The 124235-nt window shown below is 51.0% G+C and overlaps 4 protein-coding genes and 1 long non-coding RNA gene across 13 annotated transcripts; 4 read left to right on the top strand and 1 right to left on the bottom strand.

The window, feature by feature from the left end:
- Nucleotides 1-11570: 11570 nt before the first annotated feature.
- On the top strand, nt 11571-35628 carry RUFY3 (RUN and FYVE domain containing 3; the record flags this gene model as incomplete). Of its 2 annotated transcripts, XM_080344151.1 has the most annotated exons (14): nt 11571-11748; nt 21588-21641; nt 24956-25129; nt 26001-26118; nt 27848-27949; nt 28896-29019; nt 29722-29783; nt 30397-30462; nt 30573-30642; nt 32619-32717; nt 33174-33254; nt 33567-33734; nt 34490-34587; nt 35556-35628. In XM_080344151.1, the coding sequence occupies 14 exons, from the start codon at nt 11571-11573 to the stop codon at nt 35626-35628; spliced, it is 1467 nt and encodes a 488-aa protein (XP_080200277.1). The 2 variants fall into 2 exon arrangements, with proteins under 2 accessions (XP_080200277.1, XP_080200278.1); XM_080344152.1 differs by lacking the exon at nt 21588-21641.
- An 11563-nt stretch (nt 35629-47191) lies between these two features.
- Nucleotides 47192-55647, bottom strand: GRSF1 (G-rich RNA sequence binding factor 1). 4 transcript variants are annotated; one of them, XM_080343720.1, is made up of 10 exons: nt 55305-55647; nt 54803-54944; nt 53785-53940; nt 53295-53435; nt 51787-51916; nt 49398-49558; nt 49126-49250; nt 48309-48444; nt 48021-48200; nt 47192-47321 (listed from the first exon to the last, which is right to left on the bottom strand). In XM_080343720.1, the coding sequence occupies exons 1-9, from the start codon at nt 55488-55490 to the stop codon at nt 48046-48048; spliced, it is 1332 nt and encodes a 443-aa protein (XP_080199846.1). In that variant the 5' UTR covers nt 55491-55647; the 3' UTR covers nt 47192-47321; nt 48021-48045. The 4 variants fall into 4 exon arrangements, with proteins under 4 accessions (XP_080199846.1, XP_080199848.1, XP_080199845.1 ...); XM_080343722.1 differs by having other exon boundaries at nt 48021-48104; XM_080343719.1 differs by lacking the exon at nt 55305-55647 and having other exon boundaries at nt 54803-55269.
- A 132-nt stretch (nt 55648-55779) lies between these two features.
- Nucleotides 55780-59985, top strand: LOC308040202. 3 transcript variants are annotated; one of them, XR_013922104.1, is made up of 3 exons: nt 55780-58197; nt 58295-58455; nt 59526-59985. It is a non-coding gene; the product is annotated as an uncharacterized lncRNA (long non-coding RNA). The 3 variants fall into 3 exon arrangements; XR_013922105.1 differs by having other exon boundaries at nt 58292-58455; XR_013922106.1 differs by lacking the exon at nt 59526-59985 and adding an exon at nt 58913-59495 and having other exon boundaries at nt 58292-58455.
- Nucleotides 59986-61645: 1660 nt separating this feature from the next.
- MOB1B (MOB kinase activator 1B) lies at nt 61646-92545 on the top strand. Its single transcript, XM_080344073.1, has 6 exons — nt 61646-61781; nt 81065-81231; nt 84313-84406; nt 87964-88097; nt 90166-90329; nt 90901-92545. Exons 1-6 carry the CDS (start codon nt 61768-61770, stop codon nt 90976-90978), a joined length of 651 nt encoding a protein of 216 aa, XP_080200199.1. The 5' UTR covers nt 61646-61767; the 3' UTR covers nt 90979-92545.
- Nucleotides 92546-97500: 4955 nt separating this feature from the next.
- DCK (deoxycytidine kinase) lies at nt 97501-121026 on the top strand (the record flags this gene model as incomplete). 3 transcript variants are annotated; one of them, XR_013922102.1, is made up of 8 exons in its annotated part: nt 97501-97570; nt 98632-98750; nt 100344-100537; nt 101250-101397; nt 102824-102939; nt 103368-103467; nt 119695-119822; nt 120942-121026. XR_013922102.1 is itself a non-coding variant. In XM_080344072.1 (7 exons), the coding sequence occupies 7 exons, from the start codon at nt 97501-97503 to the stop codon at nt 106198-106200; spliced, it is 774 nt and encodes a 257-aa protein (XP_080200198.1). In that variant the 3' UTR covers nt 106201-107463. The 3 variants fall into 3 exon arrangements, 1 of the variants encoding a protein (XP_080200198.1); XR_013922103.1 differs by lacking the exons at nt 119695-119822; nt 120942-121026 and adding exons at nt 106174-106300; nt 106995-107463; XM_080344072.1 differs by lacking the exons at nt 119695-119822; nt 120942-121026 and adding an exon at nt 106174-107463.
- Nucleotides 121027-124235: the final 3209 nt, after the last annotated feature.

Here is a 124235-nt window from a genome sequence, read left to right as displayed (position 1 = left end):
GCACGTAACGAAATGGAGGTCGGGCTCTTGTGCGAGGGCAAAAGCCAGAGAGCATTTGAAACATCACGTTCTCTGGCAGCAACTGTTTTAAGATGAAAATCGCTGCCTAGAGCTGGGCTTTTCCAGGGAAGCTGGGCCTAGCTCAGCTTCTCTTGCCGAGGAGCATGCCGAACCCTGCGTCTCTTGTTCTGCCAGAGCTGGGCTTTGCCAGGGCCCAGGAGCATGCCGAACCCTGCGTCTCTTGTTCTGCCAGAGCTGGGCTTTGCCAGGGCCGAGGAGCATGCCGAACCCTGCGTCTCTTGTTCTACCAGAGCTGGGCTTTGCCAGGGCCCAGGAGCATGCCGAACCCTGCATCTCTTGCTCTGCCAGAGCTGGGCTTTGCCAGGGCCCAGGAGCATGCCGAACCCTGCATCTCTTGCTCTGCCAGAGCTGGGCTTTGCCAGGGCCCAGGAGCATGCCGAACCCTGCATCTCTTGCTCTGCCAGAGCTGGGCTTTGCCAGGGCCCAGGAGCATGCTGAACCCTGCGTCTCTTGCTCTGCCAGAGCTGGGCTTTGCCAGGGCCCAGGAGCATGCTGAACCCTGCATCTCTTGCTCTGCCAGAGCTGGGCTTTGCCAGGGCCCAGGAGCATGCCGAACCCTGCATCTCTTGCTCTGCAAGAGTTGTAGAGGCAAACGTGAGGCTTGCTTGAGTTGCTCACTGCAAGCGTTGTCTCGTTTGAGCTGTGCTCGCCATCGCCGCCGGTGAGCTGTGCAGCCCGTTAGCTGTGCGGATCACGCTGTGCTTCACCTCTGCCCGCTCTCCCTTACTGTGAGCAGCAGCCAACACTGTTGTCTGCTTGCTTTCCCCAGGGAAAAATGCGTGGCTTTGAGTGAGTTGCAGCCTTACCAAGGAGGGAACTAGAGCTTTTCCCAAAACCACGTCTCCTATTAGCGCTGTGCTGGTACCATGATGGAGGTGCCGCTGAGAACGCTGAGCCGCGCTCCTGGGGCTCTGCAAAGAGGCCACCAAAGGTAACACGCCAGGAAATTCCTCCTGGGGGTGAATAGTGTTTCATAACAGCTATCGCGTTGGATGTGGGAAATATCCAGCAGAGACGCTAACTGATCTCATTACTACAGCACCTGCTCATGTATGGTTTGCACTTTGTGCAAACATGAAGGGCTGATGATATTTTGTAGATCTGCAGGCAAGCTGTAAGTACCCAAGACAGCTTTGCGTCCCCTCAGAAAGCTTTAGGCAGCTGGCAATCACAATTCTGTCAACTTCCATCTGAGCAATAAATAAGAGAAATCATAAATTAGCGTGCTGTTAGTGACTCGCTCCCAGAAATGCTGGATTAAGGCTCAAGGCAACAGCAAACGCAGCGTATCAGCACGTCTAGTGCGGAGAGCCAGCAGATGGCACAGCACGTCTCCCCGGACCCGCCGGTTAATGAAAATTAAACACAACATTATCTGCAGTTGGTTAGTTCAGAGATTGGACAAAGCCATAAATAGTTCTTTCAATATGGTTTTATGTGTGAGTGGTCACGGGAAGACTGTGTATTAGTGCCATGGGAGAGAGGACACTGTTATGTTGCTCTAAGAAATACTTCTTAGCAGGGTGTTTCGTGCTGGAGGGAAACCCCTCATGGTAAATAGATTTTGAAGATGCCCTTGAAAATGGAGGGAGGGGTGTGAAATGGGAAGGACCGCAGATGGTCATGAAAATATGGAGAAGTGAAGAAGGTCGTGGCTAGTGCTGGTTTTTGTTTCTCCCGCAGTGTTTCTGGAGGAGGCGCGGACACGGCCCAGGATGCGCTTCGGCCATGGGATGGCACTCGTCGCCCTGGGCTCCTGCTTAGCAAGTCTGGCTGCCCCCGCGGCCCCTGCTGCAGGTCAGGATTTAGGTATGTGGGCAGCAGCTTTGCTTCCCGGCATGGTCCCGCACTGCCGGGGTCACCCGCCCAGCGCCCCTTCCATCCGCTGGCCCAGGGTGCGGCGGTTCGAGACTCCGCCAGTCCCACTTGCACGTAAACGACGTGCATTTGAAAAGCACGCAGGCAGTAGAACCCTCGAAGGAGAGGTGTGAGGTACCCTGCTGTTCTAGAGCTGGAAAAACTGCATATACAGAGCAAACCTGTCCGAAGGACAATCTAGTCAGCAGTGTGGATCTCCTTATTGGCAGGACGATGGTACTGAAAATTATCGGTAGGTAACGTTGCTGTCTTTCTGCACCTGGAAAACATAACCCTTGGTGGGTGACAGGCGTGCGGGGTGAGCCTGGCTCACCTGGGGAAGCCTGGACAGAGGAGCTGGCGTGGCAGAGATGGACAGTGCTTTCTGCACCAGCACCTGAAACGCTGCTTGTACAGGGCAAGCAAAGTATATCCAACTCACATGGAAATAGATCTGCTGCTGCCTTAAAGTGTGTCAAGGCTTTCATAGTTGTCTTCTATGATATTCCATCAGCCACAGCCTGGGTGTTGTTTTATTGTCACTAGTGCTGGCAAATACAAATCTCAAACCCAAACATTTGGGTTTTTAAGATGGGTTAAAGCATCTGTTAGGTAAGTTGCAACATGTTGCATGACTTGGGGCACCCCCAGAAAAAGCTGTCTCTGGAAATTGGTTGCCTTTAGAGCTTTGTTTTTGCAATTGTTAATGTGAGATTTAAAAAGAAAAAGCAACGTGTTTCAGCCTGACCATAGTGCACCGAGTGCAGGATGTTCTTTATAAACCGTCAGGTTGCTGTTCTCCCTGTTGTCAACACTGTGGTCCGTGTTTATTGCCTTGCCTTAACGAAAAGGGTTTGTTACTCTCTTCAGAAAGACAACCCTCCTGAGAGAAATTCCCATCAGCATTGTCTTAATAGGAAGGAGTATATTTGGACATTGTATTGTCACTTCTAGCCAAAGGGTCTGCAAATGCTTTCGTCCATCAGGTCTCACCCTTGGGGAGGCAGGAGATGTGGCTTTGCTTCGTGGGTAAGGTAAAGCACGTTGGAGTCCGACTTCCTTGTTCCTGCACGAAGGTGGATTTTTAAGATTAAAGCCTGTGCTTTCCCGTGCGGACTCTGATCCAGCGGAGTGCCGCAGCGGTGGTGACTGAGAGCACGGGGCTGCTGCCGGCTGTGGACATGGATGTGGAAACACACACCGAGGGCGGGTGTCTTTGTTAGGAGACCAGGTGAGCTTGTCTTTTGTTCTTTAAGGTGTGAGAAATGTATCAGCCGGGAGGAACGAAGTGTGGAGTACATGAGGCTGGGGACAAGCCCCAAGCCGCCAGCAGAGGGGTGCCCTGCCGCCAGCAGAGGGGTGCCCTGCCCCCAGACGGGTTTGGTTAGTGCTGGTTTTGTCCGGCTCCCGCGGTCCATCCTTCAGGCCGCGCTGGCGGGCCCGGGCGGCCGGGAGCCGGGTCACGGCCAGGGGGGCCCCGGGAGCCAGGCCATGGCCAGGGGGGCCGGTGGGGTGCCACCGTTGGGGCCCCGCGGCCCCGGCCCCTCCCCGCGCAGCCGCGGCCGTAGCGGTTGAGCGGCCCGGCCCCGAGCGCCCCTCCCGCAGCGGGGCGGCCCCGGCGCTGCTGCCCGGGCGGGCGGGGCCGCGCGGCGATGGCGGAGGCGGAGCGGGAGCCGCTTGTGCCGCCGCTGGCGGGAAGTTGCCGGGACGGGCCCGGCGGGGAGGCGCCCCCCGGCATGGAGCGGCGCGCCGAGCCCGGGGAGCCGGCGGCGGCCGAGGAGGAGGACGAGGCGCGCCCGGACTCGCCGCCGTTCTTCCTGCTCTACCCCGGCCATGGAGCCACCGCCCCGCCCGGCGTGTGGAGACCCCCGGCCCCCCGCGGCGGGGCCGCGCTGCCCGTGCTGCTGCTGAGCTACACGGGGCCCGACGGAGCCGCCGGCGACGGCCCCCGTGAGTAGCGGCGCCCTGGGGCGGGGCGGCGGGCGCTGCCTCCCGTGCTGCCCGGGCCGGGCGGGCCGGAGCTGCCGTGGCCGGGCGGGGGTCTGTGCGGGGCCGGCGCGCAGCGGGCGGTGCCCTGCAGGCTGCGGGCAGCCCCGGGGGAGCTGGCGGCGCCCGCACGGGGCGGCCGGGCGCAGGGACGGGGCGTCCGCCGGCTCCGCGCCGCGGCGGTGCCGCCCTGGCCTGGCCGCTCCCCGGGCGGCGGGGGGTGCCCGCGGGGGGTGCCCGCGGGGGGCGCCGGCAGAGCGGACCCGCGGGGCTCCGGAGGGAGGCGGTTTGTGCTGGCGGTTGAGAGCCACGCTCGGACACGGGCTCCGCTAAATCGGCACCGCGCAGAGTCCCTTCTGGACTCTTTCTTCTGGCAACGGTTCGTGCCGCCCTGAGAAGTCAAACATCAGCCCTTGGCTTGGGGTGCAGTCGTGGGCTGGCAAACGCTTGCTCCGAGTGCTCTTGTAGGGAACAAACCCCAGTCAAGGGCATTGCGCGCTGGGTGCCCGACCAGGTTCAAGTGCGTTGCCGCTGTGCCCTCTCACGTGGGGCGTCTGGGTACCAAACAGTTTCTGCTTCCTAAGCTTCCGTGTCGCGTTCTTGTGGTGTATCGGGTGAGCTCCAGTACTCTGAAGTAGCTGTTGTGTGTGCTTTAAAAACACACGAAAACTGTATGGGATCTGCACGTACCTATCCATCTTAAAATAGACATCAGCTTTATCTTCTGGGCTTGGGCCATGGTGTGGGTGACCAAGGGTTTTGCTTTTGCTTTGTCCCCTTCTGTCTACATCCTGGGTGAATAGTCACATCTTAGCTGATTATTTTCGGGTGTGTATCTTTCTTTTTTCTTCTCCTTTTGGAGCTAATGTACTTCATTTAAACCGTTACTCAGCAAAGCTGTCACCAGTGAGGTGAGGACATAATTTCTGTAATGCTAAACGCGGGTGGAATGACCTGACTTGGCTTTGAGCTGTATGAAGGGCTTCTCTGACTGTGAGCTTCTGTGCACAGACCAGAACTCCCTCCCTGATGAGCTGTTTAAACAGACAGCATCCTGTAAAACCCTTCATTTTTAGATTTATTTTTTTCCTAATCACAAGATCTTTATGCACTGTAGTGCTGCGACGTGTGTGCAAGGTACTGAGCCATTTAGGACAGAAAATGAGCTTTTGAGAAAAAGATTTAATCTTAGGCATCATGCTTTTACTGTTCCAAGCTCTTTTTCCTGTTCCAAGCTCTTTCTAAGGAGGGCTCTGTGTAGCTGCGGTGGAAGCGGCGCTGAGGCGAGCGTGGCAGTTCAGGGGGTCAGCGTAGGGGCTGCCCGGCTGGGCGATGGTCTGTCCCTCGCGTACCCGTCCTCTGCAGCGGCTGTTCAGCTAAGCTTGGAGGAACAGCTTTCCAAAGGGTGTAGGGAAGTTCCCAGAGGTGCAGCTGCCCATGCAGCAGTGTGTGCCAGAGCCCGCTCGTTGCCGACTGGCTGACGCAGCGCGAGCAGTGTCTGCAGGAACGGCAGTTACCGGAATCGCCGTCGGTTTGCGTGGTGTCTTGGGCTGTTTCTCTTGAGGCAAACTCTGTAAATCAGTTTGTTCAGCATCCTGTCTTTGGTTCTGTGTTTGTGTGGTGGTTTTATTTCTGAAAAACCAGCTGTCATTTGTTGGTGGAGCAGCAAGAGCAGTGGATTCTGCTGCTAATGAGGTGTGCTTGTCCACCGGATGCTTTGGGAGTGTCACCAGAGCAGGGGGTAGAACTTCACTCTGCCACAGAAGCGCCGTTTTGTGTTTAAGTTCAGTAAGTTAAGCAAGTTAACTGCTGGCTACCTGCAGAGCGCATGGCCTTGCAGGTGTAGTCGTTCTTGCACCTGCTCTGAGCAGCAGTTACTCTGTGCGGCACTGGCTGCGCCGCTGTCAGCCGTGGTCCCGGGCACAAAGGCTTCAGGTCTGTGCTGGTGTTGGCTTAGCGGGAGGCCCCTCGGTGGCCTGTGGAGCCCTGTTCCCCAGGCTCTGCTCCGGTACCGCCAGACCAGGTTTCATAGCGTGTGACAGCTCAGCATCGTCTGTTCCTCATCTGCAAGAGCACCCAAAGTGACTGTTCCTGCCTGCTTCCCCTGGTTCTTCAGTGCTGCGGTTATTTTTAGTCGAGATAAGCTGGGGCGTGTGGAGAAGGCTATTTTTGCATCTTGTGTGTGTATTAAAAAAATGTGACATCCTCTGTGATATCTTAATCCTTTTCCACACAGCTGTAAACTGAGAGAAGCTGCCTCGCTGAGGAGCGTTTCCTGCTGGCGCAGGAGCTCTCCCTGCGGTGCCGGGGGTTGTCATTTCCATGAGAAGCCATGAAAACCAGTGCTCGGTGTTGACATCTCCGTGTTTCCGTGGAGGCAGTGACCCGTACACTGACAAGACAGTGTTTCAGAATATTTTGGAGGTTTATTTGAAGGTTGGCATGGGGTTTTTTTTTGTTTCGTTATGATGCAGTTGTTAAACTGTTCTCTCTCTCTCGAGGTCTTGCCACAGGATTGAATGGTACCGTACAGCTGCTTTACACTTAAAAATCTGGACAGGTGTGTTTGGTGTCTGTGAGCTAATGAAAGCCCTTGCAGGTCGGTGGTACCTCGGGAGAACACGTGCTGACAGAGCAGAACGTCGTAAGAGGATGTCTCCTGTTACAGCTCCATTTGCTCTGTGGGTTTTGTCTTGGATGTATTTTTTTTTCCTCCAACTAATCTTTCTCCCTCTTGCCTAAGTTGTTTTATTTGAGGTAAGAGAGATGAGGTGATTCCATGAGTCAGATAAGGCCACGAGTGCAAGGGAAGGAGGTTGTGAGAGTCGTTTATGCCAGTGACACCTGCTTTTTAGATCCAGATGATTCCAGACACACAAAAGGAGCAAGAAGATTTACTTGAACATGCTGAGCTGCAGTAAATCTTTAGAATACTTCTAAAATACAATAAAACCAACTCGATGTTGAACCCTGTGTGCAGGGTTCACAGGTCACTGTTGTTTGAGGTAATGTGTGTATCCGTGTCGGCACAGCAGTCAAACGCTTTGCAACACAGATGTTTTGTCACTACCATTATCTTTTGGGATTACACTCCAGGTGGGAGTCCAGCCGTGTGCTTTGTGGAGTAGCAGCTTTGTCGGCTCTCCAACCCGCCTGGTCCTGACGCTGGTTTTTCTGGTCGTCACAAGTGGTGCAGCTGCAGCGCAGGGAGGTGGGTGCTTGGACGGTATATTGATGCGGCGTTGAAGCCCAAGTGAAAGAAAGAGAGAGGATGAGAGCAAAAGACGTGACATGTTCATAGGTTTGCTAGTAAGAGATTGTCACATGTCGGGCAAGAACTTGGGCAGAACATGGGCAGATCAGAGCTGTTGCCCTTGGAAACCAGGGAGCTGCCCTACGGGACCAGCCTGTCGGGCTGCTTAACCCGATACAGCACCCACAGACAGGTTACAGGATTTAGGAAAACTTGCAAGGGCTTGCTCGTGGTTCGTGTGTGTGTGATATAGAGGCTGGTGTTTCTTCATGACTTCTGTCCTGCTTGCATGGGGTTGCCTCTGGCGTTTTAGTCTCAGCCGCTCGGAGCAGCTGTTTCAGAGCTCGGTGGTGTGTCTGAGTTACCATCGGGCCGTTCCCTTCAGCAGCGGCTCCCGTTTGTATGGCATCCGTGGCTTTTCTGCGATTTCTGTGGCCTGCTGGGATTTTAACTGACCAGAAGCAGTGTAGTCGTGTGAAGCAATAGTCTCATCTGCCAGCCTTGCCGTCCTGCTGTACGGCTGATTTGCAGCCTCTACACAGTGACTGGGTAAAGTCTTGTAATCATTGAAACCTGGTTTGGTTGCAGGCTGGACTGGTGGAAGTAAAACCGCACCCAAAGGTGCCCCCGGGGTCCAAAAGGTTGTTTGGGAATTTGTTTGTGTTTTATTGCTTAGATTGTTGCAGTTTATTCAGATGTTGAAAGTAAACCCACTTTCCAGCACGGCTGGTACCAGTGGCTGCTGGAGCGCTTTGCTTTGCTTTGCTTTGCAGATGGTGAGTCTTAAAATCCCAACGCAGCCAATTTCAATTCTTTTGCGTTGAAAACACTGGAGCCAAACCCTGCCCTGTGTTGTGGTGCCGCCAGGGCCCGTCCAGCCCAGCCAGAGGGGCTGAGGCCAGCCGAGGCTGCCCGGCTTGCCTGAGACTGACAGAAGGACTCGGCTTTAACGGCGTTCTCTGGTTAGTACCTGCACTAGGGTCGCTTTTGCCCTTTGGCCGCTCACAGAAGCGGGATGGAGCGTTGTCACTCGGCCTTGAGCTGCCGGGCAGTTTTATCAAAGGCTTTATGAAAATGCAAATATTTGATACCTTCTTCTGTTTCTTTGTAATGCTTTGTTGCTTTAGAGCTTTGAGGCACTGGCTGAGGGCAGGGAGGCTTGGCTTGTGTTTTCCAGGTGACGATAAAAAGCTCCCAGAGCAGTAACTCACAGGATAGTTCCTTTTTTTGATCTTTTTAAAAAAATTTTCCCGTAGCACTGTAGCTGATACACGGACACTACCTGCCTTTGTTACGGTGTTGCTGCTTGATTTGGTGTTTCCTGAAAGCTGTACTGTAAGGACGACCTGTCTGTTTCTGCAGTGCGGGTGTGAATTGGGGCGTCTGCTGGGACCTGCCGGTGAGTCTGCTCCGGACAGCTGCAGACTCCGAGGTCTTCACACACCCTCAGCAAAATTGGCAAGGAACAACAAAACAGCTTGAAAAACGAGTTCTGAACCTTGTCATTGTTGTTTCCAGAAAAAAAACTGTACTGCTTCTCAGAGTTTCTGAGCATCCGCACACATTATATCGTATTTGTTTCTTAGAGCAGCGAAGGTGCAGTTTGGCAGAGATGAAGTATCTCCGTTTCTGTTAAGGTGGCTATTTAGAAACTCTGTCAGGTGGTGTATGGTGCCCAAAGCTTTGTTTGGGGTGAAACATACTAATCAACTGAAACTGATCAACGCTGAAAAGTACTCTTCAAGACATTTAAATATCTCTGTGGAATATTTGCAGCCATAAAGGAGCCTGAAAGCACAACTGAGCTGGAAGAGGTGGACGGGCTTTTTATTCCTTCATGCAGCGAACAGCAGAAAAGGAAACCAAAGTAAGCGGAGCGGTTCCGTAACGCGTGTGACAGACGGCGCGGCCACCCCGGCGCGTGGGTCCCGCAGGCTGCGTTCGGCCCCGGCCCCGCGCTGTGCGACACCTGACGCTCTTTGTATTGCAATGGCTTCAAAACGAAAAACTCACCTGGCTCATAGTCAGATATGTTTCATAATAGCTTGCACAATAGCTGATGGTGCTTTGGTGACTCTAAAGGGTTTATTTTGATGATTTGCTGTCTGTTTAGACCCTTTCCCAAGGTTGTTAAGGGGAGGCGAACATCTCTTCTCCTGTAGCTGTTTGGATATGGCAGCTTTCCCTGGTTTTAAGAGTGTGTTGCAATGTGAACGCCGAAACTAGAGATAGTGATCAGTGAGAGGACGCCTCAGCATCCCCGGAGTTCCCAGGCTGCCACTGTGGTTTATAAACGCCCTTATCTCAGGGAGAAGGAACAATAGTAACTGCTGTCATTTGTGAAATAACTCTCCTTTGCATCACTGTAATAATGCGCTGCGTGGCTCTTTGTTTGCTTAGTGTGCTGGCGAGAAAGACCTGCTGAGTCAAAATTTTAAGCACCGAGCAGGAAGTTTTCACTGAGAGCAGCTGCTTTCTCTTGCCTGTTAGAATAACAGCTATTAACCTTGTTTTCCTTTATGAGGCTTTTGACATAGTGGGTGCTTTTTTTCCGAAAGCTGTGTGCATTGGGATGCTGAATTCTGTATTGACTAATCAATTTTTGTATTTCACACCCCTAAGAAATAGATGAGCATCCTTTTGAGTATTTTTTTTAGGAGGGAAAGTGTAAGGAGAATGGTTAAGGTCTCATGCAATAATAATTGATCTGTTGCTGTCAATACAGTGTTTTGGTGAACAGTCAGCCTTTTCCGATGGGTGCTGCACATTGCTCTCCACAAATACACTGGAGCCACAGGGGACTAGCAGATGAGCTAATGCGCTGCCGCTGGTGTTGCGGCTGAAGCGACGGTGCCGGGGTGTCCCGGCGCTGTCCCCAGCAGGCGGGGCTGGCTGGGCCGGGACACGCGCGGTTTGGGCAGCTGGGGCGGGACGGGTGCCGCGCTGCCGGTGGGTTCTGGGGTGACTGGGCACTCGTGTCTGTGCTTGCTGAGAGCCGGGACTGCCAACCGAGCCAAGCCTGAGCGGAGCCCGTTTGCACACGAGGTTCTCAGAGTGTAAGACAGAGTCCAGTAGCTGTGTATCTTTGTGGTGCTCTCCATCATTGTTCTTCCATGTGTGCCTGCCCTCCTAAAGAGCTTAATCCTCGATTGCTGAGGTGCTTGCAGCCAGATCAGTTTTTCCTCGCTGTTCCCCAGGAGGATAAACCCATCCTCACGTTTTTGTCTATGTGGGAGGTGTTAGCTCAGAGGTGCCCCTTGAGAAGGGTGCACAGCAAATGAAATGCACACTGCAACTTGCGCATCTACTGTGAAAACAAAGGTACTGGTTTAATTCCTGTGGCGACATCCAGACGTGTGAAAGGAATACAAATCCGTCTTTGTATTCTGGGCGCTGCTCGTCTGGGCTCCTTTGTAGTGCGGGGCGAGCGATGAGCAAGGCGCGGTGTGTCCTGCTTGTGGCCGATGGCCCGGCCAGCCCGGTGACAGGGGCTGAGCCAAGCCCGGTGACAGGGGCTGAGCCAAGCCCGGTGACAGGGGCTGAGCCAAGCCTGGTGGCGGGAGCTGAGCCCAGTGGCGGGGGCCGAGCCGAGCCCGGTGACAGGGGCTGAGCCCAGTGGTGGGGGCTGAGCTGAGCGCGGTGACAGGGGCTGAGCCGAGCCCGGTGACAGGGGCTGAGCCCAGTGGCGGGGGCTGAGCTGAGCGCGGTGACAGGGACTGAGCCAAGCCTGGTGACAGGGGTTGAGCCCAGTGGCGGGGGCTGAGCCGAGCCCAGTGACAGGGGCTGAGCCGAGCCCGGTGACAGGGGCTGAGCCCAGTGGCGGGGGCTGAGCTGAGCGCGGTGACAGGGGCTGAGCCGAGCGCGGCCCCGCACCCCGGCGCCCGTCACATGAGCGGGATGCTGAGCCGCTCATTAGTCAGCCATTTTGGTCGCCACCCTGCTCACTGCGCACAGCCAATCCTGCCCGCACCGCGCACGGACCGGCGCTGGATCGCAGACCCGCACAGCTGCCTCTACCTGCTGCCTTTGTTTTGGCTCGGATAATCAGCAGAGGAATCCATTCTTTTTTCTCCGCTGCCCTTTTTGTTTTCCTTTGTATTCTTGCATTTTTTCCTCCCGTATTTGATGCAGAAGGCGGGTTTTCTGTGGTCGCTTGGGATCAATAGCCTTCTAGCATAGCTGGAGACGGCGGCTGTCGGTGCAGAGGAGGGAGGAACAGACGAGCATCAAGGAGCAGCGTTTTTACCTTGCTTTATATATGAAAAGGCCAGAGCGGTCTGCGATCCTGAGCATATCTGTCCTTTAATAGCAAGGTATTTCTTATTTTATTCTTCAGAAAGCTTTTCTTGTTAGTTCTTTCCCCCCGCGTTGTTGTTGTACCAGCTGAGTCATCATGTCTGCTCTGACGCCTCAAAGCGACATGCCAACCCCCACCACAGACAAGATCACTCAGGCTGCCATGGAGACCATCTATCTTTGCAAATTCCGGGTGTCGATGGATGGAGAATGGCTCTGCCTGCGCGAGCTGGACGACATCTCGCTGACCCCCGACCCAGAGCCCACCCACGAAGGTACGGCCGCCGCGCCGCGCGGGAGCGCTGTCCGCGGGGACGCCGCGTCCTGCCCGCACAGCCAGGAGGCCGCCCTGCCGCTTCGCGTTGCCCCGGGGCTGTGCTGCGGCTGCTGTGATCCACCTTTGAGAAGGGCACGTTGGTGCTTCGTTGCCTTTCGTTTTGTTTGGTTTTAAGATGTATCTGTAAAGACGAGGTGTGTGTGTCAGGGAGGAGCGTGCCGCACCGTGCGTTCAGTGATACCTGTGATAATGATTTTACTCTTAAAACAGGGCTTATAGCTCTATTTATCAGCTGTCAGCTTTTACTAACGGGGCATACTGGCAAAATACTGACTGGCCTGCATGCAGTTGGTGGGTAGTCTTTGGAAAGCCCCAAGTCCCCAAGTGATTACGCAGTTAGGCGTTTGTCAGGTGATAAACCATCACACGTCTTGCAGCTCGCTGCTCTTGAGTGTGCTTGTTTATCATGGCTTGGGAGCCTGAAATGGGGAAGTGCAGCGCATCTTGCTCTCTCCTGGAAAAGGATTTGTGATCTGCGTTGATGATGAAAACAGTGTAATACCAGGTCACATAATATGAGAACTGAAAGCTCTGTGAGCACATAAAAAACAAGAGGACGTCCAGTCATTCTCTACCAATAAAAATGTGGGGAAGGAGGAGACAGGACGAATTTTTGCAGGGATTTGCACAGTGGCTACTGCTCCTGTGGTTACTTGGCCCCAACAGGCGAGGTTCGGAGTGTCCCTTGCAGGGTGCCGCGCACCCTCAGCCCCTCAGCCAAGGGCTCCAGCTCATGTCCAGTAACCGCCGAGCTGCGGCTCCACCACGTTGTCCTGCTTGACCCGTTTGCTGGCCTGTGAAGCCAGTAATATCTTCCTGTATTGCTGCCTTGCTGGATGAGGCCACTTAAATTGCGGTGAGGATTAGCGCTTTAAAATGAATTCCCAGGTGCTAAGTGAGTTTCCCTGTGACAGCTGGGTTCAGCGGTGGCAGCCTCGCGTTCGGGTTTGGTTGCCAAGCACGGAGTCAGTCAGAGGTCCCAGCAGAGCCCGGGCGGCAGGAGCTGTTCCCGGGTTCAGCGCCCTGCAGCGCCGGAGCAGCGCGGGCAGGCCCAGCCTAGGCTGCCTGGCCCAGCTCAGCTCCAGCTTCTCGCAGTGCCACGGCCTTACACCTCGCTCAGCTCGCTGGTATGGTTTGGGGCTTCAGGGTTTTTGAACAATACATTCTAATGCAGATGGATTATTTTTATGTCTTATCTCTCATAAACGGTGACTACCCCTTGGCTGGTCATGCTGTAGTTAGTAAGTGACCCCTAAGCAATCCAGGGCTGTTCCCAGCACAGCCTGGAAAACCTTTCCGTCAAGCAGTGAGTCGGTTCTTCAGCTCCTGGTCTTGATGTGTGTCCTCCCTGTCCCACTCTGGCTGTGACCCGGCTCCCGAGGAGGACGTGCTGGGACGGTTGGGGTCTGGAGCAGAGCTTTTCTGGGCTGCCCTTCCCCAAACACGCCGGACACGCGTCCCTGCGGTGTACAGATGGCACTCCTGCCTGCCTGCCTGGGTAAGCGATTCAAACGCTGGCACTGCAGTAACGCTTCTCCAAAACTAAAAAAAGAACTGTTTCGAAAGCTGTCCTTCCAGAAGAGGTTGGAAAATAGTATTTGCTTATTTCCTTCACATATTATTTAGTTCACATATCAGAAATCAATAAAGCAAAAAGCTCTGTCATAATGACCTTCTGGAGGTTGCTTGTTGGGAGGCAGAAAGTCTGGTTGGGGTTTCGGTTCTTTTGTTTTGTTTTTCACCCAAGTCATATTTTTAATGGAGATACGAGGTCAGGAAAAAGTGTTCGTAATAGAAAAGCTGACACAGCATTATCCCCGGTGTTAGAGCCGGTGCCACTGCATCGGCGCGGCCGCGGTGTCCTCGGCGGGGGCGGAGGGACAGGGTGGCGGCGCTTGCGGGCACCGAGCGCTTATCCCAGAGGAAAAACACGGCATCGGGGAGCTGAGGCTGCCGTGTCCCCTGGTATCTCCAGAAAACTGAGGGACAAAGGCAGGGATTATGAGGAAAGAGAAAAACAATGCCGGAGGCGTAACAAAAGGTTGCATTTTTTCCTTAGAAATCAAGATGTACAAATTAATATATTGCTGTAGCTTGTTGAAATAGGGTTTGAAGCGTCTGGTTGCTGTTCCTCAGCTCTTGCTGCTTCCCAGGAGTTTCCTGGCTCTGATCTGCTGTGCCCCTTTCCCAGCCATCCTGCCTTCCTCCTCCTCACCCGCAGCAAACTGCTCCAGCCCCATCTGCACCGGCACTGCCCACCGCGCCATGGCCACCAGCACTGCCCACCGCGCCACGGCCACCAGCACTGCCCACCGCGCCACGGCCACCGGAGGAGGAGAGCTGTTCTGGGCACTGAGGAAGAGCGACAAGACAAAGGGTCAGGACCAGAACAGCAGGCAGGATGAGGAAGGTTTTAGAGTGATGAAATGTGACTCTAATGGCTGTTATGCTCTTCTTTGTTTGCGATATATATATATAATGATCACTGAGGCCTCCTTAGGGACTTAGGTGTAAAAAACCATAATGGTTGTAGTTCTTGTTGCCCATTGGAGAGTGGGTGCATGTGTGGGATTGAACACTGATCTGAACTTTGGGGGAGGTGTTAAAATCTGGCACGGTGTTCCTGGATGGTGAATTTCCACTTGGAGTAGTCAGTCTTTCTGAGGAGCTTCACTTGGAGCACTGGGAATTCAAATCCTCATGGGCTCGGCTTGTAATGGAGAGCGGGAGGATACACGTGGTAACTGCGATAACCGTGTGGTCTCAGTTTACTTGTGACTCTGAACAGTGTAGTGTCGTCTTTTTTCAAATCTTGTTGTAGTTGCACTAAACTGGGGAATTAAAGTGGTATATTTACAACATGCGAAGATGAAGTCGTCTTTTCCATAGTATAATTTTTAGTAGCTAAGGTCAGATTTTTTTTCCCCTTTTTTTAACGATGAATTTAAAGTTTATTTCAGGTGCCTGCTTGTGTAAAATGCCACGAGTACAAGTTGTGCACCTCTTTAGAACAGCAGATGCTCTTCTCTGTGCTCCAGTTCCTCTTGCCTGTTAGTCTCCTGCACCGTTTATTGAATCATCCTTCAGATTCTACCTTTTCTCTCCATTTTCTTTTCAGGTTTTTTTCCATCTGTCTTGAACGCTTCTAGGTGGTTCATGGAGGCAGCGTGACCTGATTAGCTGTGTTTTTGTTGAGCGGATCAGCAGCCTGCACATCTGTGACTTTGCTGTTTGCTTTAGCGCAGTTCAAGAGTTTAGTGTCAGAACGTCTGTGGCGCAGGAAAAATGGTGCTTTTGTTAGGAAAAAACAAACAAAACAAACCCTCTCTTAAAGTGTATATGGTGGTGGGAGCCCCCAAACGGGTCCGAAGTGTGAAGGAGCTGGAGAGCAGACTTAATAGAACAGATGTGAAGTTCATAGTAGGCAAGATAAATGAATTACAGTGTGTTAATGGCCATAAGTCTTTTGAATAACAGGTCATGTAATCCAGGCAGCACGGACTGAAAATTACCATGGTCAGGATGGTCCCTCCCCAGGGACGGGGGAGACGTCCCGATGAGTGTGTTTGCACCGAGTGCCTTCACGAGCCCTGAGGAGAGGGAATGACCTAGAGCGAGAGGAGCCGGACCTGGGCCCGGCACCACAGCGGGGGGAGGATGGAGCTTGAACAGCTCCTCGGGTGATCGGTGCCGTGTGCCGGATCAGCGCCGTGTGCCGGGTCAGCCTGTGCCGAGGGAACTTGGACAGGGCCCGAAAGGCCAGGCTGAGACCCACAGCAGGCCTGCACTAAGTTAGTTCTATGTTTCAAATTGTAAACTTGTGTAGATAGTTCCTATCTTGTAATTAAGAAATTACAGTGGAGAGATGTTTTCTTTGCTCTTTTAAGCTTGTTCAGACCAAATCAAGTCAGGTCTGGGAAATGTGTGGCAGGGTTATTTCCCTCAGAGATAATGAACTGAAAGTGTTGCAGAGAAAACTCTTTGGTGTCAGCCAAGATGGGAAGTGAAAGATGGGGAAAAAAAGTACTTGCCTGTGATGTACGTTTGCTGTTTACTTGTTCCATACGTGCAGTGGAGAGTGGACTTGGAATTCCCGACTCCTCTGTACTTGTTTTTCCTTCCTCGTAACCTCTTCCCAGTTCGTTGCACATCTGTGACTTTGCTGTTTGCTTTAGCGCAATTCAAGAGTTCTGTGTCAGAAGGTCTGTGATGCAGGAAGAATGGCGCTGCCGGTGTGTGCCGGTGCCGAGGAGCGGCGCTGCCGGTGTGTGCCGGTGCCGAGGAGCGGCGCTGCCGGTGTGTGCCCGTGCCGAGGAGCGGCGCTGCCGGTGTGTGCCGGTGCCGAGGAGCGGCGCTGCCGGTGTGTGCCGGTGCCGAGGAGCGGCGCTGCCGGTGTGTGCCGGTGCCGAGGAGCAGCGCGTGCGGACGGGGCGCAGCAGGGCAGGGCGCGTGGGGAGGGTCTGCAGTGTCCGTGCTCCAGCCGCCCGTGTGTGAAGCAGCTTTCCCAGACTGAGGTTGCAAGGTGGAATGAACGGGCTTGATTTCTGTTTCACTGCAGGCCTTTCTCTGTTTACATGTGCATTTAGAGATGGGTTTTTGTGCACTTGGTTATAAGAAATGTTTGTCTGGAGCTGCTTTCCAGGCTGTGAAGAGATGCTTCTGGGCTGCAGGCTGCCTGGTTGCTTCCTCGAGTTTTGCGTTGCGAGGTGTTGGAACATGGTGCCGAAACTCTTTGCTGGCCTGTTTTCTTTGTCAGTGCTGCGTGATCCACCTGCTTTGCAAATCTAATCTGAAAGAAGTATTAATTACACACCCATGGGTGAGGTTCTCAGGGACGTGGTTTAGAGGTGGACTTGACAGTGCTGCGCTAACGGTTGGACTCCGTGATCTTAAAGGTCTTTTCCAACCAAAACAATTCTATGATACTAACCGCAGCTACTTAATTTTCTTTCTTGACCAGTGTAATCCTGATGAAATGTATGATTTGTCATTCTTAAGGCAAAAAATATGAGCTAATGCAATTTAAATAAATATAATATTGTGACGATAGGTTTTCATTTAGTGACCTAAGCATTATTTGTCCATACAATGCAGGAGAACACGTTAGTGTTAAATGTGACGTTAGTACAATTTGTCATGCATTTGCAGTATTTCGCAGTGAACTCTTCCAGCTTTCCCTTGCGTGTGGGATGAGATGGTCCAGAAAAGAGCAGCAAGTGCTTAGAGCAGCAGACTGAAGGGTAAAATCAGACTAATAACCCTGCAAATAACCTTCTAAAGAGCACATGCGTCAGAGTTTCATTTGCTGAACATTAGAGTGTGGATAGTGCTTATTCTCTTTGGGGCGTAATGAGGCGTGACGGGCCGGGAACCCGTCAGCGGTGGTGCTGGGCGCCGCAGAGCCCCCGCTGCGCCGTCGGTGCCTGGGGTGGAGGGAGCGCTGCGGCCGCCGAGCTCTGGCGGTCTGTCCCGGTGCCGAGGGCTGGTGCGGCTGCTGCGGCGTTACGGAGCATCCCCACTGCTGTCGTGGGCAAGCCTACAAAATAAGCCCTTTGTGTACGGGTAGACAGAGCATGGGGACCCTGGTATCGCTGCGTTTTTGGTGTTTGGAACTCTTCAATAATTTCTGCAAGCCTCCGCACAAAACCCCAGATCTGGGTCAAGCCCTTCCTAGTGGCCAAGGCAGCACAACTGACCGTTCTTTGTTACTGAGTGCTTTCAGACTCAGTTTTCACTTCCCAAAGTTGATGCTGGGGTTTTTTTCAGTTATTTCGCTGACTTCTCAGTTTCTCCTTATGCATTTGTTAACAACTTCTGTACCTAAAAGAAACACAGATCCTGACCTATTTAGTCCGCCTTTGGAGGAACTTGGTTGCCATATGAGGCTTGGAAACTATAAAAAGGATGTGTAAATTCATTGCTTTGCGCATCTTCCTTTACCCATGAAAAGTGCCATAGCTGCGTCAGACGCGCTGCGAGTCGGGGACACTGATGGAGCTTCCTACTCACACCTTGCTTTGGGCCAGTCGCTTCTGTCTTAGATAAACTAATGCAAAAACCAAAAAACTCGCAGCACTCTCTGTTCAAGAGCAGCGTGAAATAATGTTACTGCTGGTACATTCTCTTCGGGCTTATTTTTCAAGGCTTTCATTTGCACGGGGTGGTATTTCTGCTGGCGACGTCCCTTACTCCTGCAGGAGCCGCTCCTGGTTCCAGTGGGTCTGTTTGGTGTCGCCCGTGGCTGTGAGAAATACTGAACCAAAAAGTGAGATCTGAGCAGGTTCAGGAAGATAAAGTTAGGAGCAAGAGTCTGTGTTTGTTTTCTTACTGTATGTAATAATTCACTTTTAATCAATCACCACTTTGTAAGCATTCTAATTAGCGGGAACAAAATGGTGGCACAGAGGAGCTGCTGCTTCATATACGTTAGGATCGTGGCTCAGTAAGATGTTTTTATATACATTTTTAAGTTGTTAGCAAAGGGTGAAATGTCTTGATCAACCTCATTTGGCGCTTGCACGGTTCCACCGCAGCTGGAGCCTCGGGGCTGGAAAACAGGGTGCATCCGCTCCGACTGAACCCGCAGCTGCTGCTGGACCGCGGCTGTTCAAACCGGCCGAGACAGCTGCTGCTGGGTCGCAAAGCACAGGACAAGGAGCTTGGGAAACGCGATTGGAATAGAGGTTGGGATGTGCATGGGCAGTACATGAACCGCAGAAGTACTCTGTTCCTTTGTCAAGGACTCGCGTGTATTTCTTGCAGTGGGATATTCAGTTCTATAATGCTAATCCTCCTGGGAATCCAGTTGGAATGAGGTGATCGGTTTATAAGGACTTACAAGTCTCGGTCATCCTGTTTTCCAAACTTAGTACACATCGCTTCCTGGCTTTCCTGGTCAAAAGTATTGAGTTTGTCTTAGATGTACCGTGAGAAGGGACTTGGAAACGAGCAAGTTGCAGGGGTTCATGGTTATTTTTTGTGCACATGTGTTTCTGAAGGTTTTTTCCCCGCTGTTGTTCAGTGGAAATTCCAGACAAGCGGGAAACTGTACCATGTAAAAGAGAAAAGGAAATGTGTGCGAGCTGCATGAAGAAATGCACGGAAATGTGAAGGAGAAGGTGCTAATTCAAGGTGTGCTTTTACCTCTAATCTGTACAGATCCCGTAGTGCCTTAGTGCCGAGCTCCTGTCATTCTTGCAGGCATTGCTCTCTAGACAGAGGGTCAGAGTATTGCCTGTAGGGGTGTAACAGAAGAAAATACTCGTGGCTCCACTGGCTGTGTGTCTGTAAGCTGTACGTGAATCACCTGCCGAGGGCTAAGAAAAGAAACCCGTAATTCTTCCATGCGATTTGGGTGGCGATGCCCGGGGCAGCCAGGACAGCCGTGTCAGGGGTCTTGCTCTCTGTGCAGCACCCAGCCGGGCTCTGACCTGATTCAGGTGATTCCTGTGATAGCTTAAAAACAAACCAACCAAGCAGAACCCACCAAAAAACCCAACCAAACGTGGGTCACGAGAAAGCAAAACCTTGTTGTGTGTGTACGCCTCCCTACCTGTTGCCGGCAGCTGTCACAGCAGCGCGGAGGGGCTGGCTGGTTTTTGGCTATGGAGCTGAGCAAAGCAAGAGGCTTATAACAGTAGGTTAAATAACCAGAGACTTGTATGTAGGCTAAATAGGGTATGTAGGCTAAATAGGGTATGTAGGGAAGAGTCTGAAGTGAGAAAGATCACATGGAAGATGAAATGAAGCCTGGCAATATTCTCATTCCCCATTCCCAAGCTGACTGTTGACAGTTCGTTTGCTTTTGTTATGAGATGTTCTTCACTTTTTACACTTCAGATTAAGGAAAAAACAACATTCGTGAATATGAGATACAAGAGCATTCAGTGATGAGGTTTGGCCTTGGTATGCAGGTAGGGATTCTGGGCTGATCAGAACCTGGTTCCGATCTTTGTGTGTGATGGAAAGCGCTGTTAAGGAAATAACTGCACGTGCAGCTGAATTCTTGGCTGATTAATTTTCAGAAATGCTAGCAATACAGTGAGCAAATACTCGCTCTCTTAGCTTGTTTATGTAGTTCTAGTGTGCAAAGCGTTCTCTCAAACTGCTCTATTTCTGACTTGCGCTCGCATCTGCTTTTTAATTCTAAAATAAAACAAAGGTGGAGGGAAGGACTGGAAGGCCCTGGAGTCACAGAGTCCAGCTCTGCACTGCTGCACCGCCAGCTGCCGTCCGGTGAGCCTGCGGGCAGCTCGGCCCCCAGCTGTCACTGCAGCCTGCGGGGCACCGGGGGCGCTGCGAGTGCCGCCCGCAGTCCCGGCCGAGCGCCGCCCGCGATCCCGGCCGAGCGTCTCCCGCGGTCCGGCCGAGCGTCTCCCGCGGTCCGGCCGAGCGTCTCCCGCGGTCCCGGCCGAGCGTCTCCCGCGGTCCGGCCGAGCGTCTCCCGCGGTCCTGGCCGAGCAGGGGTTCGGCACCGAGATCCCCGCGGCTCCGGGGAAGCAGAGGCAGGTAAACCCGGGTGTGCTCACGGTCCCTCCACAGCCCTGGGCAGAGGAGAAGTCCTGCTGGATGGAACGCTGTTCACCAGGTCATCCTGGGGACACGGGCAGGACACGGAGCGCTGCTGTTCTGGTCTCAGTGTTGCACTAACACCTATGGGGAAGAACTGAACAGGTGCATGAGGAAAACTGATCTCTAGAAGGCAGCTACTCAAATAAAACATGTTCAGAAGAGCGAGCGGCCTGCTGGTCAGTGGTACTGCAGCATGGGAAGCTGTTGGGGCTCAGTTCAACTACTAGTTTTAGGGGTATGTAGATTTTTTCCTGTGAAGGCAGTGATTGCAGACATGCAGTTTGTGGCCGGCGCGGCAGGAGCAGGCTGGTGGTGCCTTGTCCGTGGGCGGGGGGAGGTCCAGCAGTCCCTGTACTTTGCTCGGGACTTTGGCACTGCTGGCCGTAAGGGGAATAGAGCCTTTGTGCGCTTCGGACGCTCAACGCCCTGCAAGGGAGCGCTGGGAGAGCAGGCACGTAAGTAGGGGCTGAAAACCCCGCAGGGTTCAGGCTCTTGGGGCCATCAGCCCTGGCTCGCTGGGTTTGGACCCGCAGCCCTCCCAGCACACCCGCCTGGCCGCGCCGGCTCCCGGGGGCCGGAGGCGCTGTCCAGAGCCAGCCCGCCGGGAACTGCGCCGGAGCGACCTGTAAACCCGTGCCCAGGCCCAGCTGCGTCACCTCTGAGCGGGCTTACATGTGGAACGGCGCCTGTCACGGAGCTGACGCTGTCTAACCTTACGCAGCCTGTCCTCAGTGCCGTTTTCCCGAAACACGCAGTGCTTGTCGTGCTTGCTTTTCATGTCTGGCTGTATTTCCTTGTGACCTGGGGGGATCTTTTTGGGCAGGGGTAGGAGGAAACCGAAGGAATGCTGACGTTGCGTCAATATGAAAATTGAGTACTGCGAACTTACAAGCAAAATTATGTATTTCTTTTCTTTTTAGGATGTGCTTTGCAAAACTGTTGCTGGCCTTAAAGAAAGCAAGCTCGCAGAGCTTTACTGCGGCCTGCCTTTGACTCTCCAGGAAAAAGTGTTTGCTGAGTTGCTTTGTGCAGACTAATAAACCCTTTTGACTTGCAAATCTCTCAGCGCTGTGAATTAAGTCTTGTATTTTGCAAATCTCCCTTTCAGTTATCCTTTCCTTTTACCTTGATTTTGAATCTTTCCTTTAGTTCATGGCTTGCATGATGAATTTTCTTTCTTTTCCTTTCTTTTTGCTGTTTGCAAAGACTCTTGGGAGGATTTGACAGATGAGGTGGAGCGATTGCGTGATGATGCCGAAGGTGCGTGCCACTCCGTCGTCCTTCCGCTGTGATTTCCACTAACGATTTTGGGTTGTTGTGAGCCCTGGTGCAGAGCCCGCTGTCCCGCCGGGCCGGTCCCCGCTGCCCCACGCCGCTCTGCGCGCTCCGTGCGCCCGTGTGTGCTGCTCCGCCATCGTCTGACTGCGCCCGTGCGTGCTGCTCCGCCATCGTCTGACTTCTCCTGTAAAGCAGATATTGCATGAGGGCTTTTCCTGTAAATCTTACCAACCCCTTCTTGGGTTCCCTGTGATCCCTTTTGGTTTCTAAATTCCTACTGATGTTGAAAACAAGCGCATGCAGTGTTGCTTAAAAAAATTGGGGCATGTTGACTTCAAGTGGAGGTAGAAAAAGTGAATAAACAAGTGACTACTTTACTTGTGTTAAATGCATTCTGAGACAGTTTTTTCCCGAGCCCGATGTAAACAGAACGTAGAAGGAGCAGTGATATGTGGAAGCTAACGGCAAAATATTTCAGAAATCACCCCAGAGCTTCAGATTTTCTCAAGTATTTCCATTTATCAACTTGAAACTTTGCAAAAGCGAGTCTAAAATCTTCTACTGCAAATTTGGATTTAAACTTGTGAAGTACTAATATTTATATATATATATGTATATTTGTTTGTTTATTTATCTTTATTTATCAATATATGTTGATTCTTACAAACGGTGGAAGTGTGAAATAGATGAGTCCCCAGCTCAGCGTGTGCTCAAGTAAGTTTGTAGTTTGATGACTACAACTTTAGTCCAAAGTCTTCAGTCCGAATGCCTACAGATTTAGTGCGAGTCTTTCCCCTGGCGGCCCGGGGAGGAGCTGAAGCTCGTGGTGTCTCAGAGGGAGCCTGAGAGCACAGCTCCCATTGTCCCCACCCCATCATCCCGGAGCAGCGCATTTCAGCTCTTTCTGTCCATTTCTGAATTACATGTTTCGGAAGGTGGTGTAACTGCACAGCCCATGGTGACTGTTTTCTTACCAGCATTTTATTCAGTTTTGGTCGAATCTTACTATTGGGATATTAAGAAAAAGCTGCATTTGTTTCTTTGTAGTACAGCTGAGCAATTGAAATATAAAACTATATATAAATCAAAAGGAAAATGGTGAAGTGAAGCGAAGGACATTTATTGTCCGGGCTCAGGGTTATAAACAGAAGGTGAGGTGTGAGCAGCAGTGTGAAGGATGCGTCTGCCTTACGCTGGGCAGTTGCGGTTGTTGCCAGCAGAGTAACTGGTGGTCGGGGCGGCCGAGGCGAGCGGCGGGCGTGGAGAGCGCTGCTGCCGCGAGGAGGAGCAGCGCCCGCCGTGGTGCTGCAGTGGCCTTTATTGAGGTTTGACAACTCCCGTGGCATAAATAGTTTTCAAGTGGGTGTGTTGAGCACAAAAATGAGGTTTGATGCATTAGCTACACCCGTCCCTTGCTTGTTCACCTTGGGATAGCCACGGTGGTCTTGAAGGAAAACAGGCTTTGGAGACTGTTTTCCCATAAAACATTGTGCGGGTTTTTTGCCTGTGTTTGGTCTTGGGGCGGGAGGGAATACGTTTGAGAGGTGTGTCTTGTCTGCCTTCACGTGAGGAGCGTATTCGCAGGAACAGATGGAGCAACCTTTGAGGTTCTCTGGGGCCGTGTTTCCTCTCTTAGGAAATCATGGTTTATTTTTGCAAGATGGTGCTAGTCCAGCGGCATTCCGGTGTATCCAGAGCCAGAGCAGACAGGTTCAACTGCGAATATGGAAGCAAAAATCCAGCAGCATACAACCCCTTTCTGTACCACCAGACGTGCCTTGGCTGCTCACAGGGGAGTAATCGTGTCACTTCTGCCTTCATCACTGCTGGCCTTTAAGAGAGTGTTTGTGTGATACGTAAAACAAGTAGCACCTTCCAGGGGAGAACCATATGAATTATTCTGAGGAAAATGCAGATTGTGCTGCTGCTCTTTGCCTCTCCTCGGATGGTTTGTGGAGAGAGAGCTGCAGCTCGGAGGGGTTTCTCATCTTCTGCCTTGTGCACTGTGCAGAACACAGAGATGATTCAAATGAATGAAGTCCTTAATTTATCTAGAGATTTGCTTTTCACATTTATTTGAAGTTATACACGTGTTCATGATTTCGTAGCCTGAGCAGCTGGAACTAATGTCGTTCCTCATGTCCATTTGCTCAGCTGAAACTTGGTGCACTGTAGATAGCCGGCTGGTTTGCTTTGAGAAAGTGCGTTTCGCCAGAGTGTGTCTCAGTTCATCTGAATACAATCCAGGTCCTTTTCAGGACGGTGTTTGAGCAGGTTTGGTCACATCTGCAGTGTTTCGTGACTCGTGCACTTGCGGTAATCGGGGTGGGGAGGAGGGGTGCAATTCACGTTCACCAGGTGAGAAGCACCCAGACCAGGTGCGGACAGAAAACTTGCCTCTGGTGCAACATCATTTCAGTAGCGAGATTTTTCCCTCTTCCTGTGTTATTTCATGGCCTGAAGCTCATGCACGCTTTATTTGTGGATGTAGGACAATTTTAGTCTAGTTATGGGACAGCACTGCTGTACATGAGGGGTTTTGCACACTACGCAGGTCAGGGAGGCCCGCAGGCGGGGTGTAGTTTGGAACACGGGTGTCTGTATTTGTTTCTTGCAACAAGAAGATGCCAGCAAGTATCTGAATACCTATGGTAGAGGAAGAATGTAGTCTTGGAAAAGTTGTGTGAGCGTTGGAAATGTGAGTGAGCTGTCAGGAGCTCTGAAGGTCAGCTCCTTATTGTCAGTGGGGAAAGAAACATCAGTAGTGTTGATAAAATGGGGAGAGAGAGGGTGGGAATTGGCTCCATGTTATATCAAAGTGTAAAGAAAAAAGGTCATGAGAGGTAAAGACAGAGAGACACGTGGGCGGCTGAAGTGTGGGAGGATTCATGGTTATCTTTAGATTGAAGAACAACCCGTAAATGGAGAATTCTCACCGGTTTGTGGTGACTGGACGTAACTGGGGATTTGCCATGACGTTCAGTGACGAGTTGTCAAGATGTAAAGCGCAATGTCAACAGCTGTCTTCAAACTTTTCTTTCTTGAAAGTGTAAAGCTTGTGTAGTTATTTGAAGTGTGATACACGGCCTGTTCCCATGTCATTGTGCCTTTGGCCATAAAACGCTAGTTAGCTTTGATTTCTCTCACCAAAAGACCTGAAGAGAGCACCTCGGGTCAAACTGTTGCTGCCTCCAAAAAGGTCTTCAAAGCTGAGGGACAAAAAGAGAGGGAGGTGGGATATCTTATTCTTTTAAAAATAGCTCTGTCACTCAACAGTTTTTTTCTTTTTTTGATAGATCCTAATTATCTCATGGCTAATGAACGCATGAACCTGATGAACATGGCGAAGCTGAGCATCAAGGGGTTGATTGAGTCGGCGCTTAACCTGGGCAGGACGCTGGACTCGGACTATGCCCCTCTGCAGCAGTTCTTCGTGGTGATGGAGCACTGCCTCAAGCACGGCCTGAAAGGTAACGCGGCTCGAGGGGCCTCCTCCCGCCTGCTGCTCTGAGCGTAGGAGCTGGGAAGAGCGCCTGGGTTTTGAAGTCTGGTTTCGTAAGCTACTGTAGATGGAGGAGAGGCGGAGCAGGGTCGCTGCTGTGGCCACGGTTGGCTTGAGGCCGCGGGAACACCAGTAAACGTGCCGACGGTGCGACACCGCGGGTGAGGCGCTCCTGGCTACTGCAGCGTCCTGCTGCGTTTCACACGGCTCTGCAGACGTGGGTCGAGCATAACTAAGTGACCGGGGATAAAATCAGCTGCTCAGCAAGCTCATGACCCCCTCTTGTCTGCAGTTCCTCCTGCTCCAGGGACACAGCGGTCCTCTGGCAGGAAGAGGAACTGTAACACAGAGATCCTTTCTCAATATTTTGCCAAAGCTGAAGATTTTGGCTTTGCGCGGCTAAATGTCTTCTAAGCTGCTTCTAAAATGGCAAACAGAGCATATATTGAACTATGTCATATGGAGTCACAACTCAGATTGCCAAGTGGTGGACTGCTTTTCTTAATATGCTGCCCTTGTGTGATAGTAGCTTGAGATGAAAAGCAGCATTTACAGTTCCCTGTGAGCACCCATGTGTACATCCCGTGGTGCTTCTTCAGCAGCTGTGCTCAGTGTTACACACCAAGGAGCGGCTCCTGTTCTGGTTAAGGTGACGTTTGCAAGGGGAAGGTGCTCACGTTCTTCAGGTGGTTCATCCGTGCACCAGTGTACTTGCCCAGTTGCAGTCCTAGAAGAATCTTTCTGGGGGTTTTTGTTTGCTGCTCATTTACTTCCGACCATGTTTGAGAATGTATTTAGTAAGCACAGACCTAATAGGCTCATTTTCTGTCTTTTTCTAGCCAAAAAGACTTTTCTTGGGCAAAATAAGTCGTTTTGGGGACCACTAGAACTAGTAGAGAAACTCGTTCCTGAAGCTGCAGAGATTACAGCGAGTGTTAAAGATCTCCCGGGGCTGAAGTAAGTACAGTCTCTTACCACACAACTACATAACATGGTTTTTATTGTAAGAAGGGTCCCGAAGGAGAGCAGAAAGGGCAAACATAACCCTCAGAAATCCATCTGCCACCTTCTGCTGATAGAAATGGATCACTGCTCTTTTTCGTAGTTGTCTGTGGAAGGAGAGGGTAGGATCTGTTATTTCTGTGTTAGGCACATGGGGTTTTATGGACAACAGAGCAGTTATTGTTTGCACTAAATCAGTGGCGATGTGCTTTAGGTACAGGAATAGCCTTTTACTGACTCTTTCTGAAGTCGGACTGAAGAAGGGACTTGGAAGGAGGGTGATTACAGGTTAAATAATAATTTTCAGGCTGATAGAGGTATATTTTCTTCTAAAGAAATGCTGTTAAACTTGTCAAGTTTGTGTAAAAGGGAGGCAGGGTCACAAACTGGAGAAGATGCTAGCTAATGTTAATAGAGGAGGAAAAGCAACCAAAACCCAGCAACAACAAAACACAGAACCAAACCCACAGCAATTTAAGCATGTATTGCTTTTAAAAATGTCATAGTCATTTCAGACATGGCATGTTCTAGTCCATGCTAAAAGGAAACAGTTAAGGTTTCAACATGGAGAATGGAAAAGAGGCATAGAGAAGCTTTTGTATGATGAACAAGACTAAGGATGGGATGTTCTTTGCTGGAAGAAGAGGTGAATGAGTTGGGAGCAGTCTCTCTTCGGTCAGTGTCGATGTACATGCTGACGGGTGCTTTTCCTGCAGAGCTGTGCAGGACTCCAGCGTGCAGGCAGCACGGAGTGTCAGCGCGTTGGGCCAGCGCTCCTGCGCCTTCCCCTGTTGTGAAACAACGTCAAAACACAAAATACATTGAAATCAAGAGCGCTTTTAGAATGAATTTCTAAACCATAGGCTTGCGTTCATGCTAACCCCTGGGAAGTGTTATGTCGTGTTGCTGAGGTCAAGGTGGAGAGCAGTGAAGGTGACTTCCATGGGCGGTGGCTGCTCATACTGGTTCAGGTCAGAAAGTGGAGCGCCCCACGTGCTGTTTGGTGTGGGACAGCTGGCGACTGCTGGAGGTGGAGAAGAGATCCCCCCATCAGAACGCTGCTCAGCGCGGGGCATTGGCACCTTCCCTTGGAGCCTCCGCTCTGGGCAGCGCGCCGGGGTCGGGCAGCCAGGGCTGCCATGCCACCTATCACTTGCTGCGTTCCTAAAGCTTCACTTCGCCAGGAGAAACGGGGAAGGACTGGGGCTGTAACCAACTGCATCCTGTGAGTGTGTTAATGAGCAAAATACTTACAGAGAGCAGTACGGATTTTGTGTTTTCAGTGGCTTAGTGGATTTTCACCTGACTCAGCACCTACCTGAGGGGTGGTGCTCGGGCGTCCGTGCTGGACTGAAGCGTGCACGTGTTCTTCCTGCTTGCCTTATGCCAAGCTGATTCTGAATCAGAAGGTGGTTTGAGGAAGCAGCTGATCTCTACCAATGGTTGTAGCGTCCAGCAGGGATGAAGTCAGGAAAATGTTTTTAGTATAACAACAAATACATGATTTGTTATGAAAGAAGCAGTGGCTGCTGAGAAAAGCTTGTGTGTAACTGTTGGCACGTACCTGTTTTCATCAGTATCAGCTCTGTCTTTGAGATGCAGAAGCGTTGGGAAGAGATCGCTGAAGCTGTTTGTGAGGGTGCATTGCGGTGCGCCTGCAGCTGTTTTGTTGTGGCCCTGGCAGGACTCCCGTGGGCAGAGGGAGAGCGTGGCTGCGCCTGGCGCTGATGCAGAAGAAGCTCTCGGAGTACATGAAAGCCTTGATTAACAGAAAGGACCTTCTCAGGTGAGCACCGTGCTCTCTTGGATTAGCTCAGGGTCACTCCTGCCCTCTGGTAAGATTTCTATGCTCATTTACACGCGAATGATAAAGTCTGTGTGTACTTTTCTTGAGGAATGGTAACAGTCATGAAATGCAGAGCTTCCTCTGAGGGATTCAAAGGTCTTAGTGTTCTTTCTTGATTCAGAAGTTATTTCTCCACTTTCATTGTCTCAAGTAGCCATTAGAATAACGCAGATTTGGTTCCCCAGAGGTGACTTGGTGAAGTGTTTGTACAGAAGCGTTACAACATTCTCTGTCTGCAAGATCTTGGCCCTGGATTTATCTCTGACCTTGTCACTTCGTTACTGCCTGACCTGGAACAAGTCATTTCACATCTCTGTATCTGTGCCCACGCATAAAATAGCAATTGTTTTGTCATTTAATTGAAAGTCCCTATGTCTGTGTAAAGCAGTTTAATAACTGTGTTGGTTTTTGTTGGCTGTCCATGCAAATACACAGCTGACAGGGGTTAGAAAGGAGAGCCTGGTGTTGTCCACTGGTAGCTTGTGTTTGGAGGACGATGTAATATGGTATATGTATAGTATATGTACAAGTATACTACTTATGAAACTCTGATATTAAGTCCTCTGTGCTGTTGCATTACTAGAAAATCGTGCTCGTTTTCTGTCACCTTTCCCCAGCTGAGGGATCCGGTCTCCTGTTGATCGGGTCCGTGCCTCCCTGAAGTCCCAGTGCGCTGAGAGGGGTGTGTTCAGGCAGAGCAGGAGGACACATGTAGTACATAGGGGTACATTTCTGGGTGGACTCTGTGCCACTGCCTGGGGTTTTGTTAAGGCTGAGCGTACACTATATTGTCGTATGAAATAGCAGGGGTCTCGTGCTAGTTGGCATCATTTCAGCTGACGTGTAACGATGCAACACTTGTCTTCTCTTGCCACGTGTCCTGCAGTGAATTTTATGAGCCTAATGCCCTGATGATGGAAGAAGAAGGTGCCATCATTGCTGGGCTCCTGGTGGGTCTGAACGTCATTGACGCAAACTTCTGCATGAAAGGAGAAGACCTGGACTCGCAGGTACTGGGTGTTCAGTTCATGGTTTTTTGGCTTGTTTAAATTTGCACAATTTTCCATTGTAGAGGACTTGGACCAACTGAGATTGAAGCTTGTTACTATGTGTAACGGAAGACTAACACAAGCTTCTTACTGTGATTGTGTTCTTTGGTTAGAGTCATAGGCTCATTTAGGTTGGAAAAGACCCTTAAGATCGTCAAGTCCAACCATCAGCTGGCGGGGCTGAGCTCAGAGACTGGGGATCTTGGTTTTCTCTTGGCCGTGCTCTGCATGCAGGTCACTGGGGAGCGAAGTGTCACAGATGAAAAGGGAGGTGACAGTGGGGAAGATCTGAGCCAAAATGGCAGAACTGAGAATTCACTCGTGCTGTGTGATGAGATCATTGTAGCTGTTTAACAGGAGAAAGCAAAGCTGCATGCACTTGAATTCCAGCTTGCAGGAGTGTGTGTGCAGTCATGATGACGGGAGTGTTTTGTCCTTGTGTCCCAGGACCTGCATGCCAACTTGCTCCTTATCCTAGTATATATTTGCTTGAAATAAGCCGAGGTTTCATTAACTTTGGATAGATTGCTGGTATAATGAATCCTTGCTATAATACAACGTGTACTGATGTTTTAACTGAGTTACTCTAAATTTTGACGGCTAAGGGCAGTGTTTAGTCTCAGGAAAAGTGTTCAATGTAAAATGAAAGTTTTTCTTTTCTAGGTTGGAGTTATTGATTTCTCAATGTATTTGAAAGATGGGAACAGCACGAAAGGCAGTGAAGGGTAAGCACAGGCACAGCTGGCCTGCTTCTCATCTGTCACTTGTATTCGAGTATTTCAAGTTACAGTTTGCATTGAAAAGCTATTTAGAGTGAAATTCAGTGAGGTGACTCTTCTTGACTATAAATGTAGTGCAAAACCAAATACCATTGTGCTCATAGAACTGTTGTTTGCCTGAACCGTCCTGTCCCGTGTGTTACAAAACGCTGGACGGTCACGTGGCGAATGCAGTGGCTGCACGTTCCGCGCGGTCGTCGGCAGCAGCTCCGTGGAGCGCAGGCTGCGCTCGGCTCCGCGCTCGGCTGCGCGCTTGGCTGCGTGCTGGGCTCTGCGCTGGGCTCCGCGCTTCTCGGCTCCACGCTGGGCTCCGCGCTCGGCTGCGCGCTCAGCTCCGCACTCGGCTCCGTGCTCGGCTGCGCGCTCAGCTCCGCGCTCGGCTCCGCGCTCGGCTCCGTGCTCGGCTGCGCGCTCGGCTCCTTGCTCGGCTCCGTGCTCGGCTCGGCGCTCGGCGTTGCACTCGGCTCCGCGCTCGGCTCCGCGCTCGGCTCCATGCTCCGTGTGCGGCACCGGGCCCTTGGGCCCCGGCGCCGGGCTGAACCGCGCGTCTCTTCCGCAGCGACGGCCAGATCACTGCTATCTTGGACCAGAAGAACTACGTAGAAGAACTGAATAGACACTTAAGGTAAGACGTGATGTATTTTTTCTCTATTGTATAGTATAGCAAAATAGAAAACAGGCTTTCAAAAGAGACGGAATTACTGGTTGGTTGGTATGTTTGTTTTTCTTGAACAGTGCTACAGTGAACAACCTGCAGGCCAAGGTGGATGCCCTGGAGAAATCCAACACCAAACTGACCGAGGAGGTGAGTGTGGTAGAAACCATCTCATGTTTTGGCCTTTTGGAAATGGGGGATTAAAAAGGTAAGGGAGGAGGTAATCTCAGAGTTCTGGTGTACATAACGACTGATTAATGAAGGAACTGGAATAGCTGAACTGCCATGGAATTACACTGAGTGTTGCTACTAAGCACAAGGTGGAAAAACAACTACATGTTTTTGTTAAAAACCAAAAGCAGATGAACACGCTCAATCCTGTTGGAACCTTCACATGCTTTCCCATTTTTTGGAAAATGTTGAAGAATAAACTGAATGGTGGATGTGGTTTTGAATGCAGTACAGCTGGTGCAGGTTATGAGACATCCAGACATGACAAAGAAATTTGTATGTGTCTGTTTATTAAGACAGGTGCAGAAGTTTACAGTATAAAGATAATAACTGAGGTGTTTCAGTAACTTTTTCTCTAGCCTGTCACAATTTGCAAGAAAGAAAGAAAAAAACTATCCTTATAGATAAAACTTCATTGCATCGGAGTGTGAGAAATGGTTGGTACGTGAGCCACAGGTGTGACTGGTGTGGTAAAGCTGGTCTCACAGTTCATCAGGAATGGTGTCAATGCAATAAATCTTTCCCGTCAGCAGCCTGACAAATGGGCTGACAGGAGGTCTCATCCTGACGGCTTTACACGATCGCTGTCCCCGTGTCACTCAGCAGAATGGCTTTGGCTGGGATGTCTGTGTGGAATACAAACTCTGTTTTCCTTGTTGACCCTCGTTAAAGGAGGTCTGTGTGTGTGCTTACTGGACATCGCACCAGTGTTCCAAACGATGAGAAGCTGTGGCGGTGAAATGAGTGTATCCGCTCTGGCAGTTAAGGATTGAGACATGGTTTTTGGATTTTAGGTATTTATTAGTTTTTAAAGGGTGCTCTGCAGTAGAGGCTCCTTTGCCGGTGCTGCGATATGTGGCTTTTGCTGTGTTACCTGCAGAGTGTGTGCTGTGTCCATTAGGTGTGGTACGCCCGAGATTAATGGCAAATGTGGGCTGAAGTGGTTTTTGATATTTTTAATAACTTCCTTGCTGGTGTGTTAGTGCCGTCCGCAGGCTGTGCAGAGTAGGAATGTGAGCGACGCTGGCACACACTGTGCCGAGCAGCGCTACTCACGGGGTGTAGTTAACAAACTGCGTCACTTGTCACATCAGTTTATGCATTTGACTTGAGCCGTACCAAAGACTTGCACTTTTATCGGATAATTTCTGCTTGGGTTTGTCACTCAATGACACTGATCTGTTGGAATGTCACGGGGCTTTCCCTGCTGCAGGGCCTGGGTGAGCTGTGGCTGGCGAGGCCGGGCGGCGCTGTGTGAGGGTGCTCGGGCCGGGTGCTCTCGGCAGTCCCGAGGCCCTGTCTGGTGCGGAGTCCCGTGGGGCAGTGTCCTGCCTCGCAGGGTGGTGTGCTGCCCTTCTGCCTTTTCCAGCCCCATCCTCCTGCTGCTGCTCGGCTGTCGGGACGCTTCTGCGGCCCAGGTGCTGGAGCATCCTGCGGCCCAGGGGCTCTGCCTAGCGCTGCACCCAAACTGCCGCAGGTTTAGAGACCCATACAAGTATTTATTCCCTGGTAATTTAATTCCATTGCTAGAAGTCAGCGTAGCTGTTGGGTTCTCCTGGGCTTTTCCTTTTTGTCATCTCTGGCGAGGGAGGGGGAATGGAGAGAGGATTCCTGTTGTTGGCCCAAAGCAGTCAATAACTTTGCTGAAAGGCAGGACCTGGACTAGGTTGGGGAGGCTCTTATTTAGCCAGTACTGGAACTCCATTGCGCTGGCACTAACCGATGTGTTCTCAGATGGGCTCTCTGTGGTGGAGACTCAATTGTCTTCTGTCAGGCCAAATATTTTTTTCTCCCTTGGAAGGTAAAAAAACTGAGTCCAGAAAATGTGTCTAGAGAGGAAAAAAAGAGGTCAAGTATGTGTTTGATGTGTTCGTGTTGTTCTGTTCTGTTCACAGCTTGCTGTTGCAAACAACAGGATTATTACACTGCAGGAAGAGATGGAACGGGTTAAAGAAGAGAGTTCTTACATCTTGGAGTCCAATCGTAAGGTTGGTGTGTGAGAACAATGACGGTTGCAGCCCAAAGCTGGCTGGGAAGCAGCTGTTTCAAAGAGCCTTGATTTCCGTACGTGTCTAAGACAAAACCCGCGACAGCTGAGCGGCTCCCGGCGCGGCCTCGGCAGCGCTGGCACACGGGCCTGGCCGTGCTGGCTGAGCATGGGCTGCGGGGTCCCGCGCCGTGTCCACGGCGTGATGAGCTATCCTGACGGGCGGCAGGAAGAACTGCGAGCACCAGTTGTGCTTTTTTGGCCTGAAACAGTTGCCTTCTCTGGAAATCAAGGGGCAACATCTACCATTTTTTTTACTGATTTAACGGAAGTGCTAAGAACCGACAGACAATCTGTTTTTAGTCTGAGCTTGTTTTCAAGGTGGTGGGAAAAGCAGTTAATCAGCAAATGCGAGGGTTAATTGTATATGTGACAAGTTAATTGGATGTCTTCATTAACTTAGGTCACTAAAGACAGAACTGCTGATGGACAAGCCCTGACCGAGGCACGAAAACAGTTGAAGGAGGAGACTCAGCTGCGACTGGTGAGCGCAGTGTGGGCTTGGGCTCCCTACAAACGGCTTCTTCATGCAGGGACTCCCTGTCAGAGGTTTGGCGGGGATTGTTGCCATTCCTGCCCGCTCCAGCCGCATCCCAGGCCACCCCGGCAGCAGCCATGTGGCTTCTGTGGCCCCACTGATCAGCCCGGGGCCGTTTCTCACATGGGCAGCGCTGTGGCGCGAGCGGGTGTGACGAACCCCCGTGGCGTGAGGATGTCGGCACCGAGCTGCAGTTCGGTGTCGTCTCCCCGGGGTGAGGAGAGCTGCCCCGTCACGCCGCCTGGCTCTGTGTTCCAGGACGTGGAGAAGGAGCTGGAGGTGCAGATCGGGATGCGGCAGGAGATGGAGCTGGCCATGAAGATGCTGGAGAAGGACGTCTGCGAGAAGCAGGATGCGCTGGTGGCGCTCAGGCAGCAGCTGGATGATCTCAGGGCCCTAAAGCATGAACTGTCCTTTAAGCTGCAGGTAGGGAAATAATTACATCAACTGCACTGAATTCCATGTAAAAATGGTAGATCTTGTTCTTTTTTTTCCCATATCTATTTCAAAGGCGCTAGGTCTGGAAGGCACACAGGTTATATACCACACTTCTGTCTTTCTGCAAGAAATCTGGTACTTGAACAATTGGAACTTGTTGGGGATTAAAGGAAAATGTAGCTGATTCCGACTCTTGATGACCCAAAAATGTGTATGTGTGACCGGGGAAAGCATCGTCTGTTTGGTGCTGTGGGTGGGTGTTTTGTGCTATAAAAACAGCCGTGGCAGGTTCTGTTCCAGTGCGATCCAGTGTTGACGGATACAGTGTAATGACTTACTCTGTGACTGACAAAAGCAGACTGTAACGGCAACAACACGACAACAGCAACACAGAATTCTCAGAAATAAATACTAAAATAAATTCTATAGCAGGAAGAAGTTCTCCTGCTCTCTCTGAGCCAGTCGTTCTGTGCAAAACAGTTGAGTGACATTAGCAGGTACTGCATTAGTGTGTATTACACGGGAGCTTCATTGATTATGGAATTGCCCTTCTGTGGGTTATATATGTAGCCTACACCCACAGGGCAAGATGCTTGTCCTTGCAATATCAACCCAGCCTTTGCTTTTTGAGCTCCTCTTGTTTCTTTGGCTTCTGCCCCTTTCATTTCACGTGCCACATGATTTACCGCGGCTTATTTTGGTTTTCCTGCTACTTAAAAACCCCACAATGCTCCTTTTTCCAGAGTTCAGACATGGGAGTGAAACAGAAGAGCGAGTTAAACAGCCGTTTGGAAGAAAAAACAAATCAGATGGCTGCCACCATCAAACAGCTCGAACAAAGGTAAGGAAAGAACCTTTTACAATGACCTTGTCGTGTGCTTTGTGGCGATACTGTTGGCTGACCCGAATGGAGCAGGGCTGGGGAGGACGGCAGTCGTGGTGTGAGGTGCTGGCAGGAGAAGGGCTCGTGTGCGCAGGAGGGCGTCCGTCGGAGGAGGAGCAGGAGCAGTAAGGGACAGGGCGGCTGTGTCTGTCAGTTACTGTCTGCGGTGGCACTGATCCAAACGTGAACTTGGGGAAGTGCTTGCCTGTCAGCGACAGCGTTCCAGAGGGAGCTGGGGGTGTCCAGAGCTCCTGGCACTGTTTGGAAAAATGCCCCACAGCCAGCCATTCTCCTCATGGATGGCCAGATGGTCTGAGCCTTGTGCTTCCTGAGGAAGGCGAGCTTGGGCAGGAAAGAACACGAGTTCCCCCTGTGAGAGCAGAGAGGAAAGTGAGAGGGCAGCCTGGCTGCCGTGGGGAGCTCACAGGGACAGCCCAGAGGTTTGGTGTCCATTCGGACGGGGACAAGCTCCATGCGATGTTGCTCCTGTGCTGCTGACCCCGTGAAGCTGGGAGGGCTCCCGGCAGCCGGGTCAGAGGGACTCGAGGAGCAGCGCGTTGCCTTCTCCCCTCGCTCTGCTCTGGGAACCGGCCTTGCAGGGGCTTGGCCAGAGGGTCAGAGCTTCAGGCCCTTTGGGTCACCTTGGCTGTGGTGCCAGCTCTGAGCAAGACCAAGGCAGAGCGCACAGGTCTTGGCAACGTCTGTTGTCTGTAACCTGTTGAAAGGAAATGGCAATGCACTGAGCTAACACCATTTTAGGGTTTATATTGTGAGTGATTCTTTGTAAAATGGGTCATTCTGTGTGTCAAAAATGTGTATTTGGAAATGTTCTATGATATCTATTCAGCTAATTGATTTGCTCTTTTTCTCTTGCTGTTCTTATTTTTCCGTTTCCTCCTCATCCTCATTCTGACTTACTTATACAGTGAAAAGGATTTGGTGAAACAGGCAAAAACCTTAAACAGTGCAGCAAACAAACTGATCCAGAAGCATCATTAGACATTTTTATGTCGGGTCGCCTCACAGCTCTGACATCAGAACTCATTTATGAGGGGAGAACTTGAGAATTGCTAAAAGCAACCATTAAAATGTTAATTGTCACCTAAAGTTGATTTGGAATTTGCTGAATTTTTAAAATCAGTGAGTTTTTCTTCAGAGATTTAGAGTCGGGTATAGAAGTCCCTAACTTTGCCATTTAAACTGTGTTGAGGTACCGGTGAGTTGGCCATAAACACTCCAGGAAGGCGCGAGGAGCGGAGCCGGTGGCTCTTCCCGCGGGCGCTGGAGCCGCCCCGGCGCGGGTCTCGGCGCTGGGGGCGCCGGCTGCGGCGGTCGAGCCAGTCGCGTCGCGTTGGCCCAGCTCTGAGAGTCAGCTCGTTTTCTGTGTTTACCCTTTTTGTGAAGTAGATGAAAAACATACGTCCCAGAGGTTGTTGAAGTAGTTGTGTTGTGCCCCGAGCCGTTCCCGCCGAGGTCTGTGCCGCGGTCAGGCCCAGCCCTCTGTGGCCAGACTGCTCGCTACGGTTTGCCTTAGTGACGGGCGCTGGGACTTGCCCTGTTCCTTGAGCCCCGTGTGTCCAGAGTTAGTAGCTAGGTGTCGTAGATAGCGTGGTGCGTGCCGTGGAGACCTCCTGCTCCTTGCATTGCCTTCTACCTCTGCCCTGAGCCCTCGGGGCGCGGCGCGGTGCTCGAGCCCCGCAGGAGGCTGCGGAGGCCGCTCCGGAGGTCTCTGCTCTTCCTGGACAGGCAAGTGAAACAGGTCACAAACACCAATCCCATCTTTATCCTCCAGTGCTTAGAAGAAAGAAAAGAAATAACAGAAGAAAGGAACAAAACGCGCAGCGGTGGGGAGTGGAAATGGTCATTTGGTACTCGACCATTTCTTGTCTCAGTAGTTAGTGGTTTAAAAGGAAGACTTGCCTTTTACTATAAGTTTTTTAATTCGCTTGTTTCTGTTGCGCAATGCAAATGGAATTTGCTAATGAAAGAACAGACAGAGCTTGGAAACAGCTCTGCATAGGAAAAATCGTCATCGGTTTAACACCCCAGTGCAAACTCTGTGTGACTGTAGCTTGGACTGCTGTAAACTAACGTGCTCTTCCCCGTGGCCGCAGAGTTCACCGCGCTGGCCGGTTACAGGCTTCAGGTTGGAAGGCATCCTAGAGGTGATTTTTATCCTTTTGAGAAAACTGGGTTTTGGGGATTTTCTGTGTTGATGAAGGGACTTTCTGCTCTGGTGAGATGCTTGTAAAAGTTCTTCAGTGCCAGTTCCCCCTTGGTCCTGTGGGGCAGTGTTCTGTGGGGCAGTGTTCTGTGGGGCAGTGTTCTGTGGGGCAGTGTTCCGTGGGGCAGTGCTGCATGGGGCAGTGTTCCGTGGGGCAGTGCTTGTGGGGCAGTGTTCCGTGGGGCAGTGTTCCGTGGGGCAGTGTTCCGTGGGGCAGTGCTCGTGGGACAATGTTCGGTGGGCAGTGTTCCGTGGGGCAGTGCTTGTGGGACAATGTTCCGTGGGCAGTGTTCCGTGGGGCAGTGCTCGTGGGACAATGTTCCGTGGGCAGTGTTCCGTGGGGCAGTGCTCGTGGGACAATGTTCCGTGGGCAGTGTTCCGTGGGGCAGTGCTCATGGGACAATGTTCCGTGGGCAGTGTTCCGTGGGCAGTGCTCCGTGGGGCAGTGCTCCGTGGGGCAGTGCTCTGTGGGGCAGTGTTCCGTGGGCAGTGCTCGTGGGCAGTGCTCATGGGGCAGTGTTCTGTGGGCAGTGTTCTTGGGGCAGTGCTCCGTGGGGCAGTGCTCCGTGGGGCAGTGTTCCGTGGGCAGTGCTCCATGGGACAGTGCTCGTGGGGCAGTGCTCCGTGGGGCAGTGCTCGTGGGGCAGTGTTCCGTGGGCAGTGCTCCGTGAGCAGTGCTCCGTGGGCAGTGCTCGTGGGGCAGTGCTCCGTGGGCAGTGCTCGTGGGGCAGTGTTCCGTGGGGCAGTGTTCCGTGGGGCAGTGTTCCGTGGGCAGTGCTCCGTGGGGCAGTGTTCCGTGGGGCAGCGCGGCACAGCCGGGGAACAAGCTGTTGCTGAGCAGGTGGGTGCAGGCACCGCAGCGCAGCCCCGTCCTCCCACCCGCAGCGCGGCCATCGCTTGGCCTGTTCCCCGCGCTGCGCACGCGAGCAGACCTGCAGACCCTGTTCCACCTCCACAGCGTGCCCAGCTTGAGCCTGGAAATTAACCTGCAGTAACCTTGAACTAGACATGCGTTTGAACTGCAGTAACCTTGAACTAGATATGCGTTTGAACTGCAGTAACCTTGAACTAGACATGCGTTTGAACTGCCTGGAGAGGAAAAAGTGAAGAGGGGGAAGCTTTCATGGAGCTATCCAAATAGCGGGTGAGAGTGGCTGACTGCCCTGGCCCTGCCCCGATTCCTCCTGTAGAAACAGGGTTAGGCTGGTTTGGTTTGTTTGCTGCCACAGTACCGCTGCAATAAGACAGCAGTAGGGATCTGGCGCGTTGTGCCGTCGGCCCAAAGCGGCCGTGCTGAGCTGAGGCTGGGAAGTGCACTAATCCCCAATACGGTAGCTAACCTGTGTCGCAAGTTCCAGTTACATGTGTAAAGCAGAAATGTAACCTACATTAAAATCCAATTTGACTTCAAATTCTGTGTACTTGAGGTTTGCTTCGAATCTGGATAAAAGTAATGTTTTATGTTTTTCATCTAATGGCTGTAAACTGTAGTAATAGAATAAAAAGTATTGAAAATCTGAGCTTCTGCCTGGTTCACCTGCATTTTGCTTTTCTTTAAAATATTTTCCTCGTTCCCATTGTTTTTACCATTCCTTGTTTTGGCTTTACCTTTTCACTGCGTTTTTCATTTGTTGGTTAAGCTCGGTCTTCCTCCCCACCATGGCTTTTGTTTTTTATCACAAGTTCATGTGGCTCAAATCCAGATTGCGGCAGGCGGAGAAGGACCGGCAGCTGGCCCAGCAGGACAACCGGCTCTTCAAGCAGGAGTTCGGGGACAAAATCAACAGCCTCCAGCTGCAGGTGGAAGAGCTCTCCAGGCAGCGGTGAATAAACCCTTCTCCGGTGTGCTCTCCGGGCTGTTCTGGCTGCTGTCCGCAGAAACAGGGCGATCACAGGAGGAAGCAGCGCTTGGGAGCGCGAGACAAGTGTTTTCTTAGCGGCCAGGCAGGCTTGGCTTTGTGGAGGTGAAATGATTTGTGAGATGGCAAATCTTTTAATGTGCATGTCTTTAACGTTACAACTAGAAAAATCAGATGGGAAGAAAATACAAAAGAACTGAGTGTTGAGCTCAAAGCACCAGTGGGAGTACAGCCTTCTGTGGCCGTGCGACTTCAGACACAGGTTGCTGATCATCTCTTGGGTGGAAATGGAACATCAGGGTATTTTTCTAAGCGTGGGAAGATCCGAGGAGGCTTTCTGCACCTCTGGGTTTGCTGGGCGTCCGTGCACGGTCGTCCCTTGTGCCAGCGCCCCGGAGATCACGGGAGCCGCGGCGGCGCTGGGGACGCGGGTGGGACCCGGTGCGCCCCGGCCGTGCTGCGGCTCAGGCTGCGCTCCGGCAGCCCCAGGCGGCCAGCGCGGGAGCGCTCAGGAGCAAGGGCGGAGCCCGGGTTGTCAGACAGACAGACGGCGCTGTGGTCTTGCTGGTTTCTCCAGCTGAAATGGTGTCAGTTTTGCTGGGAGACAACCAAAAAGCTGGAGGCCCAATGCAGAGGCCTTGGCGAGGGCTCTATCCCGATTTCCCTGCAGTGCCATCACTTTACCAGTACCAGGAAAAGAGAGAAACCCTCTTACCTTCAAATAGAGGAGCACCTCTCCTCCTGCGGGAGACGCCTTCTGTTTGTGGCCAGGTCGCTGCAATGAGTTGTGTAGAAGCACTGATGGATGCTTTCTTTTCCTCCCCTTTTTGCCCCTTCTCTCCCGGCACAGGTCTTTTGTTCCTTCTTTAGAAAGGTTCTAGGGGCCAGCACAAAGGCAGCAGATGGCGTTTGTCAGAGACGGTGCGGGGGCCGCTGTGCCGGGCGGGCTGGCCGCTGTTCTCGGGTGGCAACGGGGAAGGCGCCTTCTCCGCAGGTGCACCCTGCGCTGGTCTGGGACTGGATTAGTGCGGCCGCCCGGGGAAGCGTTTAAATAGCTGCGTGGTTAGTTTTTGAAGGACTTGCAGGTTTGGTTAACAAATTTCCCACAAAACTGCTGGAATTAGATGAAAAACTTGTAGCTTTTCCATCCTGACGTAATGTGGCTTAACAACTTATTCGGGGGCAGTTTGCAGCTCCTGAGCTGGGTCCAGTTGCTCTGGGGAAGGGGAGGATTCGGTAGCTCGCTGGCTCTCCGTGTGGAGCGTTGCAAAGCCCTAATTCCCAATTGCACCTCGTGATTCTAGGAGCCACCTGGAGCTGGAGCTGAAGCGGGAAAGAGACAGATGGTCCCAGGGTCACCCGCGCGTCCAAGAGAGCAAACAAGGCGTGAAGGCCTGGCTGAGGGCGGTAAGGCGGCTTCTGTCTCGGCTCTGCTGCTTCAATATGGCTTCATTTTGCTTGTTCACTCTTCCTGAGCTTTATTAGGCCATAAAGATACATACTCTTAATGTGCCACACTGAACAGAGCTCTGGAACATCTTTTACATTTGCTACATAGATACTTGAATTATTTGAGCCTCACATGAGCATTGCGGAACTGGCCTGCGGAAGCCAGCCTTCCTGCTGAGGCTGCGTGCCTGCGGAGCCCTGACAGCGACCGCGCTTTTCCCGCGGCCGTTTAACACACCAGGCGCCGCACGGGCCGGGTGCTGTGCGCGTTACGTCCAAAAGCAGACGGGCTCATTTTGTTGTTTGCATCCTAATAAGGGAAATCCTCCTGAAAGAGGTAAATAGTAAAACTTGGAAGATCACGTGATCTTCTGTGGGCATCAGGCATCACTTTGTGTTCTTTTGGTGCTGCGTTGGTGAATTCGGTGCTTGTTAAAGCCGAGCTCAGTGATCACCTCCAGAGAAAAACTGGCATTCCCCAAGTGAAACTCCCTTTTTAGAAGTAAATTTGCCTTTGAAAGTGGCTTTTTCTGTAACATGAAATGGGCTCTCTTGCTGGGAACTGGCAGTGAAACAGTTGTTGTGGAGGCAAAACGTGTAAGCACGAGAACTGAGAAGTGATAGGTGTTGTTTCAGAATTCTCACGTGCTGCTGCACTTCAGAGCTGCTTTCACTTGGCTCCCTGGGCTGCTTCATTCAGGTGGTTGCAGTTCTTTAACCCATATTACACATAATTTCTGAGAGGTAATTTACACATCATGGTTCATTTATCAAAGAGTCCGGTTTGCCGTAGCAGAACAGCTGCAGATCGGTAGCAGGAATGGGGAACCAGGTGCCATGCAGCCGGCCAGGAGCAGTGGACGCGAGAATCCCCAAGGCCTGAAGCAGCGGCCTGGCCCCGAGAGCAGAGCTGCTGTGCGCTCAGCGGCAGCGGCCGTCCCGCGCGGGGTGCGGGAGCCACTGCCTGTGTGCTCTGCGGCAACAGCCGTCCCGCGCGGGGTGCGGGAGCCGCTGCCTGTGCGCTCTGCGGCAACAGCCGCCCCGTGCGGAGTGCGGGAGCCGCTGCCTGTGCGAGATGCGGGAGCTGCTGCTTGTGCGCTCTGCGGCAACGGCCGCCCTGTGCGGGGTGCGGGAGCCGCTGCCCGTGCGGGGTGCGGGAGCTGCTCCCCCATGCGGGGTGCGGGAGCCACTGCCCGTGCGGGGTGCGGGAGCCGCTGCCCGTGCGGGGTGGTGGAGGAAGCTGGGATGCCACCGCAGCTCCTCTGACCGGGGGGCGTTTGCTCTTGGCAGGACGGGAAGCTCAAAATCCACGAAGAGGATGCTAAACCGAAGCAGCCGCCAAGAGAGGAAAACAGCGTCCTGCCACACAGGTACGGGGAAATCTTATTTATGCCTTCTTTCCGAGTCCTTCTCCCCTTCTCTAATTTCGTTGCTGATGGGAAGTTTGGAATAGCTCAACTTCGCTGTCTAAGAAAGATTTTCAACCTCGCACCCTTTGTTGACGTCTCCTGGCTTCGTTTTCGTGGCTAAAGGAAATGAGCAGGTTCTGCTGCTCGCCATCAGCACTTCTGCATCAGAAAAGCGCTCTCTCCCTTTTACCTCTCAACTTGTTTCTATGGAAATCTGCTGTTTTCCTAGTTTCCTTAGTTAATGAACCTTCATAAACCAAATCCCGTGGAGAGCTGGACCTTCGGTACTTGTCTCCAGAGAGGGTGTCTCTGCTGGTGAGGGAAGGGGGACGGGTTGGTGGATCAGTGGCATTTAGAGATAAAAAATAGTAGTTTCTGGGCAAAAATAGCAGCTGTTGGAGAAAGAGAACTTGAAATACTCTTTCAAGAAGATGGTTGTGTAAAAGTGCCGTTCGGGCAGCGTGTTTCTGAGCTGGGTGTTGCCGGTATGGAAGAGCTGTGTGAGCAGGACGCGGCTGGGCGGCAGTGACAGCCCGTCTGGCCTCTGGCCGTCCCTGTGGAAACGCAGCGCCCCACGGCGTGCTGAGCGCAGTGGAGTTCATCCGGAGAGCGGGGCCTAAAATAGCGTCAGCTCAGTTAGAATCTGCTTTAGCAGGTATTAAAACCTTCCAGGCATTAGGTGCTTTTTAGCCCTGGTTCACCTTGAGCGTCCAGGCACGTGAGTACCAGCCTGCCAGCTTATCTGCAGGGCTTTGGAACGCGGTGGGACTGCTCCTGCTCACAGAAATGGTAGGGGCTCCAACATTTTGCAGTAACACAGTTAGAGCTAGTTTTAAACTGTTTGCACCATCTAAATAGTCTTGAATGTGTCTGTGCTCCATTTTCCATGCTCTTCTGAAGGCATTTTCCCAGTTTTGCTGCTGCTCTTCCCCTGTGCCCAGGAGCGCAGCCCGTCCCCGCAGCGCCACCCACATATCCCCGCAGCGCCGCCTGCTGCCGCCCGCCCCCGCAGCACTGCCCACCCGTCCCCGCAGCGCTGCCCGCCCGCTGCCGCCCGTGCCTGGCCGGCTGACCCAGCGTACCGATGCCTCGTCTCCCGGGAGCAGGCTGGGCAGCCTGCTTCTGAAGAACTAACCCAAAAATCGCTGTGGGTGGGATTAGAAAACCAGGATGAGGGCATTTGCTGATACTAGAGATGTTTTTATTAAACACAGCGGTGGCTGAAGCGCCAGCTCCAAATGAGGTGTCCTTCTCTTGCAGGTCACGGAGCAGCACGCAGGAAGAGCAGGTTGGTGATGTCTTCTCTCGCTTTGAACTGCTGCCGGGCAGGGGTACCGAAGAGCTCTGGGGCTGCTGCGGCACCTTCCTTGGCCCGAGTACCCTGATGTTTGTGCTTCAGGTTTTGCTTTTGAGGGCGTTTGTCTGCAGAGGCTGTAGCAGCAATTGTTCCCTATTTTGTTCTGGTTTTCCATACATATCAAGCTGATCAGCGTGTCCTTTCTGCCCTGGCCAAGCATGGGCAGAGCCGCAGCAATGGGCCACTGCAGCACTCCCTGTGGGTCCTGTTGCTGGGATCGCTGCGTTTGTCAGCTCTTTTCCCCACGGAAAGGTGCTGAGTTCCTGCGCTGTTGCTGGCCCCGCAGCGCTGAGCTCAGCTGCCAGGGAGCCGTGCGCTCCCGGCTGCCCCACACGGAGCCGCAGCATGGAGCCGCAGCACGGAGCCGCAGCACAGAGCCGTGGCACGGCACTGCAGCACAGAGCTATGGCACGGCACTGCAGCACGGAGCCGCGGCACGGTGCAGCAGCACGGAGCCGCAGCACGGAGCCGCAGCACAGAGCCGTGGCACGGCACTGCAGCACAGAGCCATGGCACGGCACTGCAGCACGGAGCCGCGGCACGGTGCAGCAGCACGGAGCCGCAGCACGGAGCCGCAGCACAGAGCCGTGGCACGGCACTGCAGCACAGAGCCATGGCACGGCACTGCAGCACGGAGCCGCGGCACAGTGCAGCAGCACGGAGCCACAGCACGGCTGCGTGCGAGCCACCGTGTCTTGGCTTTTACCTGGGTTTAGGAACGGCCGTCAGGACGCGGGAGCACCGAGGTCTGCCAGCTGTGCCGGGAGGAGAGCAGCCGCAGCCAGGAGAAGGTAACCGCAAGGACTCGTGTTGTCATCTCTGCCCTATGGTGGATGGACGTTTCCTCTTATTTTCGTTTTGAAACAGCACAGATTTGGTACCGGTGACTTGGGACAAAGAAACGAGCCCTTTGCTCAAGTCCACTTTACCCTTAAAGCAAATGAAATGGAGGTCACCTGAGGGTTCCCCGGCCTGCTCTGGCTTCACTGGTTTATTGCTTCGTGCCTTTTTAGCTACATGATTTTTTATTTCCGGGACCAAACAGAAGAGAGAATAGGAGAGGTTAACACTTGTTTCTACACTTGAGCCGCCTTGCCTCTTTCTCTCGTTTGTGTTGTTTTTGGTGGGTTGCCCCCCGGTGTTACAGCCCAGCTCCCGGGCACTGCGGGGCGGTTACGGCCCAGGCTGCTCCGCGGCCGCGCTGCCTTCAGCCAGCCTGTCTGCCTGCGGAACGCTGCAGCTCTGGTCTTGGCCATCCCCGTGTTTGCCTTGAGAAAACACAGGGGTTCAAAGCAAAGCAAATGACCCAGTTGTACATCCAACATTGATACATTTCCAAATGTATGCACACATTTAAATACACCTCTCAGGGCAGCCTTGTTGAGTGTATTTGTGTGGCCAGACTCCATACACCTCTTGTGACAGAATGTGAGGTGTGACTAGACTGAATCGATGAACATTTGAGTGGTTCCTTGCTGGTAACTCAGACCTGCTTCAGCACAAGCTTCACCTGCTCTGCTGCGGCCCAGGGAGCTGTGTTGGAGCCTGGGCCTGAGCCCGGGGCGAACTGCGGGCCCTACAGGGGGCAAGAGCGGAGTTTGTAAGCATCTTTCTGTAGCCCGGTAGAGTATTTGCATTGACCGAGTGTTAATGAGAGAAAACATAACATTCCTTTTGTGTTGCTTCTGTCTTGAGCATCTCTTTAACGTCTCCGTCCTCTCCCTGCGTTTCAGAACGTCTGCAAGAACTGCGGCGCGGTCGTCTGCGAAGCGTGTTCGGCGCACGAGCTGCCTCTGCCCTCCAGCATCAACCCCGAGCGCGTGTGCGACCGCTGCCACGCGCGGCTGATGCGGCAGTACGCGGGCAGCCCCGCGCAGGGCGGGCCGCACGCAGACAAGTAGCTGCCGCGGAGGCGTCCCTGGAGTCCTTCGGGGAACGTGAAGACACTCGCCGCTGTTCTCTGGAGGTCAGAGGGGAGGCAGCTTCATGGTGTTGAGTGTTGTGCAACTAAGACAGAGCAGCCTGAGCCTTCCCTGTACGAAACCCCTGTACAAAAGCTCAGACCGAGCTCGTCTGGGGCGCTGCTCTGGGACCCCGTGTGCCGTGGCCCCGCGGTGTGCGCAGCAGCCCCAGCGCCGCGAGAGCCGAGCTGTGTCTGCGGTGTCTGTGCCAGCGGGGAACGTCCGTGTCCCCGCGTGTGTGACCACGTGCTGCTGCTGAAAACGGGAGCGTTTTTAATCCTCACATCTGGCTGCACTTGAAACATCATCCCCCTTTCCCCGTTGCGTTGGACAATCCGGCTCCGCCGCGCTCAGGGCCCGGCGCCGAAGGGCAGGTGAGGTGCCAGTGAACCCTCGAGAGCTCGGTTCCTTTGGCTCCGCGCCCTGGCCGCGGCCTGCGCTGCACATCAGTATCACCGAATCAAAGCTGGGAAGGCTCTCCTGTGTCAGGGGCTTGCGGGTGGGGAGGGGGCGGGTTTGGGGGTGCAGGCTGCGAGACCTGGGGAGCTGCCAGAGGTGCCTCGGGGGCCCAGCCCCACCGCTGGACTCCCCAGCGTGGAAACAGCAAATCCTCATCACTGCACAGGTCTGGGGCCACTGGTATCCACCCTCCCCCTCGCACACGTGAGAAGGTCATTTCAGTAAACCTGGTGTTTCACTTTTTGTTGTTAGATCAAAAGGAAGGCAAGATGCAATCACAACGTTTTCCACCTCCTTGAAATCTGAATTTGAAACACCATTTAAAGCGGTTTTGCAGCTGATGCTGCATCGCTCTTCGTTCTGTTACCTCAAGGATTGTGTTACTCCAGAAGCAGGGTTTCTCCCTCGTAAAGCACGCAGCACGGCCCCGTTGTTTGGTCTGGTTTGCACTGGAATCCTACTTCAGTCTTCAAGACCACAGAATGTTTTGTAGTCCATAGCAAACTGCTGTATTTATATGTGACAAATGCGTTTGGGTTTGTACAAATGTTATTAGGGGTTAGTGGTTAAATTCCTCTGAGGGGATTTTCTGTTCATTAGCCTGGCTGGAACCGCATCACCAAGCGTGTCAGAGCTGTGGTTACGGACGTGGCTGGTTCTAGGGCTCGTCCAGGAGCTGCTCTGTGCTAGTGGGAGAACACACGGGTTCTCCAGCTCCTCTGGGCACCCTGTGGAGCCAGAGCACTTCACCACGGGGGAACTTCAAAGAGTTCTTGGTTTGATTTTGTTTTCCCCTCTCGTGGTAATCAGCACCCGCACTTCCTGGCAGCTGTCCCTTAGGGTGGATCAGGAATTGTAACTAGTGTTGCAGTTTGAAAAGCCTGGAGTTCAAGTGTGGGCACACTGCTTTCAAGGCCTGAGACACCAGAGGAGACACTGCATTTATTGAATAGTTTTGTGTACATACTGTACACGTTTATGAGATGGCAGATTCCTGCATCCAAACCCATTGACTCATCCCCCAGAAGAAAGTGGGACCCAAACCATTCCATGTTGGAGGGTTAAACTGGAATCCAGGCGCTTACTGTACATGATTTCAGTGCCGGTACGTGCAGCTTGTGCAGCTCCACAGCCCGTTCGTGAGCTGCACCCGGCCCCGGGCTCCGCCGCAGAAGCGGCCGCCGCTCGCCTTGCCCCGCGGGCTGGGCCCGTGTGGGGAGCGGGACGGGTGCGGTGGGTCCCCGTGGTCACAGGCGGCACCGCCGCGCAGCCCCTGGGAACGGAGCCGTGGCTGCTGTGAGGCACAGAGCAGCAGGAGGTCCCACAGCTGTGCCGGCACAGCCCCTCCCTGCTGCCCTGGCCTCCGGGGTGTCTGCCTGGCACAACTGGGTGTTTCGCCTCGTGATGCTGTGAATGTCCTGGGCTCGTTTGCTCGGGTGCTGCTCGTGGTGCTGCAGCGTGGGTTCGCACCTGCATGTTTGGGGGGTGGGAGGGAAGGCTTTTTTTTCCCCCATGTTTTTTGTTCCACACAAAAATAAAAACCTGATCATCTGTATCCCGTGTCCCAAGTGGTCTTTCCATCCCATTCTGCTCCACTACGTGTTTGAAAGCGTTTCAAAACCGCTAACGGGGGACAGATGTGCGGGGGGATGAATATCGGCTGTCCCGCACAGGGCACCTGCTGCCTTCTGCCAGCGTGGAGCTCACCTGGGTCTGGCTTTGCCAGCGCCGTGTTCCGGTGACGCTCTGCAGCCCCGTGCAGCTGGACACACAGCTGCTGTGCTGCTGCACTTCCCATTCCCGCAGTCCCGCTGCTGCCGCTTCAGCAACAGCCAGTCTTGCCACAGGGTATCAAGAGAATTTATTACATGCTTCTACACAATCCTGACATGTATACAGTGTATCTTTGTTACTGAGCAGCAACACTCACGCTGGATCTTCACGCTCGTACCCACGGAATGTGTTCACCTTGGCCTAAAAAGAAAGAAGATAAATCACTGCCCTGCTTGCTGCTTTCCTGCAGTTCTTTCCTCGTGAACCTCACGGAGATACACAGGCTACATGCAACAACGACCGAAAACTCTTCCAGCACGGGACGGCCCGTGTAACCATCACAGCCTGGTTCTGAAAGAGCACGTGGATTAAAAACAAACCGAAACAAAACCAACAAAAACCCCAAACCACCCAAACCAACCCAACAAAACCAAAACAAACCCAAACAAGAGCCACCAGTACCACCAGAAACCCCAAACCTGACCAGTGTTATTTTGTCAAGCTCGTTGTCTGTGACGATAAAGCAAAAGCCCGACTGTGGACCAGGCCCTGGCCGGCGTGGAGCCGTTTCCACGCCGGGGACACCCCGGTTCGAACCTGGAGCTGCTCGTGCCACCAGTTTTATGGGGAGCAAACTGCAAAGCCGCATCAGTCCCCGCGCTCTGCAGGGGCAGCTCCTGCCCGGCCGGGCGCCAGCGCCACAGCTCCTGCGGACCCTGCGTTTGCAGGGCAGAGCGGCTGGGCCCGATCCCAGCCCCAGGTAAGGTGTGACACTCACCTTCGGCCACTCAGATGGCTATCCTTGAGCTCCATGAAATACAGTGTATCAGCGATAATAAGCCTGAGGCAGCCCTTGTTAACAATGGAAAATGAGCAACAGGGAAGAAAGGATGCACTCACCAAAGCTGAGGCCGCGCCACTGTCACTAGCAGTTCTGGTTTGCCTTTGGGTGTCCGTTCAGGAATAATTCGATGGCACTGCACTCTGGGGAACAATTGGAGAGAGACGGGCTGTGCAATGCGGAACAAGCGTGCTCTTTCACAGGCTGTGCAATGTGGAACAGGAGCGCTCTTTCGCAGGCTGTGCAATGTGGAACAGGAGCGCTCTTTCGCACAGGCCTGGCAGCAGCTGCCGAGCTGTGCTGGACGCCCCGGGGCCCGGGGTTGTCAGAGCCCGCTCTGTACTTACGCAGCCGCGAGCCCTCCTTGGCCATGGCAGCCACTGCGTCCTCGCGGCTCTCAAAGTGCACGTCCGCCTGTCCCGTGGCGTCTCCGTGGCAGTTGTATTCCACCACGATCCTCGTGGGCTTCAGGGGAGCAAAGAACTGAAGAGAGGAAAACAACCAAGTTTGGTGTGACAGAAACAACAGAGCAGTAACGCGCTCTTCCACTGAGAAACGTGGTGTTTCACTCAGGACACGTGTCCAGCTGTGGGGGTTCCGAGCTCCTGAGCAGCACAAGCCCCTTCTGTGGGCGGGGAGGCCGGGGGCACCCAAGTCAAGTGTCCCCGGGCGCAGGCGCCACCCTCTGCGAGCTCCTGGCGGAGCAGTGCTTCACAGAGCAAAAATCCCCATGCAGCTCGTGTTCTGTGCACACCAAAGCCATGAAGTGCTGGTATGCTGGCTCTGTGATGCTGTATACCATTGAAACAAAGTACATCTAATAGTAAACCATGCTGGAATTCATTGCTGTACAGTCAGCTACTCTGAAACGTGACCGGGTGAATGGCCGGCCGGGCCCGAGGGGCGGGCAGTGGGGCAGCGCAGCCCGTCCCGTGGCGCGCACAGCGTGCTGCGGCTGCGCGCACGGCTCGGGGCTGCCCCGGCGCCCGGCACCCGCGGCAACGGCACCGCTCGGTTCCCAGCCCAGCCGGAAGCCCCGCGGCACTGGGGGCTGACGGACACGGGGCGAGCAAACACCTTAAGTCACTTCATCTGTAACAATTAGTTAAAGGTCTGCAGTGGTAATGAGAAGCTAATTTCATTCCCAGTTTTCCTGTTACTCACATTGATTATGTCTTGGGCACTAGTCTGGGTAGGAAAACCCCTCATGTGGACAAAGTGCAGTGGCGACGAGGCGCTCTCGGATTCTGCAATGTGCCCAGGACTTTCTGTTCCTTCTCTGCACGCTCCTGTGGAACGGAGGAAACCCCATCACTCACGGTTCGTTAGCACCTCCCTCACAGGGACGCTGGAGCCACGCAGGGTCACGCTCACGGCAGACAACGAGGGTAAAATGGAGGTGCCCTAAAGAACACGCAGGACACAGAGGGACTCACGATTTTCTCCTTCGGCATCAGAACTTGCCGTGTCGCTCCATCGCCTTTCTTCAGAAACAGACTCGTGTTCTTTCCTCACTCTGGGGTAGGCCACCGGCTGCCTGTGGTAAGGCACGTGCCTTTGCATTTGATGCTTTCTACTGACGTACACTTCTATGTATCTAGAATTAAAGGAAAAGGTTACATAGCACATCTCGTGCCTCTAAAAAGAGCTCAAGGGTTTGAGGAGGCACCGTTACTTCAGGACCTGCTCCTGTTTCGGCCCCACTCGTACCAGGTGTGACAGCCGCGGCACGGCAAGCAGCAGCTCTGAATAATTCATTCATTTAAACTGCACTGTTATTTCTATGAAACCCTTCTGAAGTTGCAATGACAGCTGCTCCTCTGTGTGACCCCCCCGCTGCAGACGCTGCCAGCGGGGCCGGGCAGCGGCTTCTGCTCACAGTGCACACAAAGCTTGTGTAGGAGAAACAACACTGCACGAGGCAAAATTATGTTTAGCTCCAGAAATAAAAAAACTGGTTAGTGAAACAAGCAGACACAGAGGATGCACAGGGTCGTACTAAAAACTTCAGTAACGCCTTAAGCGTTTTATGTATTCGTATGAAATTGATGAGATGAAATGTAATGGGGGGACTGCGTGAAAGCTGTGAGTGTAATACACCACTGTGTAAAGCAGCATGAAGGGACTCCACCAAAATCCCCTTACACTGCGGAAAGAGTAAAATCCAAGCACTTATTTGCTTGTTGAGTGGATGTATAAAATTGTAACACACATCTCTAGCTCTGTGCTCCAGAGCCCCTTCCTTAGAGTCACTTCCCCAGCTAAGCCTCACACAGGTTGCACTAAGGGTGTCACAGGAATGATGTGACAAAGGGGGTGGCACAACTGTCCCGGGGCGCTGACCCCAGGGCTGGGCTGGCAGAGCTGCGGTTCAGCCCTGGAGCCCACGCTCAGGCTGGACACGGCTCCAGGCTCAGCCATGAGCTCGGGCTCAGGCTGGACAGGGCTCCAGGCTCGGCCAGGAGCTCGGGCTCAGGCTCGACACGGCTCCAGGCTCAGCCATGAGCTCAGGCTCAGGCTGGACAGGGCTCCAGGCTCAGCCATGAACTCCAGCCATTGCTGGATCAATCAGACAAGAACAATGACCGAGCACAAGGTGACAGCGGGACTGGACAACAGTTTCTTGGCCCATGACAGATGTGTGAGCTCAAGTGGGCGGGTCAGATCAGCTCATGTTCTAGCGAGATCAAAAATAAAAAAGCCAATTGATAATTAATTAAATTTAATTAATTAATTAATCAATTAATTAATTCTGGAGGGCAAGAAAGTATGTCAGGTAATTCAATTATAGGGTACCCCTAAAGAGCAGCTGTTTCAATATGGGTGGGTGTAAATAAAAGGAGGGGCAGATGGGAAACAGGAAGCGGATGCTGTGCACTGTGAGTGGTGGTCTGCCGAGGGCTCTCGGGGTCTGCTGTTCACAAACAGCTCACCGGGGTATTTAGGGAAAATCAGCAGCCTGGTGAGGTTAAAAGTGCAGCTCAGGATTCTGGGAAAAAGCTGTTTATGCTTCTGCTTGAGAGAAGAGAGGATTTTGTGCCAAGCTCACGGCCCAGGGCTGAGTGCTTTGGCACAAGGCTGTGAAACGCCGACTCCCGAGGAAGGAGAAGAACAGCCCCCCAGGTGGGGGCGCTCAGCGCAGCGGCCACTGACGGCGCCTCAGCCCCCCGGGAGCAGAGGTGAGCGGGGACTGTGCCTGGCAACGTCCCTCCGGGGACACCGAGAGCCCCGTACGGGCTGCAGGGAGGGGGCTGCACTGTGGGACGTGTGGGAGTTCAGCCGGGCGAGTGCCTGCATGTGTGCCGGGGCAGGGGAGTCCCCCCGCGCTGCCCCCTCCCAGCGCCGTCGCCCGGCTTTGCGGAAAACTTAAAAACCAACCAACCAAAAACCCCAAACAAAATAAACCCAAGCAAAAATCAAAATAACCCCCCCACTTTCTCTGATAGGCCCAAATTTCCTGTGCACTGCAAGTGCTGAGGGCGCCTCTGCAGAGCACAGGAGCCTCTGAACAGCTTCATCTGTTTTTCTCCGATTTTGTCAAGGTTCTATAAGAAAAAAAAAAATCACGAAAGGAGGCAGCACTTAGGCTGTACAGAGTACTTATACAGAGTGTTCTGGAGAACAATGTTAAAATAAAAATGTTATAAGCCACAAAGTAACAGTCGGAGAAAGATGTAGCCGTGAGGTGTGAAATTTGAATCTAAGCTCTCGGGTGCTGGGTGTGAGGAGCGTTGAGCACAGCAGCACGGTCCGTAATTGGGCCTGAGCCGTGCACTGGCAGCGGGCAGCCAGCGCTCCGCGCCCCGGGAGCCCCGCAGCACGTACCTATTGCCCATGTACTCCCTGTGCCGCGACAGCGCTTTAGCCGCCATGTCCGGAGCCGCGAACTGCACGAACGCTTCTCCCGTTCTTCTCTCTCCCCGGTAGACGAAGGCTATGTCTGTTATTTTCAAACCTGTGCGAGGGTGGGAGAAGGAGGCGTTCACACTGTCAGGAACTTGTGCCATAGCTCTAGGAGCCCTCTCTGCCCCTTCTGCTTCTTGGCAAGCTCATCCAGCAGTTCCCTAGTGCTGAAACGACTGCTCATGCTGACCAAAATACTTCAAAAACTTGTTTAAATTTCACTTTATTGGGTTTGGCTCAGTTGCTTTTCACAGAAGCTTTAACTGCCAATAATGAATTCACTTGAGGCTTCAAGGAACTACAAAAACAACAAATGAATTCAAGTTCTAGACAAGGAGGTCCAGGGCACAACTGTTCTGGACTATTATGGTAACTTTTTCTCCATCCCTTTAAAACCCAGGCCCAACGAGCTGCACGTGTTCGTGCTGTGCGGTGTCTTTCTAGGGAGCCCGTAACCCAGCAGTGCCGCATGTGCCGTGACACAGCGCACACCGCCCGGGCGCCTGCACTGGTTTTCCAGGAACGCCTTTTTGCACCTTCTTACTTTCTCAAAGGCTCTCCCCGAGCTCCTAAAGAAATAGAAGTAGTTGCTCTAAAACGCTGCCCATGTAGTTTCATTGTGATAACTCTGCTACTAGATTCCTTTAAACATAATTAATGGCTATCAGTTCAAAAGTTGATTGTTGGTGGCCTTTGCTTTTGGTGTCGCGTTGGTTATTAAAGCTGGAGGCCTCTGTGTGCGTGCACGCCTGAACTGCAAGAAGTTGGTGGGCAGAACTGGTTTTGGTTCAGTCTAAAACCTAAACTTTACCTAAAGAGTTGTCAGTTAATTTTGCCAAGCCTGGAGAGGCCTATTTCGTAAGGAAGGCGGCAGCACCGCTGAACGCCCAGCACGGGTGTGCGACAGGTGTGCGACAGGTGTGCCCAGCGCAGAGCCGGTGCAGTTCAGCACCAAAACCAAGGAAGAGCCACTCACTGGGAAAAAACAAGTGTTTACAGTGGTGAATATGATCTTGCCACCATGATCGCACATCTGTGAATACCCGTGCTGTATACATTTGTACTTTAACTATCATACAGATGTTTACTTCCTCTCCTGACTTTGCCAAATTATGCACTGGTAGCAATCCAATTGGAGAGAACAGGATCTAGGTGCCTCTCTTTCCTTGGCTGCCCCCAAAGAGTGCTGTGAGCACTGATCCCAGCTTAGGCCTGCAGAAAGCCACAGGTGCAGGAAAACACTGCAGCCAAAAGCTTGTCCAGAAAGCTTTAGCTGCTTTTAGCTGCAGGGAGGCAGCAGCTCTGCAGGGTGTTGAAGGCTGCACATGTGATTTTGCAGTTGTCCTTCACAAGAGACAACAGCCCGGCAAAGCGTGAATGTGGAGGAGTAAACACCTCCTAACAGGAGAGCACAGGCTAGGCCGAGTTACCTGAGAAGAAATCTGCGATGTCATCCTCCGTGGAGCTGAAGGGCAGGCCCCTGAGCATCACCACGCCGTCATTGATGGCCTGGGACTCGTCCCGCAGGCTCTGCAGCAAGCTCTCCACGTCGCTGTCGTGCACTTCAAACACTGCGGGCGATACGGGCACAGAACGGTTTCCCTTGGCTGTGCACAAGAGGTGGCACCCTGCAGGCTGCCTTGTAAGGCGGCGTCCCCAGCCCCAAAACTTGAGGAGGTCTCTTCCCCTGCCCTCCCCAGTGCAGCAATGGCACCCCTTGCTGCATGAGCCACTTTGCTTTTCCTGCCTGGTCTAGGAATTATGGCTTAATGGTGCCTTGTTTGCCAGTTTGTTGCTCTGTTCTACGTGCTGCACCTTTCCACTCTGCTCCCTCACACCAGGCTGTTCTGTTAGTCAGCAGTTCTTATTCATTTTATCAGGAGTTTTCCTCCAACGTGAGCTGCGTCATTTCAAACCCACCTTTCACGTAGCGCGGGCCCATGTACCGCAGGTTTTTCTCCAGTGCTCTCTGGACATCTGCTTTCGACTCCAGCTCGATCAAGGCGTCTCCCCTGCGTCTCCCATCCCTGTTTAAGAGGAAGTGTATGCCGTTCTCACCGTTTCGAATTCTACAGCCTAGAAATCAGGGAACACACGATACAGAAACAGATGCAACTGCATCAAATGCGGGGGTCTTCCAACTGAAGTTAAAAAATGAATATTCTGTGTATAGCGCTTTCCCTCAGCGGTGCAAAACAGTGTCCTGAACAAAGGCTATGAGACTCCTATTTCTAACCTTAGCTCTAAAACACAACATGGAGAAGCTCATCTGATGTCCATTAGCTTCCACAGCTGTATAACTGTAAAATTCCTTTCCCCGTGTTGTTGGAAACGACTTGTTTCTGAGGTACTGGACAGCTGGAACAAATACTGCGGCCTTTCAGTCATACTCTGCCCGCTGTATTTTCTTTCCCCTCAGAATGTGAACTGACTTGATTTGGCTCAGCAGATTATGAAACCATTTAAGAACTTGGATCTGACTATCTGTGACTAATCTGTAAGGATGCATCCTAATATTACAGTTCGGAAGGATCAGTCCTGCACAAGCCTATTAGTGGGGCTCCAAAAGCAGCACTGAAGTTTTAACTAATGAATTATCGAGACCCTTCAGTTAGTTTAGAGGAGGGCAGCGGGGGAAAGCCAACCATAGCGGTGTTCCGAGGAACCACCCGGATCCACGTAGAAACACGGAGTAAGGGAAAGGCATGGTCAGCTAAACGTGTAACTCCATACTGATGAGTTTCTAGCCATCCTCCCGCAGTTAGGAGGTAATTATTTGTTTTATATGCATAAATGGTGAATAGTTTTACAGTAGTATTAACAACTGATCTTTCTTTAGCTAATGATTTTTTAAATATTTTTTCTGTGAACTTACAGCAAACTATCAGGTTCAACAACAGCACATGGAACAGTCAAAGAGGAAAATGAGCTCCCTTACTATCGAAGAAGGTGAGCACATCCTCCTCTGTGCAGGAGAAGGGGAATCCTTGTGCCCTGATGAGGAAGACGGTGTCGCTTTCTGCCTTGGGCTCGTGTTCCTGCTCCGGGCGGTGGCCTCCCCGCGGCGGCGCGTCCGTGACCTGCGCCCGGCGACACAACACGCGCGAGTGGCGGCGGCCGCGTCCCACGGGCGCCGCGTCCCACGGGCGCCGCGCTCCGTTCCGTTCGCTCCGCTCCGCGCCCGGCGGGGCCGGCCTGTGCAGCCGGGGCAGCGCACATGGCGCGGGCTGCGGCCGCCGCTCCCGGCCGCGGGTCGGCACCCGGGCCCTGCCCGCTCGTGTCCTCCCGCCCCACGGGCATGGCCCGGCCCCACGGGGGTGGCCCGGCCCCACGGGCATGGCCCGGCCCCGCCGTCCCGCCGCCGACACCCGGCCCCGTCCGGCCCGCGGGGTCCCCTCGGTTCCCCCCGCGCCGCCATCTTGGGCCCCGTCCCGGCCTACCTGGCTGTACGGGCGGAGCGCGGCGCGCAGCGGGGCCGCAGCCCGCGGCGGGACCGGGACCGGGACCAGCCCCGGGCCCAGGCCGGCGGCGCCGGGGAGGCCGCGGGCGGGCGGCGGGCGCAGCCAGGGCGGCGGGCGGCGGCCCAGCAGCAGCACGGCCAGCCCGCGGCGCGCTGCGGCGGCCATGAGCGCGGGCGGACGGGAGAGCGCTCCGCCTTCCTTCCCAGGAGCCGCCGAGGGGCGGCGGGACGGGCGCCCCCTGCCCCGGACGCGGCTGCGGGCCGGCGGGGCGCTGCTGGCGGAGCAGGCCGGGGCAGGCCCGGGGCAGGCCGGGCGGAGGGGAGCGCGGGCGGGCCGGTCCCGGTGCCGGCCGGGCGCTGCGGGACAGCGGGACAGCGGCGCTGCGGGACAGCGGGACGGCGGCCCTGAGGGACAGCGGGACGGCGGCCCTGCGGGACAGCGGCCCTGAGGGACAGCGGCCCTGAGGGACAGCGGGACAGCGGCCCTGAGGGACAGCGGGACAGCGGCCCTGAGGGACGCGCCCGCTCGGCGGCAGCGCCTCCAGACCACTCATTACTGCCCGATGCTTACTTACAATTCCTGACTCTTTTTCCTTTTTTATAATTAAGAACAGGAAGGGAAAAAAACCCACAACCCCGCAGTGTATTAGCAGTGTCAAGTTTTAAGTGAGACTTCAGCACGGCAACATTTCTTACACCCTTCCCTGCAGACTCTAATAAGAGCTGGTTTCCCCCTCTGCACCCGTCCTAGCTTGACAGTCCTCTGGGCTAGAGGCAGGACGGTCGTCACCGGTCTGCCAGGAACATGCAGCTTCCAGATGATCTGGAAAAGCAGCTGCTGCGTCTGTGCAAGAGAATGCGGGGTCTCTGGTACCGAAAACTGCTGTTGGGCTGTGGGACAAAGAGAATGCGGGGTCTGGTGCCGAGCGCTGCTGTTGGGCTGTGGGACAAAGAGAATGTGGGGTCTCTGGTGCTGAGCGCTGCTGTTGGGCTGTGGGACAAAGAGAATGTGGGGTCTCTGGTGCTGAGCGCTGCTGTTGGGCTGTGGGACAAAGAGAATGTGGGGTCTCTGGTGCTGAGCGCTGCTGTTGGGCTGTGGGACAAAGAGAATGTGGGGTCTCTGGTGCCCAGCGCTGCTGTTGGGCTGTGGGACAAAGAGAATGCGGGGTCTCTGGTGCCGGGCGCTGTTGTTGGGCTGTGGGACGCGTGGGTGTTACTGGCCCGTCTGATGGTAAGTGCACGCATGGGGAAGGTAAGATGATGCTGAACTCAAAAGAATAATTAGGGTGAAGCAGAAAGAGGAGGAAGAAAAAAGACAAGCCACAACCAGCCACCAGCAAAGGAAGCCGAGGGGGCTGTGGAGGTTTGGATCCAGGGTATGTTGGCTGGTGTCTGAGAGGTTCTTTGGAAGGATGGTGTGCTGGCCTTTCCTTGTGTGTGGACCCCAGCGTGAGGAGGTGACAACTGTGACAGGGAGATTCTTCTGGCTGGCATCCTGTAGCTCCCGACTTGGGATCAACAATAAGAGTTGTGCTTGTGAGCCACTGCAAACCAGCAAACAAAATATGGTCTTGTTTTTTTCAGGAGTCTTCCAGCTTGTAGTGCAGCCAACTGGTTCATTTCTTGGAAGCCTTGACTGTTTCTTATCAGTATTTTGAAAACAAGCTATTGCAAGTAATCTCTTTTATGAACTATTTCATGTAACTTTCATGTGACAGACTATTACCTTAACAATAGCACAGTCTCTTGACAATAGCGCTCTTGATCTCTTGTTCAAGGTAAATCGTGTATTATCCACATTTTCAAAGGAATGTTGACCTCGGTGCTCAAGTGGTTCACATTCCAGTTTTTCATAGTCTACAAGTCCGTTTCTCTTCAAAGCCTTCTTTAAATAAACAAGCGGATTTTATTGGAGCAAAAAATTAAGATAAGTGTAGGAATTCCTCTGGAACACTTATCTTTATCTAGATTAGCTTTCATGCTTGAAATCTAATTGAATTGGCAGATCCCTGAATCTTAGGGACCAAGAGAATGTTAGGTACATTCCTCTCTTGAGAACCAAGCAAGGCACAAGGAGGACTCTGACACAGACACAGGTCTTCCACCCATTTTTCCTTCAATATATTTGTTTCCCAAGTACAGTGAAAAGTATCCCGCTGCTGTTTGTCCCATAGCTTGTCACTGTGTGCAAATTACCCTCAGAAGGCACCGTTTTGTGGGGCATCTGTTTTCCAAGCATCTCAGGGCTTCCTTAGCAAATGTGAGGGAGCAAAGCCTCTGCACTTATAATGGAAAAAAAAATTAGCCTAGGGTGATAGAATTTGCTTTTATCCACTAAACAGAACGGGTGTTGAATGGACTCTACTTATGAGAGAAAATCTGTTACAGTAAATAAAAGCCCTGAGGCTCAGGAGATGCCCCTCCGCACTGCTGTTGAGCAAGAAGTTAGATTTATCTGCCGTGCAAGATACCTTTCAACAGGTTGTTGTTAAAAATAATTAATACTAGCTGGTTTTTTTTAATTTGATCAGAGCAAGAGGGGAAAATCCCCTCAGCTGAGACTAAAACAAATGCTTATTTTATATTGGGATATGTTACCTGTCGCTTTGTGATCTGTCATCAAGAAAAACTGGCCTTGTATTCTGTTGTTGTATACTCCAAAATTATTAATTTAGCTTTCAGTTATGTGAACAGTGGGTCTTCCATCAATTTCCATGGAAGATGAGCCTGGTATACAGTCGCTCATCTGCCACCGTCTCTGCATTTGCCAAGACACAGCGTGCTTGGCCTGAGCGAGCTCGTCGGCGCTGGAAAACAGAGACGAGAGAACATTCTGCACAGAGATTTTGAGATCTTGATCCTTCCTGCAGATGGTACGTACACCATAAATACTGTTGAGATTGGTGGAGCAGCTCCTACACAAATAATTTATTTCTGAGACATTACTGAAGTGTATGTGTGTCGTAGCAGGAATGACATCTATCTGAGCACCGTGACTGCTGGAGGCAACAGGAGGCCAAAGTTATTACTGTCACTACAGTCCAGCAAGGACAAGGCTGATGAGTTGTACTGTCTCAGCTCCAGCATTGTGGTGGCTCCCGGGACCGCTGTCTCATAACCTCAGAGTTCCTGTAAGTTCTTCATGCATTACATTGTTTTGTAGAGAGTAGTTATTCTATGAGTACATACCACACGTTCAGTCTGATATTGATACTTAGATACTTTGCTACAGTTCTATCATTAGTTCTCTAGGTATCGCTTGTTCACAAATCAAATCCTTTACCTTAGTGCACAGACAAGTATCCAATTAAAAAATTGATGGATGCTATCAGTTTAAATAGGATGTGGGGAGAATGTTTGCAGAGCTTAGTATTTACATACTGTATTATTTACATTTAGAAATAAAATTATGCTTCCTTTTTTGTATTCCTGATAACATTGCATATTAAGTATTTTGATTTTAATTTTTGAGCTTTTTTGTGCTGGAATGTTCTGTGCTTACTGAGTTGTGCTGCAGACCCTGGAAGCTTCAGTTCAGGACCAAAGCACTTTGTTAGCTTGAGGGCCTTTTCAGACTAATTCTTTTAGCTCCACAGTACAATGGATAAACCCAAATGACAGACGCGAGGCCACGGGTGCGTTCACCGAGCCTCTCCTGGAGCAGCTGAGCCGTTTGACTCTTACGTAAGGCTGGAGCGTGCTGCCAGTCCCTGGCATCGGCAGCCTCTGAAGTGAGCACTTTGTGTGACCCTCAGCTGTCCTGAATAGACAAAAACTAAGTGAGACACAAAATGTACACGTTACGCAACCATTTCTCCTGACAGCCACCCTGGCAAGCTATTTCCTACTGACTGCGGCAGTAACAGACATTTAACTTGCTGCTAAGATAAAACAGTCTGTGGGTAGAAGGAAGCGTATGGGTGGGAACAGAAAATGGAGGTTGTTCATGTCCCAACATGAATGTGCTTGAAAGATCAGCGATACTTTTTTCCGTAGTTTGATGTACGTGGCCATATTAGTCTGACAGCGTCTGTTACAAAGTGCCCCGAGACCCTTTTCATGCCTGCTTTTATTAATGTGGCCAAAAGGAAAATTGCAAACATCATGAAATTAATTTTTTAATTATACCTTCACTGCCTAGTAAAAGACTTGATTTTAAAAGTGCCCAAAGAAGAGCAGTGTAATTTTCATTTACTTACAGATGCACTGACCTGCCATTGTCACTTGGTCTGAAGGACAGAGCCAGGAAAATAGAAAATGCAGTTTCAGCATTTGAAAACATGAAAGAAGCAGATGACTGTCCTTGTTGCCACGTAGAGTATTGTAGATGAAACCCCTTATGTGCTGTACAGACACGTAGCGCTGCATGTACCGAATTTGCCGATAATGAACGTGAAAGCCAGCGGGTTTTCCTCTGGCCTACCTGCAGCAGTGTGGGCTGTGCGGGACTGCCGGGCCTCGCGGGATCCCCTGGGGCCGGGGGCTGAGGTCCTGGCCCTCTCTGAAATCCAGCTGCCTTCTTACCGACCTAAACAGAGGCAAATGTGCATGTGAAATGACAGGCTGGGATTGTGATTTCTGCCAGAAAGAGTTGGCACCTGGGTGTGGCTAAGTGTACAATGGAATGTTTGGTCCTTGTTTGATATGAATAGATTTTATTTTAAAGCCTTCTGGATGCTGCTATCTTTGTTTCCCCTCGAACATTTAAAGTGACTGAGACAAACCCAAGAATTAACAGCAGTTCCCTGTTTGGAAACAGGAGGTAGGGATTCCCAGAGCACAGTCTCCAGCCCGCAGCTGTCATCGGGTGTCAAATGAGCTGCCGGACGCTTTTTGCACTGTGTAACCTTGACGTGCAGCTCTCTTGCTTGGAAAGAGCAAAATAATTGAGATAATTGTTGTCAGCAAAGATGCAATTTGCTTATTTGAAAACTTGGGTTGAAGTGATGCTCTGAGCATGCTGTACGTTAGATTTCCACAAATGGGAAGATATGTGTTTGTTAAGCACGCTCGCACAGCTGAGGGGTTTGGGGCAGAGGTCAGGTGAAGGGCTTGCCCAGCGTTTGTAAGAGAAAACGTCCTGTTTTCACTTCAGTAGTCTGCAGCTGCCTGTACCTTCCCTCTGGGCTGTGTCCTTCGCCGTCCGCGGGCCCTCGCCAGCTTAGTTCCACATTGCTTGCACATCGAACATTGAGACTTCTGAAATACTGGAGGCCATTTTGAGAAACTTCTTTTATAAAGTGTTGGGACTATTGAGTGAAGAGGGCAGAAACGCAGAATTTAGGGTTTCCCTGTTCTTTTTATGACCATGGTGGTTATCTGCGGGTTGGGTACCTGCGCCCCTTGACTGACCACGTAAGGAAGCCTGGATGGTGTAAATAATGACGGTGTACTGCGTTTCAGTCTGTGGCACGCTGCGCACAACCGAGGCGAACGGCTCCGTACCTGCGTCACGCGGGGATGCTCCGCAGCCAGCAGTCTGGGGCGGCAGCGGACTGAGCACAGGCAGGACACACTGTTGCTGAGGCACCTGTGGCTCCCCTGCAGTATTTGGTGGGTAACGTCAGGGCTGTTCGCGCACCTGCCCGGGAGCTGCTGCCGTAGCCGTGAGGGTGTCCCCACACGAACGGTCTGCCCTGCCCGGGCCCTGCTGCGGGGGCACAAGGACAGACATGGTGTCATTTCCACAGAACACCCGTCTCGATGCAGTCACAGACCCTGCACAGGGCAGCCTGAGGTGCCTGGACAGGCTACGTGGGGCAAGGAAACGGGGCAAGGGCTCCACCGCCACAGCTGCCTGCAGGCTGCCAGGGCCTTTTCGTGGCGCTCGTTCCCATGAAGCCCTGCCCAGGGACGGCCGTGCGGAGCCCAGGTCTCCCGGGGCAGGGTCTGCGGGAGGCCGGGCCCTGCCCACGGCCTCTGCTCCTGGCTCCCCGGCCTGGACGCGCTCCCGGGCGCCCTGCGCTGTCCCGGAGGCCGAGGCCGCAGACAGCGGCGTTCGCGGGCAGAGTCCTGCCGAAGAGACGGCGATGTCTGAGGGGGAGGGGGATGCCGTTCATCGGGCAGGACAGGGAGGGACAGCGGAGTGCCGGACAGCCGGCCCTGCGGGGACGCACCGGCGCGCGGCTGCCGCGAGGAGAAGGGCGGGGCGGGGCGGGCCGCGGGGGCCGCTGAGGGCGCGGGGCGGGGGGGCGGGTCGGGCCGCGGGGGCCGCTGGGGGCGCGGGGGGGGGGCGGGTCGGGCCGCGGGGGCCGCTGGGGGCGCAGGGCGGGGGGGGCGGGCCGGGCCGCGGGGGCCGCTGGGGGCGCGGGGCGGGGGGGGCGGGGCGGGCCGTGTCCCCGCCCCGCGGCGCGCTCCCCTCACACCGCCCAGCGCCGCTGCCATCGGAGCCGAGCAGCGCCGAGCCGAGCCCAGGCAGCCGGTCCCGCTCCGCCGCCATCGCCATGAGCTTCTTGTTGTGAGTAGCCGCGGAGGGGGCGCGGTGGCGGTGGGGAGGAGAGGAGAGGAGAGGAGAGGAGAGGAGAGGAGAGGAGAGGAGAGGAGAGGAGAGGAGAGGAGAGGAGGCTGCCCCTGCCCCGGCCGTCTGTCCTTCCCGAGGAGGAACACGGGTCCCTTCTGCCCCCGTCCCGCCGGGCAGGGCAGGGCAGGGCAGGGCAGGGCAGGGCAGCCCGCCGAAGGGACGCGGCCGCTGCCGCCAGCCCCTCCCCGCCGTGCCGAGGGAGCCGGGCGGCCGCTCCCCGCCGGCATGGCGCCCGGCCGCGCTGCTAACGGCCGCTCCCTGTGTGCCCGGCGCCCGGCCGCGCTGCTAACGGCCGCTGCCTGCGTGCCGGGGCCCGGCCGCGCTAACGGCCGCTGCCTGCGTGCCGGGGCCCGGCCGCGCTAACGGCCGCTGCCTGCGTGCCGGGGCCCGGCCGCGGGACGGTAACGGCGCTCGGGGCCGAGAGGGCGTTTGTAGGGCGGGAGTTCGTTCGCCTGCAGCTGGAGCCCCGTCCTCGGCTCGGACAGCGGGGAGAGGAATTGAGAGCAGCCGCCACGCGTGCTGAGTAAGTCCGCACGAGGCTGCACTGGTCTGCCGGGGAGCCCTGCCCGGCAGCCGGCGCTGCTGCGGAGGGCACCGCTGGGAAGGCGAAAGTCGCCTGCAGGGGAAAGCACCCGTCTGCTGGAGTCTCCCCTTGTATTTTATATATTGCTACAGGTTTTCTTACTCATAGCAAGGACGGCGTGGGCAGAAGTTGCTGCCCGTGGCGTTATCTGTGGTCGGTAGGTTAAAAATGGTTGGCGTTGGCGCAGGTCGGTGAGTCGCAGCCTGTACAAGTTAATTGCAGGTCCAGTGAGTCGCAGCCTGCACAGGTTAATTACAGCTCGGGTCACGGAGGTGCGGGGGCTCTGGTACGGGCACGGCCAGGCATTGCTGGCAGGACCATGTACTGGTTAATTGTATAGGTTAATTACAGCTCGGGTCACGGAGGTGCGGGGGCTCTGGTACGGGCACAGCCAGGCATCGCTGGCAGGACCATGTAGTCGTTAATTGTACAGGTTAATTACAGCTCAGGTCACGGTGGTGCGGGGGCTCTGGTACGGGCACAGCCAGGCATCGCTGGCAGGACCATGTACCGGTTAATTGTACAGGTTAATTACAGCTCGGGTCATGGTGGTATAGGGGCTCTGGTACGGGCACAGCCAGGCATTGCTGGCAGGACCATGTACCGGTTAATTGTACAGGTTAATTACAGCTCGGGTCACTGTGGTATAGGGGCTCTGGTACGGGCATGGCCAGGCATTGCTGGCAGGACGGTGATGCTCATGAGAAGGCATTTGTTTACTGCGGCGTAAAAAAGCTCCCTTAAGAATTGGTGGCAACTTAGGTGTGTGCGAAACCTTACGTTTTGCAGTTTTGCTTCCTAGACAAGAACCGAATGAACTTTGGTCCCTCCCCTTGGGAACAAAGACGAGGTACTTCTGACAATTAGCATAAACCGGTTCAGTGACCTATTAATTAAAGCGAAGATGTGCTCTAGGGAAGCAGGGCAATCGAAGCTGCTGAAGTGCCCCTGGCAGGGAGCAGCCCCACTGGGGCCCTGGCCCCGCTGACTGCACTGCACATTAGAGTTACGTGCGAGCAGTTGGTGGGACTGTTGCCATAATATCTGACAGTTGTTAAAGGCTTATATTGATAACCAACAGATGTGTGTGTAGCCTGCTTTTAGCGAAGATAATTTATCCTGGGAGTTGGAGCGTTCTAGTAAACTGTGTTCTCACGGAGGCAAATAGTGCCGATGCCGCTTCTAAATCTCTGTGTTGCGCTTACCCTTCAGCTCTGCCCTACCGATCCAGCTTTGCCTGTCATTGCACTTGTGCTGCCTCACCCCAGAGAGGTTTTTGAAAGACACTTATCAGCTGCAAGTGGGAGGTGGGTACAAATGACTGTCTGCGGATTCAGACGTGGTGCTCCTAATGAGAAGCCCAGCTGTCCCTCTCCTTCATAATTCTCAGCTGCCGCCATGGGGAAGGGGACAGGATTTTGAGTACGGTGCTGTCCTTGGAGTCTGGTTTGCCAGTTGGAGTCTCACACTCCATGGCATTGGCTACCTGGTAACGGAAAGGCGTGAAACCCTCCACCCTCTGTCACAGGCAATAATGAGATGTTTGTTTCTTTTCCCAGACCCTTCTGAAATCTGGGAAAAGCAAATTTTTACCCCCATCTCCATTGTTTCAAGTTGTCTTGCTGGATGAAATATCAAAGTGGAAACCGGAGTTACTGCCTGGCAAAACTAGACATCTTGGCAAGGCTGTGTCAGCTGTTGCTGGCAGACTGTTGTAGGCAGAACCTCGTTTACTCATCTGCACTCTAGAAATGGGTTTTTAAAGTGTGCCTGGTAGGCCCTGGGGGGAGCAGGGCAACTTTCCGTGTGTTACTGGCAAGGAGTTGTGTATTTTTTTTCAAGTATCCAGAAAGTTAGCATCACCTTGTTTCAAACTTGAATTTCATGGTAACTTGACAGAGTTATTCACTGATAATGGTTGGATGTCTTTATGCTTCTGCAAATTTAGTAGTACGAACTTGTATTTCAGCTGCAAACCCCCCCACATTCTCATAGGACTTTTAACATAGTTTTTCATAGTACGTTTTCACTCCCTTTTCACCAAGAGTTTCTTTGATTTGGAGGTAGCAAAGTTCGTTGTTTGTGCTGCTTCCCCTGCTCCAGCGGTACCGTTGTCTTTTTGTGAACCGGCTCCCAGTTTGGAACTCTCAGTGAAGACGCAGCAGCAGGTTGTCCTCGTGCACCGTGCTAGAAATGATCTCTAAATGGCAGCGAACCTGTCAGGCGGTTTATCGGCAGGACCTGGGCTGGAGTTTGTCAGCCGGGATCAGAAGCCGTGTTCGCGCAGCCTCGCCTGCTGTCACATAACAGAGCGATTGTGCCTGGGCAGCGCAGGGTGCTGGGGCCCCTCGCCGCCCGGTCCGCTCACACGTCCGCGGCTATTCTTCTCTGTTGCTAGGGCCAGGGACACAGGGCTGCACGGGAGGGCAAAAAAATCAAGGGAAGCCATTGTCTTCTCTCATTATGGGTAACCTTATAAAAAGGCCGTCTTGTGAGACAAGTCATTGAATTAATACAGCTTGGTTTTGACAGCGATTGTTATTTTCAGTGCCACTGATTGCTCTTTCTGGTCTGTTTCTTCCTTTTTGACAATATTTTATAAACCCCTTCAGTGGTTGAATAGGTTATCCTGAATCTTAAATTAAAAAAAAAAAAGGGGAGGGAATTGGGCTAGAAAGTGTCTTCAGTTCCAAAAGAGTTCAGCTTGACAAGTTCTCTTTAAAAGGCAATTACAGCATAGCTGCAGGTACTTCAGCGTACATCTCCAAGGGAAAGAATTAAAGATAGTTACGGTGGGCGCGCCATATGGTGACATGCTTGTGTTATCCTGCGCTGGCAAAACTTAGGTAAAAAAGAAGCCAGATGAAAACTATGTATTTTTGAATGGAAAAGATTCAATTTTGTTATTGAAGTTGTGGAACTGTATTTTGTTCTTCAAAAAAAAGCCATCTATATATTAGTAAATCCCTCTCAGAAAATTCCAGCATATATATATGTATACACACACATATATATGTGTCTGTGTGTGTATATATATATATTAACGAGATGGATTTAGGCACTCTTAACTGGTGAGACTTTGAAAGACCAGGAGCTGATGGAAACCGCAGGTAAGGGTGAGGATGAGCAGCTGTTGTTTGGGGCGCGTGTGGTTTTGAATCCACACAAAGTTAACGTGTAAACAGAATCGGGGAAGATGTGCTCTTCCTTCTCCTCTTGGTACGCAGCGTGGGGGCGCCTGCCACTGCCTTCTGATGGAGCCCTTTTTTTTGTTCAAATTAAAATAACAGTTTCCCTGTGTATAGGTATGTGCAGAAGGTGCAGTGGGACATGACTTGTTTTCCTTATGTCTGTTGCAGAGCAATAAGAAAATGAGAGGTGCTGTGTTTGTTTCCAGACTGAGCGGCATTGTGGCCGTCTCGATTCCCTGCCTGCTCCTGCAGAGCATCCTGGCTCTCTGTTCTGTCCCTGCTTCAGCTCTGCTCCTGCAGAGCATCCTGGCTCTCTGTTCTCTCCCTGCTTCAGCTCTGCTCCTGCAGAGCATCCTGGCTCTCCGTTCTCTCCCTGCTTCAGCTCTGCTCCTGCAGAACATCCTGGCTCTCTGTTCTCTCCCTGCTTCAGCTCTGCTCCTGCAGAACATCCTGGCTCTCTGTTCTCTCCCTGCTTCAGCTCTCCTAGATGCCGAGCTGCTGCCACTTACCCAACGAAAGCTGTTTCTAAAGTGGGCAGTGTGTTTCAGCTTGTTCAGTCAGAGTCAACCGAGTGCTTCCTGAGTGCTCCTTCTGTAGTGAAAGCTGGAGATGTGGGATTTATCTCTTCTGTGGGAGCCCTCGATAAGAGGACTCTTAGGCTCTTATAAGCCGGAATTTCAGTCATTGGAAATCAACGTGTAGGTGTTTACCAACTGTTAGAAATGGGAAATAGATGTTCGTCAAACATTATCATGTTTTTCTCCCTGTATTTTAAAATACTGCTTTTCTTCAGTTTTTGCATGACTAATGTAATATTACTGTGCAGGCTGCGTTCCTAGAGAAGAGATGGGGTAGAGGCTCTTGACACATTAATGTGGTAGCTCACCGTAGAGCTGCTGTTTAACCGGTACCATTAGTGACACATTCAGATTGTTTTTTCGGAAGAGTGCTGGGAGTGAAAAGTCTCCTGAACTCACCTCTGAGTGTAGTGGGATGAGAGTTGCAAGGCTGTTGCCAAGTCTTTAAAGAGTTTTCTGGTGGCTTTTTAAAATTCTTTAAGTCTTGGTAACTAATTTTGAGTTTTGAAGGCTGCAGGAAGCCTTGCTTTCACCTAGACTCTGTGTTTAGTGCTGTTGAAGCACGCGTGGCTTGTGTGCAGTGTTCCCTGTGTTGCGGTCCGTTTCCGCGGCCGCTGCCGGGCCTGCCCTGGCTGTTCTGCGGCTCTCAGGGGGAGCACCGAGGAGCAGAGAGCTGCCGGGAACCGCGGCAATCCATGTACACTTAAAGTTGGACTGAAATGCTCGTGTAGCCTCTTGTGCTGCCTGTGCTACAGTCAGTTTTGCAATTTTTGGTCTCTGTTGAAAACCACCTTTTGAAGTGCTTGTTGCATTGCTCCCCTCCTCGTTCATCTTCCTGTGAGACCCCAAAGGAGTTTGTCATGGTGCTGTTTGCTGAAAGGGTTAGGCTCGCTGAGACACTTTGCATCCTTCTAATGAGGTGGTTGAAGAAGCAAAACCAGCAGAAAACTATTAATTCCTTTTCAGTGGGATTCCTTTTTTGCTAATGTAGCGCTTTGGTGTCATTGTGTAGTGACTCATAGGAGATGAGGGCTGGTTTTGGAATACTGGCAGCAGCAGCGGTGTCTGGACACTCGGAAGCCGGAGAGGAGGAGGCTGAGGCCTCTGCCATGTTCTATGCCATGGGACCGCTCTACTGCGCGCCGGCGCTGTGCCCCGCTCCGCTCTGCTGCATGGCCTGCCCCGTCCCCAGCTGTGCCCCGCTCCGCGCTGCTGCGCGCCGGCCCCGTCCCCAGCTGTGCCCCGCTCCGCGCTGCTGCGCGCCGGCCCCGTCCCCAGCTGTGCCCCGCTCCGCGCTGCTGCGCGCCGGCCCCGTCCCCAGCTGTGCCCCGCTCCGCGCTGCTGCGCGCCGGCCCCGTCCCCAGCTGTGCCCCGCTCCACGGCGCGTCCCTGCCTCCTTAGGGAGCACAGTTCTGGCCGCTCTTCTGCCGCTCACTTGATTCCTTCTCGATGAGTTCGATGGAATTTCTCTGAGCTTGGAATTGCGTTGGGAAAACCTTATGCTGATAATACTCTGTTTTCAGGAACACATAATTGCTGAAGTGAGCGATCAGCACTTGTAAATGTTCTCAGATGCTGCATTCTCTGTATAGAAGCATTAGTTTAAAATGAAGAAAAACAAACACAACGCCACGAGGAAAGGCAATGTTCAGTGTGAAAGTTGTGTATGCTACATCGCAGCGATGTCCGGTCTTAATTGCTTCCTAATTGTTTGTTTTTATGCCACAATTGTTTTCCACGGTTTGTCTTCCTCTCCTCGTGTTTGCAATGTAAGTGAACTTATGCAATTAGCTCTTTACGTTTGTCTGATGAGAAGAGCGGTTGAATAGGGCTCCCTTTTGGGGGAGGATGTGTGCACAGCTAACATGGCTTGGTTTGTAATCTTGAGAAGGTGCCCAAAACATTTGATAATTTCCTGTCAAGTCATTAAATTTAGCATCTCTTCATGGCAACAGAGAGCCGTGGTCAGGACAGCCCAGGGTCACAGTTACATCCTGTGCTGGATGTGTCTTGCAAGATGTGGAGGTTTTTTATCTCTTCTGGAAAAGGATATAATATTGGAAGCGTTTGCCATGGAAGGGTATCTCAGGACTTGCAACTGTGGTTGTATATTTTCGTGCCCAAGGCTGACAGAATGCGCTGCTTGTTTTTCCTAGAGAAGTGAATAGCTGCATGTAATTCTGCCACTTGGAGTGTTCCATAGTGCGCCATAGACAGATGCCATTGCCAAAGCTATCGATGAGCCTGTGGCCCGCACGCCAGCCTCAGCCGCGGGATACGCTTTGCCATGCTATTACACTGTGTCAGCTAAGCCGCTTCTGATTAGTGTTGAGCTGTGGTGAACTTGCTGATTGGTTTGTCTGTTTTTTCTTTTTTAATTGCACAGTGGGAGGTTGTCGGTTATGTATTCAGATGCTGTAGAATCTGTTTTTAGCTATAATTGAATATAACTCTGCTTTTTACAGACTTCTGGATGTTTTTTGTGGGGTGGGGTTATCAGGGTCCAGTGCTTTGCTCTGTTATCTCTGTGTGTTGCTTTTTGAATCGTGGCATTCCTGTATCTTTCCCTTGGGTAGTGTGTCTGTGGCACTGGTGTTGGCTGCCATCGTAGCCTGGCCTGGCGCTGCTGCGGGGCGGGGGGCGCTGGTGCTGCGGTGCAGGGCGCTGGCGGTGATGGAAGGGCCGCGCGGGGCCATAGGGAGGTCAGCACGGGTGAACCAGGCTGAAAGTGTTCGGGGGCAAAATCTGTGAGGCGGGCACGGACCAGCAAGTTCCTTTCCGTTGAGTTTTCAGGGGGTTTTCTTGCAGAGGAAGACATCTGTTGCATTTACCTCTTCTGGAAGAAAAGAGGTTGCATTTTGGAATTGGGCAGGGTGTTATGAATTTCCACCGCGGTTACAGGGTATTCTGACTAGGTTATCCAAAACCACGTGTGTGCAACTTTTCCAGGTTGGTTTAAAGCAGATAAAGAAGTAACCACAAGTTAATTTTAAAGTTTTTGAGGTAATTTCACAGAGCCGATGCATTGGGTATTGTGTGCATGGATGTGTCGGATGCTTTCCTGGGAAACTGCTGCTTGGGTCAGTGTTTTTGGGAAGGGGTTCAAAAGCCGGGCATAGGAGAGACGTGTCTGTGCAGCTTCACGGGCTCTGTGCTGGGGTTGAAGTGACCTCTCTTGGTTAGCGCAGTAGGTGTACGCGGTCCAGGACCTAATACCACTTTGTGCTGTGCAGTGATATGTGGTGTGTGTCTGTGTTCTGTGGAATTCCTCTTTGCTTCCCATCTCAAATATGTAGCTTGAGTCAGCAGACCCTGAATTAGCGCCTGTGGGGTGGTAGTTTTGTGTTAATACAAGGACAGTCCATTATGAATTCATGAAGGTGACATTACTTTTTCATTCTAAACACATATATTTTGAAGCTTTTTAAACACAGTGAATTGTTGCTGGCTTGGACTCATTCACTCTTGCGTTTTCTGTTTGTTCCTTCAAGACAAAGCTAAGGATAAGGTGCAGCTTTTTGGTCGGCTTAAGCCTTGCCTTTCCAAACATCGACTTTGGTCACACTAATATAACTTGCAGATCTAAAGGGTCTTTTCTTTTGTTCTGTCTTCTCTCATTTATCATGAAATCCAACTGTGACCTTAGATTCTTGTCCCGAAACTTGTTGTTTTTGTGACAACACATCTGCCTTTTCCCCCTCTCCTCTCCCTTCTCCAGTTCCCAGCTGTTCCTTGGCAGGAATCCGTTCCTTTTGTTGTTCTTCTGTAGCACCTGTAATTCTACCCGTACTTTGGTTGAGTTTCTGAAGCCTGCTTCTTTTCCATGTGCTGCGTTTTGCTGTTGGCTGCCATTGCGCTTCATCTTTAAAACCGGGCGGCTTAGCTCCAGGCTGATGTCCTGGGGACACCAGCACTCCTGACGCGGTGTGAACGTGGAGCAGGTAACGCAGCGGGATGCCGGCTGTATTGTCCTTACGACCAGTCCAGTTCCTTTCTGTAGGACAAGGGGTATTAGTAAGCTTTGGTAAACGCCTCTTTTGCTGAAAAATGAGAGGTCTGATTTTTGATATAGAAAAATTCAACCCAAATAACAATTGAGTGGATTTTCTATGCTGACCTTAATAAAATAACCCATGTTTTGTTTTGCTTGATTGTACTTTAATTGCGTTTTTACCAACTTCAGTAGCACGGTCCTGATTTTCCTTGAAAGGAGTAATTGTTTTAGGGACTCGCTAAGTGTTCTAAATCCAGGAATCCAAATGGCATTACTGTGTCTTTTACTTGTCATAATTTGTGGCAACAAAGTGTTACTTTTTCCCATGCTGGAGTGTAACTTCTACAGAAAATGAGGTGTCTCTAACATCCTTGTGTTCACCTCAGTGGTTGACAGCTCTTCTCAGAATTTCTTGCTGCAGCGTGAGTGGAAAAGAGGAGAAATGTGTGCATTTCCAGTCACTGCGGAACAGTTAAAGGGACTGCGGGCTCGGCGGCACATGCACAGCCTGAGGTGATTTCACAGCAAGGCTCCTCCTGCACATGTAAGAGCTTTGTCCCCCCAGGTGCTTCAGGTGGGGGGGTTTTCCTGGTACGATACTTGGCAAGATACAAGTGAGTGCTATTGAGGATAGTTTCACACAGCACATGGACGATTGTCTGAAACATGGGGGGTGTGTAAGAAATACTTGATGATGAGATAATGCAGTGTATTTTTGGAAGGCTGTTAGATTATTCATTCCTGCCTCCTGTCCATTTCTTCTTCCTGTTATTCTCTGTGTTATTTCTTGTTTCTAATGATTGTTCTGTTGTTTCCTGAATTCAGACCCCGTCTTCCTATGAATCGAAGTGTAGGTGTAACCGTACATATGTGCTTTGAGGTGTTGTGTTGGGAGGCTGCTGAGTGGTTTTCATGGCAGGTTCCTGTCACCAGTCTGTTTCTCATGGGGGTTACAATACAAGACAGACTTTTATAAAGTGCTAGAGTGACTCCTCCCCATTAAAATTTAGTGAAGTTCATCTTTTTTTAATGTGACCTTTTTCCTAAGTGCATCAGCAAATCATTATTTTTGCTGTGTTTAGAATGACTGAAGACTGTCTGAAACGTGGGTTTTTTCCTTCTTGAACGCCTTGCTGTGATTTCATGGGGTGCATGACTAGGTAGCTTTAGTCATTCAGAAAGCCTTGGGTTTCCACAGCACCGATCAGCGTTTTGGGAAACCATCCATGTTCCGAGGCACGTTCTCCAAGCACTATATTTGGTGTATAAGTAAGGATCTAATTTGATACTGGAGCCAAGCATTTATTGCTGCAATTCATCATCCGCAATGGCTCGTAGCTTGCTTTCTGAAAAGCTCTGCTTCCCACCTGCCTTCTCAGAGGTATTTAAAGGGCATAACTGTTACCAGCAGATATGGTTTAGGATGCAGAGGGCGTTAGTAGGGTAAAGATTTAAAAAGAATTTAGCTGAATATAGGGAATCTCTGTAACAGGCAGAAGAGTTTGCCATGGAAAGCATGTGGGACACTTCTGTCCTTGTTTGATCCGATAGGAACAGCACTGCAGTAAAGAAATCATAGATAGGCAAGTGCTGCTGACCCCCTGCGTTGCTCCCGGGCCTGGGCGCAGCTCCTGGTGATACCTGGGGAGCTCCCGGTGCCGGGTGCCCCGGCTGGGCGACCCGGGGAGCTCCCGGTGCCTGCCCCGGCGGCAGTGACCCCCTCTGCGCCAGCCGTCCCAGGGCCTTGTCTTCAAACGCAATCCTGTATCTTACTGAAAGAAAGACTTGGAGCTTTATGTATTTCCTCACGTTTCTTTTATAATTTGCTGACTTCCATCCACAGGAATGCTTTCCAGTTTTGATTTCTGATCGTGTGTGCTCGCTCGTATTCTGTTGTTGATGTTTTTAGTTGTCCCCTCTCTTGCTGGTATTCACTGTGACTGCCAGGCCAGGACTTGGATGTTATTGCTTCTCTTTGAAAAAGAAAATAAATCTTGTGCTGTCTGCTAACGTTGTGCATGGCGGTCGGGTTTTCTAACACTGCTTTTCGTATTTCTGCACATCTGTGCAACACGTACTGTGTCATCCTCGCTCCCGCATGTGTTATCCAGTATTTTCCCTCTGTCAGTTGCTTTTGTTCATAACGTGTTCTTGGAAACATTCAGGAGGCAGGTACTAAGAATTTCTCAAAAATACACCGTTTTCTTCCTGCAGTTGCTCTTCGTGATGCACATAACGCATCAGAGGAGGACCCTCTGTGCGGGTTCGCGCTGCGGACTGCACAGGGTCGAGTCTTTCTGCAGGTTTCGCTGGGCACGGAGCCAGAAGGTACATACTTGGTTAATCAGTGTTACTTCATGTTCAGTCCCAGCCATCTGACCTGGTTGCCCCTGGGTTTGCTTCCCGCGGGCAGGACTGTTCTCTGCGGCCGTGCTGCGGGCCGTGTGCGGCGCCCTTCGCAGCAGCCTGCTCTTCGCAGCTCCGTTAGATCCTCCTTCAAAGGAAAATGTGCCATACGCTCATGTACAGCAGAATTAAGTGTTCAAGTGGCTTTTTAGTGGCAGGTTTTATGTATGGCAAAGGACAGCTTTTACAAAAGCAGCACAGTTCTTTTGTCTGCTGAATGATTTATGAGGTAGACTCATGCAGTAAACTGAGGTTCGGCCCTTTGTGGGAGCTACACTTAGAAGCGTATCAGGGTGAAGGTGTGACTTCTGTTAGAACTCAGGTCGTGCCCTCCCTTTTACATGAATTAATGCCAACTGACAGAAATAAGGGTGTTCTGGGAAGAGAGGGGAACACCAGCGAGAACACAGTCCTGTTTAGTTTGCAGCAAACTTGGTTAGTGACTGAAACAAGGTGGCCGGTGGGTCCTTGGGAGCGTGCAGCAGGACGTTCTGGACAATACTGATTCCTGTCATGTTAACGTGTTTTCAAATGGATGTGGGAGAGCGTGTGGAGATGCTTGGGTCTCTGCTAAAACCTCGTTCTTGCAAATTAGAGTGAAAACTTGTTTCAAGTTGTGTTTGGTGGTGTTTTACAACGCTTGTAAAGGTCTGTGGAGGCGGGTGGGAGCAGCAGAGCGGCGGCAGGGATGAAGTGTGCGGAGGGGGCTCTGGAGGCTGCGGGTTTCGTACCGCGGGCACGTTCCAGCTCCTCAGCCGTCGCTGTCTGCCTGCCCGCCTCTGCAGCCCGTAGGGCACGCTCGGCTGAGCCTGTGCACCTTGCGTTGTGCATCCCGGCTTTATGCGGTGCGCATGTCTGGACGGTTGTTTGTGCGCCGGCCTCTGGGTGCCAGCGCTGCCGCAAGCCCTGCGGTGGGCGCGGGGCGGTGAGGCGCTCGGCGGCGCTGGGCGAGCTGGGGCTGCACGCGGCGAGGGTGGCCGTGACTGCTTGGTTTGTTTTGAGCAGTTTCCAGGAGATGAAAGTGTATTAAATGAGCGCGTTGTAAATGAAACAAGGGAATTTGCTTCGCGTGTGAGCATAGCAAAGTGATTACGATTTCCTGGTTACAGGCTGGAGTTCTGGACCCTTGCCTGTTCCTTGCGTTAGGAGTTGTGATGAGCTGGGAGAAGGATTGCATCCAGCTGGGTGAACAGCTCCACGGTGGGGCTGTGCGGTAACACCTCCCCCTTGTTTAGCAGCACGTTCGGAGCTCGGGAGCGGACAGACGTGGGGACATGTAGGCGCCTGGCTGGGCTGGCGAACGGTCTGTGGTCACCTAGCAGCGCTGTGGTCTGGCAGCCCATAGGAGGAGGGTTCCACCCAAGGTTGCAGCTGCGCCTGTCACCCGCGCAGCCCGCAGACGTGTCCTCATCCGTGCTCTGCGTGCAGGAGCATCCCACTTCTGCCGGACAGCTCCTGCATTTGCTTGATTTCCCGGGCTCTAAAACGTGTGTGTGTAGGAGAAAAGAAGTATTTTAGGAATGTGGAAGTGTGCATGTTATGACAGATTCCAGTGCTGGGTGATAATGGTTGGGACAAGCAAAGCGAGCCCATTCCTTAAGGCTACCTTAAATAACTTTTTGCTTACTGGATGTGAATCATCTGATAAACTCCCGCTCTTCTCTTAACATGCAGAGTCTTGCATATAATGATAGCTGTGTTTTTTGAGAACCATTGCTAAGGTGATGTCCTGCTTCCTCTCACACTGGCCTGTGTGGAACTTCAGCCTGTGAAGGTAGGTGGTTGTTTCGGGAAGGGGAAGGCAGTTCTTAGTCCCCACCTCGATGGGTAGAGAATTAAAAACCTCATGAAAATACCGGTTTCACTGGCAGTACTTTGGTAGAAGGAGGCGGTATTTCAAAGCAGTTGTAACAATAATGGTCCCTGGACTCCCGAAGTGTGTTGAGGTTGAAGAGCCTACAGAAAATGCCATGTGCTCCATGGTGCGGCAAAGAGAAAGGGTGACTTGAGAAAGGATGGATAGCAATGTGTCACTGAAAATAGAAAACTGGGATTTGGGGTTTTGTCTGAATTTGTATTGATTCTACTTCTGGGCATCCGAAGAAGCACTTCTTCAATAACGGGAGTAAGGGGAATAGCCCATGTTGTTTTGCTAGTGTTGTCAGTTCCATGTGCTGAAAGATGAGGACGTTGTTTTAAATTCCCCTTGTCTGTGATGCTTTAGTTTTAGTTGGGGAAACTTTTGGATTCATATTTGCTTGTTGCTTTTTTTTAAGCACGGTGTTTAATAATTAAAAATTGTGTTTAATACTTAAATGTAGCACTTGACCAACCGCCGTGGGAGTGTGACGGGGATGGGTCTGCCCAGGAGGCTCCGGAGCGCCGATGGCTCTGTGGCAGAACCCGGTGCCCGTTCCCGGAGAGGCCTCTGTTCCCAGCGCTCTGTTAGCTTTGGGGGACTCGCCTCAGCCCCGCTTGCTTTCACCGTTTTTAACTTGGAAACTTTAATTTCTGTGGTTTAATCTAGATGTAGCAGACCATTTAGGTTATTCTTCTATCTCCTGCTGACTACACCAGGAAACGTCAGCTCTGTGCCATTGATCTAAGTATTTTCAGTTATTGTTACCTACAGCGAAGTGTCTGAACAATAAACTTATGTTCTGTTTGTATAGGAATGACCATGTGTCTAGAGGAGTTCTTCAAGCCGTGCAACTGATTCTTCCTTCACAAAACCAAAGGAACAAAGCAGAACAAACCCCAGGGCCCCGGAATCGCTTTCCAAGCGCCGCCTGGCCCTTGGGAGAGGGCTGTGCTGCGTGCAGCGTGCGTTTGCTTAGCGCTCCTGGTCTGTGTCCCCTGCACGTCAAGAGAATTATGCTTCTTACAGCTTCATGTTTGCGACCGTTATTTTGGTTAGATCAGAGTGCTCTTCAGAAGTCTGGTGCTTTTTTTGGTGTTTGGAATGATACAGCGATGGTATCTGGAGAGGTGAGGGATGTGTTTCAAGGTGAGCTATCAGCTTGTGTCCTCAGACTCTCTGCTCACCCATTTGCTTGCTGGTTTTTGGTTCTCAGGCTATGTTGACCAGCCTTCAGATATCTGTTGAAGTTGAGTTGTCAGCCAGCGTTGTGCTGTCCCTGAGTTGGAGTGGGCTGCCCTGGTAGCCGCAGGGCTCACGTGAGGCCGTGGGCCCGCTCTGAGCAGGGGCTCCCGCGGCCGTCTCGGCGGCACTCACCGCAGAGCAGGGCAGCGCAGCGGTTGTGAGCCGTGCAGCTCCTGGGTGGCTGTGTGCGGCGGTTCCTTGCGGTGCCTCCCCACTCCCACTCCGAGGAGGGTTACGGCCTTGTCCCCAGACCGGCTGCGCGTGGTGCCCGGGAGCAGCGCGTCTGTGCAGCGCGCTTGTCTGCTGCACCTCTAAGGGAGCTGACACAGACCGGCTTGTTTTAATGAGTGGGAATTTGACTGGGAAATAATTGACTTTCTGATATTGTAAGAGCTGAAAAGAGTAATGCCTGGCTCGCACACCTTCTGCCTTCAGAACAAAAATGTTGTGACTGCTCTGTTTTATAAATAGAAATGCTGGAGTTAAATCGTGTCGGTGCAGATCTTGAACACGTACAGCTTCATTTTACCTGCTGTCTTTATGATGCTGCGATTGTCACAGGGAAAATGCGTTTAAATGCTGCAGCTGTTGATTTGGTTTACGAAAAATAGCTTGAGCTTTTATTTCCATGTCTATGCTGACATGTTGGCTATTGGAAACTAACACAGCCCTACTCTGATGTGTCTGTTCTTAGTAGAATGTTACCATTTGAAGCACCCTATTATTGCTTGAAGGCTTGAAATGTTTGCCTTCTGGAATCTGGTTCTCTTACAAAGAGGCATGGCAGGGGAAACGAGACATGGGGGTGCAGAACTTCAACTTGGGATCTTCTCTGATAAGTTTACTTGTTGGCCTTAGGGGATGAGTCGCTGCCTCAGTTTCCCTGTGTCTAACTAGACGCTAATGATGCCTACTTCAAAGATACTTTGTGAGAATTAATTAATGCTTGCAAAGGCCTTTGAAGATGAAAAAACAGGGGTTGAAATATCAAGTTTCCATGCCCCAGGTAAGTGTTCTGTGTACCGTCTGGAGTCAGGCTTCTTCAGAATCTCTCGAGCACTGGCAGATCTTTGGAGGGGCTCGTTTCAGTGGGACCGTGGCAGTGAACCCTTCGGGACACACCGAGGGATATCGCTGGCCTGCACAAGCCAGTTCCTCGCACGTTCCACCACGGGGAGAAATGCAGATGCTACCCCGTGGCCTCAGCAGCACGTACCACTCAGAATATAAGCAGCAGGCATATCCTGAAAATGGTACCACTGCCTTTTCTATTTATTTTCCCCCAAGGCAAGTTTCTGTCTTTTCCAGCGTTTGATACAACAGTCCGCCTGTGAGCTGGTATGAAATGATTTACGGTCATTGCAGCACTGTGTTCTTGAGCCAACAGGTAGCCTAAAACAGACCGGAGGAGCACTGTTCGCTTGACTTTCTGTGGAAGCTGAATGCTTGTGATGTTATAAAATGAGATCTTGATTTCTTGTTGGACGTGCGAATTTGCTCTGTGATGTGCAAGCAGGTGTGCAGGGATAGAAGAGGATTTTCAGATTGTTCTGTATCTTCTCTGGGCTGTCATCGCCTCTTCTCTTTCGTCCACTTTGCCAGTGACATAGGAGTCACGTACTTTGTAAACACTGAACTAGTTTAGAATGCTGTATTAATTGTCAGTGAATTATGGGGTAACTTGGTCTGGTCTTTTTCAGTTGAGGAGTCTGAGGAAGACGGGAGCACCGTCAGTGGTCTGGTGGCGTGGCAGCCTGGGCAGAGGTGGGATCTGGGCTTCCATCTGCACCCACGCGCTTGGCTGCGAGGCACGCGGCACCCAGGGCGAGGGGCTTGCTGCTCGGTTTGAGCCGTGTTAGACACAGCAGCGGGTAAGAGCTTGAGCTGACTTCTGCTGTAAGGAGTAGCTGTCAAGTGCTAAGTCTCATGCGTAAGGAATCTGAAACTTTTCTGGTTTAATTGCAGATATACAGCAGACTTCATAGAAAAAGGTGCAAAGCTTCACTGAAAGACTTGAGTGCACAAATACCTTGGGTGTGAGGAGGACTAAGCTGAAGCGCTTCTCTTAGGAGCGTGAAGGTTTAAGTGGCTCCTTTCCCGCAGTTAAAAGAGGTGTATCAAGAGTTTGGGCTGGATATTTAGCTGCTTTGGTTTCACAAGACGTGCCAGGGCTGCGTTTGAAGCCGGAGCAGGGTGCTGAGGCAGCTGGCTAAGTGTGGTGTAAGCAGGACGCCTGGAGATTGTCCTTTCTTCTGGAAACGTCATCTTGCTAACCTAGGGCAGAGCAGCCTGCGGACTCCGCGTCGTTAGAAACCCTCGCTGTCAGCAGATGGCTAGATACAATTACAGCTTGGGAGGTGTTGTGTTCTGACGTCTGCGTTTGGGCTCCCGGGGGTGGGAAGCGCTTCTCACTGCTCCGAGCTGCTTCCAGGCTGTCCTGCTTGGCCCCATCCCGCTTGGCCCCGTCCCGCTGGCCGGAGAGCGAGCGGCCCGCGTTCTGCTCGAGCTGCGTTTACCTGCTCAGAGAGAGCGGGACAGTTTGCTGGAAATGCCGGGTGTGGGAGTGAAGGGAGACAAACGTCCTTGGAATTGCAAGAGTTTTTCGAGAAGTCAGTTCTTTTCAAGAGGCTGGAAGTTGTTTGTGACAAATTGTGGGGATGATGCAACGTGTTCCCCATTTCATGACCTTTGTATGTCCGAGGAACATTTTGCTGAGGCAAAAATAAATGAGGATGATTTTGGTTAAATTACAGCAGAGCTTTTGGACTAGTGAGGTAGTAGAAGTAATGCTTGCAGCAACACTTAGGCCCAGCCTTGCCCGGAGCACACGTGTCCCGCGAGGGTTTTGGTGCAGAGAAGCTGTGGCAGGCTGTCGGGTCCCGAGCTTTTGTTTGTGTCGGGGAGTGCGTGACCACGCGTGCGGTGACCTGGCCTCACGGTGGCAAACGGCATGAACGCGTGGAGTTCTGATCATTTCCTGCCGAAATGGCACGTACTCGCATAGCACGCGATGACGAGTAGCCTGCATTTATCCTGATTAATTTTGCTTTCGGGTGCCTGCCTGCCTTTCGTGTGAGGCCGTTCCTGCTGCCTTGGGATGGCTATGCTGAATTCGAGAAGTAGTGCTCGGAAAGAAAGTGGACACCAAGAGAAAATGGCTTATTTGGAATAGCTGATGAGACCGTATCATTGTGCATGCTATTATTAAAGCTTTTGCCAAGTTTCGAGGAGAAACCCCCTGTTTCTGGGAAGGGGATAGCAGGGCTTCAGTGATACCCAATGGTTTTCCAGCAGGGGAAAAGGAATCTCGTATTTTCCTTTCTCATTTATGATGAATGAATGACCTGAGCTTTGGGGTGGTGCTTGGTCTTTGGAAACCTTTGGTTTGCTGTTCATGAAAGTATTAGGCATTGGTTTCTCTTGTCTGGCTAACACGACTTTGCTCTCGCTCCGTCATAACAAGTCAGGAAGGGCTGTGCCTGTGCTGCCCCCGCGCCGTGTTTCTCCTGCCTACGCGGGTGCACGTGGGAAGACAACGGCACCCGTGTCCCTCGGTCCCCAGCGGCTGTGGGTGTCCCTCGCGCCAGCCCTGTCCCCGCAGCTGCGCTCCGCCGTGATACCGGGCCGTGTCGGCTGCCACGGCGGCTGTAGGGTGGATATGCTCCTGCAGAACTTGACTTGCCAAGTATTCGGTTTGTGTTTTTTCCTGGAGAGCTGGTTTGGGTCTGGGCTGGGAGGGAAGGGAGCTCCCTGAGCCACAAAAGCTGCTCACTCCCGCTGGGAGGCAATTCCATTATTTAACGTTTGGATCTAGTATGCTTGCTTAGGGTGAAATGCAGATGACTGGGCACATGTTATAGATGCCCTGTAATAGAGTATATGGGAGCCATATGTCTCCCTGTGCTACGTAGGTCTCCCGGTTGCGCTTAGTGGCTGCCTTGGGCGCTCGTCAGTGTGTACCGGTGTCCAGGAGCGTTCACGGCCTGTTCACCTGCCTCATCCCGCAATCCCTTCCGGGCCAGCCAAGGGCTTCTTTAGGAGGGTTAGAGAGCAGCCTTGCCCCGAAGCCTCCTCCTTCCTCCTGCGCTTCTGCGGGCGGCTGGGTGGTGGGTGCTGGGGAAAAGGAGCTGCGGGTGGGGGCTGTTAGAGGGCTTCCGTGCGACCGTGCAGCTGCACTAGCGCTGTCCCCACACCGCCTGCAGCTCGCGTGTGTTCAGACGTGCAGTGTGGGTGTTCAGTGAGCTGGGGGGAGCCCTTGCAGTCCTTGGCCTGCGAAAAACAACAAGGTTCAGTCCTGTAGAGACGTGGTGAAAAAGCGGCGAAGACTTCTATACAAAGAAACAAGAACTGGATAATGTTTTTAATGAAATTCTGCCACCTGTTCACATCTCTCCCCTTCCCTTCACTGGAATTCAGAGCTCATTCACAAATGCGGGCTGGTTTGACACTTGTCTGCAATGTTTAGTTCTACATATGCCATGTGTCTGCCATGGTCAGGGTTCATGTTCCATCCAGGCTCACTTTATTGTTTTTCAAGTCAGTCCATGTTTTTCAAACAAAATTATAGATAGGGAAATGATTTATGTCTAAGTCGTAAAGTCGTCCTCCTTATTTCTTGCCTAGCTGCTGCACCCGACAGCCTGTATGCTGTGGAACCAGAGGAAGTGACATACAGAGTTAGTGGAAAATGTGGAACCGCGTACCCTTCAGCTAACGTGTTTGTGTGTCCTTGAGCAGCTCTGTTTTCAAGGCGCAGCTTTGGCGCAGCACGGGACAGGTGTGAGGCTGTTGCGCTGGTGGCGCAGGTGCCACAGTGAAGCAGCGGGCCCTGCGGAGCGCGTGTTCCGAGTGCTGTGGCAGGTCTTTGGGGAGGTACAGCCGGCCGGGGCTGCACAGGGTGTCTGTGCCTGTGGCTGAGTGCTCCTGCCCCGTCGTGGGGCGAGTGCAGGCAGGACAGCAGGTTGCTGTTCTTCAGCGGCGTTTGTTGCCATGACAAGTGGCATGACCACTGAGAACAAAGCAGGTTTCTGTCTGGTCGGTCTGCTGCCCTTGGTATGTGGCTGTCCGGATCCTGGGGAAAGAGGTACTTCTAGTGTCTTCTTGCCCATCATCTTGTTTGGTGAGAGTGGGGAGGGAGTCTGAGCGTTTCCAGTTGTGTGGCTGCTCCACGGCAGGGCGAGCGGAATCCTTGCATCGCTTGAAACGGCTCAAAGCGACTGTTATGTTTGCATCCCAGTTTTTGCTAAACATCCTTTTTGTGGCAGGGAAAAGGTTTAACGTTAATCCTGTGCTTCTGTGGGACTTGTCCACTCGTTTTTTGCTCCCGTCCCTTTCCACAAGTTCTCTGTTTCTTTCCCTTTCGCAGCGGTAGTCGCTCTTCCAAAACCTTCAAACCAAAGAAGAACATTCCGGAGGGCTCTCACCAGTACGAGCTGCTGAAACATGCCGAAGCCACGCTCGGGAGCGGCAATCTCCGCATGGCCGTCATGCTTCCGGAGGGGGAAGACTTGAACGAGTGGGTTGCAGTGAACAGTAAGTGTGCTACCCTGTTTTGGTGAGGAGGGTGGTGGGTGTGGGCTGGGAGCCCAGGGAGGGGCCCTGTGTTCATCCTGGGGGTGGCTGTGCTGCCCTGCGCACACCTGGACGCCGTGTCAGCGGAGCCGCCAGGTGCGGAGCGGCCCACCAGACTAAACCCCCAGGAATGTGTTCCTGCTGGCAACACGATTCTTGCTCTCGGTGGCTGCGCTCTGGGCGCGTGATCTCAGACAAGTGCTGAAGTAGAAACGCCACTGCTGTTCTTAGGAAATAGCTTGTCAGTGCCGTCTCACGATGTTTAATTAATCCTTCTTAGCTAGGGTGGTTACCCAGTGGTGTGCTAAGTGGAAAACCCTAATGTAGGTGAGTGTGAGGGCCACGTCTCAGGTATTTTAAGGGCTGCAGTTCTATGTGTGACCTGCTTTTCCTTTAGCCTGTAACAAACCCAGAAATCTGTCTTTGAGGTTTTCTTAGTTAGCTCCTTTTGTTTCAGCCAAGTTGTGAGCCTGTGCTCTGGCAAGCCTGTGTTGTTTTAGCTTCCTCGGAAGCTGTTTGTCCCACCTCTCTCCTCTCGTGCTAGGCCAGGCCAAACAATGGTGCTCAAATTAGTGCTTTCTGGTTGCTGGACCATGTTTCCTCCTCCCTCCCCTCCCTGCTGGATGGATTTGCCGCCTGCCTTCTGCTCCCAGGAATGGACTAACCCAAGCCCTGTCACCCTCCATAGCCCGTGCAGAGCTTCGGCCGCCACGGACTCTGTGCCCGGTCTGGGTCTTCCTCACTTGTTGTGTCTTTAGCTTGGCGTGCTTCCATGGTTGTACAGTATTGATTGTGCACTGCAGTGCAGTCTCAATTATGCTCAAGATTAATGTCTTGTTGTTTATTTGATGTGGGTTTGTCTATTTCCTCTTGCTCTTGGACAGTTTTGGGAAGCGAAACCGTCCCCCTGGCTGCAGCGTTCGGGTTCTCGCCGAGCCCGCAGCGCTGTGCCCGGTGACGGGCGCTGCTGGTGCTGTGCGCCGTGCCAGCTTCTCCACGCTCTGCTGCACGACTCTCTAGAGAAAACGCCAGCCCATTTTCATGAGTAAGCGCTACTAAAGGTGCTTAATACATTGCTGGCATCCTTCCCTTCTGGTGCTTCCTGCACTCTGTCTTGTCTTCCCTATGCGGCAGCTGTGCTTTTCTCCTCCCAGGTAATTTAAGTGCTAAATTAGCTGGGTGGCACAAGGAAGCGCAGCACTTGATGCAAGAGTCAGAGCTGCCTTTTGGTACCAGCCGGTTCTGGAATGACGTGGTCCTGCAGCAGCGGAGATGTTATTGTAACTTGTGTTGTCTGGGAGTGATTGGCCGATGCGGCGCTCCCGTCACTTACAGGTCCCTCTGGCACACCTGGTACCCGTTAGAGGCAGCTGGGAGCCCCTTCAGTTGGTTGAGGTATCTGATGGGAAATGAAAAGTGTGACTTAATGTTGGGTTTGCCCTTCAGTATTGAGGACGCAGGAAGAAACGTGCTCTGCTTTTCTACTTCTTGCTCAGCTCTTGGCTTTACTGATGTCTTGTATAAGTTGACTTATATGTAAATTTTTCAAGCATATTTTCAAAATAAATTAAAATGTGAGAAGTGTACAACACTTTGTTTTCAGTTTTGTCTGAAATCTCCTGCATTCAAAGATGTTAAAAATTATTTCAGAAGTACATCTTGCCCATGGCTTTGTAATAGAATACCAGATTGTGCACTTCTGTGCATAGAAAACTCTTGGAAAAAATAAACGAAACCCTTGAAATTGAAGAACAATGAGCAAAAAGCAGAAATGCAAACCCGCCAAGACACTGTGCGGCTTTCTGCTGCTGCTGTGCAGGGCTGAGGGGAAGCGCTGCTGGAGCTGAACGAGGTGCGTGCCGACCAGCCTGGATGCGCTTCCCCTTTTGGATACCTGAGAAGTTGCACCACGCAGTCGTAGGTTGTATCCCGCACCTGCTGACCTGGAGCAGTACCTTGCTGACCTGGAGCAGTACCTTGCTGACCTGGAGCAGTACCTTGCTACCCTGTCATTTCTGTTTGCTCTCTGCAAAAATCCCTTCCATTCAGCCCCCAGCCCTCTGAGAGTCAGCGGGACCTGCTGGTGCTGACGCGCTTGGGATGTTGGTGTCTGTTTCATGGCAGCAGCACTGCTCTAGCTCTGGGTCAGAACCAAGAGCTGTATCTGTCACCGAAAACCAAAACGAGTGACACGTGGCTATCTGGTGACATGTTCAGGCTGTTCTGTACGCTCTGCTAGATGGGTTCATCCAGGAGCAGAGTTTATAGCAACCATTGCAGGATAGGAGAGACGGGAACATACCGAAAACTGTTATTATGGAGCTACGTCATGCTCTTAGTCACAAGAATTTAACCCAGCATACTTAAAATTTTACTTCCTAGTACTTAATATGGTGTCCTTTCAATTTTTACTCCTGACATCCATTGTCTGAATGATATTTGGCAAAGGTAAGCTTATATATTATGCCCTTGGTAAGGCGCTGTGCTCCCCAGCAGGTGCGAGGGGAGATGGGGGTGTTTCTGGAGGGGCTGCGGTGCCCTGAGCACTAGTGTGTGCTAGCTGGCTGGAGAGCCGTGCCTTCCCAGCTTGGGGTAACCCAGCACCCCTGCAGACCAGAGGAGTACTTAGATATGCTAACCTGTGTGCTTTTATTTCAGTCATTCAACTCTAGTTGGAAAGTTGACGCTGAAAATCTTTGTTTTATTCCAGACTTGCTAGTAGAATTTGAGAATTTAATAAAATGTACCAAACTTTCAGAAAATGAAATAACTCAGCTTTCTTTTTCCTTTTTATTCTTTCTTCAATCGAAGATTTTGCTGCAGTGAACAATTCAATAGTTCTTCCAGAGGCCGTTGTGGAAAGTCGGTGGTTGCATTCCGCATCTCCTTTATAATACATCTTAAAAAGCAATAGGAGTGAGATTTATTTCATGAAGATCCTCCGGGACACTCTTCGGCACTCACGGTTACAGTAAGGCTGTCAGCACCTTGTTTTGCAGTTACAAGTGCGGAGTATTAATTGAAGGTTTCAATGCTTTACAGCTGTCGACTTCTTCAACCAGATCAATATGCTTTACGGAACCATTACGGACTTCTGCACGGAGGAGAGCTGCCCCGTGATGTCCGCAGGCCCCAAGTAAGACGGTTTTGTACACATTGTTGAGAGTCTTTTTTGAGGTCATTTTGCATTCAAAAGCTGAGGCGAGCTGCAGGGAGTGTTGGAGACGAGAGCTGCTGTGGGTGCAAGGATGTCTTCTGTTCCCTGCGGAGAGTGACTTGAACTCGGGTTAACGGAGCAGGGAGCGGAAAGGTGTGTTTGGGGTGTGTGGTGGTTTTGGTGCGTGTTTTGTTCTGTTTGTTTGTCTGTTTTATTTGAGCTTGGGAGGTAAGCTGACTAGCAAAACTATTTCTTTTCCCCCTGAAATGTTAGTGAAGGCTTCTTAAATTAAGATGGGAGGTATTTGTGTGCAAGCGTTCAATTAGAGCTTCCCAAACTCTCTATTTTAGGTGTTTGAATAGGTGTTCTGGAAATACACTTGGTTTTGTGTAGTCTGAACAAGAATCCTCTATCCTGGTACTCAGCTCAGTTTTGCTGCTTTGATTCTTGCTTATGCTTTTGTACAGAAATGCAACATTTGTGGTTGTGCTTGTTCTCTAACTGCTTCATGTCTTGTAAAGAGGAAAATCGTGTCCTAAGAGAGTGGAGAGGGAGGGCGTTGCTGCCCTTTGAATGATCTTAAAGTCTTCCCTGACCAATGCTGAAGAAAAGCGCTCCGTGCTCGGTGAGACGCCGCGTGCTGTTCCCGAAGCCGGGACCGGCAGGCGCAGCGCGGGCGCGGGGCGCGCAGCCAGGGCCGCAGTGCGGGAAGAGCTCCGGCAGCGCGTTCTGTCTGAAACGGGTGCTGCTGGGCGCCAGCACCGGCGGGCGGGCGGACCGGCTGCCGCGGGCGGCGCGGGCTGCGAGTACGGAGGGAACAGCGGCTCACCAGTCACCATTATGCAGAGGAACTTTGGGCTGAGCTTGTGCAATAACGCAGCCCATTGTCTGCTTTGTGCTTCGGCATGCAGAACAGACGCTTACAGATTAAATAAGAGCATGAAAATATTTCTCTGCCTCATTGTTTGTCTGCTGAGAAGTGGTTATTTTGGGGGTGGAGGTTAATTATTAAAGGCTTAGCTGTGGAGTTGCCAGATTAAACAATTTGTTTCTTTCTAAAGAGAGTGATAACTGCTGACAGGAATGCAGGTATTGCTCAAGTGGTTGTGAAGCAGGGTGTGGAGCTCAGGCCAGGAGCTGGCTGGGACGGGGTTTTAGCGGAGCGCTCCCCGCGCCCCTGTGCTCAGGGCTGCCTTTCTGCAGTGGGTCAGCACTGTGTGCGGGGGGCTGGGGCCAGACAGGCAGCCAAAGTTGTCTTAGGGAAGTACTGCTGGAAAAGCTGTGGGCATGACAGGACTGCTGTACGGGGCGGTTTCTGTCCTTACCTCCGTCTGCTGTTCTCTGCTGGCTCCAGCTGTGCTGCTGTGAGGCGCTGCGTCTCGGGTGCTCTCGGCTGCAGGGTGCTGTCTGCTCAGAGTTGCATCCTCATCGCTTTTGGACAAAAGGGTGAGTTAGCTGAAGCGACTCGGACAAGGGCGTTTGGACAGGTTAGGCAGCAGCAGCGCGGAGCCGGGGAGAGCCCAAAGCAGCGGGCGCTCCCTGGCCCTTAGGAGATTTTTTTCCCCTAGGTTTTTTTCCTCCTGTGCAATGAAGTTGTGTGGTTGCATCCACACTTGGGCTTTGCTGTTTGTTTTCATAACTTGTAGTTTGGAGTGCCTTGGTATTCCTTTGTTTTCTCCTGACAGTCCACAAACAGTAACTGAGAAACGCAAACCTCCCGTGTCACTCAAATGGATGGGGTGGTTGAGGCACGCTGCTCGTAGCACAGCTGACGGGCCTGTGGAGCTCATGGGAAAACGAGACCAGATTCCTCAAGTGGGGGAGGAACCGGAGCAGAAGGGTGATGCCTGGTATATCCACTTCTGGTACTGGTGTTTTGTCTTAAAAACCCCTTTGAAATGAAGAAAAACTACCCTTGGTGGCAGGTCACCTAGGCTCGTGTCTGGGGTTTTTGTGTTTCATTTTTGCCACCGGGAGGGTTAGTACATGGAGTTAGTTAAGGATTGACATAAAGATCAAGAACAGATCGCCTTCTCCTGCTGCACAGCTTATTGTCTAACAATTTGAAAAAAGCAGTGGTTTAATTTGTTCTAAAACTTGAGATTACTCATGGTAACGTTCCATTCTTTTCAGCAAAGTCGCTCTTGGTGCGACACGCGTGATGAGAAGTTTAGAAGGTTCACAGAAGCGATATGTTTATTAACCAGCCTGGGATGAGAGGAGTTCTCTGTATTTTCCTCCCTGGTTGTGAATCTTCAGCAAGAACACAGAGTTTTTCTGCAGTCTTGATGTGGTACAGTCTTGCTGAGATATAGAGGTGATAGATAGGTCCAAATTCATGTCTGAGAAGCCTTTAAAAGGCGTTATTGAGCCACTGCATTTGACTGCTGTGGGACAAGGACCCAGCTTTGATTGTACTCAACCTGGTGGTTTGGGTTTTTGGTTGGTTGGTTGGGGGTTTTTAGGCCATATACATTTAATTGCATAGTAGATGAGCTGATGCTGTGATTACTGATGCTTAGGGACGTTTTCTAGCGTGAGAGGCACAGCTGGGTTCTCTGTTTACGAGTGGCAAATGGCTCGTGTTCACCGGCGTGAGGGAGTGCTGCCGGGGCTGCCGGGGTGCTGCCGGAGCTGCTGGGGTGCGCTGCTCTGCCCTGGCCGTGCGAGCCGCCTGCTCCTCGCCCCGGCCTGGAACCCTGGGACAAGCTCGGGGGTTTCGGATGTGAGCGTCTCCTGCAGGGGAACTGCGGGTCACCGTAAGTGAATTTGTTTCTGTCACCAGAGCTGTGGGTGTTTGCTCACAAGCTTGAGCTGGAAGTGTGGTTTTTACCCTTCATCTCTTGTAGCTGTTTGAATGATTCTAATAGATAAGAATCCTTTCTTTTTTTTTTTTGAAGCTGGTGAGTAATACTGATTTTCAGAAACCCAGAAAGGTTGTGGTCCTTTCAGTGTGCATGGAATTTTTGCATGTGTTTTGAGATACAAGTTAAAAATTACTTTGGACCCTCTGATTTGTTACCATTAAAAAAATGGGATCATTTTATACCATTGCAAGCAGCACACTCGTAATTCCTTGTAAAATTTACTGTGAAAATGTTCTCCCAGCTATTGTAGAGAGCGCCAGTGTAGCGCTGTTTCCAGTTACGCGCAGTGTGTGAGGGTGTTTCAAGGCAAGGGGACGGGACAGGCGCTGGGGTGCGGCGTGTGGCGCGGGCGCAGACCGCAGCGTCGCCCCGCGCTTGGCAGGGGTCCCGTGGCCGGGGCGGCGGGACGCGGTGTCACCTCCAGCACCAGCGGCTGCTGCGCCCGGCCCCGGAGCTGCGAGTAACGTCTGTGTTATGGGAGAACTGAACGGAACTGGCGTTTCGCTGCAGCGCCTGTGATGTCTTTCTTGTGGAGGGGGAAAAAGCTGTAAAACAAGGGCCGCAAGAGGGTGTGGGGCTGGGGGGATGGAGCAGAAGAACAGCCTTCCGAGCCTTGATATGGGTGATTCACTGGTATTAAGACGTGTTGTTGTTGTCGTCCCAACCCAGATATGAGTACCACTGGGCAGATGGGACAAACATCAAGAAACCAATTAAGTGCTCCGCACCAAAGTACATTGATTACCTGATGACGTGGGTCCAGGATCAGCTGGATGATGAAACGCTATTTCCTTCTAAAATAGGTAAAGTAAAGAAGTAAAATTGAACATTGTACTTGGATTAGTATTGTGCAGGAATATTCAAGTCTTATAGTATTAAAAGATCCTGTAAGTGACTGACTGGAGTAGGGCAAGTTTAAGCGGTTACATTATGTATCTAAAGGTATGTTTTAGCTCTTTAAGATTAAAATACATGTGCTAGTACATGAACTCTGATCCCTGTGTTAATGCTGCTAATAAACTTCTGTCACAATCCCGAATGCAGGAAATACTGTTTCTACTTAATAACTGACTGTGTTGATCAAATGTTACGGGGTTTTTCATTTTCAACAGTGGGTCGTTTCCTGAGAAATAAGGCACAGGGTTTCAAAACCTTACAGCCATAATCGGTGTGAACTGGTGGGTTTTGATGCAGGACAGATGCTTGGTCTGGACGAGGAACTTCTCCTTGGCCTTACCTCCAAAGAAAGCTGAGTTGCCCTTTCATCTTGAGTTGGTGATTTTTTTGCTCCTCAAATGAAGACGGAAGATGTATTTTTTAGGACATTTATTTCAGAAGAGCAGGAGGAGGATAAGGAACCACCGCCAGCTCTGAAATGAGAGAACGCTGCCTCTGCAGGCACGGGGGACAGTCTGTTCTGAAGCTCCCAGCTGGCAGCTCTCCAGGGCGCTGCTGCTCTGGGGCTTCTGCTCCACTGTGGGAAAAGGAAGGGACATCTCTTCACGGCTTTTATTTTGTGAATGGTTTCCGAAGCGTTCGACACATTTTCAGTAAATCCCTTCAGAGAAACAGGGCCACATGTCACAGTCAAGTGGTGTTTCTTTGACTTGCGGTTGACAGATGGCCAGAGAAGGCTGGTTTGCTTGGGAAGGAGTGATGAGAAGTTACATCTTGCCGGCTCAGTAGATGTGAGCGTGGTGCCGTTTGTTCTGGTGTGTGGTGTACCGGTGCTCTCAGCTGGTACAAGTCCACGGCTACCAGGAATGATATTAAATAGATACAGCTCGAGAGACTAACTACACAGGGACTTGATCTTTCTTTGGCTGCAGGATGTACTTCACTGAAGACTTTTATTTTTTCTGTTAATAAGATGTATTTTTGAAAGGTGGTGATTCAGAAAGAAACTTAAATGCCCCGGTGGATAAAGAACTAGATCTGAACTTGCTGTGCGGTGCAGTAGCTGGTGAAGGAAATGTGATGTACCTGTAAGCAGGGCAAGCTGAAGCCGGTGTACGGAGATGTTATTGGTGGGGTTTTACAGCGTTAGTGAGATCATGGTTGGCCTACAGCATCCGCCGTGGGCCGCTGGCCTTCAGATGGGACCTGAGCCATTGGAAGGACTGCGGAAGAGCTAAGTCGCTGGGGAGAAATCCTGTGTGCTGAGAAGCGAGACAGGCGTGATCTTTTTAGGTGGCTGATATGTATTGTTTTGTAGCCTGCGGATGTGCTGACTGAAGAGATCGATGCTCCCGGTGGCGGGTTGCTGTTTCCTATCCAATGTTAATAGACCTTGTGTGCTGACAGAGAGCTGCTGCTGAACCCGGTTTAGCTTGTCCTGGGTCACTGTCACTGCCATGACGGCAGGAGCATGTTGTGGAGTACCTGAGCAGTCACGCAGGCAAGCAGCGGCCTCTGGCCAAGGGACAGCCGTGGGCAGGGTGCAGACACGCGAGTCCTTTGCTGGGCACGGGGTGGGGGAATGAGCCTGGTTCTAATCTCACTTGAGCCAAGAGAAGCACAAAGCTTGATGGCTGGTGCCAAGGGTGGTTTCCATTGCCCGCACGAAGGTATCTGGTGTCCCTTGGAGGACCCTCTGGTGTCTTGGACGTGTGCACGGGGCCATCAGGGAGACTTGGGCCCCGCAGGAGACGTTTCCCGTCCTGCGTGGGCAGCCCGGGCCGGGCCGTCCCGAGGGGGCGTCTCTGAGCACGCTGGGTCCTGTGCCGGGTGCTGGGCCCCCGGGAGCTGCCCCGAGGCACAGCGACACCGCGCAGCCCTCCTGCGGGAGACGGCCGGGCTGTGGCGGCTTTCCCAGCGCGCGGAGCCGGGCACGGGCGTTCAGACACAAGCCGTCTCTGTTCTTATTTCTAGGTGTACCCTTCCCAAAGAATTTTATGTCGGTGGCAAAGACAATTCTAAAGCGTCTCTTCAGAGTCTATGCTCACATTTATCACCAGCACTTCGACCCCGTGATCCAGCTGCAGGAAGAGGCTCACCTTAACACTTCTTTCAAGCACTTTATCTTTTTTGTTCAGGTAAGTGTGGCAGAATCATTACAGTTACACTTAGATTTTTGAAAAGTAATACATCGAAGTATTGCCCTTTCATTTTTTTTAACAGCTGGTGTGTTTGTCAGATAGTCAACAACTTTAGGGCCCTAGGATGGTGTCTTGTTCCATTTGTATGTGTGTGTATTGCTAGCAATGTTCAGGGCATGGAAATGTTTTCAATGAAGTATTCGCTTACTACAAAAGTGAATACTGGAAAGAGTTTGCTACCAAATGATTCAATAGAACAGCAATTCCTAGCAGAAGGAAGGGGGGACGGCGTCTGAAGTTAGTGCAGAGGAGCGTGCTTACTGCAGAGCTACAGTGCCGCTCTCCCGTGTACAAAACACAGCAACAGCATCGACACGTCGCCTTTCCTTCCGAGAAGTGTGGGGAGAGCTTCGGGCAGCCGGGTGTTGCCGTTGGCTGGCGGCACAGGCGGAGGGGGCTGTAGCCTGCGCTCCATGAGCCCGCGGCCGGGGGACGCGTCTGAACCGCGCTGCTCGCCCCAGCCGCGCCGCTAAAACTGTGCCCGTCTCTGTCCCTTATCCTCTTACAGGAATTCAACCTTATCGATAGAAGAGAACTTGCACCGCTTCAAGAACTGATTGAAAAGCTCACCTCTAAGGACAGATAAAAGGAAGAGGATTTCTTGAAGTCACTTGTTTCTTTAAGCAAGCGTGTGGTATTTGTTTTTTGTTCATCTGTTTTTTTAAAAAACAAAACGAAACCCTGTGCTGTTATTAATGGCAGCCAAGATCTACTTTCTGTGCTTCTCTTAGGGGAAATCTTTTGTCTGGTAGTGACACGCAGTAAATAGCCTTTTGTTTTCAATAGTCGTTACTCATTGTGGAGTTGTAGCGGGTGCTGTGTCGGTAAGGGAACGTGCCTGCGGGGCCGGACTCTGCTGCGGACGGGTTCTGTTTGCGTCACTGCTGGCTCGCTCTCCTCAAGTCCCTACAGACCTGCTCGCATTCTCCAAGTGCCTTGGCAGACTCGCTTCTGAGGTGCAAAGCACATACAGTACTGAGCATCGCTGGACACAAATACCAACTAACACCCAGCACACTTACCGATACTTGTCTTAGAAAGATATATATTTGCTTACACTAAAAAAAGCCATAACTTACTGAAATCAATGATCTCCAGCTTTTAATACAAATATTTGTCTTATTTTTTTAGAGCTTAATATAGAATTTTTCAAATATAGTTATTTCTTAGAAAGAAAGTGATGGTGAAGTTCTCGTCGCCAAATCAGAACAATGGAAGTGGTGTCAAAATTACCAGGAGCCTGTGCTTAGCACGTAGTTAGGCGTCTGCTGCATCAGGTTGGGCTTGTCATAGTTGCTTTTATCTTTTGAATGGGAGAAGCATCACCTTGGGTCTGTCACTTTTGTTAAGTGTCCTGGCATTTGCCAGATGAACGTCAGTTTGCACAAATAGTTAGGGAAAATATTCAATAGAACAAACGCACTGGGACAATACTAAGAAAGCCTGGTTTGCAGAACGACTGGTGAGGTGGCGTTTGCAAGTTCCGAACCAAAAGCCTGGCTCTAGGGGGAGCTCTGCTGGCAGGTGTTTTCCTGGGCTAGGAAATACCGCTTGGAGGAAGTATCATTTCATGGACCGCTCTGGATTTCTGTCAGCGCGGTGGCATTCTCTCCCATTTCAATCGCAGCCCAGCTCTGAGAACTACAGCAGTTGGGAAGAGTAATGGGAGTGCACTGGTGACTTCTCAGGGGGTTGTGATTTGGTAAGCACGTTCTGTTTCTGAGAAAACCTCATCCAGGCGTGGCCTTGCCCACCGTGCTGAGCGCCGCCGTCTCCCTCGGACCAGAAATGAGCGTCGCCGGTGACGAGTTAACTTGTGCGGTGATTGCAGACCTCGAAGTCCCTGCCGCAGCTCTGTCCTCAGGGTTCCTGCTGCAGGAGCCCGGGGCTGCTTTTCACGTGCGTGTCTCGGTCTTGTCGAAGCCGTTCTGTTTTGGATTCAAAGAAATTTGCATTAGGCTCTGTGATGTGCTGTCTCATGATATCACTAGTGGCCAAATATAATACCCAGGTGGTTAATGTTGTCAGGCTTTGCCAGATTGTGACTCCACAAAACAACCAGTTTTAGACCTCATGTGAAGACCGTAACTGACCAGTGTACCCTAGGCTGACTCCTGAACCTCTGAAACTTAGCGGTGGAGCCAGGCTTAGTGTGCCGCAGTGAAGCCAGGCTTAGTGTGCCGCAGTGAAGCTGAGCTTGTTTTGTGCGCCTTTGCTAGACCGAAAATGCCCAGTGAGACAGAAAACACTGCGCAGCCGTCTGCAAAATCTGTAAGTGGCTGCATGCACAGCAGTGGATAACCGTCTAAGCACGGTAATAAACATACTAGGGACTAGAGGAGACTAGAATCACTACTTTTGAGGTAAAATAGTGTATTTTGGAAGCACCTGAAGGCTTTTTTTAAGAGCTATGTTACCTTCAGCTGAGTTAAATTTCTTAGTGTGCTAAAATGCTTCCTAGAGATGCAATTTAAAGTTGTTACCTCGTATCTCTCTTTTTTCTGAACAGACTGGAGGGCAGTTGGGGCAGCCTGGTGCTGAGCTACGGACTGGCGCGGTGTGCTTGCTTCGCTGCTTTCCTTTGCAAATGGAAGCACTGAGTCCCGTAGGGTGCTGAGGAACCGTGACGCAGGGTGTTCATGCCCAGTCGAGGCTTGGCTACAGCAATGCTAAATACAGAGGCTGCTTGCAAAGCACCTGCAGTTTAGCATTTGTAATTCACACGGCCCTTGTTTTCTTTTGAAGCTTCACGACAGTTCAAGAGAATGTGGAACATGTTTGGCTTGTTTGCAGATAAATGTCATTGCCCATTAAGATCTGCTCCAATGGCAAGTGAAGCTTTCACTTATGTTTTGGCTTTTTTACATCATACAGAATTGGTTTTCTTAATGTGTGGGTGTCAGAGGAAAGGGCTTTTATGTTGAGTTCACGTCACCACGCAGAAGCAGGTGAATCCTGAGTTTGAACTGCGCTATTTTAAACAGGCCTCGGTCTTGCAGGAAGCTGGATCGGAGAATGCGCTCTTGCACAGACAGCCCTCTGTGCTGTACTTCTGTCAGAGGAGCGTTTGGTGACACACCGTTTCGAGCTTGCGAGCGAGGTGGGATTGAGCTCCAGAGGCGCGGAGAGCGCTGCAGACACACTTAGATACAAAAATCCTGTACGGGCTCCAAGGCAAACCGGCTTGCCGCGTTGAGCCAGTGCTGCTTGAGAGGCCGCGCGTGCGGGGTGGCGGCGTGGGGTGGCCATGCGTGTTTGTGGTGTGTGTTTGTGGCGCGGGGTGGCCATGCGTGTTTGTGGCGCGGGGTGGCCATGCGTGTTCCCTGTGCTGACAGCGCTTGCTGGAGAGGAGCCTTCCAGCCAGTGCTGGGCTCATGTTAGCGCATCCCTGCAAGACAGGAGGGCGAGGGTGGCAGGAGAGCCCGCTCCAAGGCGTGAAATAGGAGAGACCCCTCATTACATTTAAAGCTGTTGCACTGGTTTGGTGTTGTGTACTGGCAAGAAACTCCAAAGAAAAACATTTGGCAGTGACGATTTGCTTGGATTGATACCGATGCAGTTTTTATCATTTTTATTCTGCTTCTGCTCTGGAGGTCTTTTTTCTTCTTCTTCTTTAATAGCCAATTCTGGAAATTCAGAGGCATCTGCTGCAGTTCAGCCAATCAGAATAAGAATCTATTATGTAAGAAAATGAGCTTATTTTTGTACTCAGTATCTGGCAGTAGAAACCCCTTGGACAGAATAGCTTCTAGGCATGTAATAAAAGCTTGGAGATCATGATTTGCCTGACAGCTGTATGAACACATTGTTTAATTATCCAACACTTGAAAAATAACAACATGCAAGATAGGTATGCAGTGTTTGGGATTTAATATCCCTATGCTGTTTATATTTGCAGCTTTTGATTGTTCGTTGTTTATTTTTCCTTAAAAAAGCTGTGGGACCAGAAGTTCATGTGTGTTTACATTCTTGGAGTAAGGGCACACTGAAATGCTCAACAAAAATGGCCATGTTTTACAAGCTGCCCCTGGATGGAGTGAATGTGTTTGTGTGACACCTCCCTCGCCCCCAAACAAAACCTGCAGAAACGAACCCTGCCCAGCCCGCCCTGCCCAGCCCGCGCTGTCTGCACTGCCCGCGGCCGCTGCTGTTCACCGGGAGGACGCGGAGATGGCAGCTGAGAGCTCGTTGCCATTCGGAGCGTGAGGTGCGGGTGGGGGCGAACCAGGCCGGGCAGGCGGCGCTGGCTCGGCCCTTCTGTGGCTTGTGGTGCTTTTCTACCAGCGTGTTAGACCGTGCGGTGATGTGGCTGGTGACTTCGGGAGGTCGTCTGCCTGGAGCGGGGATGGGGCTGACTGCCCAGCTCGAGTTCCGCTGCCGGTGCTGACACTGTTTACACAGTGTGGATGCGCGATGCTCGTGGAAATATCTTTCCAAGTCCTTCGAATCCAGTCAGGGATGCAGGTTGGCGTGAACAGAAAGTGAAAAGGCTACGTTCTGCCTTTGCAGGGAGCTGAACGGCAGATGAACGGAGAAAAGAGGTTGCAAGGGCAGGTGGCCCATCTGCAAGTATTGAGTTTCTTTTACTGCTTACTATGCAATAGAGAGCTTTGAACTTTGGCTGTTCCTGTCAGACAGAGGAGCACTGTCCTTACTCAGTCCTTACTCAGTGTGTAGGGGCTGAGCTCTCTCCTGGTCTCCTTGACACTCACTGAAGAGGTAAATTACCTGTTTGCTGCTATGGACTGCACTCACCGTTCCCGTCGTTCTCTCGCGGGTCAGCAGGCAGTTTTACTCTGAACACATCCTTTCTGGACAGCTGTTCTTCTCCTCGCTGGTCTCCCCGCCTCCTACCTGCCGGAGTGCTGCATTGCTCTACGTAAAAACCCCTTTTAGTTGAACTATTGAAAAGCTGAAGCATGAACAGAGACTCCGTGCTTTTCTTTCTCAACGATTCCCTGTTACCCTGAATCTTGTTTCCCTCACTGCTAATATCAGTTGTCTTTTTCTCCTAAAACCACTAGCAGTTCTATGAACGCCTGTTGTCTTTTCCTGCTTATCTTCTTCTGTAAGGTGAGGCTGACATTGCTTATTCTGAGCGTTAAACCGAGTTATTTTCCTGCTTTTCTTACTCCTCTTGCCAGGTTAAGATTGCAGCCTAGGGAAATACCAGATTATGTTTGTGTTTGAAGAACCAATTCCCTAAATTGTTCATAGAGTATTTTTAGGGGGAAATTAATTTTTATAGCCACTAAACTATACTCATTATTTTTGTATGTTTGCAACTTGTGACATTTTTCAGAGCCGCGTCGCGGAGGGAACACTTATTTTCATGGCTGTTTTACTACTGTGTGCTGTGGTTGTGTTGCGTAGGACCAGTGAAGCGCATACCTTGATGTGCGATGGCAGAGAGAATGCGATAAAGGTGAACGAGGTTTCAATAAAAGGCCATTTATGAAGGCAAAAAAATATAAAAAAAGGATAATAGAAAAGCAACACTAACCTTTCCAACAGAATCCTGACACGTGTGGAGGAAATACGGTGGCAAATAGCAAATGCAAGATGAGAACCCTTACTGTAAGCTAACTGTGCCAATGTTGCTTCAGTTTGTACTCACTGATATTTTAGTTCTAAATGAGAACAGCTTTTGATTAAAAAAAAAGTTGAATGTCTGCAAATCTGCAACATGTTTATTTGGGAGCTGTAAATAATGTATACAGATTGTTGTATGTCATGGGGCAAAATATTTAAATCCTAGGTTTTTTTCAATAAGAAACTGAAGGCTGTTTATAAGAGAAAATAAATAGCTATGTTTGACCATGATTGTCTCTTCTTCCTTCTTGAACTTGTTTATAAATTATCTTCTACATGTAGATAGTTTTTTCTGTATATTGTACACAGGCGAACATGACACATACAAAATAGATTTTGTAATTGCCTTGTCTGAATTTGTGAATATTTGTATTGCAGGCAGACACAATAGCAATAAAACAACCTGATAACCTTTTCATTTCCCTGTTTCGCGCCCTGAATGTAGCGGCACGAGCGGCGCTCGGCGGGATTTCGGGTCCCACCCTTTAGCACGGTGGCTGAGCGGGTGCTGTCCCGGGGCCGCTGCCGCCCCTGCGGCCCAGGCACGGCATCGCGGGGAGCAGCTTTGCTTATTTTTTCTTTTCTTTTTAATTTTCTTTTTTACTTTGCTTTTTTCTTTTTCCCCTCTTTTTAGTTTATTTATCCTTTTCAACTTTATTCTTTTTCTGGTTTTTCTTTTTTACTTTATTCTTTTTTTTCCCTTTCCTTTTGTTCTATTTTCCCTCCCCAAGCTGCTGTGACCCGCGGGCTGCACCGCCCTGGGCTGCACCGCCGCGTTCCCCCTGCCCCGGGCCGGGACGGCGCTCGGCTCCTCTGCTCGGCTCCCAGCAGCGCTCCGTCCCGCGGTAAGCCACCGGAAAAGCTGGTTTGGGGGTTATAACGCTCACTGTACATGTGTCCCCGCAGCAGCCCCAGGGGCTCAGAGCGCGTGCCGTGGCCTCTCGCGCGGCGCCCGCAGCTCCGTCCCGCCCGCGCGGACCACGTGGCGCTGCGCTGGGACCTGGCGGGGGCCACGCGCAGCTTGCTGACGTCACACAGCCCGACGCAAGGGCGCGCGTGCGTCACGGCGGCGTTCCCGCCAGCGCCCACCGCGCGGGTCGGAGCGTCCGCCTGGGTTGAATTCGGCCCTGGGCGAACCGAGGGTGTCGCGCTGCGCTGGCCGGGTCGGGGACGGGTGCGTGTTTGGGGGGAATCTGAGGCTTTTCAGCCAAGAAAACCTCCAAACCTCGATCGCGTTTGAATCCCGAGAGCACCGCCCATCGATGCGCTGCTGCGGCCGCAGCGCTGCCTGGATCCGCAGCGCCGCGCTCGACCCGCCGCCCTGCCGGCTGCGCGCCCGCCGGCCTCGCCGCTCGCTCCGTCCGCGGGCGGGACGGGGGGCGCTTCGCTTTCCTACCGTGTCCCTCGCGCTCTGCTGTAGGCCGCCGGTGACGTCGCACGCCGTGCGTGCCCAGCGTGCCGCGCGCCAGATTCGAAGCGCGGCGCGCGCGGGGCGGTTGTGTCCGTTGGTGCCGCCATGGCCACCCCTCCCAAGCGCGGGCGGCGCGGCGGCCGCATCAAGAAGGTGGCGGTGGAGGGGAACATCGGTGAGTCGGCCCGGCGGTCCGCTCCCCCCGCCCGCGCTGCCCGCGTCCCTGGGCGCGCCCACCGCCGGCTCCTCGCCGTGTGGCGCGCGGGGCTGCGGTCCGGTGGGGCCACCGGGGAGCCGGGCGAGTCGTGCTGTGCGAACACACCGATCAGCGGCTTCGGCAGCGGCGCTGGCACCGCGGGAGTTAGCGCTGTGAAAATGGCGAGATTCGCGAGGAGAAAAAAGCGCGTTTGATGACAGTTTTTGATGTACCCAGCCCTCCGCAGGGGCGCTGGGTGTGTGTGGGTAGGACGCGCCCCCGCCCTCCCCGCCGCGGTGTGAGTGCAGCGTGTCCGACCGGCCCTGCTCGGCGCTCCGAGCGGGGCGAGCCCGGCCCGCCGCTGGGAGGGACGGGACAGCTGGGCGCTCTTCAATGTTCACAACTTTTCTTTCCCATTCTTTTTTGCGCGGGGCTGTGCTAGACCGGAGGGCAGCAGGCGCGGGGTGCAGCCCCTCCCCGGCTCGCCTGCGGTGCTTTAACCAGCACACTGGCCGCTCTGAGGTTTGTGTTGGGTGTTTTCAGATTTCCTGAGCTGTTTATTTCGGTTGCCGCAGACTAATGACCTCTGTGCTGGAGGATGCAGTACAGCTTCATGTATTCATGGCAGAAACCATCACTTTCACTCTGTGTTTCTTTCACAGTTGCTTGCTTTTCGCTAAAATAACTTGGGAAGAGTGCAACTTCGTGCCTGAAACTGAGCCACGAAGTATCTTAGAACCTTAAGACTTAGTGTTCTAATTGCACATGTAAGCTTCTAGAATTGAGATAACTGATGTGGGCTCAGCCTGGTTGTCATGACTGACGTTGTGAAATTTGATATTCGTGTGGTGCGGTACAAGATAAAAAAGAGAAACCTTGTTGATGGCCTGTGGCCTCTGATTCAGACGTGTCACCAAGTCAAAGGCACTTGGGTGTGGGAGACTCATTTATGGGGCGTAGAACCAGAGTTGTATAGTAGTTAATTAATGACACTGTCAGTGTTGTTTAACTGCCGTTCTTCCTGAATGCTTTTTCTACAGCTGCAGGGAAATCGACTTTTGTGGATATTCTCAAACAAGCGGGCGAGGAATGGGAGGTGGTTCCTGAGCCGGTAGCTAGATGGTGCAACGTGCAGCAGAGCTCGGAGGAGGATTGTGAGGTACGGTAAAAGAACCTCAGCTGAAGCGTTTTTTCTTAAAATCAGGTAAATGCTCTTCTAATTTTAGAAGACAGATATATCTGATAAACTGAGTATTGTAGAAAATATATGTGATAGCAACGTTTTTACTGATTCTTATCATAGTATTTGAGTTCCTGTTTTCCAGTCTGCTTGGTGTATTATATAATAAATGTTACTCAACATCGGGATTTAAAGTATAAAAGCAGTAAAAGTGTGCTCTCTTTTATGTATAAAAGGGATGGAAAAGAGTTCTAAGTTACTTTTAGCAGCTGAGAGCTAAGCAGGTGAGGGCCGGGGGTTGCGCAGGTGTCCTGGACAGTGTTCACTGAAGTGTCTAGAAAATAATGAAAAAGTCGTAAAGCGTTTACCTCGCTGCTTTTCCTACCAGCTGCCTGTAGTCCTGTTGGCAGTCCAGCTGCAGCGTGGCGGCCAAAGTCGTCACCGTGTGGGCAGCTTTTGACCAACTGTAGCAGAGTTTTCTTTTTTAGTCTGACGAAGAAGTACAATACATTTGGATTAATTAAATGTGACCTTTCAGTGGAGGAGCAATGTTTCCCACTTGCTCAGCTGTGATTTTTCAGAGTTAGACAGCTCATTTGTTTGAAGGCTAGTAAAGTAAATTCCAATACAAACCCAGAGTATAGAGAGTCCTTTCTTTTAAAAGCCAAGCCAACAAGTTGAAGATGCCTTTAGTTTAGTGTGGTGGCTTGACCCCAGCCAGCAGCTGAGGCCCACGCGAACAACTCACCCCCCAGCAGAGTGGAGCAGAGAACAGGAAGCGTATGGATCGGTACGAAGCCAGTTGAATGAGGAAAGGGAAGAAGACAAGAAAGGAGTGGTGAAAGGCAGTTGCTCACCTCCTTGCAGAAGCATTCTGCGGGGCAGCGTGGGCAGTGGAGAGAGCAATAGTGGTCAGCAATAGCCAAAACATTGGTGTGTTATTATCACCTACAGCTATCACCTAGGCATTGACCTCTGCCTCTGGATTTTTGAAAATATGTCAATATTTGGACTCACTGTAGCAAAAAGACGCAGACAGAAGCAGTCATATTTGATAGACTGCGTTTTCTAGTAGAACTGAGGCACACAGCTTTTGGTTTCAGGCTTCACGGGCTGCCTCGAGGTCTTTGGCCTGGATTCTGTTCTGAACCTCCCAGCTAAGATGAAAGCATCATCATACCTTAAGATGCTGCATCAGCAGCTGTTACCGTAGGAACTGTAATGAATAGATGTGAAAACAAAGGGAGCTCAGCTTTAAAATGTAACTCTCACTTGTTAGAGTAAAAGGAACATGGATTTTTCTACAGAGTTGTTGAATTTTGTACTGAGAGGATGTGGTTTTTCTATTAAAGTTTGTAAATAGTGGCCACAGTTTTTTGGTACTTGTGCATTTTGAAATTGTAGGTGGCAGAAAGTTGCTTTTTCGGCTCAGTGCCATAGGAGGAATAACATCACTTGCATTTATGTTGTGCCTTACAGATAGGGTTGAAAGGTGAATGGTGCAATTGTAAACCTGAAATGAAGGCTGAACATGTTTAACGTGGTAAAGCCATTCTGGTTTACCTTCAACAGGAGTTGACTGCATCACAGAAGAGTGGTGGAAACGTGCTGCGGATGATGTATGAGAAGCCGGAGCGGTGGTCGTTCACCTTCCAGACGTACGCGTGCCTCAGCCGCATCCGGGCGCAGCTCAGCGCGCTGGACGGCAAGCTCAGAGAGGCGGAGAATCCTGCGGTCTTCTTTGAGCGGTCTGTCTACAGCGACAGGTGCGTTGGGCTGGAGTCCTTGAGGTGAAAGCAAAATTCTGCTAAGCAAAATAAGTTTTGTACCTTACCTCCCTTATCACAATCACAGAAACATCTCTAAGTGGCTTGTTATCTTTGTCTCATTGCTGTTGACAGCATTTCTCTTTTTGTGGTATAACTTGATTAAGTATGTGTAGCTCTTCGTTCTTTGTGGGTATTTTTTTATTGTTTGAGCATGCATGTTTCCCTTCACAGGAAGAAGAAGAGTAGGCAGCAGGAAGGCTCATGAGCAATTTCTTTCTTTGTCTCTTAGTCTTGTTTGCTTCCCTGTTTCTCGGAAGAGGTCTGGCTGTTTCATATTGCTGTTTCATGTTGCCGTACCCCATTTCTGGATTCAGAAGGATAGGTTTGATGACTAAATCCAGTCACATAATCCTGATGTGTTTACTGTGTTCTAATGTATTGTATATAAATTACCACAGCGTTTCAGTGGTTTGGAGATTATTCTTGAACAGCAATGTAAGCTGCAAACGATAGTGCTTTTTGTGGACGCTGCTGTGGGCAACTGCAGTGGACATAGTTACAGATGAGGATGCCAGCTCTTTATTTCCAGTGCAAGCGTACGTCCAAGAAGTTCTAAAATTCCTGTGCCCAGCTTCTTTTCCTAGTTACTACACAGTACTTTGGGCAAAAGAAGTGGTAACCATATCCAAGTTAATTATTGTGTTCACAGGTATATTTTTGCAGCTAATTTATACGAGTCTGATTGCATGAATGAAACGGAATGGACTATTTACCAAGACTGGCACGACTGGATGAACGAGCAGTTCGGTCAAAGTCTGGCGCTGGATGGGATCATTTATCTCAGAGCCACTCCTGAGGTGAGGGGTGAAAACTGATGACCACAGAGAGAACGCGAGTCTGTGCCCTGCCTGTAAATGTGATCTTGGACTGTGTTCCCATATTATTTTATTTTTCCTAAAAAATTGCAGGCTTTAGCTATGATTCTAGGCTTGTTTTAATTATGAAATAATAACATGCTTGCAGGCAGTTGCAGTAAGGTGACAACTGTGTGTCATTGTGTATCACTGTATGTTGTAGGAGTTGCTTTGAATGTCTCGGGCAAGGAAACAGCTGAGAAATTCTCCTTGAAACGTTACCTTCTCAGGGCCTTGAGCTGGGCTGTCACTGTGAGCGTCCTGCTGACGAGCGCTCAGCTCCCATGGTACTGTTGCCTGAAGACCTTAGTACTGGAGTATGGCTAATACAGTCTGGAAATAATTAAAATAAGAACCTTCTTTCAAATGTAGCCTGTGCACTTTTAAATAAAATGTGATGATAATGATTTTTGAATTATAAGAAAGGGATATATAATGAGCAAAGCAGAAAATGCCACTGGCACTAAAAAAACCGAAAGTACAAAGCAGCTATAGGAACGTGGCTCTGACAAATGTAACAATTTGTGGTTCATGTCAAAGCTGGTTGGGGTTGTGTGAAGCCCTTGCACCTGGAGCAGTGGAGCTGCGCCAGACGCGTGCAATTACGGTGTGCGATGCTTCTGCACAATGCTTTGATGTTCGGGCATCAAATATGTTTGAAAAGGAGATAACAACGTAATAGCTCTCTTGAGCGAGACACGTGAACGAGAGAAAAACCAAGAGTTTAAAAGAGCCCTAATTGCGGTAACTAACTTACGGGCCGCTTCCATACTTCCAGCTTTCCTGCTTTCATCTTTGTTATTGTTGTAAACAATACTAGAATTTCTATTAAAGCTTTTTACTAGGTTCACTGTTGAGGGTTATTTTTCCCTTCTTTTAAGTCAAGAACGTATATTTAAATTAGAAAGTAAACCATTTTTAATCAGTTCTAACTGACTTGTCATTGAGGCTTCGGATGTGTGTTCAGAACAGAAACCAATGAAAGATTACATTTGAAAACTGAGTTCCTAAGAGCCAGAAATATTGAATAAGATTTTTGAAATGTCCTCTATAATGCCATGTATTTCTGTGCTCTTTTACACAATACAGTGACTCCCCTTTTGTTAATAACGAGTTTGTTTGAGGCCTTTCCTTGTTGTGGCGAAGTAGTGCTGTGCCTTTCCCGTGGATCCTTTTATTTTGTGTGTAGCCAGTGGGCTCCGTGGCTGAACGCGATGTCGTGTTTCTGTGCTCCTAAGGAAGTTAAGCGAGTTGAATATTTGTCTTGGGTAAAGTGTCATATTTGACATTGAGAGCAGCATTTAGCTTTTTTCTCTCTGTAGGTCTGCAAAAAAACCCTTTTATTTTGTTTTTAATCTTTTGCATGTAGAAATGCTTAAATAGGATTTACTTGCGTGGAAGAGATGAAGAACAGGAAATTCCCATTGAATATCTGGAGAAACTTCACTACAAACACGAAAGTTGGCTTCAGCACAGGACACTGCGGTAGGCTTTGTTTAATGGTTACCTAAAGAGTGTGTGTCTTTGTAAGGGTGTTCCATTCTGCTTGTTCCACCAATGAAACTTCAGCTTTTCCTATGATACGTGAAGTTAAATTCCAGCCATATTTCTGTTTACGCTTCCCTAGTAGTAGTGGCTTTACATGGAATTAATTACTGCTAGGATGTGCAATGTGCCGTGAGTCCTCTTCACATCGAGCTCTGAATAGCAGTTCAGTTTATCGTGAGGTGCTGGGGGACAGAATGGTCAGGAGTCAGTAACGCATCCTCGGAGCGACGCTGGAAATTCCGGCTGTAGTGTATAGACAGAGTTCTTCTCATGGGGTTCTTAACAACAAGGATGCTGATGGAGACTTACATGATGCTTGCTTTTGTTCAGCTAGTAATGTTTCCTTTGTTCCTGTCCCAATACAGAACGGATTTTGAATATCTCCGGGAAATACCTATTTTAACGTTAGATGGTAATGAAGACTTCAAAGGCAAAAAGGACAGATACGATCACATGACTGAAAAGGTAAAATTTGGCAAGCAGAACAAGCTGATGATTTAGGTTAATTGCTGGCATGTTGAAATAAATTCCGGGTACTTCTTGCATTTCCAAGTGTAGCGTTCTTTGATGTCAGACTGGACGCAGAACCTGTGTTTCTTCATGCTATTTCCAACATGAGTTTTCCATTTAAAAAATAAAAATCAGGGAAGGAAGTACCTCCAGGCTTATTTGAGAAGAATTTCACTAGTAGCTTTGTTTGCAAATGTATTGTCTAAATAATCCCTGTACTGTTTAAAAGAACTGTGATGTGCCACGTCCTGCTTCTGACACAGTGCAGGTATTGTGGAAGTGTGACCGGGGCAGGAGAGGAGGAGGGTGGCTGCTGGGGCAGAGGAAGGCTGTGCATGTCTGAGTGGGGTCTGGGGTCGTCTTTACGTGTGTGTTAAACCTACAGTGCAAATCGATGGCAGAATTGCCATCCCAGGTGCTGTGAAATTCAGTACAAAACCACCACAATGGAAAACGGAAGGATGAGTTTAGTAAACCTGCAGCCAAGGTTTGATCCAAAACAGTGAGCCAATGCCATGCTGTTATTTTTCTAGGTAAATGAGAGAGAATATGGGCTGTCCTCCCTTCTGGTAAGCCTGTCACAGTAACGGGCAGTACAGCTAAGGCACAGGGATCCTTTGCTCCAAAAATACCTTTCACTGTGTGTTTCACATGCTTCTGAAGTATTTCCTTCATGGACTTGTGTTCAGATGATGAACAGTCTTATAGCCAGCTGCAATGTTGCTTAGTTTTGGTGTTGTGTATTAAATGGCACTGTCATTGAAGTGTTTCCTTTCAGTCGTGTTTATTAAAGCCTTCTCCAAAGTCCTTCTCAAAAGCAGCGGTCTGAAACTTCAGGGAATGCTTTTCACACATAGCATCTCACTTTGCTTAGGAACTTAGTGCAGAATATAAATCTCAAGTATTTTCTAGTTTCATTTGAAGGAACAGAGCAACAAATGTCTATTTGGTGTAAAAAGAAGATTGACATTTCTGTTCGCATTAAGAACATCTAATCCTTAGCACAAAAGTTGTAACCTACATGTAAGTTTTAAAGCTGGGCCAAACCATCAACACCGTAACTGCTCAGGTGTTTGGTGTTGGAGTCATCATGGGATTCAGCTGAGGACATTTTGTCTTTTGAGTACTTGAAATGAGTCACAGACCTTAGGAATGGTATGTGAGCATCTTTCTGCTCTTGGAAATAACTTGTTTACCTCATGAGAAAAGCAGCTTTGTCCTTTGATCTTGGCTTATCCACTGAGAAGCAGAACTGTTCACCTGATTAAAACCAGCCTTCGCAATATTTGCTCTTTCAAAGCCTGTTAATTGATGGAATGACTGGACATCACAGCTGCGGAGTGAAGATGCTTCCCATGTGCACCGTGAGATAAGGCCAGGCTCAGGCACCAGCAGAGGGGTTTTGCAGGAGCTTAGTGCTGCGCAGCTCTCAGGTTGTCTGCGTTAACCTTTTGGTGTTGTGTCAGCGGAGTCCCTGGTGCTTCGGCCTCTGATGTACGCGTGCAGGCAGCGTGGCCCCCGGGGCTGCGTGCTTCCGTATCTCTCGTGCTGCTTGCTTTCACAGACCAGTCTGACGCTCTGCCCTCTGTGTTACGTGCCAGGTTCTTCATGCACTGTTACTGTTGGTAGTTTCTGAAGTGGCAGGTGGCGTTCTTATGGTACCTTCTGAGTGTTGGTGCAGTTACGTGTTCCCTGCCCTTCTCTACATGAAAGAATTTGACCTCTTTTTCAACCTCTGTGAGCCCTGGAATAGGAAAGGAAGGGTCTCAGTTGGAGAATACGATCCCAGATTTGTTTCCGTTTCGCATCAAGCAGTTGGACAAAACGTTTACAGATGTGCTTTGTATACGAGAGCCTCTGCCCAAAGAGCACCAGCGATGCTTTTCATGCAGCGGTCTGGCTTGGGTGGCCAGAGAGGACGATGCTCCCAGCTCAGACTGTCCCAGCGTACTTGCTAGGATGTTTTGACACTGAGAAATAGGACTTTTGTGCCTAGATCCTGTATTCCTTGGGCCTTGTGTCAACTGGGTTGTTATATTTTAAAAAAGGTGTCCTGAACTTCAACCCAGAACTTGAGTATTACATTTTAGGTAGTTGTAGTCATTTGAGCTGCTCTTCAAATACTGGAAATCAAATTCAACAGTAGCTGACATACATAAGGCATTGTTCTATGGTATTGGTTTTTTTTCCAAGTACTATGGTTTTGCTGGGTATTGTTTTATTATTTACTTGCCAAGCTCAGATTCCAAGGAACGTACTAATTAGATGCAGTGGGCTGTGCGCTGACATAAAACACGAGTGGTGTTCTGGCTGTGGGTGTGACTTGGTGTTTCCAAATGACAGGTCTTTTGTTACCTCCCTCGTGTTTAGGGTAGACCTGCTTTTGAGGTCATTGATTTGTGATGTGAGGCTGTAGTTTAGGATAACGGCAGGAATGAGTGTCATTCCAATGCGCCTCTCTCTGCATTTGCTAGATTACAGCTACTGTGGTTGACAATGTTTTCTTGGACCAGAAATGGCGTAGCTGGCTCTGAGTTTATTCCTGTCAGTTCCAGTTTCTGTAGCTTGTAGTAAATCATAAAGCAGTAGAGAGGTAAATATTCTTGCTATGTATTTCTGATGGTAAATACTTTGTTTGACAATATTTGTTTCTTTTTGCAGGTCAAAGAATTTTTGAGCACCTTATAATCCTCTTTGAAGCACAGGCTGAGCGCCACTGTTCCAAACATCTGTGCTGGCAAAGCCTCAAGTCCAGCCTCTGCTCTTACAGGGCTCAGCCCTGGCTCAGGTGTGAGGGACATACTAAATAAACCACTAGGTCTGTTCAATCTTACATAAAGAACACACACAACTTCAAAGGTTCCGGAATTCCGAGAGTTCCCAAATATTGCGCCTGTTTCTAATCAGACCAGTAAGATTGTCTCGAGTACATTATTGTAATTTTTAAAATGTATTTAGTGCCCAGTAGCTATTTAATTTCAATCAGGTAGTGTTTTTTAGATCTCTTCAGTGTTGTTAGTGGAACTGATGCGTAATAGATGTCTCATTGCTATGAGGAAGAGAAAAGTAATAACCATTTTTGCTGGTGAGGAAGTTTTGATAAAACCTGGAGTTTTATATTGGAAGCTATTGAAAAATGTCATCTGACAATTTCGATGCTCTTTGCAGAATACACTGAATTGAAACAAACTCAAATGTGGCTTAAATTGTGTAGATATCCAATTAGTTTTTCTATCTGTTTTCATAGTGCACTGCAAACGAGGATATTAGAGGCTTTCCATTCTCTAGCATGGGGTTTGTGCGGGTTTGTTGTTGCCTTTTTTTTAACCTCTCAATAAACCAGAGCTGATGGTGGTTGTCCACAGTTCCTCTTTTCCTGCAGAGGAGTGTTTGCTTGGTGGTTGCCATAGAGGGAAGAGGAAGATTTTGCAAATGGCCTCCATCTGTAAATGACATGTTTCCAAACGTTTCCTTAATCGCAGTGTGGACGTCAGAGCTGGCTTCCTGCTTTTGTTCGCGTTCACGGGGCCTCCTGGGCGCTCACCCGGGACCTGCAGGATTTGAAGCAGGCTGTGCTTTCTCATCCTCTGTGAGAACGGGAGCCCTTGGCGGGGCAGCTGCTGCTCTGGTGCATCTTGGTTATTAACTGAGCCACTTGAGCTTCAGGTGCAGAAAATATAAACTACACAGGGTACACGTCTGAATGTGTTTTATGAACTGCTTTGTTCTGCTTTAAACGCTTCTGAATGATTGCACAGCTGGCTTTTGAATGCAAAAATGTTACTGTAAAGCATTTTCTAGCTTACTGTGGTGCCTGTGTTACCTGCTAATGTGCGATGAAGTATTTTCCTTTGTGGTTGGAATTGTGCTGGCGTTCTCTCACTGACTGAACAATAAAAGTGATTGGAAAGACTTTCAGTGCTTTCATAGTGTTGGCTCCCTTGTCTCGTAAAGGAAATAATGCGGTAGATGGCTGGTACGTAGTAGCAGTACAACGGATGAAGTTAAGATTATGTGTTCTTGGTGTATTTGGTATACAAGTTCTCTAGGGTGATTGAAACACTGCAACTGGCTTCACAGTTTCTTATGTATGGGAAATGAGCTTATGTGATAGAGACACAGGATTACGGAACTCTATCGTATGTATAGCTTATCAGTAGAAGTGTTTTGCATGATATTTGTGTCAATAAAGGAGCGTGGCAGTAGCAGGGTAGAAGATCTTGGTTTGGACTTCAGGGTGGCCTAGCGAGAGGAAAGATTTTAACATCTCTGCTCCAGAAATGAGGTCAGGTGGAACAGATGATGGTTCAGTTCAGATTTACTTGAAACACATAGTAGAAGCCTTTAAAACATTCTTGGCAACAGTCTGAACAGTAAGAACTTAGTTTGACCAACAGTGCAATTATTGCTACAGTTTTGCTGTCAAAATGGTGGATTTAATTACAGCAATTGGAGTGACAGTGCTCATTTCAGGGGTAAACAAGTCTGAGTTCTAATAAAGACTTCATTTTAAACCCTTCACAGAGCACACAAACTCTGTGGCAGGTTATCTGCGTCTCGTTCCAGAAAGCCTTACAGAATCTGACTGCCAAGTTTGGGTTGAAGGAGCAAAGTCATGACCAATTATTAGAACGTTTTTAATTGCCGTGGAGAAAAAAGCAGAAAGCAAGCAGGCTCCCTGCCCGCCCCCGGCCACTCGGGGCTCGGGAGCTCGGGGGGCTGACGTACGTGAAGCTGCGGTTGTTTGCGTGTGGGACGAATGCAGCAGCCCCAGAAGCGGAGATGTCCTTAGGCCGCTGTGCCCGCGCGGCAGCTGGAGCCTCGCAGCGCTAGCAGCGCCTCCGCTCTCCGATCTGTCGGTATCTCGTTCTTGGCTTCAGTCTGCTGGCAGCCTGCTGCAATGCGGGATCGGTGTGCTGGGTCCGTGTTTCTGAACTGTCTGCTGTTCGGGGGTGAGGGGTTTTCAGTCTGTGCGGTGTCCCTTTCTTCTCCCCTGGGTAAGAGATGCTTCGATGGAACTGGCTGGAAATGCTGCTTCTGATCGAGTGTCATCACAGTTGGGGCAACAGAATCGGTGTAGAGGTGGTGTTCTTTCCAGTTAGAACACAGATTCAGATGGTGACTGGTAGTGTTTTAATTGCTGTGCAAGTACACGTGTAAGCAATGAACTCAATATTGCCTCATCATATTTTCAGTTGCTGTAGTTGTTTTCTTTGTAGTATTTTTTAAGGTCTCTTAATACAAATGCTTCTCAGAACAGCAATCAGTTTTGTTGGTAGAACTTAGTTTTCTATGACTTTATGCCAGTTATCTATTTCTACTGTTTTCTGCTTATGTAAGCAGACTTCATAACGAATTGCATATCAAATGTGATGGGTTTGGAGCTTCTTTGGTTCTTTTTCCAGTAAGTACAGACTCCAGGAGTCTATTTGTGAGAAATTTGCCATGTACTGTTAAGCACAGACCAAGAAGCATATATGTAGTAACAATTAAGTTATATCTTAGGAAAGAACAATATGTGATTGCTGTTGCCAAGGGATTTCAGCATAACTAGGTATAGCAGCTTCAAGGTTGTTTTCGCTGTGTAGACTCAGTGCGTGACCTCGAGTAAATCACTCTTTAGCTCAATCTTTTAATCTTTTAAGATACGGTATCTCCCTGTGTCTTCAGAAGGCAGGAAGGATTAGTTAGTTAATACTGAAGTTCTCTTCTATAGGTCTGGGGTGTTCTATTAGGAATTAAGAATGGAGAAAGCCCTGGTTAGAGGTTTTTCAGTGGATGTTTCCATGCCCTCACACAAGGGGTCACTGGCGCAGATCGTGGCCAGTGGCAATTACTTAGTTGTTTTAAAAGCTATTCGAAAGCTGTGTGCAATGCCAATTGTGTTGAGGTTAGTTCACTGAAGAACATGGCCACCGAAAACTCGCTGTTTGTAAGGAGAGCAAACTTAGACCAAATACGGTCCCGCGCTCCGTCCTGTAGCCAGTGGTGGCAGCGAGGCTACGACAGATCCTGCCACACGGGGTCACGGCATGCTCAGCTCTCGGTGCGGAGCCCCCTGCAAGAGCAGTAGCGTTTGAGCACTGAATGGCTTTGGAGAAGGTAAAGCCTGAAGACGTCACTTCCTTGCTTTGCCATTAAACTGATTGATAAATACTCCAGCGGATGAGGTAAATCTTGGTCTCTGGAGGGAAGGGAATAAAGTGAGCCTGGTTGGATTAAGTGGAAGACTAGAAAAGGCAGAGCTAATGGGAGGGATTTCGACACCAGAAGGTCTTCATGCAGCCACCAGCTGTTTCTGTTCCGTGAGTGAACATTAGCGTGTGGATAACGCTAATCCTGGTGTGGCCGGGTGATAGCGATATTCAGGCACTGACCTGTCAGGCCTGACTGCAGATAGTGAGAAGTACTAATGTATTTTGTGCTTTTCTCTCCAATTTCTAAGTTGTCGCAACTTGTCTTTTAATAGCTACTAAACCCGTGATCCTGTACGAGTATTAACAGACTTGTTCAAGCCAAACTGTCGGTAGTCTGCAGCCTCCTGGAGGATGTGGCTTCCATCTCTGTTCCAGCTGGGCGTCTTTGGTTTTCTAGTCCTCTTTTCTGAGCGGTTCTCCCGTGTTAGCCAGCCTGATTGCTGGGGCTGTTCCCGGTTCCTCCTGGCTTTAGCGGTGTCCGCGTGTGTGCCGACTGTGCTCTTTCGTTCCTAGTTCTGTTCAGGTTTGCCTCGGCCGGTCTCCTGAAAGGACAGCTGTTGCTGTCTGGTGAGGTCCGGCCGCACGGCTGGCTTTGTCCGCCGCGGGGCTGGCTGGTGGCCTTTACCCGCAGCCCCTGAGCTGTGGACCGTGGCCCCAGGTCATTGACTGCGTTGTTACGGCAGAGCGCGGGGCTGCCCGTGGTCCTGCCTGTGCTGCGCTGGGAACACCCGCTGGCACAGAGAAACAGCGTTTTGCATTTCAGATATCCGTTCCTGACCCGCTCCGCTGCTTGCCTCATGAGGATTTGCCGCAATGGTCCAGCATAGTTGCGTAGGTGCTCCATGTGTCCTTGACCCTGTCAACAGTCTCTGTGCCACCTCTGCTTTGTTTTGGGGAAAGGCATCCTGTCGTTGAAGCGAGGTCCGTGTCAGTGGCGTCTCTTGCAGCGTGCTGTGGCCGCAGTCTGACACCGCCTGGTAGGATGCTGGAGCTTTTAGGGCCTGTTTTGCCTGCCATTGGTGATGCAGTGCACTTGAAGCATTCTTGTTTCGGGATGGTGGGCTTGCCATGTGTTGTGACACAGGAACACAACTGTTCTGTGGGGTTGAGCAGTTCTGTGCCTTCGAGAGCTTTCTGAGATTGCTTGAGACTGAGCCCTCCTTTCCTCAGGCACTCTCTGTTTTCAGCTGGCCTTGTGCTACTGTACATTCACTTCAAATTGATTTCTTTAGTGGCTAGTTTGTGCCCCTCCTGTTCTTACACATTCAGGTGTGGAGCACATATTGATCTTGCAGTTTGAGGTCTTAGCTGCCAAGATACTCCATCCTTGGTGAACGTCAGCGTGACTTGTGCACAAGCCTGTTCCTCAGAGGATGCTTGTGGTGCGGTGGATCACGGGCCTGCTGCTTGTGGCTTCTGGTCCTGTTCAGCCTGTCAGTGTGGACACCACTGGCCTTTGGTCATGCTAAGATGCTTTGGCGTTGTGCACCCTACAAGTTCTTTGTATCTGCTAAGTGTTCCAATTATGTTGCCAGAATCTTGCTCATGTTTGTAGTTATTTAGCTCATGTAAGTATTGGGTTCTTGTGAGATCTTTTAATGACACATAGTTAGTCTGTGCATCCAGTGGGGCTGATAGAATTTGTCTGTGCCAGAGATGAGTCATTACTTTTTCTGCCTTAAAACTGCCTTTTGTTCCCAGGGCCGTTCACCCAGGATACACTCCAAGGGATAATGCAGCTAAGTTTGATGTTTTATTGATCTTCTGCACTTGCCCGTTGCTCTCGGAGGCGGACGTCTCCAGCATCTGGGTGCACTTCTGACTTTAAATACTGCCGTTAAGGGTGCTTCTGGACTGCCTTTCCAGTGCAGCTGGAGTCGTGCAGGCACGGGGTCAGGGAGCATTGCTGAAAATGCAGCGGCTCCGCCTGCGTGTTGTGGAGCATGGACTGAAGGTCTCCGTGCCTGTTCTGTGTCTGTCCAAGTCCCTCTGCAGAACCATCCTTTGCTACTTCTTGTCAGTCATCTTCTCTGTCTGTGCAGTTGTTCTGCTGGCTTTGAGAGGTTTTTTGGTTTTGCCTTAATCTGCTTGTCCATAGCACTGGAGTATAACCTGTTTATTCTTCTGCGTCTGTCATGTTGCTACCTATGGACTGAACCCTTTGCATTTCACTTCCAACAGCGTGTGTGTCGGATGGTGGTACCTGCGCCGCTCTGTCATCTCCCCTGTGTACTTACGCTAAATTACTGCCCGGTATCGTACTGACCCGTCTTGGGTAGCTGGACTTCAGAATCTCGGGGGGCATTTCTGCGCAGGACGAGGTCATTGGGTCTGTCACACAACGTTTCTTGCTGGCTGGCGCAGTATGTCCATTGAATGGTCTTGTCTTTGGCTAGGGAGTACTTAAAGTCTTGAAATTAGATGTAGATATCAGAATTCTCAGCCTCTTCCTGTAAGTACCAATTTCCAATTCTGATTCTTGATTTCGGGGTGTTACGTTTTGGAGATTTTTGTTGGTTAGTATGTTCTACTCTAAATCTTCAGTCTGCCTGTAGGGGAGCATTGTGTTCATTGAATGAGGTCAGTCATTTGATGGTTTTTCAAGCATTACTCCATGCAAAAGTGTCTCATATATGTATTTTTTTCCTTTTATTTGCTTTGGAAGAAGGCTTTGTTTATTCTGTTCTTCCCTCCTGTGGCCAACTCGGCATATGGATTTCTAGGCAAGAAAGCCTAGCAGCTAATGTTACTGGCACGGTTTTGTTGCAACATCCTGCCTTCCTGCTGTATCGCTAGAAAACAGTTGTTACACATACCATTCACTTAATGAGCTGCAAGTGTATTTCACTTATAATACACTGGATAATGTGGTAGGACTCTATAAAAGCAACTGGCTTTTCTTATCTACCAGAAAGCCTCGACTGCAGCACACCCACTCACATGAAAAAGCCGTGCATTAGACGATGTGCATCTTTCGTGTGCTTTTGCGCGGACGCCGTCAGTTTGGGAGCTGGCGTGACCCCCAGCGGAACCCTCACCCTTGGTTTTTAGCGCTCTACCTATGTGACCATTTGCGAGACCACAGTACTGTTTAAACGGTGGCTGTTAGGACTGTGCAGGTTCGGTTTTGATTTCATTTTTCAGGGGACTGCGGACTGTTGATACGATCAGCCTTGGGCTGCAGTGCAAGCAGAGGCGTTCGCATTGGGAAGTTCCAGCTGTGGCTGCTGGCAGCGTGTGCTCTGAGCTGCTGTTGTGAGCTGACTCCGCAGCACCTGCTGCTGAGAGCAGGGCTGCCCTAAGGGGCTTTCCTGGATTTGTAACCCTTTAGCTGCTGTGTGATGGCTGGAGGATGGCAACAGCTACAGGGGATTTCTTAGCAGTTTTTTAAAGAGAGGGAGTTGAGACAGATGGTAAGGGAAAGAAATTTTGTTATGAACCTTGGCATAATTAACGTGTAGGTATACCTGAAATGAAAAGCAAGATGTAAACTGATAATGAATGGTGAGAGTGTAACTTCTTCCCTGAATGAGGCAGAACCCCAGCGGGAACCAGGATGTGGTCTCTGTAAAAAATGCTCGGTGCTCCAAAAAGATGCACATCTCAGAAAAGCAAAACGGGAAATAGTTGCATGGGAGTTGTCAAATGATACGGAAAAAGGTGACTGCACTTAAGAGTTCTACTAATACGATTTCTCCAAGCTTTTCTCTCTGGCAATGGAGACAGAATACCAATTGAAGAGCCCTGGAAGAGGAGATGTAAAGATTGATTTTGATGTAAAGAGACGAGTGGTGTACTGATATCACAGAGAGCGACAAAGGAAGCTCGCTGAAGGTGCTCCAGTGCGATCCCCCGAGCTGGGGAGGCAGGCACGTGTTGGGAGGGATAGAGTCAGGTGGCAGAGCTGATTCTCTTCTGATTGATACGGCTTCTGTCGTCGTGCTTGTCTGGCAGGCTGAGAGACAGAACGGGGTGCCCTGGACTAAATCTTTGGCTCGTGTTCATTATTGAAGCCTCATTTCAGAAAAGTTTCACAGGAATCCAGGTGACGAACAGGTCACAAATGGAGATGGAGAGGAGAGGCTTTCTGTCCTTACAGAAATAAGTGTGCTCTGATCCGCGGAGATGGGGATATTTGTGGGCTGGCTTGAGGTAGGCTGTTGCTAAGTGGAGCCCATTAAGATCTCTGTAGCACGCACAGTCCATGCAGAGCCTTGGGAGAAGAGGCTGGTGGCTCGCACGCAGCGGCGGGGCTGGCGAGGCTGTGCCGTCGCAGTCAGGCAGACCCGCGTTCGTCTCCGCACCAGCCGCTGTGTTGTGGACATTGTTTGCACCAAACTGCTGCGTTTCATCAGCTCGCCTCTGCTTTCACAAGTGATGCGGCGGGAGAATCGCATCCACAGGGTGCTGGGGTTTTTGTCCTTCGGCGGCCGAAACGAAGGTGGTTAGCTTTTTAGAGAGGCCTGTGATGGCTGGCATATTCGCAGCTTGTGGGCCGGCAGTTCTTAGCACTGATTTAGGCCACGCACAACTTTTTACTGGTGTGATCTTACGCTTCTATGGAACAAATGTCAGCTTGCTTGTTGTGTTACTTTTGGAGATCCTTTGGCCTCGGGAGCCTGCGCTCTGTGTCTTGGAGCTGGTGTTGCAGACCATCGTGACTGGGTTGGCTGTTTCGGGGGGGAGGAGCTAGTTGTGTCAGAAGTGACAGGATTCATAGGTATTTTTATTGTGCATGTGGAACATTATATGACTCTTAAACTAGAAATGGGGAAAGTAAATAATTTAGGAACAAGTTACTTTAATGCACTGAAGGTGTTCTGAGGAGCAGTGAAGCGGTACAGTCAAGTAAGCAAGTGTAGCATCTCCATACTACCTATACAAATCACCAGTCAAACTTGCATTCTGCTAGTTAAGAGATGTTTTATATGTTTGTTAAGGGACTATGATATTTTATTACAGCAACAAAGCTGAGCTTGAAAACTGGTTTTTAAATCTACATCAGGTTTTTTTGAAACTTAAATTCAGGAGTTACTAAGTTTGCCATTGCTAATGTGACAGTACATGACAAATAGCAGTATTGCTGCCCCTTAGACAGAACGGAGAGAGCATGGAGTGGATTGTTTATTGCTCGACCTTGGACAGAATCTTTTTTGAACTTGGACTGTTGCTTTGGACTGGACTGAATTCCTCACTTGAAAGGACTGAGCGAGGAGTGGGAATGGGCAGTGACCTGAATAGAGCAGAGCACGTCACGTAACACGCTGAATGAGAGAGTCAAGCACAGACTAAACTAAGTGGGTTTATAGATGTTAGAAGGAAATTGATGGAATTTTACTTCCAGGTTTGGAAGTCCAATGCTGAAAGGCCTGGTGAGCGGTGAGGTTCTTCGTTGTTGCTAAAGAAGAGGCACATAAAAAATGAGCTGCTTTTCTGTAGTTGAAAACCGTACAAAAAAGTGGGACCTGCCACTTAAAGACAGGCCTGAAGAGAGATTGCGATGTATAAGTTTACATGCCGTACTCCACAGAAGGCAGCGGGGACGGTGCGGTTTGGGGTGATCCCGGCCCTGCGCAGCTGGAATAGCCAGTGCTGCTGGCCCGTCCCCTGGAGCCCTTGCTTTTCTCCCTCCTCTCTCTGCCTGTGTAGAAGGTTTGTGTGCCCTGGGCCGCTTACCAAGGGAGGTGTTGGGTGTTTTGCTCCTTGTGGGTGGCGGCCGATGGGGCTAAGGAGACGTGCTGTGGGTGTATGGTGGCGATGGTCACGCTGCCGTGTCAGTTCCGTGTCTGGATGCTGGAGATGAGGGGACAACGCTGCCACTAAAGGGTTGTGAAAGCAGGAAGAAGCAGTTTTAAAGGGACTGAATGCTCCAGTGGTGGTAGGGTCCGATGTGTACACCCTGATACAGTTACAGAGTAAGAGCTGCCTTGAGGAGCATCTGCGGATTAACTTTTTTTCCTCTGCCAAATAAACACAGATGACAGAATGCAGATGACCATTACAAATCCGGCAGGCCCTTTTGTCCCGTGTCTTTTGCTGGCATGGTTATTTTGGTTAAAGCAATGTGTGGGCCCAGGTTTTGCCTGGGGAGCCTGAGGTACCACGGGCGCGTTTTCCCCAGGCCACTCGAGGTGCCGATGGCTGCGCTGGGCAAAGCTGGCTGCTGGAGCTCTGCCTCAGCTAAAGCACGTGTGGGGTGAGGAGGAAGGTTGGGGTGTTTCTTGGTATGCAGCATGTTGTCGAAGAGGAGCCCATCACGTTACTGTGTGTGTTTTGTTTGGTGGTGTGTTTAGTTTTGTCGTTGTTATTAGTAGCATCTCTCAGTTAGGAGAACGAGCTCAGAAAGTACTCAGAGAAGTGTGATTTTGGACGCCAAAGCTGGTAGCTGTTCAGAGCCTCTCTCCTCTGTCTCGTGACGGCTGCTCGGTGGGATGAAAGGGGAGCTGACCTGCAGTCCAGCTGAACACGTCTGACCGCAAACTTCACGTTGTTTGCCTGGGATGCAGATAGGCGGATGAGCTGTCTGTAAATGTTTAATGAAAGGGGTCACGGTGGAGGTTTGCTCTGACAGTCATACCATATGAGGTGTTTGTATCGTGCTTTGGGTACGAGCTCTGTGGTTTTTTCTTTTTCCTTCTTTGTATTTTACTTGTCCCGGGTTTGAGAAGAAGTGTACTTGTTTTTAAAAGCCCGTGGTGGTAGCTGGAGACATGAGATGTTTAACATAAAGCACAGCTTCTTGAAGAGAACATTTGTCCAAGCTTCCCTTTAGCAAGAAAGTTGATTTTGAGGCTTTTCTGTTTCTCAGCAGATTGTGTTCCAGCAGAAGTGACCTCATGAGGGGCAGAACCAGGCTATGGCTGCCTTTGGAAAAGATTACTTTAGGATGGTAGAACCAGGATTTTTAAGATAATAAGAGGAAAGATATACTGTGAATGTAAATAATGTGGAGACAAATCGCCTTTGTTTCTGAGAATGCATTGCTACAGTATTTGCAGATCCACGTCCGTCAGAGCTCTTTGCTCAGACGCTCTGCCAGTGAGGACTGGGTATGGTCAGGCGTTACTGAGGTTGACAAGGCGGTTGTGACTCGCCTGCAGTCAGTGGTTGATGCGGGTTCATTTTCCGTTACTTGATGGCTTTGCTTGACATCTTCATGGAATTTGGCCCTCTGGGATCAAGGTGGTTATATCTCAGTATTTGACGGTCTCAGGTGGGAACTCTGTCAAGGGACACACCGAGCACTTCTTGCTGAAGATTTTTCTTCTTTTTGTTTGCCACAGATAACGTGGTGTAATCGTGACCGGGGCAGTTCCCCATCAGCTCGAGTAGAGGTTGGCTACCAGCTCGGGCTGTAGCAAAAAGAGCTACATTCTCATTGCGTTTACTTGAGATTTGTTTTTATAGGACTTACTGTTGGGTTTGTTTTCCAGAATGATTTGGGAAAGCTGGTTGTTTTTTTTTCTCCCGGTCCAGGAACAATTGCTCGTTCTTTCCCGTCAGTGCAGCTGCTGGTTGGATGTAGGCAAAGGTTTCTCAGCCTTTAGAAGCCGACAGTATTCTTTCCTTGCTGAGAGCCCACTAGCACTCTCCTTACCATCTTAGAAGAAAAAATCAGCCTTTGTTAACGTGGTTCTTTTCAATGTTTTCTTGCACTGCACCTAACCTAGCGCAGTCCAGGACCATCCTTTACTCTTGCTGGAGGACTGTGTGTGATAGGATCTAACTCTGTGTGCTTTTGTTATCGGGGATGTCATCTAACCTGCTCGACACCGTCAGTGCAAACTGTCGGTGTGTTTCCTCAGCCTTGCTTAGGTTTGCGAAGGACTGTGTGTGTGAGCCTGTGCGGTGAAGACCCCGGGCTTTCAGAAACCCCTCCTGCCCTGCAGTGCCTGCTGAGCCCCCTGGAGATTTTACCGTGTTCTGCCTGGGCTTTAGAAGGAGGTGTTGGGTGCTGAACTGTTGCTGGGAGAAGCGTGCCTGCAGCGTCGAGCACAGCGTGTAGCCAGACAGTGACTCCAAACGGGGTTATTGTTCTGTAGCCACACACAACATAGTTACTGCTCGGTAATTGTAACAGCTAATTATGGTTTCAGTTTTTGCTGTCGTATAGTTCCCTTTCCTGTAACGTCTTAGTACGTGGGCATTGGCTTTTGGTTTTGTTATGCAGAGGGATTCTCTGAATGTTCTGTGCTGTGAAAGTCTGGCCAGTCTGTGTGGGTCCTGGCCAGCTGAGGACCAGCGGGTGTCAGTGCACGCGTGCTGCTCCCTGGGCCGCCTCCCCGCCGTCTGCGCTGCCGCGTGCAGGCAGGTGCACCCGCGGCTCCGCTGCCGCTGCCGGGGAGAAAATACCTTACATTGAGACAGCTTCACCTTGTCGCTTCGCAGCGGCAGTGATTGGGGTGCCCACCTCCTAGCAGAGCATGGCTGCACACCCAGGGCATTGCAGCACAGGACGTGACTCAAGCGAAGAGCCATTCCAAGGTTGTTGAGAGCTTTGGGGCTTACCAGACAGAGTCGGAGCTGTCCCAAGGTGAAAAGGAAAGATGGAAAGAAGCGAGGCTGTTTATCCCAGCCCCGCGTGTTGAAAGGCTCCAGAGCTCAGTGTGTGTTACAGGGTGGCTAACCGAGGGAGCTGTGGAGGGGAAGGTCGTGCCCTGGGCTCTTTGCAGCTCACCTCCACCCCTGTTGGGGCTGCCAGTTTCTTAATTTACTTGCTATGTGAATAGATTGCCAAACTGTGGAGCTGCATATGTTCCTGTTTGGCCAGTCCCAACCTAAGACGAAAATCTTCCATGTGTTTTTGAATGCCAGGCTCGTTTGCTGCTAGTTTCCATGGTAGTGCTTTCCATTGTGGCTCTCTGGTGAGCTACAGCGGTTTACGCGATCTCTTTGGTGCAAAGAGAGCACACTGCAGTACTGGTTCAAGGCTCACATCCTCCTTTTCTCCCCTGCTGTGTACGCTGTGAGGCTCCCTGCACAGGACACGGAGCAGGCGAGGTCCCCGGAGCTTGCCAGCCCGCCGTGGTGGCGCAGCACGCAGGGAGCTTGGGTGAGGCAGCGAGGTGGGCAAGCCCAGCAGTAACTCCGAAGCCAGAAGATAGCCCTGTGTTGTGCTTGGTGTAAGCAAGCATTTGAGACGCGTGGCAGAACGGGCCCTACAGCCGGTCCTGCGTGGTGAGGGCGCTGGGGAGGGCACAGGGTGCGCTGGCTCTGCGGCCCGGGGCAGCGCTGTCATGGCGTACTGAAGATGGGTCTCATGCTGACGCACTGATCCTTCCGAGAGCGGTCCTTGCTGTGCAGCTCCTGGATTTCCCAGGTTGGCCACAGGTTGAACAGTTTTGGTTGTGTGCATGTGTGTTGTGGTGGGTTTTGTTGTTGTTCTAATTGGCTTCTGCAGCCTTAGGGCTCTATTGAGCATTCACTTCTCACTTTTTCCACTGAGTGTGGAATTTAGGGGTAGACTATTCTTTTTAGGAACAGGCTGGCTAATCTGATGCTTTAATGTCAACCAAAATAATCTTGGTATCCCTGGTCACTGTTGAAGTTGTAGTGGCACAAAGCACCTGATACCTCCTTCTCCTTGAGAGTCCCTCACACCTTTCCTACTTGTGAAGAAAGGAGGGGAGAGCATTTGCTTTTTAAGCAAGGACAGGTGGGAGCAGAAGCCCTGTGCTTATCATAGAGTAACAATATAATCGCCTTGATTAATCCTACAGTTGCTGGTCTTGGCCGCACAGAGAGAACACCGCTGTGTCGTTGGTCTCTGGTAAGCTGGCCCGGTGTCCTGGTGGGAATCCACCTTCCGCAGAGCCCCCGGGCCTGCGCGGCTCCTGGAGCAGGGTTTGCAGCGGAAGCCTGGCTGAAACGGGCTGCTGGCAGGATCGCCTGGCGACTAGCAGTCCTGTTCTTTGCTGCAGTTTGGCCCTGGGCCCTTTCAGAGGCCCCTGGGCACAAGATAAATGATTTCTTTTGTTTGTCATAGGCACCTGTAGAGCTCCTGCTATGGCTGGCAGTACCCGAGACTCGTGCAGTTCTCCAGTGTATGGTGCTGTAAATCTGGAAGGTGACTTATTCCACAAGTAACCAAGAGCAAGCAGGAATGCGTCCAAGGTAAAGGAGGAAGTCTGCAGCCATGGCCGTGGCGGTTTCTTTCTGACCGGTCCCCAGCCAGATGTGTGCTTCGGCTGTGCACACAGCTTGATTCTTGGGCTGGGCACCGGGGGCTTGCGGTTGTCTGACGGGAAGAGACGAGAAACACGAACTGGTTCTGTGGTGTCACGGCAGACAGACGTCCTGCAGCGTGCCGAGGATGAGGCTGTGGGCCGAGCCAGCGCGCCCTGCCTTGCAGACGGGTGGGAAGAGCTCGAGGAAAGCGGTATTAGGCTCTGGGGCTGTGCCGTGCCTGAGTAATGCCACAGGACAAAAGGAAAAGTGCTTCCTGCGGAGTGTAAAATGTAGTGGTAACAGTGGGACGCTGTCCATGCTACTGTTGAAAACAGGCTTTAGCTCAGAGACCTGTCAGCATTTGATTACAGCTGACTTGTAAAAGAACATTTTATTATTAAATCTGCGCTTTCCTTTGCAGACTCAGGAATGCTGAGTGCTTGAGTTTGTTGCAGAGGCAATTAAGCACCTAAAACCCTTTAGAGGGATCCCCATCATGCCAGTTCTTTCCAAAGTAAGGGTGTACAGTGTTTATTCCTGCTTTTTATACAACTGCCATTTGTGTTGGAGGGGGTGCCTTTTTTTTTTTTTTTTTATTTCTATGTTTTTTTAGAATGGTCCTTTGGTTCAACTAACTAAAGCTGGGCTCTCTTGTTCTGCTGCCACAGCCCTGTGACTGTTGCCTTGTAAGGCACCTGGGAGAATTTAGTCTGTGATCTTCCTTGAACACGTTGTTACATCACGCATGAAAAGATTGGGAGATAACCCTTTGCCCTGGGTAAACCATAGAAAGCAGAGCAGCATGAGCAAGCTGGAATAACTGTTTCGCAAAAACAATGCGTGGGCCGGCTGGGGAGAGGGCTGGGTGACCCCGGGGCAGCTTACCTCTCGGGCAAAGGAGGTGTCCACCGATCCAGTCCAGCCTTTGAGACCGAAATTCACGGAAGCTCAGCCTGGTGCTGCTTAAGCCTCGGTGGCCTCCTGAGGCTGTGCGTGAGGTGGAAGCAGGGAGAGCTCCGCAAGTTAAGCTGCTGTTTAAAGTTTCCCTTGGTGCTATGGTTCCAGGTGACAGCTGAGGTGAGCCGTGCTCTGCCGCGGGAACAGAGACCTGAAGCCGTGTGCCGGGGCATTCACTGAGGTGTGGGAAGGCTGCCCCGTGAGCCTGGTGAGTGCTGAGTGCCGTAGGGCTCGTAGTCTGCGAGGGAGCACGGGCTGCTCGGTGCTGTGCAGGCAGGGGCCTCGGGGCTGGCAGGGCAGCCCGCGCGCTCTGCTGCAGCTCTGCACCTGGCACAGCCACACAGCTTCTACCAGCTGAGCCCAGCGTGCCGCCTGTGCATCCATCCCGTCTGAAAATCAGGGCGTTTGTCTTGAAACGAGGGTGCTGCAGTGTGCTCTGTGGCCTGGAGCACTTCGGGACCAGCAGATGGGAAATTACCCATTTGAAGTGCGTTTTGACTCTTTCAGCTTTTTATCTCGTAAGCAATGTGAAAGTTGCCTTGGTCATCAAGAGGTTTCCGAGCAGCGGCCCCCAGTGCTGAAGGGAGCGGCTGACACCTTGGTACTGTGGGAAGCTGGCTGATTTGCTTTTTGTTAACTTCGTTTCTAGTCGTTTATGAGTGTACATTTTAATATGGGCTTAGATTTGTAAGTGCTGGATTGCGTAATACTTGGAGCTGTGCAATCAAGTAATATGAGGAGATGCCTCACGTTGCATGATTTGCTTTTTTAAAATATAAATGACTGTTAATGCATAGATTCACTTAAATTATAGTATTTTTTCCCTGAAACTTGTTGTTTGCACACTATTTAACAGCAATACTGCTGAGCAGCCCCACTACCGACTACAGGTGGCTCACAAGCATTTGACTACATAGCCTGATTATTTCTTGGAGAACATGGAACACCGCTGTCCCAGGTTCATATGCAGCGCTCTCTGCCAGATTGTTCCTCGGAGGCTGCTGATAGCACGAGAGACAATACATAATACAAGCGGTATCTGTAGAAGGCTGTTGCAATGGTGTCTGGAAACAAGAGGCTCCTAACATTTCAGAAGTGACCATCATCTGTGGTGACCTGTGTTGTTGGGGCTTGTCCCCTTCAGACATGAAGTCTCACTTTTTTGGGGAAATAAACTACCCGATTGAAACCAGGGAGCTGACGTCCCTTGGTGTTCTGAGAAGCGCCGTGGCAGCCTGGCAGGGTGTGCGCCCTTTGGAGAGGTGCGGGAGTTCACCGCTCCCAACGCCTTGAATGAAGAAGGGGCCGCTGGGTGGGGCTCTTGTCTTGTGCTTGGCCAGCATGGAAACCGGTTGCTTAAGAGACATGACTTGGACTGTTAAGGAATTCCACAAGAACACTGGCAGTTTTTAAAGTTAAGGAGTCTGGAATTCAAGACTGAGAAGCATGGTGGTGATGTGTAATAAAATGATACCATTTTTTGAGGCATTTATGTCTTCTGGTTAAGAAGGTAAGTTGCAGTAGCCTGGCTAGTCTTGAGCTTTTGGGTGATCAAACGGGAAAGCAACACCACCAATCTGGATAAGAGCCCCAGCTCTGAGCGGCACTAGGGAAGGGTTTGGTTTAAACAGATGTCTTGGAGCTTTCACTAAGTTTTACATTTTTATTTCAAATAAGCTGCTCACCTGAAAAATGGAAAAGTGATGAGGAGTTGAAAGGAAAGGAGAAGTCAGCAGTCGCTTTAGGAAGACAGCTTATCCCAGAGAACACGAGTGAGCCTGCGTATCCGCGCATCGCAGGACGGAGTCTACACAGACTTGTCTGGAGGTAAGGAGTCCTAAAGCCAAAAGGAAAGCTACATGTGTGTACAGTCGATGGAGTTACTGAGGTCCGAATTGCAGTTTGAGCGTCAGACCTGCCGAGGCAAACACTGTTGGAGTCGGGGATCACGCAGAGTCGGGGTTCAAAGCAACGAGACCAGGCTGTTCTGTTGGGCGCTGGGTGGTGGTTTGAAGCTGTGTCCTGAAGGAAAGTGCTTTTTAGCAGAAAGGTTTCAAAACTGAGTTTGCTCTAGGGTTGTGTCAAAGATGTTGATCAAGAAGGGTTTTCAATGCGATTGGTTTTTTGAGTACCGTTGTTTTCAGGCACACAATCTCAGGTGTTTTAAGGGGTCTGTGCTTCTGTTCTCTCTAAAAGTGAAGGAGGGAAGACTCAAAACCTATTCATGTTTACAAAAAAGAAAAAGAGGCCAAGTGTAATGTTTGACTTGACCTTTGGGCTTCCTTGAACTTCAACAGGCCCCTCTATATCATTTTTATCTGCCTTTTGCCACGTGTTTAAAATAGTGTCATTGCTAGTTGCCTACCTGGTAAATCGGTAAAATGCAATAGTGTTTGTGATGTACTGTACAAGTTTAAGGCATGGAGTTCTGTCAGAGGAAAGTACTAGAATTAGCTTCCAGATTCCAGTTTAAGTAACCTGTGTGTCACTTCAGAAAGGAACCATTTCCTCCTTCATTTTGCTGCTGTTCTCATTAAAAGAAATGTCTGTGCATATATGCCTACCTACCTGAATGTGCCCTGTTCCATCAATGCTTCAGCAAAGTTGCAGGGTACTGACCGTTGTGGCCTCTGAGCCGTGAACTCAGGTTGAAGCATGAACTGGTGTAAGGACTGAATCGCCTCCTCTTCCCTCCCCCGTTTGCGCTCACTACCTGCACATGCATCCCAGGAGCATTCGTGGAGGGTGGGACGACAGAGGGTGAAGCGTTGGCTGCAAGAGCTGGGGGCGAGCTCCTTGCCCGGGATCGTGCTGCGGAGGCTGCGGCCCCGCCAGCGCTTGCTTTCTCAGCAAAAGCTGTTGAGGATGTCGTTCCTGGCTGTTCTGCCTCCTGGCATTCAGGGGAGAGCAAACTCTGCCTTTCCAGCTCACAGTCTGGCATTCCTGTTAAAAATGCCCGACTGACTACTCGAAGCTTTCCGTGTTCATGTCTGTGCAAAGATTTCGGAAAGTTAGAAGCTAGTGAGAGCCAGGGGGTTGATAACATAACTGCAGCTGGACGAGTAGATGGTGCAAGGTGTCACTCTTGGTGCTTTTTACAATGTGCTACTGGCTGTTTTGCCTGCATGGTGGCGTTTGGACCAAACACGGCTCATTCTTCTACAAGAGGGCAGTGCTTAGTGGTACGAGCAGTATCGTTGTGTTATTTGTTGCCTAAGTTTTGTGTTCTCTATTCTCAGATGAGACACTCGGGCTATGTGTGGTGTTCTCACTATGCTTTTTGTGACCTTGCAAATAGTCAGCATGTCTAACTACAAGAGAGCGCCTTGAATTTGCTGTGGGAGCACGTATGAAGTATGGTGGGTTCGGAGTAGCAGCGGGATGGTAAAGATTCTACTCAGC

This window comes from Nesoenas mayeri (genome assembly GCF_963082525.1).
Source record: "Nesoenas mayeri genome assembly, chromosome: 4".
Classification (NCBI taxonomy): Eukaryota; Metazoa; Chordata; class Aves; order Columbiformes; family Columbidae; genus Nesoenas; species Nesoenas mayeri.
This window is presented reverse-complemented; position numbering and strand designations above follow the sequence as displayed.

Coding starts and splice junctions, on each gene's coding strand:
- GRSF1 (XM_080343719.1), bottom strand. CDS start 55,202: ATGCCCGTGGGGCCGGGCCACCCCCGTGGGGCCGGGCCATGCCCGTGG. Junction 53,436..53,784: donor GGGCCCGCGCTACGTGAAAG/GTGGGTTTGAAA, acceptor TATCGCCCGCAG/TGTTTGAAGTGCACGACAGC. Junction 49,559..51,786: donor AGGGAGTACATGGGCAATAG/GTACGTGCTGCG, acceptor CTTTAATTCTAG/ATACATAGAAGTGTACGTCA.
- MOB1B (XM_080344073.1), top strand. Junction 84,407..87,963: donor GTGATGTCCGCAGGCCCCAA/GTAAGACGGTTT, acceptor GTCCCAACCCAG/ATATGAGTACCACTGGGCAG. Junction 88,098..90,165: donor GCTATTTCCTTCTAAAATAG/GTAAAGTAAAGA, acceptor TCTTATTTCTAG/GTGTACCCTTCCCAAAGAAT.